Consider the following 144,179-nt stretch of genomic DNA (forward strand, 5'->3'; position numbering starts at 1 on the left):
GATAGAAGACTATGATGCTGAAAAAATTTAAACAAATGTTAAGATCTGAGGAGAGATGCAGGCATGTTCTCATGATCCATGTGTGACCCATGGCATGAGCTGAGAACATAAAGAAAATTCATGTTATAGATCCCAAATTCACTGTTTACTTAGTACATGGCAGCATGCTAAACGTTTATTTGTTTGTATGCAAACATGAGACAGAGCACACTGGTGCAAGCCCATATGATCCTAGTCTATTTGAAGTTAGTCCAGGGTTTCCAAGTCCTGTGGATAAAGCATATTAAAAACAATTGCTGTCTAATTTTTTTTGCTGTTTCCCCATGAAATGGCCTTTAATAGCATTAGGCTAATTTGTGCTATCTCCTATAATGGACAATGAAGTGTATTTATGCGTAGAAAAGCAGTCCTAGTTTGACTTCCCTTCCCTGAATGCAACATTCATTCCTCCCTTTCAGGAATGAAGAACAAAGGGCTGTGCAGCAGCTTCTTGCAGATGTCAGAGTTCACAATAGTTATGTCTGCAGCCCAGTGAGGCAAGATTTTGTTTCATTTGTACAACTGAAGAGAAATCCCAGCTACTAAGGAACGGCAAGGTAATGTTTTAATTATTTTTATTTTATATTCAGAAACCCCTCAGTTAATAGAAATATCAGTGTAGGTACTGCAAACTGAGCTAATGTGATAAGGGAGATACAAGACATGATAAGCATGGTAACGCACAATGATCTTGTTTCCAGTCATGTTTCAAAGATTTCTCTTTCTGTGAACCTGAAAAGACACCTATCCTTTCAGAGGTTTTGGGTAAAGGTCTGGTCATGATGCCATAAATGTGTAGGTGTTTCAGGGAACCAACACAATTCAAAGGACAGACATTAAAACACATTTTTAACTATGTTAGACCATTCCCATATGTTTAGTAGATCAATATTAGCTCCTCTACAGTCAATAGAGCTTACTGATTTAAAACTGCTGTGTGCATGTTCTTAATGATTCATAGTTTTGAATCCTGGCCAGTTCTATAATTCAGCCCTCACAAAGGCAAACAACCTCCTGCCAATCTGCCCTTTCTTCTCTCATCCTGTTGTTTGTTAGGCGTCTGTAGCCCATTAGCTGGCTTACTATGGTATTAATAAGTGATATAATTATTCATAGCCAGATCTGCTGATAAGAAATCGAATGCTCTGGTAAACAACTGACTGCTTTTTTTCCGTGACATCAACAACAAAGTCAGGGTACTGGAAAAAGGATAATTCCCAGGATCATGCTGAAAGATTGCTTAGTTATGTAGAAGATGAGAGAAGCTGCTTTCAAAGCACTGATCAGGAATGTTCTGTGTCATTTCCAGCAGACAGCTCCCACCAGTGACATTTAAACTCATATGGCTGATCACTCCATGCCAGGTCTGGCCATCAAGGGAACCTGTCTTATCCCACCATCTTTTTCTCCATAAAACCAAACCAGTGCCTCAGGGTACAGGAAAGCACAAGTGGCTATTGGATTAATTTGTGGTACTTCTCTCCAATGCCAGTCTTGCAAGTGCTTGCTGCCCCTCCCTGGCTAGGAGAGTGAGTTTTTGGGGGGCTTTTTGCATATTACAGGACTGGCTGAACAGGTGTCTGTCAGCATCCAGGGCTGCTTCTCACTGCTGCTGACTCATGTGCCAGTCACCTCGGCATGGGCACAATCCCCACAGTTAGAACATGTGCGGTTTGCAGTATGTGTGTGTGTTATATTAGATGTGCTTTACGTTACTGTGATTTCTCTGGCTTTGTTAGGGTTGCTGTGATGCCCCGTGTGACATAAAACCCTTCCCCTCCTCCCCTTCCTCTCCCAGACTGCTTGACTATTAAGTGGTTTTGAGGCTGAGATTAACTGTGGTTAGAGAATTGAAAACTCTGGTTAATGATGTAAAAGCTTGGGCAGCTCTTCTTGACAAAACAAGTGCCATTTTTAATGCCTAAAATAATTTAAACTCCTTGTTCCTTTTTGCCCTTTGAATATTCTGAATAGAATACCTTGAATACTCTGAATACTTACAAGGGTACACCTCTCAGTGATTGAATTCCATTTTATGTTTCAGGTTAATAACAGTGATTTTCAATGATAATTCAGAGGTTAAGTTCTGACATGACCCTTATGCTGTCTTTCACATTTCCCGTGTTATTCCTTGCAGTGTTACTGCTTTTTTGAAGCTAGTATCTTCTGTGCAGAATGAAGATAGTTTTCTAAGTCTTCTCTTTGTCAAACTCTATCATTCTTCTGGCATGTTTTCCAATCAGTCAGTTACCCTTGCTCCTCAAAACATTTCAGAAAAATCTGAATTTTTCTCATCTTTTAGGTCTTGTTGCTTTTTATTTCTTTGGCTGAAAGAACTTGTCACTGGCCTTGGCCTCGCTTTCTGAAAGCAATAACAGCAGGTGAAAAAAATTACTCAGAAACCATCTTTTTGATGAGTTTCTGAGTAGATGTCTTGCTGAAAGTAATTTTTGATGTGTCTGACATAATTTTCTTATGCCTTTTCCAGCACTAGGTTTTTCAGCACCTAAATTGCAACTTGTTCTGTAGCTAGTATTCAACTTCTCCGTGTTGCCTGCACAAGTAACACAATCTCCCTTACAGCAAGTCACATATTTATTTTTAAAATATCTTCTAGGATCTTTTATTAAATCCCTTGAACTTCCTGCTGAAACTTCTTCTGTGCTGGGTGGGAAACCTGTAGAACTTCTGCTCTTTTCAATGAGTTCCAGGATGCGACTGTCCTGATCTGAAGGTCAGTGTCTAAAGGTCTGCCTGGCAGAGATCTTGTTTCTGTGGGCTGTCAGAACACAGCATGTTCAAATGGTTCTGTTTACAGCTGATTCACCTCCTTGTGAGTTTCTCTTGTCATGATTTTCCAAAGAGATTAGAGCTGTGTTGCCTAGTGTTGAGCTGGAACTTCAGCATCAACATTAGCAATTCTTAATACGACTTCCGTTGAACAGAGATACTCTGAAAACTTCTCTCTCCCAATCCTGACCATCCTAGATCTTAACCTGGTATCTTCAGCACAGAATTTTTATGTGTATAACATAAAAATTGAAAATTAAAGAATAAGAAGAAATCTAGAATAATGGTTTATATGCTTTAATTTGTCACATGTTTGTTTCTACCAGTTTCTGTTTTTCTGTCTTGTAATGCCAGCAAGTGCATCCATTGTTAGAGAACAAGAGAGAGTGTTTAGTAAAGAACTGTTTTTCACATTGTTGCACTATAGCTCCTCCATAGACAGAGACAGGGATTTGATGGTGTCCTTGGGCTAGCATGCTTTTTTCTCAGAATGTATTTTCTCACACAAAAATGACTTGGAAACTCATTCTTCTCTAATGACAATCTATACAGTACCACCCTCACTCTGGCTGTAACATCTTCTTAGGTGGGCATATATGAACTTCACTGGGTACAGGATGTTTTTCTTTAAGGAATACATATGTAGGCATTCACCTTAAACATTCTAATTATTAGCAGTGATGTTCCATTAATGTGTCTCTTCTTGTCTTGAAATTTTAAGTTTTTTCCCAAATGCATGAATCTCCTTCTCTTCCTTCTATGCCTCTTCCATCGCACCTGTTTTGAAAAATAAATTTCTTAATCTGTCTTGTTTAACCTGCTCTTTAATTCTTTTCAAACTTAAAAAAAAAGCCAGGCAGTGAGAGGTCAGATTCCATTCTCTGAGGGAGTCTTTCAAGACTCTCAAGTCATCAAGAGAAGCAGGATTAGGACCTGTTTGGTCTGAGCCATGAGCTTTTGTCAGTTACAACTTTTGCCTACACAGAACCCCGATGGCACCTCTGGGACTTGATTCAATGGGGATGAAGGCCATCATATTAAACTCAAGGATGGAGCACAAATATTTAATCTGGGATTCCACTCTTCAGGATAACAGAGGCTACTGTCACCATTATTTTACTCCCAGTTGTTTCAAGAGTGATCAAAGCTGAAGTGCTATATGCACTTGCTCAAAAAAAGATGTAACCTGTTCTGTTGGCTTTCCTGCCATACTGATTTAACAAAAGATGTCTGTCAAGTGGGAGGGTGAGTGGGTGGGTCAACACGAGATGGCTTTCCTGGGCACATGTATCCTGGCATTTCTGAGAAGGGTTTTAGCAGCTCATTTCTGAGTATGGAAAACAAGGCAGAATAAAAGGGCAGGTAGCATGCCCAGTGCAAGGCTAAGGATAACAAACAATACATGAGTTGCCTGGATTTAGGTTTCAATGTTGTGGCAATTTGGGCATGAAAGCTTACAGGCACTTACAATAACATCTGATTATTTTTTTTTTCTAGAAGGATGTCTATGTTCTGGAAAAGCCATTATGAAGTTATTGTTTTATTTTAATTTAATTTTAAACCATCCACCCTTTTATAGTAGCAGTCTCTGCATCTTACTACTGAGTGATAGTCATTTGGGGAAAAAAAGAGGTCTGATAATTAACTTAGTTTTGTATATTTATCTACAGAGCCTCTACAGCAGCATGAGATTTGAGAGGACTGCTCCTTCTCTTTGCTTGCCTTCCAATTGCCAAACATGTCATCTCTTCTGTTCCCCAAAGGAAGCAGCAGAGGTGGTAAGTTGCGCTCTTCTCAGTTTATGCACTGTGCTCTGCTTTTGTATTCCATTCAGTATGAAATACTGGAGGTAAAAAAAAGTCTTTGCCTAAAAAATGGGCAAAGTTTGCACAAATATTTATTAGTTGTAAGCAGTGCTTGAAGTCACATAATGCCCTAAGAAACCCCACCTGACAAATACTAAGTTCATAGGAAGAACATTGAAACAAATGTTCAAGTGAGATTATTCAGTAAAAAAACCTCAAACAAACAATCCATCAAAAACAACAGAAATAATTTACGTTGGTACGTGTACCACAGAGGTCTTTACCGTGGGGGCAAAGCTGTGCTGCAGCTTTCCTCCCAAAGGAAGGCATGTGGCTGGGCTCGGAGCCACTACATGCAGAGCAAACAGGAGGTTTTCTGGATGGAGTGGGTTGCAGTGTGGAGACCTGAATCACAGGGGTGTTGCTGTGGGTGTTTGTCCTCACAGGATCCAGGGAGTAGAGCTGGCTGGTGGTCTGACTGTTTATCAAAAGACTAAAGACAAGTGGATGCTGGAAAAAATGCAAGGGTTTGATCCTCAAGTACCAGCATACCTGCACTTGATAGCAGGTGGCCTCACACTGCACTTACAGCTATTTGACTCTTCCCTTAGGATATGAGAAAGATAAAGTGTGTCCACAGCCCACTGCCAGGGGCTGCATGTCAGGCTGAAATTTATCCTGAGACATCTCATTTGTATGCTCCAGCCCTGTCTGTCTATTGAATTATTTATTCCTTTGGCTTTTCCCCTTTAATTTCACTTTTCAGAAGCTCAATTTTCTCTAGCTATCATTCTGTATCATGAGTCATGCCCCATATACTGAGCAGTAATAGTGCATGCAAAGAGAATTGTACCAGCCAAGATATCTGAAGAAAACAGTTTTTGGAAAGTGGAATCTGCCATGTTGCAGCAGAGCTAGTTTCAAGTTCCCAATCTTAATGAAATTGCTACCTGAACCCTTTTTCCCTAGATTTATTTCCAGTTCATGAGAATGTGATACGTGTGATTACAGCAGCCTTAAATGACATCAGAGATCATTGCAGAACAATTCCTCTCTGAAGTCAGCAGGACTGCAATTAGTATAATGTCCACTAAGTGACAGGCAATGTGTGAACCCCAGTCACAGCTGCTTTGGGTGTTATCAGTCTTTCAAGACTTAGAATGAGTCAAGTCATGCATAAATGGTGTTTATCTTTGCATTGCAAATATGTCTGAGAGCTTATTATGAGCCTCTCCAATTTTCTCAGATTGATGGTGTAGATCAGCCTGGTTCTGCGTGCTCTAGCCTAGGAGCTGAACAGGATATTTATGCAAAAAATGATTATTGCACCAAATACTGAACTTTGAATAGAAGTCATCAATGATTTATCAAAATTGGCCTTTTATTCAACAGTAATTAAAAAGTCATGACTGGATTCTTCATGCATGTAGCAGAGGAATCTCTTGTCAACTCCAAGAGCTGGGTGGACACCTTTTTATTAAGCCATCCATCACAACTCAAAGGGGGTTCTTTCAGTTGCCTTTTTTTTTTTAAATGAAGGTGAAAGGGAGAGTAATGACTAATTTATCTGGAAACCACCACTCCAGAACCAAAGTCTGCTCCAAGAGGTAACTTCCAAGAGGCCCTGATCTTTGATGGTTGCATGCCAGGATTCACTAAGAGATGCACATTTGGGGCACAGAGAAGTTGAAAGGTTAGTCTTCTGCCTTAGTTTAAAGACTGGGAGTTATTTGGTAATAGCATGGAGAGAAATTCTGACAATATGACTGTCTCTGAAATAAAATCTTAGTCCCTTTTCCTCCTTTCTTCTAGATAAAAACCCTTCATAGTCAGCTGGTGATATTTATGAATTTATAATTAATTTTTCTTCCTGGAAACTTTTCCCCTTCTCAGGTTTCCTCTGAGATCAAAGGGTTTTTATGGCAGCTGCTCCAATGGCAAATCTGGATTGTGACAGCAGAATAGTGTGTTTTCCCTGTGTTGTACTAGACCTTGGCTGAAAACTCAAATAGTCTCAACAGGGAAGAATAGCAGACCTTGCAAACAGACACCACACAACCCTGTAGCCCCTACATCATCTTTAAATATCAAAGTAGATAAGAAATAGCATCCATTGCCATGTCAATTTTTTTTCTAATGCTATTTTCTTATAGAAATGGCAATTTGTAGTAGCTGAAGTTGGGATTTTTTGATCTTCCAACTCAGAATAGGCCATCAGGAAAATTTTTGCATTTTGCAAGCATATGGTACATGAAATTTATGTTGTAGAGAATGTACTGAGCTTAATGAAGAGCTGAAAGTAACCCATGTGAAAACTGATTGCAGTTAAAATATTGAATGTTGGTAAAGTCTTATTTCCCAAAGACTTTTATGAATGCAGACTTTTTATTGCTGAATATGGTAAAAAACATTTAATCCCCAGTTGTTCTTAACATAAGACTTTTCAGAGGAAAGGCCTCACAGGAATCTGTTCAGTATATTTAGATTGTGGGCAGGTTTTATTGTGTTGTGTTGGCTCTTCAAAGTAGTCTATTTCCTCAGTGTTTTTGGCACCTCCTTCAGAAAGGACGTAAAAGCTGGATGTGTTGCAGTCATTTTGTCTGCCCAGTAGAAAACCTGACTGCATGTCTGCAGCAATTCTGGGAAAGGTGAGTGGTCAGCAGGAGCTTCCCAGTGAGTCCTTTGCACAGAGGAATGCTTGTGTGAAGAGAAGAATGGTGGAATTATTGGCAGCTGTGCCAGAAGCACAGGATGAATAAAACCAGCAAAAGATAAAATGAGAGCTCACACAACTCAGCAGCTGTATCATTCCAGGATACATACCTGCAGTGTCTCTAGAGTCTAAATGGGAGAGAAAACTTTGTCACAGATGTGCACAATGAAATCATGGCCTGAAATGTTCTTTGAGAGCCTGAAAAGTGCTGCTGTTTGACTCCCACTGCTTCATCTGTGTAGTACTGACACAGCTAACATAATAAGGAGGAAAGGCAGAGCCAGAGGTCTCCATCTGAATAATATAAAACAATAAATAAACTGGGATTATCACTATAGAATTTTTCACTATTCTTTCACTGTTTTTCCTTTTCACCTTATAACTAATTTTCTACTTTCCATCTTTATCAGCTAAGATTTCTCACTCAATTTTTCTTAATAGCAGGCCAAATCTGTTGCCTATCACCTGCTACTTACTTTAGAATGAAGAATCTGTCCCCATTTTACTCATTTCAATTAATTGTCATGCTTTAATGATCTTCTCCAGTCCTCTCTAACCCCAAGGCAACTCCTATCTGCTGTCTTGATAGGTGATTAATGACTTTCCATTCTTGGAACGAATGTGAAAGACAAAAGAGAAATAAGACAACCAAGAAAAGACTCTCTTTTTTAGCCTTTCTTTCACCTCAATCATTTCAGGAAGGAAGACAAGAAGGCTAATAAATGTTTCACTCTTCTTCAAGGAACATCAGCTCTGTCGGATCCCAGTGTCAATTACCTGAAAAACATTTTAATGAGGGAACACAGCTTAAAAAGATAAAGTTCTTTTCTCTTACCACTTCTGTGGCTGTTGACACTGTTAACACCACCTTCATTTAAGCTCTTATGTTGCTCCTCAAAATTCAGACAAGCCTAAGAATAACAGCAACACTTTTTGTGGATGTAACTTTATTTCAGTCTACAGTGATTTATAGAGCACTAATTGCTGCCCAGTGTCTGTTTTGTGGTGACACTTTGAACTTAAGAGGTACAAGACTTAAAGTGCTTTACAGTCTGAACTCACCTTGTCCCATGTTTAATGGATTTTTATCATCCTTGTCCACTTGTTCTCAGCTGTGAGTAGCATGGATGAATACAGATCCAAACTTCACACATAATACAACTGCTGTTGTGATATTCCATGCAGGAAGCAGGGGATTAAATTGATCCATAAAGTCTTCTTGCTTCCCTTCATCTTCTCCAGGGCAACACTGAGCACTCAAACACATCCTGCCTATTTGAGTGATGAACTGTCATGCTGGGCATTTTTTCAAGGGCTTGACTGTGATTTGACTATCACTTGTGGCTTTTACACACTTGAAGGCTCCTTGTGCCATTCCCTCCATGGTGAGAGTCTTCATTCCTCAGTGCCACATCTGACCAGGTGAATGTCAGCTGGGCCCTCCTTCCTACAATAACCTCAAATCCATGGTTAACTAGATTATTCTCAGCCTGCAGCTCAGTAGAGAGTCACCATTCTTTAGCAGCTCTGTGCAAAGCTGAGGATTCTGTTTTGAGAATAAGGGACTTGTGGTGACATAATTGATTCGAGACAGATTCTCAGGAAGCAGGAATGGCATATTTACTTTATTTTAGAGTCATTTATGCCCCTGTTTACAGTTCCTGCTGGGACTCCCACCATTTGAGGGAAGACTTGAGTACAGCTTTGGCATCACCTTAGTTACTTGGTTTTACTTAAGCCAGTTCATTTAATATTAGTCTGTATCTGGTGTGCCAAGGGGTGGATCACATAAGTTGGTTAGCTAATAGAGCAATAAACCCTAAAAGTAACATCTGTCTCATCCTGCTCAGGCTCTCAGATGATAATTACATCACCTGCTACATAGCTCATTAGCACTGTCAGCTCTTCCTTCCTTTGCTCCCAAGACAGTGGGGCTTGGGGAGGGCAAGGCACTTACCCCACCTGTGTTTGACTTTCCACTAAGCAGGTGTTGAATCTTCATCTTTTCCTGGAGAGACTCAAAAGCTACAACATTGCATTAGATGCTACTTTATCTACTTGCCAGGACTTTGCTTGGCTGGTTGGTCTGAGACCAAAGCCACAGTGATATTGCTTAAAAGGTGAAATCTGACCTGCAAAAGGGTGATGTCTTTAAAAGCTGGCTGTGAAAGTGGTATTACTCAGCAGGGCATCATCCTGTGCAAAGACCACTACCTGGTGATGCCTGCCTTCAGAATGGACTTTTAAGGGCTGAGGATGTGGCTTAGTCTGGAGGTGGAACCTGGAACCCTCTTACAAGAAGGAGAGCAAAAGTGACGCTGATCTAGCAGGCAGAAGAGCTCACTCACAGAGACAGTGCTGAAGGCAGGAGGCTCCTTTGATGCCTCTGGCCTGCTGCAGATTGTTTCATTAATTGCTAACATTAAATGTGACTTAGTGAGCTGACTCTATGAGGGGTGTAATTGGAGCACTGAAGCAGGAAGACTTCTTAAAGAGCACTTAAAACTCAAGAAATTAAGGTGCTTCCTTCTCAATTATCAGACCTCATGTAAGTGAAGTCTGAGGGGAGAGTACAGTGCAGTCAGATGAAGAACTGTGTGTCTGGTCCAGCATCTGGTCTCTCAGCTCATGTTTTGTGGTGATTGGGTTTGTATGTTGGGGGGTGCATTATGCAGAGAAGCAGACTGTATTTTTACAGCCTTTACTAATGTCACATGAGCCAACATAAAGGCCACAGGGATTTTTGCAAAAACAAGCTATGGCATCATGACCGTGAATACGGTATGGACAACCCAGGTGCTGCCTGACCCCAGACTGTGAAGTGGTGCTTTCTGCACAACTAACATTTACCCCACACTCCAGCCCTACTGCAGGGTAGCTGAGACCTAGCCTAAAAAAAAAGCTTCATTGTCTGCATGAAGCATTCTGTAGGTACAGGAATGAGCAGCCTTTTATTTGAACAAAGTGCATGTAAGTGTGCAGGATACAGAAGCTGTCCCTGTGAACACTTCATGCAGGCTTGCGTGTCCCACTGCTGTCTTGGCACCTGGGTGGAGGATCAGCACAGGTTCTTTGTGGTGTCTCTGGTGTCTTTAGAGAGCAGAGCCTTGCAAGTGATGTGGAGGATAGCACTGCTCTTGGTGCTGAAGTCTCCAGGAAGAAATGTCTCCAAGTCTGGGTATGTGAGAGCTTCTGCACTCCTAAGGAAAACTGTAAGAAATGCCTTAGTGTCCAACAAAGATTTATGCAAAAGGAGTTAAACAAATTTTCTGTTCTTTCCATGAAGCATCTGTGAGTTAGTTTCAGGATGTCACTAAAGCAGACTTGCCTGCCAGTTGTACTAATAATGTGTATTGCAGTAAGTTCTAGAAGCCACAGGACTGTATGTATCTACAGAAAAACTATTGCAGGCCGTTTAAAAGCTGCAGGTATAGGATGAGGAGTAAGAGTATGCTATTAATTTTGTCTTGGAATCATTTAGTGTATTTACCATTCTATTTACATGGTAAAATGCTACGTACTGTATAAATACCAATAACACCACTAGGGGTAAGATCACAATCCCCCAAATTAAATAATTCAGCTTCCCAGTACTCAACTAGAGTCTACTTATATTTAGGTGGTGTACTATGGAGTTTTAAAAAGCTCACACGACCCTATGCTGTCTTGCAGAAGGATGAATTGCAAACCAGGTGGCTGTGCTGGCCATATTCAGCCCTGGCTGAGATACAGGTGCAACAGAGGGGCTGGATGATGTAGCTGTAGCTTGGATAATATACACAGAAAGCACCACCTGTGGCAGGAGGGGAAAAACCAGGGTGGGGAGACCTTTGCAAGACTGAGATGAAAGACAAGGCAACAGCTGATAAGGATGTGAGTTAAAGAGAAGGCAAGAAAGATTTTTATTCACTTTGCATTTCTTGAGCCAAAATGTGGCAGTACAGAGTAATAAAGAATGTGGTTGGGCTAGAACCAGAAGTTATTCCTCCATGTTTAGTATGATTCAAGCAGTACTTGGGCTTAGAGACACAGACTTGTTCCAAAGGCTCAAAATTAAGATAGTTTTCCCTGTTCCATCCTTCATCACATGGAAGTAGACCATGCCCATCCCCTGTGCTAGTGGGGATGGGGCTCACAGCAGGCTCAAACCCCTTTGTAAGAGGCTTTTTCAAACAGTTCACAGATGGGAAAGCTGCTGAGCCAGGGCAATGCCAGACTTGCCTTTTTTGGGACAACTAGCTTGACAGAAAACATTTAACAGAGCAGATGCATTGGATGGGCCTGAAAGGTTTCTCCTGGCAGGACAGAGTGAGACTCAATGGTTGTAAAATGAAGATGGCTGGTAAGAAAAGTGCTGCAAGCTTCCCAGACAGAGAAGGACCAGGAGCAGAAGAGGTGAGTGACCCCTCTCAGGGAGGCACAAAGAACCACCATGTTTTGCAGTGCAGTTTGCAACACTGTTGGGGCATGCAAGAAGGCCAGACTCCAAGGCTTTGGGCTGAAATGTGGAGTGGCTGGCTCTGTTGGCATGGGGTAGGCAGTCTGGAAAGAACCCAGAGGTCTGCTTTGCAGTTGTGCCCATGTTCCTGCAGTGCTGCCCTTGGAAAAGAGCAAGGGGTGGCATCTGCTGCCATGGCCACTCAAACTGGGCCTTCTAGGGGAAGAAGGAACAGAAAACACACACTGAAGTGTTTGCTTCTGTAGCACTGCTGCACTACTTCTGTTAAACATTGAATTTTACCCACAGCTATGTCTCATTTTTTCCTGTTTGTGATGCAAAGCTGAAACAACCCCCACTGTCTCTCAGTTTTGTGTTGTCAGCCTCTGACCCTGTCAGCTGGCAAACTGTTGGTAGCATAGTAATTATCCAGACATTGATTTACTTCATTCTAATTAAGGTAGATTTAGGTGTGCTTCTCATGGTGTGCATGTGTGACTGATTAGCACTTTTTAAAGCCTCCTGGCTTCCTCTCCTTCAGGTGTCCCAGGAGAAGTTATTCTTTACTTTCAATATCTCATTATTGTGAGGTTCTGGGTCAAAGCAGTATGACTTACATGATGTTCTGACAGTGTTTTCAGGCTGCCAATTTGTATGTGGCATGCAGTCCTCTCTTTGCCTGATGAGCAACGTGCACTTCAGAGCAGTGGGCATCTAGACTCTGCTCCATGTACTGTGCTATTTCCAGTTCAGCTGTTGCAACTCTGGCTTTATATATTATATACATTGTCTAATACAGACAAAACTTCTAGACTTTGTCCATCTAGCTGCCTGTCTCAGTACTTATTGGGTGCCATCCACTACTGTAACTCAGTGCTGAGCATAGTAAGATAAGGAAAAGTTCAGTCATGACAGATTTTTTAAGAGCATGTACTATTGCAATTGGATTGATGTTAATCTATGTAAGATATACATACATATTTATGCATGTGTTTCTTGTATGTACATGAACAAACTGAGAAATTAATTTAAACTCATTTGATTGAAAAAAGGATATTAATGTAGGAAAGTGCTGTGCAGAGTTTCTTGGGCCACTCAAGAGATGGATGTACATGATGACCTGCAGCAGTCCTACTAAAGTTTTCCTGGGCCTCTTTTGTACCAACTGTGCCAAGTGTTCATTCTCCAGGCACATAACAGTTTTCTATATAAAGGGTGGTTTTAAAAATAACTCTCATGTACCTCTTAGATCCAGATGCTCTTTTTAGCCGTGGAAAACTCAACATTGTGATGACATATATTCCCACTGGGGAAAATATTTATTCTCCTTGCATTGCAAAATGTAGTGTGCAAAATCTGGATGATAATTTGGGACCACATTTATTATGAAATGCCTCAAATATGAAATGAAACACTTGTATTGGTCTGATCCTATTTGTAGTAGAGCAAAGTACAGAAGGAGTATGCATGGGAATATCATTCACACTCCTTCCTTCTTATATTTCATGTGTTCTATTTAGGAAGTGACCCTTACCCACCAGCCAGTAAAGGAAATTCTATAAAAAGGGGAAAAAATGCACTTCTTTTCTCATTTCTAATAATAATCATGAGCGATACCTTCAGAGGTATGGTAAAAAGTACAAGATGTGGTAGTCAGGTGTTATCTGGTACAGATATAAATAGATCAGACAAATGACATCATAGGGTTTTGGGAGAACAGTAACACTGATGAGCCTTTTGCAAGATAATGAACTTTAGTCCCTATGGCATTCAAGGGTTCTTTTGAACTTTGGATTTAAATGGGATAAGATTGATATGGCATACTGCATTTATTCAGCATCCTTTATGGAAAGAAAGATGTCTTTTAAATGCTCAATAAATCAGACTTGTCTGCACATATTTAAAATAAATGAGTTGGGTTCATTTTACAAAGACATCTGTCTAGTTCCATTTTAGAAAACCTACATGGTCTCCAGTGGCTTCTTTAGAAGGTTGCAGCTCTTCCAAATCCCCCATGACACTTTCTGGCGACCCTGTGCATGTTCCTCTGATGTCACTGAGTGCTACATTTAGTCAATTGAATGTTGACAAATAATTAGAAAAAAAGGCTGTAAGCAATTCTAAGGTATCTAATGTTTGTAGCCATAAGTGAAGTAATTTCCCTGGGGCAATGAAACTCAACAGTGTTGTGCTGCAGCACTCTTCTCCAGATGGAGCCACTGAGTCAAAATGGCCAAGTGCAGGAAGGGGTCATAATAAACTGTCATATTGTGTTATTTAATGATGGGAGAATATTGTGATTTGGGCAGCTCATAATTCATGTTGGTCAGCTCTTCCCAGCACAGAGGAAAATATTCTATAGGCAGTTTAATGCTGTGATGAGATGTTGAATGGCTTAAACTACTTTCTGATATGCCAGAAACAAGTGTTCAGTGTGGCCCCACCACAAAACTTCCCCCTGAGTCTACATGTTACATACAATGCAGAAATATGTTAGAAATGGTTTGCTAAGTGTGGCAAATGCAAATGCAGTAAATTTCAAATGGAAACGCTCAGTAACATCTGTTGCTGATGGATTTAGTGACTGTTCTTCAAGATGGGTAACTGAAAATTCCATAGTCTTATGCAAAAAGCCATGACACATACACTTCTCTTCTCCTTCCAACCATCACATAGTCTTTATTAAGCAGAATATTAAATTAAATCTGAGCAGCATTTATCTTCTAAAATTCAATTTTTCTGAACATATGTCGGATAAAATCCATTCCATCTTCTGTCTGATTTTTAACTGCTTGCTAACACAGTACCTATTGCAAACTGCATATGGTAGTAAAAAAAGTGAAGAGATACTTGTCTGGATTCAGAGTAAGGCATCCAAAATAAATTTGAGTAAAATGACCTTAATTTAGCAAAGTACTTTAGCTTTAAGCATGGAAATAGCCAATGAATCACATACTTAAAGTAAGACTAATGTACGATATGTGCCTCTTGCTAAATTAGGCATAAATTACATCTACATATTGAATGGCAGCAAAAGCCCAGTAAAAAGAGAAAACCAACCAACCATCCAAAACCACAAAGAAAAGATAAACATGAAAGCTTTGGTTCAGAAGCAATAGTTTCTCAGATGTAATGCAGTCCACATAAGGCCTGTTTTGTTTTTACTCAGTCACTTTATTATTTATTGCTCAGTATCAAAAGGAATAAAACTGACATTGATTAAAGGCCATTGTGATTTGTAGGTAATATTCGTATAATTCTTTGAATAGTATGATGCACATTGTAAGGATAAATCAAAGTCATAGCAGGTGGAAAAAGGGGGGAATCACAGTATGATGCAATCATGTAAACAATAGCACATATATATATAGATTAATAGAGATTTCCTTTTGTCCACTTGACAGGCCTGACCAAAAGTAGCAAATATTTCAGTTGTAGTAAACAGTTGAGTTTTTCCTTTGAATGGGTGAATATATATTAAAAAAATAATCTTATAAAGCAGACTGGATTAATATGTCTCTACTGCTTTTCCTCTTCATCCTTAAGGATTATCAGAATCCTCTCCCACTGAGTTTATTGTTAACTTATGAAAATGAGCTGAACAAATGTTGTTTGAAGTGGGAAAAAACCCCTGCTAATATTCCCACAGAAGATACGAAATCAGATACTTTTGATCAGCCAGGAGTTTGTTAATAATCAGTATGGACTGGTTGCATTACAAAGGGCCATGTTTCAGCATCTGGCAGCCCTGTAACTTCCTCTGCAATTAAATGATGCGTAAGAGCTGCAAAATATGTGTCTGAGAGGCTGAAGACCAATCTTCTCTGAGAACTTCTGGCCAAGTGTAGAGTTCACCTGGATTTTACAGGGCTTTGAGCAAGATCAGCTATTCAAATAGGGCAACTCAGCTACTGAGACCTGGGCTATGCAGCACAGATTCAACCTGACTCAATATATGGGAACAGGACAAGTAACTGCTTTTTTAAGAAAGGGCATCAGCTTTGCAAAGGCCTATACTAGCCTGGCATGCAGTATCAGGATTTAGGACACCAATTTGTGGTTAGTCACAGAAAAGACAGGCATTCATTTTCAAGCTAGTCAAAGAAGGCATGAATTCAGCAGGGAGCTTTAGGATAGGGCTTAATCTCTATGTCATAATACATGCTAAGCTGTTTAAGTGTATTTGGTGCAATTACATCCAATTAAATACTTGGAAATTAGGTTCCCTGTCTTCAAATATCATAGGGCTCCTGCTCTACAACAGAATTGGCACTGACTTGTGTAATTCAGTCAAGACTCACAGGTCCCACAGGGTGCTCCCCAGTACTGCAAGGTTCCTGTGCCCAGAACACATTTGAAGATGGAGGCTTATAAGGACAAAACATGGATGTTTGCACAGTCTCACTAGCATGGAAAAGACACAAGGGATGATCATGGTGGTTTATGCCAAGGAAAAATTTACATCGGTGTATCTACTGCTGAATCTGCAAAATTTCTATTTAGAAAATGGAGAAGAGAGCTTTGGTGTGTGAATACACCATGAGGCCACTCAGTGCCCTTCTGTCATGAGTTCTGCATTTTGATAATTACAGACCTCAGTCCTGTGTGCAGCCTGTCCTTTCCTAACATTTTCAGCCTTCCAGTGGGTTATATAACTGTTTTATTTTTTATAAATAGGATTAATATATAAAATGTTTTAAGTGCAATAAACACAGAAAAAATATAAAATGTTTCAAGCCTGTGGCTGTCTCCCAGCATTTTACCCATTTTCTGTATCATCAGATGAGGGTGAAGGAAACACAGAGTGATGCTTCCAAGCAGACTTGTGAATCCAAGTACCAGAAATTTTTGACCTTTGAGAGCAGCCAAAACACACCCAACATACGCTGAGAGCTTTTGTTCATATACAGAGAAAACAAAGGACACACAAATTCGCTACTCTTTCCTATGGGAAGATTGCACAGAAAGAGAAAGTTGCCAGCTTCCAGGGCACAGTGCATTTCTCGAACTGACATTCACACGGTGTCTCCAAACTGATTTGTTATGAGACTAAACAGCAGGACTAAATGATTAAACTCAGTTGGTATTGGGGACAAAACTGTAGAACCACAGCCACACTTTACTACAAGCATTGGACTGTAGTACAAGGACAGTTTGAACAGTATTTTCCCCCCACCCCCAAAATACACACTTCAAACAAGAAAGCAGTCCAACAGTTTTCTAAGACACAAGAACAGGACGCTAGTTTAGTCCTTCAGAACAAGCTGTCTGTCTCCATCAGGGTTGTAGCAGCCATCTTGCATCCGAAATCAGCCCAGGCTTTGTTTTTCTCCCTCCCTTACCTTATTCCTGTTTGAATCCGAGGACCTCTCATTTCCCTGGTGGCTTCTGACTACATTTTCTTTCAAACGTTCAACTTTTCATATTTTTTGTGTTGCTGTGGCAGTCTAAATGTCTTTTTCTTCGTGTTGTTGCAGTTTTCTCACTATTTCCCTGAACATCTGCAAGACAGCCCATCTGGGTTGACACAGTGTGAGATGAGGCAGACAGGCATTGCCAACAAAGGGCTCCCACTGCAGTGAGTGGGCTGTTGGAATCAGATGTTTTCTAAGACATCTGTGGGGACAAAGCCTTTCTTCTTCCCGCTGTATACCTTGATAAAGCCATCGTGTTCCTTTTCAGAAGTCACACAAATCTGAATACAAAAAAGGTATGAAAATGTTAAACTCTTTGCCATGATCAAAGAGACAAATTATGCCAGGGTATTTATCAGGCAGGTTAGACATCCTGCTGGTTAATTCCATAAGTAGAACAATTCCTGTTGGACTCTCACTGCTTTGATAAGAATCTCAAACTCACACATTTAGAGAGTTACCTTTCCCCCATCTCCCTGAAGCGCCACATAAGCATGAGAGATATCAAAATTGTTAAGAACTTTGTGGTGGATAAAAGATTCTGAAACTTGAGTTTTGACTTCAGCATACTGTAATGATCAATGTAGCTGTCTCTGCATGAGAGAAATGGGTATTTCAGATCACAAGCTATCTGACTCCCTCAACGCCTGGTGATGAAAAATAATTGTGAGTCACTTGTAGCAGCTGACCCGAATGCAAGCATATTCTCTTTTGCTTGTTAAGGAGCCTTGCTACTTCTGAGATAGGCAGTGGATTATGTTATTTACTCAGCCCTCGCACCTGCAGATGTCTGTTTTGGATACCAAAATGTGTGACCCAAATCCAGCTCTCTGAAAGTGTTTCCATAACCTACTCCATAAGGAAGCAGTCGTGAAATCATGTGGTCTTTATAATCGCACAAACATTAGATTGTGGTAAAGGTTTTCATTTCCTCCTGATCTTTGTGTCTCAGGCATTTCCACTTTAAGGAAACATCTTCTTAAGGAATCATCTTCTTGAAAAATCTGGTAAAGGCCGAGCCATTTGAAGGCCTAGTAGCACAGGCACTTTAGACTGGGCACAGCACCACACCAAATAAAGACTTGTTTTCAAAAGTCTGTGCCAAAGAACTATATATTTCCTACTAGTCAAACAATGTTAAAATATGGCTGGAAAACTGACGGTCCTATTGAGACCACTCCACGGACTGATTTCTCATGATGTCAGTGCCAGCCCTCTATCTGGACTAACACTCATCTCTGTCTGATAAGAATTTACAATGTTTATTTACAATAATTCAGAGGATATGAAATGAACAAAAATAGCTCTAAAGTGTTCTTGGATAAATCCATTTCAGCATGACTATTATGGGTGACACCTAAATACTACTTCTTAATTCCAGGCCAGCTTGTCCTGCTGTTGCATACATAAAATTTATTAGCAGCACTGATGCTGCCAGAAGGAAATGAAAGGTTATGAGAAGGAGGTGAAGCTGCTTAATATTTACCACCTCTAGTATTTGGAAATAGGGTGGTGCACTGTACCTGCAAACAAAATATTGGAAAGTAAATGGACTCATTAATTTTCTTACTTATCCTGCCTACTCAACACTAACTGAATTGGATCCCTGGGGCAGAATGGCTGAGCACACCAACAGGGCTGACATGCAATTAGAAAGAATAATGTATTATTGTTTGGGCTAAATCACATGGAAAGCGTGGGAGAGGTCTAGAATTGATGCTGTCTAGTTTAGGTCCTGATGAAAAACAGCCAAGCTCATTTATGTCATGAATCCCCAGCACAGCATCTGCTTCCTCCACTGTCATATCACCATTCAAAACAGGTGCAAAGCATGGGGACAGAGAAAGGTGTTTCTAACTACTGCTATATGTTGGTCTCTGAGAAAGAAATGATGAGAGAAAAAGCCTACAAGGAAGCCAAGACTAAGGGTGGCCAAGTATGGAAGACTATCCAAGTCTAGGAAATAGCATTAGCTGAAAAGTTCCCCTTCTCAGCTGATCCCTACTGCCACGAGCCTTTGCAGCTTTCCATAACTAGTTGGTTAAAAGGTGTGATTCACTACATCATTGTGTTCTTCTGAACAAGATGAAGACTGCAGATGTCTGAAAGACATCTACCTTTTTGATAGGATGCCTAAAATAATCACATCTCCAGCAGGTCTGCATTTCTCACTAACCCTGACGCATTTTTTTCCTTGAATCCTCCAGTGCTGTGCAGAACATATTGGAAGAACAGAGTGGTTTTCCCTGTTGTCTTGTATTGTCAGCAGAATGATTTGTGGACAAAAGAAAAATACCGAGTTTTCTGAGCACTGTTTTTCTTTGTTTTTGTTTGAAAAATATGGCAGATTTCTTCTTTTTTCAGTGGTGTGGGGTATTTTTTTTTCCTGTGTTCTTTTGACTGCTTCTTGATAACAGTGAGAGTGCTCTGCTACAGCAATAACTTTAGATCTTCCCTGGGCATGAGGAGTACAATGCCTTATGTGAGAACTCTCACTCTACCAATACATAGATCTGAATTCTTCCAAATTCCACCTGAAATTCTCTCATACTAAGACACTAAGCCTTGCATGTGCCACACCTCAGATGGCAGAGTTCTTTCCCACTAATTTCCAAGGAAGGGTAGGTCTCAGGAACAGAGTAAACTCGGCCACAATATGCCACACTTTCATAATCCTGTGTGACTCAGGAGGTCCCCTGGGTCTGTGACAGCTGCTGGAACTTTGCAAAACCCTGGAGCTGCTTCAAATTCTGCAGTTTTCAGAGAAGACTGAATAAAACACGGGCCACTTTTGCTCTCATCTCTTTCCATTTTTGCTCTCATCTCCTTTTATTTATGCTGCCAAGGATTTCACCCACAAGTTGTATCCAGGAGATTCAGCTCTTGATTTTCTTGCATCGGTGTAATTTCAGAGTAATCCCAGATGAGGACATGGTAGCATCCAGAGTTTTGGATTTCACCCAATGAATCAGGTGTTGTTGAGGATTAGCCCTGATGAGAGATGGCAAAGATTATGGTTGTGAAGGCATGAGGAGCCACAGGGACTGACAGGTGGTCATGGTGGTTTTCTGGATAAAGCTGGAAACTGTTTAAAGTGTCAGCTACTCAGGCTGGGATGTTTTGGGTGGCAGGCTGCTGGCCTGACTAGAAAAGTGAGCCAGATAAACCACTCTCCAGTGAATTTGGTAGCAATGCAAAGGGGGACAGTTGAGATTTTCCCCCTGCATTCTGGCTCAAGAGATTAGTAGTAAGTAAGCCACAGGGCAAGAAACCACATCTCAGGCTATTTCTCACTCAACAAGTTATCTTTAGAATGATCTGAAAGTAGGATCTATTATTATAAAGTTACTTCCTCATTCTTTCATCTTATTTTCTTTAAAAAATAGTCAAAACACTAAAAAATTCAAACATTCAGATTGTGACTGTTGTCTGAACTTGTCAGTGGCTGCCCTGAGAATTTTTTATCTGTCAGTCAGCCCTGAGCAGGTGGGGGAGATGAGCAATTAGGAAATTGTCCTTTGACCTGCATGGTCTTTCCTGTTCTTCTAAATCCTGTTCTTTGGATTTGGGCTTAAATGGCCAGTTCTCTTTGGGAGTAATTTTGAACTTCCTGTAACTTTTTGCAGCTGTCTTCTTTCTTCCACATAATTAACCCATCTGACAGCCACAGACTGGTTCTGACGAAGTAGGACTTTGGTTATGAGGGCAGTACAGTTTCAAGAGCTGTCTGGGAGCCCACAGAGAGTGCCAGGTCAAGAGGTCTGCAAGTTCAAGCCTTGTGTTTGCAAGAATGACAGCACAGGGATACTGTGAGCTTCTACATCTGCTGCTGCAAGTGCACTGAAGTCCTTGCCTATGTGAGCTTTGTGGATGGAAATGCTCAGCAGTTCAGTTTCCATTCCCATACAGGTGTAGTGCAAATGATGATGAAGGGCTTATATCAGTTGTTTCACTAACTTTTGGACTGAGATCACTGTATTGTTTTACCTATATCACTTAGGGTTTTAAAGAAGACCTGGACTAGATTGGATGCATAATGACCTGTGCCCTTGTTTTGGACTCTGGAAAATCTTTTGTGCCACTCAGCATGCCTGAATGAATGGGGACACCCATCCCTTTTCAGCAAGACTGACGTCAATGGAAATCAGAGAGAGCTGGAAAGCGACCCTGTTCCCTTTCAGCCTAGCTGTGAAGTGCATCACTTAGAGCTGGGGAGCACATGAGGAACTGCAACATCACTTTCAGTGATGAGTTTGCCTTTAAGTGATTTAATTTGAATGCATAAGTCACTGTGATGAAACCGATTTCCAAAGGCAGCTGAGTCATGCTCTTAGAAGCTCATTTACAGCATCCTAAAAATATGGGGGCATAAAGTAACTCCAAAGAAATGAGGTGAAAATCCAGGTAGCAATAGAACATCCAGGCTAATCAGAAGACCTGAGAGAGGTGGATTTCCTGGGTCTGTAGACCTGTCCTCCAAGCCTGCCTTATTAAGCCTAGCCTTGTGGATATGTGACATTTGTAGAACACCCAACAGAAAATGGGTCTGTTGCACTGACTTGTAAACTCACAGTGTGCTCTGGATGAGGCAAAGAGCTTCTGATCCCCAGTTTGTTACAAATGTCACAGTTTGGGATAATTTCTGTTGCCCAAGATCACTTGTGCAATTTAAAATCAATTGTGGTATTTAATTAGAAAAAGCCAAGTTCTAAAGTAATTTGTGTTAGTATGTCTGTAGATATCAGAGGCAGCCAGGCAAGGGTGTGAGTAGGATCTTTTTCAAAGTAAAAGCAGACATTCAAACAGCAGATTATTTGGACTTCTTTAAAAATAAGGATGAGCTAATACCTTAAAGACATTTTAAGAGATGTTTTTCCAAATATTGATGATATATTAGATATTGCAATTGTTTTTTCTTTTGTGAACAGAGGTCAAATCAGAGCCTGATGTCATGCAAAGAAGTATTTGTATAATGTTTGGTAATGAATTTGGATAGCCTAGGGCAGAAGTTATAGACGGGAGAAAATTTTATATATACATGTGATGGAACAGTCAATCAGAGTTGGAAATTTTGCAGTTTATATTGTTTGTGAGAGCAGCTTACAAGTGTGGGAAGCCACTGAAATTGGCCAGGTTTGGTTTCCTTATGGATAATCTTGCTTTACTGATGTCAGGGGCTATGCCTGCCTACCTCCTACAGATCTCTAACTGAGCCCCGGGGTGCCCAGTCATCTTCTGAAGTGGCTGTAAGACTCAAAAATCTGTCAGTGAACCCTAAACACCAAGATGTTGGCATCTCTGAAGCAGTACACTTTTTCTCCTCCAGCCTGGGTTTCATATTGCATAGTGAAATTTTCAAGGGATCCTTGTGAAGACTAGTTTGTGCATATTGCTCAAGATGGGTGAACAAATTGTGTGGTTATTCTTCAGTCCTCTCCCTGAATATTGGCTTTCCCATAGAGGTTTGCATGAAGCTGAAACTCTAAATGTTATTTCTGAGGCATGAAACTGCCAAATGATTCCAGAAGAAGTCTTACTCACTATGCTTCAAACTTTGAAAAATCTCTGTTTGCCTAAAATGGCTTTTCTTAGGGTAGCCACATGGCATTGTTGATATGAATGCATTTTGCCTTACAAGAGTAGACTTTCTACTCAGCAAAATTCATGTAGGGCATGAGGGGACAGAGACCTGAAGGATAAATCATTGAAGGTATCGAGCAATGTAAATAAAATTAATATTATTGTCACTTGATAAGTTTTTCTGTTAATATATCATCCTTGCCTTTGTTGTCAGAATGGTTCTGTACTCTTGTTAGACCACATGGAAAGTGACTCAGTGAAGTAACTTTGCCATACTATAGTCTCAGGAATTTATTAGACCAGTTAATTAGTTTTTCTAGCTAAAGTGAGACTTGACAGGGATTAGTAGTGATGAATAATCTACCTTACTTGGTAAGTCAGTGCTTTGCACATTGTACATCTATTGCAGTCACAGTGCTCTGAACACTGTGCCCAGAGACAGGTAACATGGCTGATAACATCCCACAGAAATTCCCAATAGAACAAAAGACAAACAAATAAATTCTCCCAAAGTTTTCCGCACAAGTCCCATTCAGATGACTTTTTTTCCTTCATGCCTTCCCCTATTGCATCTCTCTCTCTCTGCTTCACATGGAAAACAATGGAGAAATAAAAACAGAAAATAAATGGCTGAAGAAAGAAGAAATTTGACTTTGGAAAAAATTCCCAATAACAATTAAAATGTTTTTCACAGTAATAGTCTTTCCACAGTGAAGGCAGAGTTGTTTTTCTATTAAAAAAATACAGAAAATTATGCTCTGTATGGAGTGACAGAGGGAAGCAGATGAGTGTCCATGGCCTCACTTTGGCTGTCCCACCTGGAAATTACCCAAAATGGCCTTCAAGCTACTTAAATGTTTCCCTTTTGCATAATTTGCGTGAGAGTGGAGCAGGATATGTTTGCTGTGCTCCTTTCCTCTCATGTCTCTGCATTCATGTGTTTGTGCAGCCTGATGTCTGCCCCCTGTTTCACAACAAATATTTATTTCTTTCTTCCTCTGGAGCCTCTCCCACGTGGAGCGAGCACCCAACAGCATTCATATTCAGCCTCAGCATTTGTGTGGGTTTGAGATAGAGCTGGAAAAGTTTTCTAAAAAAAAAAGGAGCTAGTACAGAGACAGGATAGATTCATCCTTTTCTTTACCTCCTGCCTTGCCAGAGACGATGAGACACCCCTGACTCCCAGCTCCCTTTGTGATGCTATGATGAAATAGGGACAATATGAAGGTCATTGTGTTTAGATGAAGCTGCAAGAGCTGCCCACTTGGAAACTGTGGTTTTGTGAGGACTGAGGCAAGCAATTGGGCTCCCAGTGCTTGCAGCAGTAGCCATGCTGACAGAGGTGATCTGGTACGCCCACTAATGAGAAGTGATGCAGATTGTGACCATTCCCTCATGCTGACATGCCATGTTCCAACACAACCATTTCCTGCCTTTGCCCTTGTGTATTGCTAATTTTAGAACACAAAGCCTCCAAAAGTTTTTGTTCTACTCTAGTAATATTTCTTTTGTCTGTGTGCACAGACGGAAAAAAATTAAGAGATGCGTAAAAAGAATGTAAGAACTTTCTTTCTAGAAACTGCAGAACTGCCCAAGGTAGTTAAAATATATTCTGGTCACGGTGTCTCTGTGCCTTCCTTAGAAAGCTGTGTGCACCCAAGGATTGTTAGCACTTGTATATTTTGCTGTGTTGCAAATCATCATCAACCAAGCTGTAAGTTAATCTTATCCACCAGTGGAAGGAAGTGTTAAAGAAGTTCTGCATAGAAAAATTTATGGCCCTGAGATCCACACTGGTTCTGACTTCTTCTCCACTTTATTAAAATCAGTGGCTGTTCAGGCTGTAGGACAAAAACATTTCTGATGTGACACAGTTGCCATAGGAAAGAAAAGACCTAATGAAGCAGAAGAGCATTGGGCTTCACATGGTACGGTGAGAAAAATCTACCTTTGTATTACATCCAGATATCAGAGAACACCAGCTGTGTATCACCCTTAGTATGTCATCCTCCTGTTTACATGAGTTTATGTCACAAACCTGTTCCTTAGTGCAGGTTTTGAGTCATGGCATGTGCCTAGTGAACCCACCTGAAGGACACAAAGTAGAAGGAGCTGCTGAAAACACACCAGGGTGAATGGACCCCTAAGTCCTCACTGTATGGAGTGTACTTAAGCTCGCAGAAGCACTTATAGCTTAAAATGTATTACAGCCTGTAGAGAGGGTATTTAAGTGGTGACACAAAAAAAAAATAGGGATTAAATATACCTTGCAACTGGTGAAGAAGTGTTACATTTAGGATTTACAGCTTTGTGTGATGCTGTCTTAACTCTGTTCCTGTTGAAGCAAAGACAATGGGCTGTGTTTAGATCTTTGGGTAAGTTAAGGTCTGTGGAGAACTAATAATTTATTAGATTAGTTCTAATGTTGAGGAGAAAATCAGATCATTTTTCAGGTACACAAAGTCTACTTCTAAGACTCTGTGCTCATCCCTCTGAAATCAGTAAGAGGGTGAGAAATATGTAAAGCATCACTATGAATGTCTGTGAGACTGAAAATTCAGGCTGTGTTAGGTATCGAGTATGTGTTTGCACAAGGCAAACACTGCTCTTAACTGGCTACTAGACACTGTTACCATACAAATAATAAATCTTGTAAAATTGCAGTGAAAAAGTCTGCCTGTCCTCATCTTGCAAAATTTTCCTGTCAGTCATTGGTAACACTGCTGGATGCTCTAGTCCAGTGAGGGTTCAGCACAGAGGATATTACCTGGTTCTCTTTCAGAGTTATCTGTCCCTGTTCCTTGCAGCCAATGAATGTCCTGATACACCTGTAAATCTTCTCATTTTGTTGCACTCTCTGAACAAAGTTAGCAGGAAAATATCCAGTTCTGTCATCAATTCTCCCCTATGAAAGAAACATATTGATAGTAGAAGATTGTTAACTTTACGTAGCAGCTTTAACATGAATTCAGTATTGAAAAAAAGATTTTTTTTCCTTTTGGAAAGAAAACAGATATAAACTGACTAGCACATACCTTCCACCAGTCTTCATTAGAGTCTTCCAGAAGGGTGATCATATCCCCTGGCCTGTAATTAGAAGAGAAATAGTATGTAAGATGACTCTTAATTGTCATGTTGAATCAGCTTCCACAATTCCCTTCTAATAGGAAGGTGGTCCTTCCATGATTATTTTTTCTGAGCATTCACTGAAGATAGACTCAATAAAGTGGCCAGGTTTTCTTCAGTCACACATGTTAATGTAGGAAGAGTGTCTGTATCTTGGGGCTAGATCTTTATTTTGAGACAATGTCTGTGAACTGGAAGTTTTGCTTCCTGTTTATTAAGGAACTGTTTAAAATACAGTCCCCCTTTGTTAAATGCATTATCACTTTACTTAAAGACATTTCACACTGTTGGGACACACTAATTCATCATCTGTGTTTTCAAGCTGCGATTGCAGAAGGAAGGCAGCAGGAAAATAGTTCTATTTTACTGACAAAGGCAATTAGTCAGCAGGGATATAATTCTGCCCAAGAATGTCTTTTTGATTTGAATGGGACTTATTTACCTTTTTAATGTGTGGTGCTGAGTTGTAATTGCTAAGTATCAGCATCCAACTGACTAGTTCCAAAGTAGAGCTAGGAAAATAATTTGTCTGGAAACACTAATAGCAAAATTTGCTAAGCTGATTTTGTGAAGGTAGTTGAACAGCTATTTGACCTTCTCCCCCCGCATTGGTGACACTTAATCAACATTCCTACATGATTATAATAGTGGTATGTTGTAGAAAGTAAGTGGGAGACCTTTCAAAAGGGATTAACTCCAGAAAGCTGGAGTTTGCTGGATTACACATTTCTTGATTTTAATAAAATTAATTGTTGACCCCTCATTATTCAGCTTTCCCTGTTAGGCTCACTGTGTTGTTGAGGTATCAGCACAAGAGCCTGCACACACATCTGGAGCATCTCTTATGATGGATAACAAGTCCAATTTAACAGGAGCCTTCAGAACCAGCATAGGAAATGTGGACCTGTCCAGGATGCAGCTGAAGGTGTGGTCAGTGGTGGGCCTCTTTGGTCCACTTCCCAACTGGTTATCGTTGCTGCTGACAACTGGAGAAACAGGCATTTAATCTTCTAATGCTGTGCAATCCAAAACAGAATTTTCCTCAAGCCCTCCTCAAGAACCTGTTTCACTATGTTTGGAATAATTAAATGTTGCTGAGGTGAGGAAGAAAGCCAGACAAAATGGATAACTTGGTATCCCAGTGGTAACAGATTTTTTTCAATGGGAAAGAATATCTGAGTCCTTTACTACAGTTAATATTTTATATTAAATACTCAAAGGGTTTTCAATGGAACCCATAACTTCAAAGAGAATAGGCTGGGGCCAACACCACTGGAGCCCTTACACTGAAAGGAAAAACACTTTCAACAAGAAGGATTTAGAGGGCCTTGTCAAGCCAGTAGTCTTCAGCCATTGTTAGAAAAATAACCCAGAAAATATAAATTTGTTTGGCTGTCAGAGAAAGATGGCAATTGAGTCTCTCCCTTATCACTTATCTGAGCTCAGAGAATTTTAGGTTGAAGGCCTGCTGATTTTGTTAATTTGTTAATTTTTGTTAATTTGTTTTTTTCCCTAGAAGAGAGCTATTATGGATGTCTTTAATCTCCAAAAAGGATTCAAAATAGAAATCCCATCTGGACCTGTTATTCTTGCATCCTACATTTAGGCTGCTAATTTCTGATAGGGGGCAACCCGCTTGGTTCTTACTACTGGTTGAAATAAGTCAGGTCTCATCTTTTTTTCTGTAAATTACAACCCTGGATAAGTTGTCTGCTCTACCTCAGTGATATGGATTTCAGGAGGTGGCAAGATAGGCATTTGTATAGGTCCCTTCCAACTATTCTAATTTCTATTCTATTCTATTCTATTCTATTCTATTCTATTCTATTCTATTCTATTCTATTCTATTCTATTCTATTCTATTCTATTCTATTCTATTCTATTCTATTCTCTATTCCTATTCCCATTCCATTCCAATCTCTGCAGTGTCTGGAACATGGGGTTGCTTGTCTTCAGGATTCACTCTTGTAAGGCTATCTCTTAGAATAAGTGTATTACTGCAATGTCCTACTATTTTACTTATGCCAGAGCACTGGAAAATCCGACTGACTGCTCCTGCTGTTAGGGAAGAAATTCAGGCTGTAATAACTTCTAATTTCAGCTGAAGTCAGGGCTACACATCTTCACTGCAGTAATCTGCCCCTCACTGTATCCTCTCAGAGATGAGCTGTGAACTCCAGAAATCTGGCCTAACTCTTCCTCTCAGTTCTTCCCCTGCTATTTTCCTTTGTTGTGATGGAGCTGATGAGTGCCTGGCTGGTTCCTAACTCAGGTTCCCAGAACAGTGCTTGTCAGTCTTGACAACATTGCTCTGCTCAACCCACCTCCAGCCCCTCACTATGCAAAATGGGAATTCATGCAACTGAGTTGGAGCCTGCCTGGCTCTGCAGTAACAAAACAGCATTTCCAACTACTGGGCATTCCTTATGGAACAATGTTAACACATATATTACTGAATTTCTGACAGAGGGACAAACAGCACTGCTGTGTTTGAGTACCAGTAGTCTATAAAACCTATCTGGTATCCCTGGAAAGAGCCTGGTGTCCCCTGAAAGAGCATGTTTCAGAACACAGTCTGGTTTTCCCTCTAAAATGTGGAACAGGAGGATTTTGAAGGTTGATGTATTTTCTGGATTACTGTGTTTGGATGAGGATGGTAGTCCAGTGCAGGCTTGTCTGAGAGATGTTCTATGTCATAGAAGAAAGGCATAAGATGGAATACACTCCTCAAGAGCAGGATGCAAAGGGGAATCTTTCAAGCAGAATAGCTGGCAAGTTTCACTAAAGGTTCTCATATGCTGAGGTTATTTTCTGAAGAGCTGACATTCCTAAAATAATGATCAGGAAATGCCAGTAAAGCAGAATGATAGGCAAACTTGTAATTTCTCCATTACATCCTGCCTTTTAGTTCCAGAGCAGTGAGAAGGCACAACTGGAAACAGGAAAAAGGCTTTCAGTGTTGGAAGTGCTGAGGAGAGGGGCATTTCTCTGTCAATTCCTTAAATTCTGTGGCACATGCATGATTATTTTGGTATAGGGATACCTTGAAGACAGGTGACATGTTTCACAGTAAGATCTCTAGCAAGATTCATGTAAAATGTGAGTAACATGAACAAAATAATTTCAATGAAAGAAAAGTTGTCCTTTTCCTTCAGTGGGCTTGGATTAAGCCTTGTAATGGCAAGCAACTGATGCAGAGGAAATAAGTGCTAAAAATAGCAATTAACAAGGTTATTTTGCAAAGTTCTCATGTGAAAACACTGCCATCCAGCAGCTGGACACCATTCTCTTTTTTCAGACATGACTGAATAAGAGAGAGGATCAAACAGGACTGGTAAAATTTTTAGCATTAGCATGAGATCTGGTCGAGAATTCCTAGCTGAAAACTTCTGACTGAAAAACAAAGCAACTAAGAACATTTTATAGCTGAAAGCCGTCTTGCTCCTAAAGTGATATAAGTATTTGTGAAACTTTTAATCTATTGTATCCTTGCCAAAAGAATTGGCCATCTATTCTTTTTAACTGTATTCTTTGTATCTAGATGGTTGCCTCTATAAAAAATGTCTGTTAAAAATGTCAGAAGAAACTCTCCCTTTCTTAAAGTCACATATAACCAACCATATGACCATCAGTGCAAATGTATCAAATCAACTAACAAATATTTTGGAGTTTACCTCATCTCCAAGTCTTCATTTTCTTGTGGTACAAATTTGTACAAGGCAACATAGGTGTTCATTTGTAACGTGCTTTTATAAAATGATCCCTTTAAGAAAAAAGAGAAAGAGAAAATTTAAATATCTGCTCTGTAAAGGAATTTGGTTTGCTTCGTTACAGACAGAGGAAACAGAACCTGGTCTGACAATAAATTAGCCAGAATCATCTCTCTCTGTTCTCACAGCTTGGAGGACTATGGCCCAGGTACATTGCAGGCCATTAAGGCAGTAACTATCTTAATTTAGAAAGAAGATTATTTGAACTCCAAGATCAAATTCCAGGCTTCCAAAGAACACAAGCAGAAATTCGGACTCGCTGATCTTTGGGACAAATCTTAAAAATGAGTGTGCATTTTTTCTCTCTGTATAGCTCTTATGAGCCCAGTAGTGTATTATTGGCATTATATAATGTGTCTAGTCTAGAGTCCTCATTATGGATGAAGATAGAATTGTACAGTGCACAGGTCCAAATTCAGAGCAGGAAAATCACTTTTTAAAAGTGATTTTAATGTGTGAAAGGTTTTTGTATTGGGTTTTCAACAGAGAAGACTGGCTATTCTCTCTTCTTGCTTTTTCCACTGTTATTCTGAGGGGAAAAAGCAGCTAGAACAAACATTTAATAATTTTCAAAATCAAATTGTGATTTTTACATTATGGCAGTTCTATTGTAATTGCATGGCCTGCACACTGGATCTTTTGTATTCCCAAATCAATTTACAATAAGCAGAAAAACACAGTGATGACAAAGGAAAAACCAAAAAGCCATTCAGGAATGTATATTGCTTCCAGCCATGGCCAGAGGCCCAGAAATGGTGTAAGAACGGGACAGTCAGAAATCAGTGACCCATCAGACCTAGTCAAGGTCATACAGCCATAAAAACAAGAGTTTTACATGACTTCCCATTACCATTGCATCATCACATAATCTGTGTTCATACCGGGGAATGTATACTTTTTGGTTCTTCTCCAAAGTGTTCTGTGCCGTTTTCAGAGTATGTAAACACTGAAATAAAGAAAACACATGACATTTTAGGAGTAGTTTAAGACTCTTCACCTTAACAGGACCACCTCCATTCCTTTACTTGCCCATCCTTTCCTCCATTAACACATATTTCTGGGACTAGTTTACATGGTAGTTGACAGCCTAACAGGTTGAGAATTGGAGAAGCTTTATGAGGGAAATAGTAAGGTTGTTTGATAGCAGAGAGTTGTACTTGGATATTGAAAAACATGACAGTGTTCTTGTAACAGATAAAAGACAAGTGAAACGGCAGCCACAACATGTACGAAAAAGATTTTGTGCAAGGTGACAGGCATTTATAAGCACACGATTCTCTGACAAAATGTAAGACAATGCTGCAGTCATAAAGTTCAATCTGTGAATGTGAAGGGAGCATGAGAGATGACACCTGCCACACTTAACATGAAAATGCCACTAGTTGTGTCAGGCTGTCCTGACTGCAGCAGACCTGGGGCCTCAATATGCTCCTCACCAAGTCCTGACCCTGCAGACCATCACAGGTATCAGAAGGAAAACCTTGGAAATAAACCTAATTTCCTGTATCATTAATATAGGGGATATATATATGTATATGTCTGGCATCTGTAGAAAGGGGTTTAAAGTGCTGCTATTACAGTTTGGCAGTGTTTAAGTCCTACTAAAATCACTCTGCTTTGTTTTTCATATTCAGGAGAACAGGGGTTAGGAGGCATATTGAAGATGTTCTGGTGAATACTGAGCTGGGTAACCTGGAGCCTTTTGGACTTGCATAAAGTCAGTCACCAGATGAAGTAAAAGTATTTCAGCATCATGTTTGAAGTAATTCCTGTTTGGTGACAGAAAATTAAGCAAGTTACTAAAGCACAGCCTCATGGACTGTGGAGCTGACCCAGCACATGGGGAGGGAGCTGAACTGTATCCTTTTGATGGCTGAGAAGTGCTCACCAAAACTGGCTTTGCAGGGAGGACATCCCATATTTGATTCAAGGGGAAAATCCTCAAATCACTGTTGATAACAGGCTCATAGATGTCACTTAAAGTACAGTATGGCTTTTGGGACTTCTGTTACAGACAGCAGTTCACAGCAGTGAAAGAGTGTAACTGGTTTAGAGGAGGCTGAAGAGCTGGAAATTAGGTATGCCATCTCACAGTTGTAAACTGGGGAGCTTTGTTTCATAGGATTTATGCCAGGGCCTGAATGAAAGAATCTCCCCTTGAAGTTGTTGTCATAGGAGTTCTACAAGGAAAATTACATGGCCACACATGTGCTGGGTCCTTTTACCCTTCTGGAGGCTGTCTTTTCTGCTGTTTCCCTTTACCAAAGAGCATCAAATGTACATTTTCCTAAATACTTATTTACAGAATGGTATTTTAATAGGAAAAAACCCAAACAACACAAACTCAACCAGAATGGACCTGAGTCATCCAGGCATTAATGTGGAACTTCCTGATAAAGAGGCAGTGGACAACTGAGGAAAAAGGAGTCATGAGTCACTTCATAAAACCATTTTGAATGTACTTAAATTTTTAATCTATGTTTAATTCGTGGTCTCTGGATGTTAATAGAAGGCACTTCAAGAAGGCCATAGAGGTATGTTGCTCATATCTCCAAAAAAAAATCCATCTATTTTCATATTTGTTTGCCCTAGCATCAGCAGACAAAATAAAAAATAAAATAAAATAAAATAAAAAAAAACAAAAGAAAAAAACCCAGGGATTTTTGCACTCTGAAAAGGATTTTACCATTTCCATAGCTTGTGGAAACAGTGCAGGCAGCTTATTAAAACTCTACCAAGAGGAAATTTTTGGAATGACTGATGCATAATTTATACTCTGAGCCTCTAAAGGATGGATTGTAAAAAAGCCAGTGCTGATCAAAGGAATTGTTAATGTGTCATGGAAGTTATTTGGAGGTTTGACACATGCTGAGTTTTTAAACTAATCTCTTTAAGTATGTTCCTTGAATGCTTTTCTGTACATTCAGTGAATACTATCTCAAAGAAAAAAAAAGTTTCTCTAGGTTTCAGAAATGAAAGTATTGACTTGCAAAGGAATAAAAAGTCATCTGAACATTCAAACAGGGTTGATTTAATCTCAGGTGGGCAGGATTAAACAACGTGGTGCAGACTAAATTCTCTAACCAGGTCAGGTCAACTTGCCCTTGCAAGACAGAAAATTTAAAATTTTTAGGAGAAATCAGATAATATGGATGAGGCATTCACAAAACAAGAGGAAGGAAATGACAACACAGTGAGGAGAGGTGATAGGATCAAGAGGGGAGGAAAGGAATAAGGAGGTGGTGTAATATAGGAACAGACAGCTGAAGCTGGCCTTTTACCTACGTGAATTGGTAGCAGTATGTAAGGAGCACTGGGGGTACCATGAAGAAAAAAGTTATGCTCATTGTGGTTTATTTCTGTTCTGTACATCTTGTGAGATTCAGCAAAGGAGATTTCAGGTGCTGCTAGAGAAGTTGTCCTGATGGTTTGAGCCTGAAATTGTGCTGAGCAAAAACTCTTTTTGCTTATGACTTCCACCACCATGACTGAATTCAAGAACAGGGTCACAAACACCAACTCTTGGTGGATGAGATTTCATTACTAAACTTTTGATGCTATGCTGCTTTTCACATCTCATCAAGCCAATGCTGTAAAAAAACATTACTTTTGTACTGCAAATCAAATGAAGGAATTGGGCCATTAATATTTCTGAGTACATACTACAGTTGTACTGAGCAGCTGCAATTATAATCAAAATTCACTGCATTCTGTATTTTACAGATGTGAAGATCTTTTATGATTGGTTTTCTGTCCCAAAGAGGTTGTGATATACAAAATCATGCAGAAAAATCAAAAGTATGGAAAAGAAAGTATTTTTTTGGTTCTGTTTTGCCAGTGTGGAAGTGAAGCATGTTAGATCTACAGTCATGATTATGAAGTAAAGATATGAGATAGGCAATGGACCTGAACCTTGTCCAGTGGCAGTTTTGGACACACCACATTAAGGAAAGTGGTGGCTTCAATTTCATCTGAATTGCAAAAAGCATTCCTCAAATCCTTGTACCAGCTCACCTCCTGCTCTGAAAACCAGAACACTGCTAAACCTGGACATGCCATAACCCCCCACCTGAAACAGTCTGCACATGGGCTTTACACCTGAAGGTGCTGTCCTGGCCTTGGGGCACTCACCGCTGTTGCTGCGTTTTCTGCTTATGTCAAGGGTGCCTGCAGAGCTATTGGCTTCCTCTGGAACTTCTACCAAGTCAGCTGTCTGCAGGGACAGAAACAGCAAATGAGACGGGATAAGCCAGAAAAACGGACTGATGGAATGAAATAAAACCACAGCAGGGGTCTTTGGGAAATGCAGTATTTGAGTGGTGTCAGAGGAGAGCAGAGTCAGCCTAATGGGATGGAAGGAAACATTGGATGTGGTGATGCACAACACATACCTACTGCACAGAGAGCAGTGAAAGCCCAGAAAAAAAAATCCAGACCAAGTTTGCAGTCTGGAGCACAAAAGTTTTCTGCAGTATAAAATAAAGTGAAAGTTAAGGAACAAAGGATTATGTTAAACAATGTGTTTCTCTGTACAAAATAGAAAGGGCCTGAGGGAATTTACAGATCCTGCAGGTATACTAAATAGTTATCATCCAGGGAGACTGAACATTAGTTGAAACTACTGAGTTTTAATTTATCAGCCCCGAATATATTATTCAGTAAAATAACTGTAGTGTAAAGGTCATTTTAATTCTGTTAAAATGCTGTAAAAGAAAGAGCTAGAGAGCAATGGAGTGGATGAAGTCAGTCTTTAAATATCTGCCCTTTCTTTTAAAGCAGCCATCTGGCCAGTATGGTTAGGGAAATTGAAACCTAAGTGCTGCTTTTAGAATTACTATGATTTCTTCTTTGTACCATATTAATGTCAGTCATGATTAGGGACCCTGTGTTCCAGGATGTAAGAAAACATGAGATGACATAATCTCAAGCCTCAGAGGTATACTCTGCATACAGCACCAGATTCCTTGGTTGGGTAGTCAGCTTCTCCTTGTATAGCCCAACAGGAATGAGGAGCTGCTCCAAACAACTCTGTGAGAGTCTGACTTAACAAAACTTCAGTCATTGAACTCTCTACATCTTTCATAATCAGAAGAAACCCAAAGACTGAACTTGAGTCAGGTGCTTTCGGTAATACTTACATTGTTCCTAAGTTTAATTTGTTTCTAGCTCACAAATTTTAAGGCACAAGAAGGATTTAATGTTATTGTCTGACACTTTACAATTGCACTGTACACACAGCTTGCTCTATTGCTTTTCAGTCCAGGGCCTGCATCACAGGAACATTCCTGTTTTTGTTTAGGGAACAGAATCTGAATTGCTTTATAGATTTCACATAGTTCCTTTCCCTTTTACTGGTGTTGACAGCAAAGCTTTCTTTAGAAAGTACTTTCACAATTTTATTTCTCCTATCTTGTACTTTCCTAGCTACTTCTCCATGAAGGAAACCAATGAACAAAGGGGTCGAAAGGAGACTTGTGCCGCAGGTGTCTTGTTTTCCTTGTTATTTTAAGAATATATACTTTGCTGTTCTGTTGCTCCTTGTTTTTAGATTCAGCCTTTTGCAGCAGGTCATATTTGTCTTGCATCTTGCCCAAATAGGTCACCAGAGGATGAGAAGGCACTGCAATAATAAAATTTACACAGGTCCAGTGTAAAGCATATCTATGGATTCTGGTTGCTGGGTGGAGAAGAGAAAGACTGGCTTTGTTGAAAGACTAAGTCCCAGCTGTTTTTCAGTTCAGTGTAACAACATATTCCTCAATTTTCATAGACTATCTTCATTATTGCTGCTTAGCAATTAATGTTTTTTTGTTAAGTTTTAGTGCACATGGGATGTGTGGTGACTGTCTATTCAGTATATAGCTCATCCAAATCCTTCTGAGGCAACCTCATTTACCTTTAATGATTTTTCACTGAATGACTACATGACAAATGGTCTAATAGAAATGATAGAGGTGCAAAGCTGCTTTTGAGAGGAGCTGATCCACAAAAAAACTAACAAGAACTAGATTCACATTTACATCACCTCAAGTGCCTTTTTGTATAAATGTGGGTTGCAGAAGCACAGTTTTGAAGCAAGCAGTAGGTAGTAAATCTGGAGCATATGGCCTCTTTCTTTTATGGGAAATGCAGAATCCGGGCGGAAAAATCAGTGAGTACGTCCACACAGCTCAGTCATGTTAAAAATACTTTGGCTAGTTTAGAGGAAGGTGGTTGTCTCTACTCTCTGCAGAGACACGAACTGCTTGCAGTATGGAAGCTTCATGGCTGTAGGGGCAAGGTACAGCCCCTAGGCCAGTCACCTTTGCTTTTCTCTGCTGACCCAGAGAGAGGTGTTGGACAGCTTGGACACCACCTGCAAGGTGAAGCAGTGTCCCAGGTGTCTCCATGTCCCTGGTGCCCCTAGTCTGGCGACATGGCAGAACCTTGAGGCATGTTCCTTCTCCCAGGGCTGGGACTCAGCACAGCCTCACAGCTGCATTGCTGCTTCTGCTTAGAGAGGAGCAGAGCAGCCCAGAGGTTATCACTGGGGAAAGGTCATAGTCCCTCTGAGTTACTAACTACACATGCTTCTAAAGGCTCTGTGCCACATCCCTGTTGCAGTCACTGGTCAGTACTCCCAGCTCACACATCAGTTTTAAAGGTCTGCAGTTCCTTCATCTTGTTCAGGGTTGTGTCTACCCTGGATTTTTATCCTTGTCTCAATCCACAAGCTTGTGCTGGCAAAATGTATGGCTTCTCAGGTCTGTTTATTCAATTCTCTAAAGTGTTCTATTTCCTGTATGCTGACACACGCTACATTCTCTCTCAGCTTCAATACCCTGGAGAAATTCCTGTAATGAACTTGTGTTCCTAATTCTACACCCACACCCCACCTAGTTATGATCAGCTCCCTAGAGTAAGCTGACACAGCATTAGTCACTTCTACGCTTGAGTTTTCATTTATAATTCAACATAAACGTTATTGATTTAGAAAGCAATAATTACATTTATAGAAATTTTGTTTCAAAGGAAATTAAATAATTGAAAGAAAGAAATGTAATAATGCGACAGAAGGCAGAGTCACTTTGGGTTTAAAAAAAAGAAAAGAGAATTAGCAAATTCCTTTTAAGGCACAAATGGGGGTGGATAGAGGACATGTCCCTTAATAAACCCCTTGCAGACTTCACTTAATTCTTTCTTTAATTAGTTTGTCTTTCCTGTCTGACATGAATTAATGCCTGTTTAGAGTCCACCTATACCACCTGAGATTACAGGTCAGCTGTGTGAGTGACCATGCATTTAAAAACCAGGGAAATGTAACAAAGATATTACAGATATTAAACAGATAAACATATATTAGCATGGCTTAATATTAAGCACATAAGTATTTGCTTTGAGACTAGGAGACCGACTCTCATCATATCTCTGTGCCCAGTAATTTGTCTTATGAGATGTGCTCAGAAGAGATTGTCAGATAATGTGGGTCTGATTTCTGAAGATGACAATCAGCTTTAGCCTCCAGTGGATTCAGGTGTGGTGTTTTTTTCTTGTTTGTTTGTTTGTTTTTCTTTTTTTTTTTTTCTTTTTTTTTTTTTTCTGGTGGGGAGGCTCTCTTGGGAATGGAAGAAGGCCTCAAGCATTAGGTGTAAGCACCTGTTTACGAGAGGCTGAGAGGGTAGGAAATGTTCCTTCAACACCACGAAGGAGCTTCTGATCTCATGGATCCCAATACTGAGATAAATAACCATTTCTCTAAGGAAGAAATTGCCAATGTTACTGTTGAACAAAGTATGGGCGTAGTAAAGGCAGGGCCAAGGGAACTAACCATTCCCTTGTTCTCCACCTCTTCTACCATGGTCCTGAAGAAATGAACTTTTATGATTGGAGAGAGTGAATGACAAACATTATCATTAAGGCCAAAACCTCCCTGTCTGGATACAACAACCTGAGCACACCTGTCTATATTCGGGGCTTGGAGAGAGAAGGATCTGTATTGCCTCCCTCACAATTCTGCACTGGAATTGGAGAAGTGGAGGTCCCAGTCCCTTGCTTTGTTGCAGTAGCAATGTCTTAATTTTGTCTGGGCTTGTACTGGGGTCATGGATTTTAAATCTAGGTTTTGAGGACTCCAACTCATCATTATCACTTGTATGAAGGGCAAATATCACTAGGCATCTACTCCAGCCTGACAGCTCAACATCTCTGTTACACTTCTGTGTGGACATGCAAAATAAAAACATTAATATTTTCTTTTACAATCTGATAAAAGCAGTTTACTAATTTAATTAGTACTTTTCTCATTTTCTCAACAGTATCTACAAGTTACATAAAATTTGCAAAAATAACAAGTTTTCTGGTCTCAATACAGAATACGAGAATAAGATTTTAGGTTTTTTTTGTGGTTTGAAATACAAGTTTTGTGAACTCCAGCAGAAGCTCATGTGAATGAATATCTGTTGCTCCTCCAGAAAGAAAATGGAAGATGTCAGATACTTACAGAGTTTCTGTTGGGAGAATCAGACCCACTTCCAGAACTTCCCTTTTTGGTTTTCTGGGCTAAAGAAGTCCCAAAGCGGAGAGTTTCGTACACAGGGTCAACCTTATTTCCACAGGCTGCAACAGAAGGAGCAAAACATGTATGAATCAATACCTTGAGGATATTTCTGATCATGTTCCTGCTTAACTTGGAGCAACACCTGCCTCTACCAAGAGGTTGAGCTGTATGCTCAGAAACAATTTGAGAGAATATCCTGGTAAAAAGTGAGTGTTGAACTTAACGGAATTGCTGTCAATATTCTGCTGCCTCTCTACTCCCACAGAGATCATCCTCCTCTTATAATGGCTCTTCAGTTCTTTGCCATTGCCTTGTCTCTCTTCACCTGATATTCTCCTTCTCTAATCATCACTGGTGCTGCCTGTGTGGAGGTAAGGAAGACAAAGTACCAGGAGGTTCTAATCTACGTTTGTCTCTACCAGTGACTTCTTGGATCACTCCCAACAGCAACTCTCCCTCTTAGCTAGCCACAAAAATCATCTCCCATGCAAGAGAAATGGATGTCTTCACTGGGAACAAGAAAATTCAGTTCAAACTCTCTTCTACATATTGTATTTTTGGACCTCAACTTCCCTTGTGACACAAGGCAGTGGGCATGAAGATTATGACACATTTGTAGCACTATGCAGGAGGAAGGAAATTTTAGCCAAAGTACTCAGAAAATACAATTGATTTTGTATTTTGGTAATAGCAAAGCACATCTCATATTTTTAGCCAAAGTTTATTGAAAGTGTTTCTACTACTTCTGATAAAAATGATAGGTGTTTTTTAGAAAGAGAAACTCAGATGAAATCCTTGTAATTTTTGTTTTTTTAAACTGCTGACAGTAACAATGCAAATGTCATCAGACAAGTAGTTTTAAACTGACTACCAGTTTTAGCTTTTGTTTTTTGCACTTCCAGGTCTGCCTGGTTAGGAAAAATATTTTCCAGAATAAACTTAGCTTCTCCATTTCAAAACGTTTCTCTTTAGAAATTTGGTATTACAGGGAGGAAAAAGTGGTCTTTCAAGAACTCAGACAACATGTAGATATAATCAGTATAGAAAACAATATGAGGAAAGTAAGAAATATGGATGAAAAATCATCCCTTAAAAGCTGGACCAGTGATTTGAATGCCTCCTGCTGCTTTGATCCCCCTCTTTTTAATCTACTCTTTCCCAGGCTCACACCCTTATCTCCATATTTCAGTGTTTCTTCACTTCTAAGTTCCTACCTTGATCTCCGGTAGTCATTATTATAAACAGTGTAATTGCTAAGAGGTATGCATACATGGTTTTGAGTGAAACACACAATGAACACACCCTCTCCTCTTCCAGCTTTGTATCTTTGAAGTGGTCCTTTCCTGAGATGGCAGAAGGGCATCCAGTCACCGAAAGGAGCTGGACGGCTGCTGAGGGTAAATACCATGGCTGGAAATCTGCCGCTGCTGTTGCAGAGCACTGCCAAAGGAAGACTGAATGGAAAAGCAGTCAAAACCTACCAATAGGCATCACTTCTTTGATGCAGCCAAACTGTTCATGAATGAGCAGTGGTGAGCTGTAGTACCGTCGAAATCCCTTTGGCTGGAGGGAGAAAAAGCAAAAACAAGTGAAGTGCATTGCTTGCCTTGACTGTTGAAATAGAAATAGCCTCAGCTCTTTGGTTAATGGTGGAACACTGTGGTGAGGCTGGAAATTTGCCTCCTGTTGTTCAGTCACTGTGAGGTTTAGAGATCAGATGTTTATTTGATTTTTCTCCTAGAAAAAAATCAGTTTCATATATTTATGTGCAAGGTGGGGCTCATTTTCAGCTCTCCTTTCTCTTTTGACTTTCACAAAAGCAGCACTAATTAATTGCAGCAGAAGTGCTGAATCATTAGAGGTTCTAGGAAGTTTCCCTATCTTATATAATGTGAATTTGCATGGTGTTGTATTTGTTAAACATATAACTATCCTTTTTCATCCTAACTCCAAATCCTGATGTCCCATATATGCACATGTGAAACCCAAGGAATTTAGAACCTTTCTACAGGTTTTTCTAATGTTTACTGCTGACTGACTGCAGCTTCCACTTCTGGTTGTTTGGTTTTTTTTCTCTTGTAAGGTCAAAAATCTCTTCAACCTGTTACCAGGTATTCCCAGTATCCCCCTGTAGAGAAATGCACCATAACAACTAGAGCTATTATTAAATAATACCATAATATGGAAAAAAATGGTGCCTATTCCACTCTAAAAAATGTATCTCAATTCAGGCAAATGCTTAGTACTCTAAATTAATGCCTTCAAGGCACTGGAATTTCACAAATGGTCTCTGATTTCCAATGTCTGCAGTCTGTGAGAACTTCTAGTCACAGTGAGAAGTGAGGAAGGTTTGCAGAAATGTGCATATTTTCCATATCCTCTGTTCAGTGTACCTCAAACCCTGATAGACAACTAATTCTTTAGGTAATGAGCTGCAAAAAAGACGGAAAAAGACTGAGGGGACTGATAATCTTGGAGTTTTAGAGGAATAAATTCCAGATTCTTCAGCCTTTGTTTACCCCCAAGCTAGATTCAGACAGAGCATCAGCATGAACTCACAAAACTCCTGTGACTTCGCTGACAACTTTGTGATGTAAATTTGGTCTCTATTTCTTTGTTTTTGTAAACTAATAACTACAAGAGCTGAGGCTGGAATCAAGAAATGCATGAATCAATTAACATGGGATAATATTTGCCTTGTCCAGGGCTTGTCATTGAGCTCTTCACAGACCAACTTCCTGTACCAGAATGCCTCATACTAGAACTATGATCATGGTTTAGATACATAAAGACTTGCCTCAGGGATGTAAGCAACAATAGCTTTCAGTGAACACTCTTGTGTGGAAAAGATCTTTCCAGTGCAAGGTGGGGTTTGTAGCACTTTTGAAGTCAGTGCTTGCATTTTCCCGTCACTTAACACAGTAAAACTTGTTTGATTTTAGCTCATAGTTGTCTCAAGTGCCTTCAAGTTGCAACAAATCTGAGAACATCTGAAATATGAATCTATGTATTTGCTTTTCATATTCTAATTGGTATTTTTACAAGTTCTTTTTCCAAAAGTAACCAAAAGGAACCATATTCCTGTAAAAGTGTACAAGGTGGGCTAGAATTATCTCATATATGGTGTACTGTCATTGCCAGTCATGAGATTTTCCTGCTCAGAAGACAACCCAGGCACTAAAGTTATGTATCCATATAGAGGCAGGCTCCTCCCAGGCTCTCCTGCTGAGAGCTTGCTTCAAATTCTGTAGTGTCTTACTGTGAAATATCCTTTGGGTTTTTTTTAAGGTGAATTATTCTTTTTTATTCAATCTCTAACAGTGGAGAAAACAATAAAACATAATTTGAAGGATTTTTCATTTGTTAAACCCTACTGAAATATTATGATTAATTTATAGCATTCTTTGAGAGGTTTACACTACAGCAAGCACAGCTGAAATCAATGTAATTAATTCTGTTAGCTAGCTAAATTTGTATTCCGTAACTGTATTTTCACATCCACAAAGAAGACCAGATTTGTGCTTTGGTTTTGTTTGCATTCTTGTGCAGCAGCAGTTGCCCAAATTGACAACAGGGCACCACCTGGCTTCACTTTTCCCACCTCAATAAAGTGATTTGGTGTGGGTTCTGTTAATGCAGCAGCTAAATGCACACCTGGGGTTCAGGCACACAAAGAAAGTGGCTCCAGCACAAGCTGCCCTGGGCTGCTCACTTACCAGCTTGCCCATGCAGCGCTGCTGTCCGATGCTGTCTGCACACTTGTGGTGGATGCTCATCTTACAAGCCTTACAGCGCAGTCCGTGCTTAGCGTTTGTCCCTGTGAAATGCATGGCAAAGATTGAATTAGACAAAATCAATAGTTTCCATCCACTGAAACAAGTGACCTGAAAGAACTGACGGGTCAGTTGCAGTAGAGCAAATATTGACTGCATTCTTTGCCTTACCTACTTCTAAAAACGTGCATTCGTACACCCATTGTCTCTCCATTTTAGGTATTTTCCCCCCAGTCTCCTTCCCAGGCTGTTGCCTTTAGATGTATATTAGATTATACTCTGCTATATGATAATCTGACCAACAGTGTCTCTGCCTCCTGAACACCAAGCAAAACTGTTATTTTGAAAGGTCTTGGCATGGCTGTGCATGGCTGAGGGAGCCACTGAAGGAGCACCTGGGCTCTGGAGCAGCTCTGGGGAGTTGGGTCACCAGTGGAAGCCCAGATTTTGTGGGTGAGAGGTACCTCCAGGCACGTGTAAGAGGGTTAACCCAGCTCCCTTGCCATTGCCCACCCATAGGCAAACACATTGCTGTTTGTATGGTTGCTTTTTCCTGCGTGGTTGCACTGGATAAGTGTGCTGTGAGGATTTTTTTTCAGTTGTAGTTTCTTTTCAATTACACATGCTCAGAACAATACTGACAATTGCTCCCAGGAACTGCTGCTCTCACCATCTTGGGCCAGACCTCAGAGGGTGCAGTAGGGGCTCTTTGCACGTCCCTGAGTAGAGCAGTGAGGGTGCCACAAGTTTGACAGTGCTCTCCTCCCTTGACAGTGGAAAAGTTATGTGTCACATGTAGGGGAGCTACAGAAGAAATTTTGCTGTAAAGAAGTAGAATTCTCCCACTAGGCCAACAGTAGTTCTGCATTAGCTTCAGTGAGGCCCTATGTTTAAATTACAGACCCAAGTCTGCCTGCTTCCAGGCAAGAACAGTCACTTTTATTCATGCAACCATAACACTTCCTAAACTATGCAGGAGCAGTGATGCTGCAGCAACTCTTTTATTCCTGCAGGACTGCATAAACAGAACAAGTAAACAATGTATCTGTTCATTATATCTACTGTGAGAGTAAGTATGAAATGAGGAAATAAAAAACCCTAAAAACTCTTGACATTTTAACCAGCCCTCATTAGTCAGACATGATAAATATTAGTCAGAAGGATCCTGCATCTGAAAGTACTCATTAAGCTCATTGGTTATTTGAATAGTCAAAGCCATGTACCTGCTGCCAGTTTCATTCAGTGAAGTGATACCTCAGAAAGAAGCACTTCAGGGAAGGTTTCGTCAAGTTGGTGCCAAAGCCTCGTGTTCCACTTTCAGAGGAAGAGGTGTCTGAAGTGGCCACTTTTCCAAGCCAGATGAGGCAGGCTGAGGTAGCCATGGGCTGTTGCAGTGAGCCAGGCTCAGATGTTTCACCTGTCAGCTCCCTTTAGGACAGGGAACCCAGATCCTCCCCACCTTCCTACAGCGACTGCTGGAGAGATAGGGACTGAATGGGGTTGAGTGTGAGGAGTGTCCTGGGGACTTCAAGGGAGTGGGGTCAGCTCCCGGTCCCCACTCGTTGCCCCTTTCAACCACCTTTCAGTGTGTGCAGACATCCTTTCCTTTTCTTTTCTTTTCTGGGGTATTTTTTCCTAGCAAACACAGGATTTCTTAGAAGAACACATCTGTTTGTTTGGTTTCTTCTTCCTGCATGGTTGCACTTGGATTAGTGTGCTGTGAGGATTTTTTCAGTTACAGTTTCTTTTCAATTACACATGCCCAAACCAATATTGACTTCTGTGGCTTTGTGCTTTTATTACTGATGATGAAATGTTGAATCACCCTTCCTGGTGATCAACAATTGGCACTGAGAAAAGAGTGCTTCCCTCACAGTTTTTCATTATATTTATAGGGCAGAATGCAAAAAGGAAAATGACATTACAGTTGACCTATGCAACACATCAGTGCTTACACTGGGTCTAATTCTCCTCTCATGCTGGTATGTACCAAGTTACTCTTGTACCAAGTTACTCCTAAGATTTAGCTGTGAAAAGGCAGATAGTCTTGCAGACAGTCCTTCCTGCTGCCTGTTATGCTCTTCCAGCCATTTCAGTGTTAACTTTGCAAGGTGGATATTGGTCCTTACATGTTATAACCATGTGATCACAGAAGATACACATTTGTCAAAACAACTGTGCTCCCAAATGATGTGCAAAATGAATTTGAAGCATCTGTTGCTCTCAAAAATCAAACCCCAACTCTTTCAGAACAGAAATCTGTGGTCATGTGAAAATGAGTAAGAAAATTACAAAAGAGCAGCCCTGTATTTTCCATTGCTGAGTGCCATATTTTTATATCTGAGTAGCTAAGTAGTGGCTTTAAAGAGAAGAAAAGTAGTTCAGTCACACACTTGAGTCTACAAGAAGTCTTTGTAAATCAAAATGAAATCCCTGTAACTACCAAAAGCTCCAATCTTCAATCCATTTTCAGTTCTAACTACTTGGTTTACAGTGGGGCTAGCTTGGAAAAAATTTCCCTGCATCTCTCCGCCTCCCACTGAGGAATAACTACAGAGCTTGGAGAAGAAGCATTTATGCGGTATTTATGCTTAACCACCATATCTCGAGCTCTGAAAATGGCATTTCTACAAGACACATCTTTTTTTCCCCACAGAATAATTCTTTCTTCAGTTTCTCTTCCCTATTACACTAAATCACTCAGAGAACCATTGCTAAGCTGTTTCAAAAATAGTGCATGCCAGGAATCAGATAACTACATACTGGCAATGTACCTGACCCAGAAGTTCCTGAGATTCAGAAATTAGCCACAATCACAGTCACATCACAGAGAAGAGATTGCATTCAGTACAGGTGTAAATGAGACCAGGGTTTGACTCATTGCACCAATTTGTGGCCTCCCACTTATGCAAACTTTTTGACCTTGCAGATGCCTGGATGGGACAGATTTTAGGAGATATCTGGTTTGAAATAGGTAAAAAGCAGACAGAACATGGGTCTTGCAAGGAAGTTATTTAAGGATGAGTGAGTACAGTGAGAGTTCTACAGTCATGCACTGGTAAAAGAAAGTCATTTCATTATGCCTAAAGTAATGGCACAGGATATAGGAAAGTGTTGAAACATTATTTTCCAATAAATTCCCCTGGAAATCACGAGAAAGTTAGGAATTTGGTCTGAACATATATTAAATAATAGAAAATAAGTGGTATTAATAACCCATAAAAGTAAAAAAAATAAATTAAAATTAACAAAAATAGTAACAATAATAGCAATAGCTATGAGAACAAAATAGGGCAGACTATTTGAGGATAATTTTCCTTCACTGCCATAGGGTACTAGGTCTTGTTCAAAGTTGAATGCCTCTCTGTGGCATGGTTATTCCCACTGGGTTAATCTCCCTGTTGATTGAAGCATGGGGCAGGGGAAGAGTAAGGAGAGAGTTCACATTTGAGCTGGTTACAGCCCTGTCTGGAAGGTCCAGTTAGTGAAGTCTTGGACACTAACACAGTCTCCTCAGGGACATCTGCTGAACATTGATTGATGATCTGCAAGCCTGACCATCACCACTAGGTTGATTCCTGTCCCACTGAATAGCTGATGGCTTGATTGCAGCCTACTGTTTACTCCCACCAGCAGATATTCCCCTATACCACCCTTTAAGCAAAGTTGGAAGTAGTCACTGCTGTTAATAGTGTCTTAGCCCACCTGGAATAATTTCAATCAGAGGTGAATCAGAAGTACAGGAACAAAAGGCTTAACAATTAAGCTCCATTTGGAGCAACCAGAGTACTTTTTACTCTGGTTTTCATTCAAAGGGGGAGTAGACTAACAGCTTTGATAGCTTTTCTATTACCTTCAAAAAGTAATCATCCCTCCTGCTTTCCTCTCCAAAGACCCTAACTAAGGTTACTTAAGCTGATTGCTAAATACTGAGCAGGACAGAACAAAATTCTACTCAGTCGCTTTTTGGTAGCTGTCTGGGGATGTGATTTTCACTATTTTTATTCAAGGCACACTACTTCATTCACCAAACAGGTCAGACAGTGTTTGATTAATGGGCAGTTCTATTCAACATTTATTTTTCACTTTCCTCAGTCAGTGTGTGTCTTTAAGCATCATCTCTTGAGTAACGTGTTAGCCTTATTCCGAATACAAAGTAATTAATGGCCTAGTGAGTTTTCTCATGGGCTCACTGTCTTTGTCTCTTGCCAAAACTTGTATGAGATGGCTCTCATTTAGGGGACTAAGGGGTAAAACTGTCAGAGGTTGAACTAATATTATTTTGGCCCACTTGCATGTTTAAGTAGTAAAAACTACAAACTCTAAAACTGTGGGTTTAGAATGGAAAGTACTAGATATGTTTAGCTGACTTATAGTGTCCATGAACACTTAAAATGTCCTCTTCAGTGAATGAAGCAGTGTCAGTATAATCATGAAATTCATACAGGGAAAAAGACACACAGACATTTGAACAAATGTCCTCTGTGTCCTATTCATTAATGTATCAACTATGTCCAGGTCTGTATAGGCTACTATTCCTTTTTCAAAGAACAACAACAACAAAAAAAGGCAAAACTGACTAAAGAAACAGTATTTCACTGGAAAAAATGAGGAAATATCAGGTCAGAATACTGAGTAGCTCTTAAGTGAACTTACAAATGAGGTTCTGCCCAGTCATTTTCTTCACATATCAGCTAATATATCCAGGCACCTAGGTCTGGAAGGATGCATTGTTTTGAGAAGCAGGTCAAATTTAATAACACCCTGCTAGAAATACTCTGTGACTGGGTCAGCTCCCATCTGAATATCTAAACCAGTGGCCAGGTTTTCCAGAACAGTCACGGAAAATTGAATCTTAAACTGTTCTGATAATATGACCTTAAGTACCACTAAAAGAACACACTGCATCACTTTTGTAAATTTTTATATTTTTTGGAGGAAGCCTAAATGGAAACAGCACACATCAATATAGGTGAATAGAAATATTTGGAGTCAGAGAAAGAGAGAGGGAGCAGGGCAGAATTTGATTCTAACTCTTTTTGTCTATGTTTCCTACAAAAGCAGTTTAGTAACTACTGTGCATTTCTGGAAAGTCACATTTTTCCTAAGGAATGCAAATGAAAATCTGCTTGTTACACACACACACACCAAGGGAACCTGTATCATCCTCTTGGCCAGCACAGCTATGGCCACAGCACTGTTGGCTGATGCTTTTTGCCTGTTGTTCCAAGTCTCAACACAAGATTAATGGCTGGAGAGGGAGAACAAGCCCTACAGCCTGGAGAAACTTCCAAGAAAACAGAAAATGTTGGTAACAACATGATGTTATGCTGACTGTATAAACATAACTATATTAGGCACTTATGCCAAAGTGGGGAAAAAAACAAAAAGGAAAGGATAAAAATGTTCAGGTCTATAAAAGAGAGAAAGAGTAAGGGAAAGAGACACAGAGAGACTGTCACCTCCAGCTAATCTAGCTATGACCCAACCGCTATATTTTATCATTCCAGCTGAGAGGAACATACCAATCAGAAATTGTTTTGATTTAAAACTTTCAAAAATAAATACATTTAAAATTACATAATTTCCATAGAACTTCAACTTCTGCTGTGGGAGGCTGATAAAAATAATGAACGTCTTGCCCCTTTCTCCCTAAATGCATTTACAGTTGTCACCAGAAAGCTTCATCCATGCCAACATTTATGGGAAATGGAGAATTTTAAGCAAGCTGGGCCAGTATTGCAGCAATGAAGGGTTTAAGATGCCACTGTTAAAAGAGGAAATCCCCAAAATGGGACTGGTCCCTCTGCAGTTATCTCTAAGCTTTTGTCCACTCTACTCTCATAACCCCTTCTTAGTTTTAATTTAATTGGTTTTGCATAAAAGCTCTGATGTTGAAAGAAATTACTATTTTTAAAATTCCTCTCAAGCTGTGGCTGTCTGCTGCTGGACAAGCGCTTCTCCTTCTCCTTCTCTATTTCAGTTAAGATCTGTGAGGAGATCAGAGAATGGCATTTTCTACAAGAGACATCCAGATCTTTAAAGTTAAAAACCCTGAGCCTAATTAATTTAAACCATTAGGTTTGTTAAAATGAGCTGGGAAGTCCTTTTCTCACCCATCCTTAGCCTCCAGCCACCTTACAAACTGTGCTTTGTCCCAGTGCCTGGCACCCTTCTGATTATTTTTTTAACTGATGCTGCCCCAGCACTTTTCCCAGCTGACATTTTGAAGAGTACAGAGGCACAGATCCTAATCTGCTCATCAGGTGGGCCACAGACCAAAGACTGAAGACAGAGTTCCCCAGCCACCCCAGAGGGCTGAACACTGGAAGTCATTGCTGCACGATACCTGATTGAGAATTCAAATTGATGGCTACTCTTTAGTAATGAGGTTTTTTTTCTTTATTCAGTTGTGGGTCGGATTTTTTTAATAGTTATATCTGCCAGTTCAAAATGTACAGAGCTTTAGGTGTGTTAAATTTATAATTTCTTGGGATGAGGTACACTGTACAGGGATGTCCAACAACATGTTGGAGCTAAAGGAGGAACCTCTAAACTTGGGAGCAAGCTACCAGGTGCTGACCTGATGCCTTGACTGTCTAAAGTGTACTGTTTACCTGACACCTTGTGTCACTCCAAACCAAATGGGATGTGGAGAGAAGCTGGATGTTGTATATTTACATTCTGTAGAGTAGGACTTGATGTCCAGTTAAATGACAAATGAATTTCCTGAAAAATGAATACATTTTATATTACATGTCACTGAGAGGTGTGGGTCCATTTGAGTCCCTATCCCAGTTTCTCCATAACAATATCCAATGTTTAAATAGCAAGAAAAGTTGCTTTGCATGTAGGCAGGCTACAAAACAGTGCATAAAATTAGAACTGACTTCCTAGTGACATAGTTTTCTTTAGAAATGACATGCTGAGAAAAAAATGAGGCAGTAATAGGCAGGTTTTTCTGCAAGACTGTTACAGAGATGAAAAATATCCCTGCTAAAATAAAGTCTTTTAAAAATTTGGCCATAAGAATTTTTTTTTTTTTTTTCAAAATGCACTTTTCACATATTCAGCAGCTTTGCTATAAAAGGCTATCCCTGAACGGAAATATCCACCTCCACAATTCTTAAAATATCATCTCAGGTTTTTGATCATCTAAATGTTAATTAGGATGCTGGAACGCCATGGTAAATAAACTAACAGCTATTATTGAAAGAAAACGTCCCCGTCCCCTAAGCACTAAACATGCTAAATCACATCTAACATCCTTTGCTATGAGCAAACTGGCACTGATCTATTGATACCTACTTTTGTGGATCATTTTCAAGATTGATGAGCCTGTGCTTATAGGTCTTTGAACTGGGCTGCTTTGCTGAGGAAGAAAATATTTTAGAGAAGAAAGGCATAGACCTGCCTGTGGGACATGATGGTGCCAGAGCTGAACAGGACAAGGGAACATGGAGAAGTTAAGCCTGATGTGTTATCTCAAATGAGGACAAGCAGAGATGAATGGCTGATTTTGGTCTCAGTAGTATTAGTAAATGTAGCATTTAAGTAACTCTTCTTGAGGTGAAGATGATGAAAGTCAGATTTCGAACAAGATCTCCATTTTGACAGGCTCAGCTTATTTGCACCTGTGGTCTTGCATGTTTTGAAATGAAAAGTCATCAGTTGCAGCCTTTTTTCCCTGTGTTTTGAAATGCTTTGAAAAAGCAGTTGAATTTTGTGGGGCCGTTCACATGTGCCAAAACCTTTATCTTCCAAGGGCCTTGTACCATTACAGAGGAGTTGGAAAACAGAAACCAGAAATTTGAACAAAAACTATGACGTAAAATGAAGACCAGGACTGTGAACTTGCTGAAAATGTGGGGAATGAATTACAGAACAAAAGAACAGTCTGTCCTCAGCAAAGGGATTTAATGTCCTCTCTTCTCTTCAAATGGATTTTTAATATAGCCTGTTTCTTATGTGGCTCCATCATCATCAATGGGCTTGAAATGAGAGACTGCCATTTGCCAGAAGATCAGGAAAATCAATTAGAACTATAAAATGTTTAATTAAAAAAAAAACCAAAAAACACAAAATCCTACTTATATATATATATATATATATATATATATATATATAGCCAGATGTTCACTGGCCTTCTGCTGTTTCAGACTTCTGAGGGTTTGGGCTCTTTCCCGCTGCAGTAAAACCACTCCCTCACCAGTGCAGGCTCCCAGTGTTGTTGCAGGTCTGTGTTAGCACAAGCTGAGTGGCAGTGCCTGCAGTGATGGGCCTTGCATGCAAAGTGCTGAAGTGGGACTTAGCAGGACCACAATTCCTCTTTCTCCTTCCTTTTTCCATTTTACAGTAGCTAGTGATGGAGATGGGAAGTGGAGCAACAAAATATAACTACATGTGACTAAAATCTACTGCTTGGTCAGGATTTGGCCACAGGCACATATTTCTGTTCCAAAGCCTTCCCTTGGATGACACATAGCTAAGGAGGATCTCATCAGAAGCTACAGGTGTAATTGCCAGCATGATTTACTTGGACTAGAGGGAATTCAGGGCACCACCATAAGTAACTGGGTGGTTACACCACTTTGGTGGGATCTGTTTTCAGGGAAGATATTTCTACATGTAGTCAGAATGTGCTTCTAAATTTCAGAATTTTGCAATCACATTTTTTAGCAAAATGTGTTTCAGTTTCTTTTCCAATATATACAATCACAAAATCAATTAGTTTGGGAAAGACCTCTGAGATCATTGATCCAACCTATGACCTAATGCCACCTTGTCAACCAGACCATGACACTGAATGCTATATCCAGTCTTTCCTTAAACACTTCCAGGGATCGTAACTCCACCAGTTCCCTGGGCAGCCCCTTCCAGTATATTTTCTTGTTTTCTGTGAATTCCTCCTGATTTCCAACCAATGGAAAAACATTCAAGTGAAACCTTTCACACCAAGTGCAGGTTGGGGGAGGTGGGGGGGTGGGGGTGTTGGTAATTTTTTTCCAGAAATAGTTACTGATTTCAGTGAAATCACACACTCTGGGAAGTAAAAACACTTCATTTACAACTGTCATCTGCTCAAAGAGGTAATCTCAGCCTTCACTCTTATAACCTGAGAGAATTCTTTACTTGACACAAAGCAGTAGTGGCCTAAAGCACATCTACACATTTCCAAGTGGCACCAATTACTGATTAAATGAATAAGAAAAACTTCTGTCAAATGATGGGCACAGACAACTCCCTGCATGTTATAAAGGAAACTACAATGAAATCACAATTTTCAACCACATGTCATTTTTAACTGAGCATGTCTTCAGAATTTAAAGTCAGGACCGGTGTGTTTGCAGCACCCTTCAGTGTACAAGGTAAATGTATGTCAAAGAGGAAAACAGCTCTGGATTTTGTATACCTGGAAAACTAAAATTTTGGCAGTTCAGAGAAGAGCACTGGAGAAGTTGTGGTAACTTGCATTCCTGTTACCAAAGCAGAAAAGCACGCGATGATCCATGTGAGCCACAAGGATCACTGCTCTCTGAGACATCCTTCTATATTAAGGACAGCAACAAGCAAACGTGGGTAGGCATTTTACTCTACATGATGGCAGTGTGCTATTTCTTGCAAAAGCATTTAAGTGCCTCATTTTAAGATTTCTGCAACTCAGAGTAAGGTAAAGCTTCTAATAATTCTGCTTCTAGATAATGCTTTTGTCAGCTATTCAGCATTATAATTATCCACATAACAGTCATGCTCTGGTAGATAAGGACTCTAAAGAGAAAAATAATGTTTTTGCAAGAAGGTCAGCTTTAGAGAAGATGCACTTAATTTGCTTATCTGTAAACACCCAATATCCCATGTGAGCCCTGGAAAAAGTACATAGCAGGACATAAAAACCCCACTCACATTCTGCTTCATCCCTTGGCCTTTAAAAAACCTTGAGCTTGCCATTATGTTCTTCATTAGAACTAATATGAGGAACAATGGTACCAGGAGCCTACTCACTACTGAGTAGGGTGTTTGGTGGTTTTTAATGTACTTTTTGGTTTAAAATCACCATGGTTAGCATAATATTAAAATATTAATAGTAGATGTTCTAGAAATGCTTATTGTTTTCTATCTAATTAAACAGCAAATGTTGGTCAACATTTTTTAAAGTCTCTTTTGACTGATGATTAACTGCAGTTTCATATTAATAGCAATTTCCCCCAAATTAAAGTGAGCTTGAAAATTATCTAGTAACAATTGTGAAACATGTCTGATGCTGCTCAAGGACAAATTAGAATTTAAAATATATTTCCACCCTCTTTTCTCGGCTAAGCAGTTCTTGATTATCCAATTTACTGATAACATTCTTGCTTCATCTCAGAGGAGGAAGCCCTCCCAGAGGATAAACAAACTAAATATTTTCTTTTCAATATTTGCTTGAAGGTATGTTTAACTCTTTGTTAACAAAGAAAAATAATAATTTAATGCAAGAATATGATGTGGCTCCCTGTAGCTTTTCTACAAATGTGGGGCTGTATGACTTGGATACTTTTTGCCATGTTTATAAAAAAATAGGAGTAGAAGTAGATGGAGTACAGCTATACTGCGCATACCATAGGTGTTTCTACATATTTCCTTCTGTTTATTCCCACTGTATTTATTTTAACAGACAAAGTATCCACTGCTGTGAAATTTTGGAGAGTTGATATTACCTGTACCTGACTGGTCTATAACTAACAGTTCAATGCATATTGTACAGTTAGGATAAATTAGTACTTCATATTTCCAGAAGTCTTTTGTTTGGCCCTTCTTACAGGGCTCCACTCAGAAGTGGGGAGGTCTATGCTTATGGAGAATTATTAACTCAAGAAAGATACTGTGGGATAAGCCAGGTTAAATTTCAATCTAATAGGGTAAAATAATTATTTTACACCAATTTTTAGCAGATGCATGTTAAAAAAATACAATGTTTTTGTTTACCTAGACCTTAGTACAGCAGAGAGAGATGATTTAAGTAATTCTCACTCATGTTGACTCTCAAAAGCACTAGAAGATTGAGGTGCCCAGAGCCATTCATTGTCATCAACTGAAACAAAGTGTCCTAAATCCAGGAATAAATTTAGTGGAGGGAAGGAGGAGGTAGAGGCAGTATTTGCAGATCATTTAGTAATATATGGATGGTACCTGGTACCACTTATTGAAAAGATTACACAACAGCCCTTTTTCAATGAGTCACAGAGTGACTGGGTCTGGAAATGACATCTGGAGATCATCAGGTCCAATCCCCTGCTGAATCATGTTCTACTAGAACAGGTTGCACTGGAAAATGGCCAGATGGGCTTTGAATGTCTCTGTAACATGAAACTATACAACCTGTCTGGACAACCTGTTCCTGTGCTCTGTGACTCTCACAGTAAGTAAGTTCTTCCTCATTTTCAGATGGATCTTCCTGTTTCAGTTTGTGCCTGCTGTCCCTTGTCCTCTCCCAGGGCACCACTGAGCCTGGCTTCATCCACTTGCAAACCCCCCTTCAGGTACTTACAGGTATTGATGAGATCCCTTCTGTTGTCTTTACTCCAGGCTGAACAACCACAGCTCCCTTAGCCTGTCCTCTAAGTGAGGTGCTCCAGACACCCAATCATCTTTGTAGCCCTCCACTGGATCTGCCCCAGGAGCTCCATGCATCTCTTGCCCAGGAATGCCAGAACTGGACACAGCACTCCAGATGTGGCTGACTAGAGGGGCAGGATCACCTCCCTCAGAGTGCTGGCAAAGCTCTTCCTAATGCATCCCAGGATACCTTTTGCCTTTTTGGTCACAAGGACACTGCTGGCTCTTGGACAGCCTGTTGTCCACTGGGACCTGCAGAGCTGCTTTCCAGCAGGTCAGCTCCCAGCATGTACTGGTGCCTGGGATTGTTCCTCCCCAGGTGCAGGGCCTTGCATTTGCCTCTATTGAATTTCTGGAGCTTCACCTCCATACAACTCTCCAGGCTGTCCAGGTCTCACTGGATATCAGCAGAGGACTCTGGGGTATCGGTCACTCCTCCTGGTTTTGTAATGCCAGTGAACTTGCTGAGGGTGCATCCATCCCCTCATACAGGTCCTTGGTGGATGCACAAGACTGGACCTGGTACCAACTCCTGGGGAGCACCACTAGCAATGAACCTCCAGCTGGACTCTGCTTCTGCCATTCAACCAGTTCTCAATCCCTGCCAATGTCCACTCATCCAACACTTCCTGAGTTTTTCTACAAGGACGTTATGTGAGACTGTGTCAAAAGCCTTGCTGAAGTCAAGGTAGTCAACATCTACCACTCTCCCCTCAATTAACCAGCCAGTCATGCCATCACAGAAGGCTGTCAGATTGGTCAGGCATGATTTCATGATTTTTCCTCACAAACAAAACAAAAGGAGTCTGAATTCAGCTGCGTTTGAAATCTTTTTTCCGTAGGGAAACACTTAATAATAAACAAAACAAATTTATACTGTAATAGTAATAGTGTCTCTGGAGAATAGATGAGGGAAGGCTCGGCTGAGGCTACACAAGCCCTGTTCCAGGGGTATGTCCTCCCTCCTGGAAGCTCTTTACCCTTCTCTACAGGGGACAACCCTCGTTCTGATGAAGTGGCAACTCTTCCCTCAAGGTCATCTGTGTTGGGAGATGCTAGAGAGACTAGGAAGAGTGGAGGGCACAACTGAATGAAGAACATTATTTTTTCTTTCATCCTGCAAGATAAATAAAAATGCCTTTTTTTTTGTTTTGTTTTTTCTAAGATCTCTTTCCAAAGAGTCTTCCAAACTACCATAGCCTTGGAAAAAGTCAGTTACAGTCATGCTTCCAGGAATATTTCTACTTTGTCTTGTTGCCAAGAAGTGGGGATCAATCTGTGACGGTTTACTGCGGCTTTGTCTACCTGGAAAATGCTGGATAGAGGCAGGTTTGGACCAAGCCAGAATGCCTACTACATGAAACAAGGCAGCAAGCTCAAAAAAAGTCAAGCATATTTTTTAGGAGAGAGCTGATCAGACTGGAGGCAGAAAGCACTGTGTCATAGTTCCTGTGAAATTTTTCTATATTTAATAAACATCCACATAAATTACAGTTATATAAACACTTCCTCTAACCATGGAGTTTTTCCAGTACTTATTAGTCGCAGTTACTGATAGTCTAAGAGAAGAAGCTCAAATGCAGGATCTAACAGAAAATCTAACAGAAAAACCATAGCTTCAATCTAGATCTCTTTTTTTCCTTTGTTCCTGCATTTGAAAAGCTTGGCCAATTTGTCAATTTTGAGGCTAACTTTCTGGAGAATTTTACAATACAGCTTTGGGGATAAAGGGGTTGAAAGTTCTAGCGGCCACAACTGCACACTGAAATAAAGTAATGCAGGCTGTTTTTAAAAGATGAAGTGAGAAAGAATTATTCATGGTACTTTTTGGCTGTCTGAACCTCCAGAATGACTGGCTAAACCAGAACAGACGGTGGTAGGAGTGAGTCAATTCTGAAAGGATAACACAATTTCACTGCTTAAGCACTATTGATTAATAGACTGAAAGGAAGCTATGCTGCAGCTATGTTTTGGTTTTATCTTTTTTGCTTGTTTATTTGTTTTCCACAGGTCTCTCTGACTGCAATCTGGTTAGTTCCCTGAGAAGACAGGTACTGAGTTATTTACCTCCAGAGGTGCAAAAGTCCAGAAACTCCGCATCCAAACCAGAAACGCAGTTGCCCTGAGAACATCTATAAATGCAAAGATCTCGACTACCTACGCCAGGGTTGGCATGGCCCAGATGGACCTGGCTTTGACTATTACTGGACATTGTAGACCACAATTTTTTCTGGTCTTCTTGCAGGTTTGTTCCAGACAAACATGCTGTAACAGGTATGCCAAAAAAATGGGTGTTTGATTAAAATTCTGTGCCATAGTAAAGGTTAAGAATGGAGTGAAACAGTTAAGTACACTTTGAAAACAGAAAGAAAGATAGGATATATAAACAAGCAGATATTTTTTTAAAACACAGCTTTGAAATATTCACTTTAAAGTAGTATATTTTTAAAAGCAAAGTGCCTGACTTTTTGCTGAATTACTTATATTTGATTTAGATGGGAATACATTAATTGCATGTAATATGCTTGGAATATGTGGAAAATAACCTTTTTTTCCCATGTGAATCAGCACAGGAAATGATCTGCAAATGAGTAAAATGTTGAGAATCCTACAGATGGAGGTTTTTCTCAAAAAGTACACAATATTTTTCAACTGTAGAGTACTGACATCATGTTTTCTTCAACAGTGAGGTGTGACAGAGATGATTGATGACACACCAGAGACTGTAGAGGAGCAAGAACTTGCTTCTGATCAGAATAGTTTAAGGCTGTAATCTGATGCAACATTAATTTAACAGTATCTATCTTTGCTGGTGCTAGGCGGTTTTGCCTCCTTTAATTTGCCGCTGCCAAAGCTTGCCATTCTTGCTAAACACAGAAAATAGTAGACAACACGATGCAAATTCAACAGGTATCTGACTTGGTTTTCTTTTCACTGTGATGTAAAATAAAAAAAACTCATAAAACCAGTGTCTCCTAAATGATGATCTAGTAATACATTCCACAAGACACTTTGATTTTCAAATTTTCCCTTGCTGGGGTTAGATATTAAAATAGTAATAAATACTACTACTAAAACCAGCAAATTAATGGTTTTCTAAGAGATGTACTGTGAGAGGATGTTCAAGGGTGGATGTGTTTAGGAAAATATGTAGCCCTCCATGGAGCTGAAACCTCAGTCCTAAACTAACCGATGTTAGGCACTCACAGCAGCAAAACAGTGAGTGGGAGAAAGAAGTACAGAGTCTGCTCCAACACACTATTGACTTGCTCTGAAATTATGTGAATTATTACTGTTCAATTCATGATTAGAAATGATGATTTTATTGGAGAAGTAGATGCTGTAAGAAGGCCCCATTAATGTTAAATGGATTCTGCATGCACTCTTCAAAGCTCCCTCAAATGTGAAATTTCCTCCATTATTTCATTTGACAGAAAATTACTGCTTCTGTATCAAATTTTCCTTCTGTTTACTGAGGTGGAACTTGAGTCCCAGTCTAGTGCAATTAGTAGGAACATTCCAGCTCCTGCCTTTGAAGTGAGGTACGAAGGACACTATTAATACTCTTTTTTTTTCATTTTTGAAATCTAATCAATAAACAGATTTTCTTTGGAATATGTTTCATTGCACTCTGGGATGCATGAAAAACATTTGAAAGAGTAAGTTTACTGGTACAAATATACTGATTACACTGCATCCCAATGTCAATATTTGGCTCACAGTGCCCAGGAATCAAAGAGAGATGATGCACGTATTTTCTTCTAGTAAATAATAATTCAAGTTAATTTTGCTGTGAAAAGAGCAGCACAGAGAACCTTCTGCCTCTGCTCCATGTATCCTGTTCACTCTGAAGCTACAGACGGATTCTGCCACATGAGTGAGACTGAAGCAGTCACTGCACGTTCATGCTGTGCACTGTTCATTACACTGCCGTGTACCAAACAGAGCTGCTTAGTTCACAGTTCAGAGTGCCATTTAAGGTGAACCTGGTGGCAAAATTGGAACCATCTAAAGTCAAGACACAATTTTCCTGGAATCTTTCCTCCAGTCATCAAAACATGTATCATGTCTTTGCCTTTATTGTCATCAATGAGGAATTTAAAGACATAGACTCATTACTCTTAAATGTCACTGCCTGTGAAAAATGCAAATAGAGAGAACAAATAGGCTCCATGTTTCGAGCATAAATTCAGAGTCCCTGAACAGAAATAAGGCTTTTTCAGTCTGTCTTTGAGAGCAGGCTTGACAGGGTTTCCTGAAAGCTGCCTGTTTTTCCTCTCTACTCCTATAATCCAGTTGCACAACCTATATGGATTAATTGAACGGCAAATAGCAACATCAAGATCTACCACGCTGTTTAAAATACAATACAGCAAAACTAGGCATGACTGCAGTAAGGATCAAAGAGAGAAGATGGCAGGAACAGAGATGTTTTTCTATGAAAATTAGGGCATCTATACTCTAGGGCATCTTAAGGTAAAACTCTTAACATCTTTTCTGCCTAACCTCCAAGCAAAGATGAGCTGGAGGAGGTCAGAGCAATTCACCTGAGTCAGACTGCTACCAGACAAAATAGGTCACATTAGTTTCTTCAGCAATTATAAAAGGCTTCTTTAGCTAATGAAGTGGCTAAGATATAGAACTGAAAAATGAAACCCTGAGCAGAGAGAACAGAAAAAAGTTCAGAAAGCACGGGAGGGTTAAAGCTGATGTTTTGAAGCTTAAAGCTGTGCTTCAGGACTTTCCTATTCCAGGCAGACCCAGAGTGCCCAGCAAAGGAGAAGGGCAGGAGTGTTTATGAACTGGATTTACTCTCTGCAAAGTTTGCTGCCAGCAATAATCCGTCATGAGCAGCAGTATTTTGAAACACTGCTGCTGAGTCATGCAGATTTGTGATGATATTTATCTCCATACAACTTCACAAGAAGCCAGAAATTCAAGGAACTTATATTTGCAGTATATGTTTCTGAAAATAAACTTTGATAGGTCATCCATCCACATTACTGAAGGAGACAAATTCTGAGTCTTTTCCCATATATAAAGTTATTTCAATTAACTACTCTTCCAGACTTACTGTCAATTTCTGGAACTTCCCTGATACTGATACTTTTCTGCTTCTCTCTTTCATTTATTTTACCACTTCAAGTAAAAAAAAAAAAATCCTTAAAAGACTGGAAAATGACACCAAAAAAATGTGATTAAAATTCCTTAGTTTCCTTGGATTTAGTACAGCTGTGGTGAAGCGAGAATATAAGTTAATTTATGGAACCAAGATTGTCTTGCATCAGTTTTAATGTTCTGTAGACAGCTGCCTTTTCCAAAGACCACAAATTCCTCACACAAGTGGGGAACACTGAGCACCCTCATTTGAAAAATGATCAGTCCTATCAGCATCTTTCAAGAACTTACCATACTGTTACCTAAAAGGCAGTGACTTCCATGCCAAGGGACATAAGCTTCTGACAGTAAGCTATACAAATTACAGACAATACTTTGTACTCAAAGACCTGTACTCCTTCTACATGAAGCTAAATCAGTATTTAACTCCTTGTTCTACCTAAAAGGTGAAAATTGTGTCACTCACTTTCACACTGGTAAATTGCCACTGAATTTACTCCTGCTCTACTGTGCTGGGACAAGTAGAAGGAAGACCAAACTGTGTGCTCTAGACACAAGGATGTGAATTTCCAGGATCAGATTTCTGAATAGTAACTCCTGCAGCTTCCCACTGAGGTGACTTTGCAGGTTCTACATTTCCTGGCACTTGTACTTCTCTCTTGACCTCTCCTTGCACAGCCTTATGGATGATCTGCATGAAGGCTGGCTTTTTAGGTCTTCACACTGCACTGAAAATTACCTTACAAGCAGGGTTCAGCAGGGAGTTTATTTCTGCACACTAGAGACAATAATAAAATTATCTCCTGTCTGTAAGTCAGTCAGTCACTGGCCAAAACTTAGATACTCATGGACAGCTTCAGAGAGCAGATAGGCCTGTCTTTCAGAGGTATAAAGTTAGTAGGAGGTTTTGTGCATATGGGGGATCAGGCTGAAGAAACCCAAGGAAGTCTGCAGTGTAAATTAGGCTGTTGTATTTGGTTTTTGACCTGGTCTCCCAAAATATTCATCCTAGACAGCCAACACCCACACCCACACAAGCAGATAAGAACCTACCACCCAGCTGTCCCTTAAGTGACATTGTCCCTTAAGTGACATGTGGGACAGCTGGGGGAGGTAAGTGTGGTCACTGTGGAAGGGAACTGGGGCAATGAAGAATGTGAGGGCAGACACAAGGAGAGATAAAATTACCGCCGATTAGGCATCAGTGGAAAAGAGTGAGAATAGTGGCCACATTTGCAATATGGATTTCTGCTGCTCCTAGTGTAGCATACAACTTGTGCTTGGTGCTCTGTATAACCTGAATGACAGAAGAGTTTGATTCCAGCTGAATCCTTCACCTGTTATTTCTCATAACAGTATGTGTCTACAAGGCAAGGCATCTGTCAACAAACGTAGAATTTGTGTTATCCTGTGGCAGATATGACATAAATCCAGAACCTCTCTGCATGAATATTCTCAAGTAGACATCTGGGCTCACAGGAGTTAGAGAAAGATCATCCTGAAAGTTCTAGCACAGACACACAATGAGATTTTAAATAAAATGTTTCTTACCGACAATCATATGGTTGCAGACATCACAGAAGGTTGGTTTTTTGAAGATGTGCTCCTGGAAGATGTGAGTCTTGTTGTTTTCTGGCAGCTGTTGGGCTCTGGTGGGCGAAGATGCCTGGCTTTCTGAGTTGGGAAGCTGCCCAGTGCTTGTGCTCACCTCAGGCATCAAGTCTACTTGCAGTTTCACATCACTATTAGTCCTCTGGAAGAAATTGTCTGCACTTTTACTCCGCAAGCTTTTCGTCTTGAAGGAGAGAGATCGTTTCAGTTTCTGCAGCTGCAACAAATAAACCAATTATAATTACTATTTTTTCTACTCTAAAAGAAATGCGAGGCTCTTGGTTTTGGGGTGTGCTGTTGCCAAGTGAACCTGGGAGCTACTGTGAGACCTTGAATCACCTGAACAATAAAACTGACTTTAAGATTTAACCATCAATTTCTGAGCAAAGAAAACAGATCCCAATCAGAAAACAACTTACCCTACACATGTTTTCTGATGGCAAATAAACTTGATAGTTCCAATGAATGCTTCTTCAGGTCTTTATTTGCAAGTACAACAAAAAAGAAGTATTGCTGAAAGTTATAGGCATTGGAGAATATCCTCTTTATATTCAAGCATGAGGGAGTTTAGAGCATTATTCATCCTCTAAGAGTACTTAATCAGCCTGTAAAGCCATTACAGGAATAGCTGTTAAATGGTTGTACATGACAAGTGAATTCAGTAAATATATTCGATATACTTAAATTTCTTGAATTTGGCAGAAACAAAGCTTATATGCATTTTATATTATATATATTTTAGATTATATGCATTTAATTACCTTTGACTAAGAAATTCTACTTTTATTTATTTTTTCTAAGGACAGAAGTCTTAACAGCAGTAAGAGTGTAATTAGCCGGCCAATTGTTAATTAATACTAGTTAACACACATTCACATATGTTCTTGTACATTGTGTGTTGATTGTCAGACTATCAAGCACCACAATAAGGCATTACTAAGTTAGAGTGGTTAACTCAAACTCTTCCCCAATTTTGTGTACGGTTGAGAAGGGTACTGGAAAAGGTACCGAAATGATCAGGAAATTAGCCACACAAATTTGTGGGTTTGTCAGCTCCAACATCCCACAAGGAGAGGCCAGGTAAAAGGAAAGCCAGCTCAGAGTCTGCTTTGTGTTTGCCCTCTGTGCAGTGCAATAATTCTGTATCACCTTTCACTCAGCATTATTCAAACCACTGCAAAATAATTTCAATCACCGCTGCTATTCTCTGGGTGAATGTGATGTAACAACTGAAATTTTCCATGCCACTCAGGCTGTCTGTGGTAACCAGCAGGAATGGTTTATATTAGAAACTGTTTATGTTAGAAACAATGATTATTTGGAATCATAATTCACACTAATATAAAGGGAGGGAGTTTACATGCTTTCCCAAAAAAAGCATAGAGCAGGTACGTCACTGTCGTTCTAATTGGGAACGGCAGGAAGAACGACACGGACTCTCAAGGAGTCAGAACAGGAGAGAATCTCTAGTTTATTGTTACAGCCATGTTATATAGACTAGTTCATCGAAAGTACAGAAAGGAAACTCTTATTGGTTAGTAAAGTGCTAATTACCATCATTGGTCAGTGGGGTTCACCACCCCCTGACTTTCTCCTGCAAGGAAAACACGGGAACAGACAAACAGCACCTGCAGGCTGTTTTGTGTCTTTGAGGATTGTTTTGAATCCTCCCATGAAATTCCCAGGCTAGCTTCTCAGGCAGGGCTGGCAGGCCATGGGGCCTACAGCTTGCTCTAAAGCTAGCCTCCACACGTCACACTGACTCAGTGGCCTCAGAGTATTTGCTCTCCCAAGGTTCTGTTCCTGATCCATCTGATTTCTTTATGATGTGGCTGACAGCACTCTGTTGGAGAGGAGAGTCAAGACACTCTGGGGGGAAGCACCTCTTCCACTTTCAGAAACAAGCAGCTTGTTCCTGGAGAGGGAGACACCAGCTCTCTACCCAATGCTTCACAATAAAATCCCAGAGTCATATAAATGGACAAGGAGCTGCTGTTGGCTCCAGTTTACAGTGTTTAGGTTTACTAAATAGTGGCTTTGGTAGCAGGGAGGCATCAGAGCCTGGAGCCCACCCCACATGCACTCTCTCACCCAACAACTCACTCTAGGTTCAGGGGAGGAGTCCAGGATCCAAAGGAAGGAAATACTTATTTGAAAGAAACTCTCAGTCTCTAAGGGAAGGTGAAAATAAGAGCAATTAAGTAATTAAATCCCAACTATGAGGTAAATGCAGTTTATGGTTTCTGATGCTCTTTCAGCTGAAGACTAAGCCATGGACTGATTGAGCTTAAAACTCAATGTAAACTGCTCCATCAGAATGTGAGATCTTGCCTCTTCCTCTTGGATGTTGTTACAGTCTCTTGAAATCACTGAGGTTATTCAGTTCTGAGATTACTTCATCTCACCAGTGACAGCCAAGATCTCAGCAATAATTCACCTCCTTGCTCCTGAAACCTTTCTCACTGAAGTCAGACCTAATTAGTGTAGCAAAACACAGAGAATTACAACACCACAAGGTGACTGAAATGGCATCCATCATTGATTTGCCATCCATTCCTACAGTGCCATATGAAGCTAATTAAATTTCAAAAACACTGTTCCTGACAGAAAAGGAAACCTAAGCTGTGTGATACAGTATTTGTTTTATCATGAAACAACAGTTCTGCTTGTTTGGACAATGTATGCAGTACATTTTAAGAAGCTTTGCATTTACTATCCTTATCCCATTCTTCTGTGCACAGCTATTTACCAGCTGAGGAGGGATCTACCAGCAGTTTTATCTCCACCAAGCAGAAAAGTCAAGTTTTCCAAAGAAGACTAGTCCAGCATTCAGGCTATACCTCCCCAAACTTACAGATAAACACTCAATATCATGGAACTGCATATTCTATGCATTCCCTCCCAGAAAGTTCAGAGGACACATACCCAGGAATGAATTGAGCAAGTTACCTTCATATATTTGGCAAGTATCTCTACACAAGCTGATAGTCCTTTCTGAAATTCACTGAGCACCGTCCTGTGTTCATGTGGGTAAATAATTCCCAGACAAGATGGGCATTCTTGTCAATAGCCAAGTACAAATTTCATGCCCATTTGCATTCAGACTGGAAGACAGCTACATGTTTGGCTTGTGTTGCATACCTAAAACACCACAGGAAGTCTGGGACTATTACATCCCAAATAAGTTATATGTGTAGAGAAGTGACTCTGAGAAAATGAAGAATATTGGCAAAATTTAGCACATTGCACAACTAATTACACATTTTACTGTTAAAAATACCTCTCAGATCTGCAGGTTTTATTTTACTTCATGAGTAAGAGGGAGTATACAGGGCCATAGAAGATTGGCATCAGGTTTTAAAATCAGATCCAACTTTCCTTTCTCATATTAGGCTCATGAGAGAATTTGAAGTAGGGCAATGGTATGTGATTGTTTACTTAGGAAAAGTTGGACCAAGCAAGGACAAGGGCTGGTTGTTATACATGTATAAACTATAAAACCATAAAAGCTTAAGTAATTATTAGACTGCAGTTGAGTAAGCATCACTTCCCTTACTTAAATATCACCATCTCCTCATTTTGAAATTTGCTGTGGATTATCCTCATAATTTTATTGCAAGATTTCAAATGTAATTAAATACAAGTATATAATAAATGTCTGATTTTGGTCTGCTGTAAACTGAGTTAATGCACTTGTGCTGCCACAGCTGCTGTAACATTCACCTGAGGTGGGAATCAAATCTTTCAATAGAGAGAAACTTATGAAAAATTTATTATTTATACTTTATTTCTGAAGAGTGAATGACTCCAAAGTTAAAGCTTATGAAGAAATACTACAAAACTTTGGGAAAAAACCCTGCAGCTAGGGTTGTTCTACACTCAATGCTTAACTGTTCAGTGAAAAATCATGTATTGAGACTGAAACAACCCCTAGACCAAGCCCAAAAAGGCTTTAAGAAAAAAAATTGAAATAAATCTCCTAAGACTTTCACATTTTCTCTATTGTGAGCAAGGCTGCAATTTAGCTTTCATTTAAATAAAAAACCCATTCCCAAAAGTACAGGAGGTTTTCTAGACTTGTGTTAGCATCACAAGACTTCACAATGTTGACACTTCAGAAACATGAGCCCTTGATATTAAAGCCAGGAAGGTCCTGTGGTTTGAAATTAGAGTAAGAGAAAAATCTTTGTTTCTGGTTAAAAGCTTTTCATCAGTCACACAGATTCTCAGTGACTGCACATACTAACCCCACAGGCAAGATAGAGACAAGTGCAATAGCTCAACCTCAGATCTTGATTAACCTTTTTTTTCCTGTATCTTGCAGCACAATCTCATAATTCCTCCAAGTCATTGAATGTTCAAGCTTCAAGGGATCAGGAAGCTCTGTTATCAGCACTCCTCCATTCCTAATTCCCCTATACAATAATTCTTTAGCTGCTATAAGCAGGAAACAGAAGGCAGAAAAAGAACAGTTATTCAGATTCATTGCTAGTATTAGCTATGTGCCACTGCTTTTACTGTGAATGGGAATTGCACCTGTCTGCACCAGGACTTTATTTGATGTAATTGTTGGAAGAACCCAGTGCTTTTCTACAATCTTCATTTAAGAAGTTCCCATGAAAATTGGAAAGATCTAAGTGATTTGAGCTGTTTTATAATCCCTAGCTTTGCAATTACAAAGACGTGCGTCCACCCTGCAGAGTACTTTATTCAGGCTCCTAAGTGCTCCCTGATATCTAGGAACAATTTTGCCCTTGATTCTCCAGCTTGTCTACATTAGCAGCCAGCAGGGCTTGGTAGAAGCAGATGGGAAGAATGAAGCAGGGGCTGTTGAGCACCCAGCATGCACCCATCAGGTTATTTCCCAACACACTTGGTCTTGTTGCCTTCTCAGTCACTGCTAGACATCCCTGACAGCAGCAAAGGCTCCTGTGCAGTGTAGGGACAATGGGGAGATTGTTTTGTTCATTTCCACTCAACTATTTTCCAGGAGAAATGAATAAATGAGTCCCACTTATCAGCCCTAATTCACTGACTGACCATATAACCAGGCCCTTATTTTCAGATATCAGCTGCTTGCTGTATTTTTTGTTTATTTCTACTGGATTAGAAATAAACAAAAAATATTGCTTACTGTTCTCTATCCCTATCTTTACACTGGTGTTAACAGTATCATTAGATACACTACAAGTAATTCAGGGTATTATCAGAGTTGCAATGAGCTATCCAGCCAGTTAGAATCCTGCAAGCCTTATAAAATGTAGCTATTTGTTTAATATGCAGACTAAAAATGCTCTGTCAACAGATTTCACTCTGCTGTGAGATAAACATCCACCTTCTGCGAGGAACCATTTCTTCTTCCTTGCAGCTTCTTAGAGCAAATTTCCAAGTTATTTGGCTCTCACATTGTTATAAAAGAAAGGCTTCGACACACATGGCTCAGATGATGTTGTGTAGATTTGCTACAGAGAATGTCAGGTACAGGGTCTGTTACCAAAAGGGACTCAGACCAAAAGCATTTCAAATAAGGGAGAGAACAAATCCTTGATGAATGGCATCTCCTCTACTGAGTACAGTCCAATTTCTGGGTCAAGGAACATTCAATTTGTATTAGCAACTCTCAGAACGTACTTCAGTTGTTTACTTGCATTGTTGAAGGGCTGGATGTTACCAGGGTGTAAGCTACCCTGGCAGCATTTCTGGGCTCCAGCTAGCTGTGCTGATCCACAGCCAACAGGGAACCAGCTCAAATAGGAGTGCTTACTTTTTATGAGCATGAAGGCTAATGATTTTCTTCTTAAAACTGAGATACAAAAGCAAGTGATTTTTGAGGACAGACAAGAGTGGGTTTTTTACTGATTTTGAGTTGAAAATTCTCTGCCTTGGCATTTTAATGAGCAAAAATAAGATTATAACATGCCTAAAGGCAGTATGCAATTTCATAAACAATATGTATGTTTGCCGGCTGATGAGAGGTGTATTAACAAGATAAAAGGATATTTCTAATACTTAAGAGGTTGTATTGTTTATTGGCAAAGCACCCATGATAAAACTTGTAAGCAAAGCTGATTTCTTTTCTACCATGTTCTTTCTAAATAATAAATTGTTGGAATGCTCTGCTAGTACAATTAGCTAAACTGACTTCAATTGTAGATGATTTATACACTCTGAGAATGTGGCCCTATCATGTAGATGTGTTTGCTCTAGCCAGCTGTCTTGGAAGCTGCATCCTTTTAATCCACTGCAGACAAAGAGGGAGTGTTCATTATTGCAGAATCTGCTACATATTATATTTGTGTATTTTCCCAAACAGATTGCATAGCTGTTGTTAGAACAAATATGTTTGTTAGTGTTGTAAAAAGTAAACAATTCGAACTTTCTGCTTGAATATTGTACTGAAATAGTCAAAGAGGAGACTTTTTCCATAATACCTACCAATAGTATTATTAGTGATTCATCGGGTACCTTCAACTACTCTGGCTCTTGCAGCTCTGATCATCATCCTCGGATTCCCCTCCCTGTCCTACATTATTTTTTAAATCCACTCACAGATCCTCAGACCTATTTAGAATACCATCTTTTCTAGGCAGGGCTCTTTCTGTAATTTTGTTCCACACACAGAGTCCTAAACTTCAATGAAATGCTCTGACTGACACGACACTGCGCAGCAGCAAAAATCCTTGAAAGATTCTCAGGGTTTGAAAGCATGAAATCTGAAGGGATGCCCAGGTGTCACTGCCCCCACAAATGTGTCTGTGAATCCCATGTCTTCAGCCCTCTCCTGATGTACTACATCCATGCCAGCTGTGAGTTTCCATCTCTAGTTAGCAGACCTCTGAATTATCAAGAGGTCAGCCTGCACACGGAGCCAAACAGGAGGTTTGCTTAGCAGAGCTGTTCATTCTCTATGACTCTGCTTTGGTTTAAGCCAAGCTAAAAATTCACCTGGTTCTCAACAATTGCTCCTGCACTTGGTTGGAACTTAATCCTACGTTTTAATGTGTGTCATCTTTTAACTCTGCGAGGAAGGAGGATTGGCAAATATGTGAGCTAAACATGAAATAAGGTTCATGATGTTTTAAGGCCTGAAAAGATGTGATCCAAATTCCTTTATATATCTTCAAAATTCAGCACCAGATGTGACAAAATAAAGTAATACAGTCCAGTGAGTGATAGATTTGAGGAAACTCAATTTATTAAGTGTATAAATTTCCGTCAAATCTCAAGAAAATCTTTTTCTCTCTCTGTTATGTTCAGATCTGTCTACTTAGTCCTAAGGCATAAAAAGGGTAGACGCTGTATTAGATTTTCTGCAATTGTGATGTACCCTAAGCTCATGTTACCTTCCCCACTAAATTATATTTTCATTGTAACTTCAAAAGACTCACAGTCATTTAAAAAGTTTAAAATAGTTTATAAAAAAGAAGAAACATTTGCAACATTAATACTTGTATGAATAAAAATGAAGAAAAATGTAAGGTTTATTTTTTATCAAAAACTGAGTAAAATTCACACCCAAACTCTCGAATTTTATATCTTACATCATTTTTGCTTCTGTGTTTTTGAACAGCTCTGTTTTGTTGTACTCCTTTAATTTCTTTTAACCAAGCTGTATTAGAAAAATAATCTAGAAAGAAAAGAGTACATATTATATTATCTTCATGAGATCTAGTGTCTATCAGTATTTCTTCAAACTTCCTAACAGGTTTGATTTAAGTTTGTAGGTTTGTAAAATGCTTGCAATGACCCTCAACTGTGGTTTGCATTCAGCCTGCTTCTAGCAGAGAATATTTCTCAAATTTGCAGTATTTCAAGATAAAGTCAGAATATCTTTCAGAGAATCTGTACTGTAGCTTTCCGAAGTTTGTAATCCAATTGACAAAAATCAGATTAACAGTCCCAGAGTAAGATATACTGAGTTCACTGTGTTGAGCTCAATGATCATCAATTCTCCCTCCTTTGTCAACACGTTCATAAATCAAAACACTTTCAAATCAAACTAAAGAACCCTTCAGTCATTACCAAATATCAGGGTTGCAAAATATTTTGTCTCTTGGATCTCCCCTACAGACTCACCCAACAAAAGAGAGGCAAAAGACTCTGCTTCTTGCAGGAGCAGAGGCAAAGACTACAAACCCTGTAGCTATATCCAGGATTCTATTCTCCCTGCTGCTAAATAACCATTCCCACATGGGTGGCAGCAGCTGCAGGACATCCTTTATAATTCAGGTTACAAAAGGTGTCTGGTGCAGACCTCTATGAAGCTCCTGCCTCCCTTTCATAGACTGACTACAAGAACTGTCTCAAATTTTTCCTCCTGATGCCACAATGAAAGCTCATGAAGAAAGCAAGAGATTGTTAGGAATGGTTCTTCTATATAAAAAATAAAAATCAGCCTGTACTTTCAATATCAAGAAAGTAGGTGTTTACAACATCTTATTTTGTACTTTGGGGTTCACCTCAGGTGTCTGGTTGCTAAGCAGCCGGTCATCTCCATACTTTATCAGGATATTATCTCTTGCCTCTTGAGGTAGAAGGCATTTGGACTGTTAACTCTGAGGTCCCTTCTGGGAATCCCATATTTTGCATCTCCTTTTGGATAGCTCTTTTCCATTTCAGCTTCTAAATGGAACACTGATTTCCCTTTGGTAACTCCTGCTTCAGTCATATATTAATCTTTGCTGTGGTGGATGTGTCACAATGAAATTTGGAGATTAAAAGACTGGGTTTCAGAGTGATGTAAATCCAGGCAGCCCTGCTGAGGTGAAAGAAGATACCTGGCAACTACCTGCTGAGAGTCTTCCAGATTGATAATAATAGGACCTGAGTTGTGCTCCTTTTCCTTCTCATGAATAATCTGGAGAAAATGTGATTGTGAATGTAAGATTAATCATCCTTGACTGTGTCTCATGTCTGTTTCACCTCTATGAAATGTGAATTTCCCCTATTGGTCTTATGTCTCAGTATGACACCCTTGGACCTCTTAAACAGACCCCTAAATCACAACTAAAAAAGTTTTTCTGCTAAAAATGCTGGGCTACCTATAGAAATAATTTCCATTAATATATTTTACCAATTTTATTTTTTAAATTTTATTTTTGTTAACAGACCTGTTTTATAATACTTTATATGGTAGTATATCTTGAAGAAAATATCTCACAGAGAGGCTTATACTAACCGAGGGCAAATTAACATGAACACCACAACCCACATATTGAATTATCACATTTGTGTTATCTTAAAACAAAAAAGATGTCCAAGACCTGCTGGGAGTTGTTCTAGTTAATACTCTGTCAGTGTTTCCACTCTTACTTCTGGGGCTCAAAACTTGCACTGCTAAAATTGCTTTGCAATGACAACATGTAAGTGCTCTACAATAAATTGTCACTGGGCCAAATCTTAAGGTCTTTGCTTACTGCTAACTCCCACTGACTTCAGTGGGCATGTGTCCTGAGTAAGGGCTCAGGGCTTGGATGGGTTATTGGAGGGATTTTTTGTTGTTTGCATATTTTGAAATGAAACTTTTTTCATTTTTTTAGTGTTTTATACATTAAAAAGGATTTCTGCATGCAGCATGAAAAGACACCAGGCCACATTTGACATTCTATTACCTGGCTTACTTTATCTGACTTTTCAATTCCCTCCTCTTTTTCTTCAATTACTCTTTTCTAAACTGTGTTGCTCCACAACCAAATATAGATCTAGGTGACATTATGCTTCTGCTTCTTCTGTCTTTCCTAGACATTTTTATCAATTCATACTTTATGTGAATATATTCTGTCCAATTCTTGCTTAGCTACTGTGCTTTAACTTTGAGATTATTTTATCTTTGTTTTTCAGTCCAAGAAAGAGCTAGAACACAATGACTGAAATTGGGTTCTGTATGGCCTATTGGCTTAAATGAAGCCCACAGGCCAATATTTTGTCTTATTGATCCCACAGGTTTCTTCACTCCCTTCCTTCCTGCCTGGTCACAAACAGAGATTCAGATCCAAATTTTACAACTTGTTTTCATGTTGCCATTTCAAACCCTTCTCAGTGAGAGATGGCATATTAACTTATACCTTACAGAATATTAGCAGTGTTTGTTGGTTCCCTTCCAATTTTTCTTTTTCATGGTTCCTTTCCTCTTGCACATATTTTTGCAATCTGGTAGAAAATTTTCTGCCTTCTATCTTCTTTTTTCCCTTCCTGAAGACTAACAATGTCTCATTGTGTGAACTCTTGATGTTCTCATCCTTCTGCCAGCCACTCAGGAGGCCAGGGCTTTTGGCCACCCTGGAAGTGCTGGTTCAGACACCACAAATCTGACAGGATCCATACAGTCCTGGTGCATATTGCTGTCCTGAAACCACTCTGGCATGAGGTCCTGGATCTGGGGTAGAGCTGATAGCACACGAGGACTAAAGCTAATTACTGCTCTGGGCTTCTCCATGCTTTATATTTATAGCAGCTACCACATACATAACAAATGCTGTGTCAACTAAATTTTTTTCTACCTTGATAAAATTTTCCTTGTCATTTGTCCTGCATCAAGTTATCTTACTGTCCACCATGACCAAGATATGTTTATTTTCAGATTCGATCCAGATCTGGTATATTTTCCGTTAAAGCTCCTCTCAAAGTGCAACTTACAGTATGCATTTTTCCCTTTAAATAAATCTACTCTAGTAACTCTCTAATGTTCAAAAAGCATTTCCAAAAATTTTTGGGAAAATTATGCTTGTAGTACCAAGCAATTCAATTCCAACGAATCTGTTATTGCTACAGAAAATTTCCATCTCACTCTGTCTTTAGTCTTTTTGTTATGACTTTTTAGTCATGCCCAGCAAAAACTGCATTCAATGTCCTGCATAAAGAATAGGCCAATTCTCTACATGGAAAATCTGTTTAACTTGATGATGATATTGTCACACAGATGACACACAGCTACTTGGCACTTTATGGAGACATTTGGAGGCCTAAACACTGCTTCAAGAAGTTGACAACGTAAACACGTATATTTGGAGATGTTAATTAGCAGGAGTTGTTAAGTATGAGATTTATGATCTATCTTTGACTCCTTTTGCCTCAGGCTAATCCATTTCTTTTATATTTTTTCCTAAACCTCCAAGCTGCTGAACATATCTTTAGCCAGCTACTGTTTCAAGATCAACCCTGCAAAACAAAAGCATTTTATTTTTATCCTCACCAGCTGCACAATTTTCTTTCTCAAATTACCTCTATCAAAATTTCAAGATTATGACTGAGCTGTAAAAATGTGGTTTCATGCTCAGATAGCTGGATTTGTGTAAAAAGATAGTTACATACACATACAGAATACCATATGCAGAAAGGTAGAGAATTTAAGACTGTAAATCTTTCTGAAGAACTACATTTTTTTTCCTGACTTTTAAGACTTCATTTTAAAGTTCCTCAGAACTCTTCAAAGTTAAGCCATTGCTAATGAAATCGTGGACACAAACATCTAATAACTGTAGTAACGTTTTTGAAAATAAAAGCTTGTAACACTGTCACAATGTTGTGTTCACCTAATAAATGAACTTCATAATTTTGGTGTTACAAGAGCAAAGAGCTGTTATCATTGACATAAGTTTCCAATTATTTAATTTAATAAGAGTTACTGCTTTGAGGGGAAAGTCGGGGATCTTGAACCAGTAAAACTGTGAAGCCTTGTCTGACAAAAATAATGCCTGTGACTTCAAGAGGAACAGCATATCGCAAGGGGCTGCATGAGTGATTCAGGCAGGTAGCAAAGCAGGGACATAGAAGAAGAAGAAAGTCAAGCTATTATAGACAGCTTTAAAGAATGTGAATATGAATCCTATGAAAGGGTTTTTTTTCATGAAGAGCTTTTCTTTGTCTCATCTATTCTACTGTTAAAGTAGGTGCAATTCTTATATTCTTGATATTAGCTAACATGGACTTACAAGTCATGTGAAATATTGCAGCAGAAATACAGTTACTGTCTACTACTAAAGTAAAGAGCAAGTGCAATGCTAAATTCTGAGATTTATATCAATTTTCTCCCATCAGTTGCTTTTTTTTTATATGCAGCAGAGGCTATGTGTGGGACTGTGTTGAAAGGATATTAACTCATGGAAAGGAGATTTTTTTTCCTAGAATTCGGCAGCTGGTAGTAAAGATAAAATGACATTACCTCTATTGCTGCTCTGGGAATATTGTATTTATTACAGTGTGTTCCCTACAATGCCAGAAAAAAAATAGGCTAGCTTTCTCATTTTGTTTAAAAAAGAACTGCTGTTCTTTTGACCAGATTTAGTGGCTACTTCTTATGGCCAGCATCTAGTCATAGCTGTATTCTTCTCTGAGGAAAATCACTCTATTAAGATTTCTCATTTAAGGTTTGACTGTCATTTTTTTGATCTTTATGATATGTTTTTATTTTTTCTACATTCTAGCAGGATTCAGGTAGGTCTATTATAGCTGTTGGCATTCATGTTAGCTTTGATAATCTCTAAGGAAGACATCCAGTGCATTTTTCTAGGATGCCAGGCAGGTACTGCTAAAAATGCCAGTGCTGTTGAAGGGCAGAACTGCAGCCTGAGGAAGCCTGTGGGAACCTAATCTTCTGGGTGAAGAAAAAGCTCAAAAGACCATCAACAGCAGTGCACTTGAAAAGTTCAATTTTGGGTAGCATTGGTGCTCAGCTACCTACCCCAAAAGGAGGGGATGTGATGGGGAAGCTTGAAAGAGGGCTTTATTTCTTCTCCATAAGGAATGTTTTGTATTACCTCATTATTCAGGTTTTAAATTTGTGTATAGTTTCCTGCATCGACATCCAAAGACATGATGAGGTTACATCAAGGGATAAATAGGTATCTGCACACAAGGAACAGGCCATGCTAAACCAGAAAATGTGAGGAAATTAAATGCAGCTGAAGGCATTCCTCTGTGAATAATGCAAGTACAGGTGTATAATGAGTATAGGTGAAAGGGAAAGTACAAACTGTGGGGTTTGCTTTTTTCCCAAGCATACTTATGGCATGAGCATCAGCACCCACACAATGTTTATGAAAGGCCCTTTTCCTTAACAGAAGAACCACCATCCTTTTTCTTAACAGAAATCTTGGCTAAGCCTGGAAACATGGACGTTTCTCCTGTAAAGACTTGTATCAGAGAGCCTGGTCATGGTTTAAAGCATTAGTGTGGGAATAGGAACAGAGAGGAAAGAAAGAAACATTGAAAGGCAGAATGTGAGTGGGTGAAGTAGAAAAAAAGTTAACTGTTTTCTGGATCTTTAATGGTCAGGAGGATGAAATCCATTTGTCACTACAACTAACTACAGGAATCTACAGATCTAACAGCTGTGAACCTGCCAAAGACTCCTGTGTGCCCATACTTCCTGAAACTGGTACATGATTCATCTTGTGGCTACAGCTTAACAGCAGCACTTTCCATCCTGGAGCCTGGGTAGGCTCACACTTTTCTCTCCTTTTCTCATAGGTGCAGAACTTCCCATTGTAGGACTATCTGGAAACAGCAGTTCTGCTTAGCAAAAATTTTCAAAGTTCGAATGATTTTGTTCCACGTTGGCATAAAAAAACCTAAATGCATCTTTTCAGAATGTTTTTGAGAGACCTGTGGGCAGGAGTGGGGAAAGTCAGACAGACTAGCCATGCAGGGGAACAGACAGCTCACCAGTCTTTGTAGGCAAGGTTCAAGACCTCGCTCTGACAGAATCTCAGTGGTGCTCATCTTACTTAAATTTGAGCTTTTAACTCAGCTGTAGCTGCCCACTCTGGTCAATGGAAAAAGATTTCTTCTCAGAGAGACTAATTCAGATCACACAAAGGAGGCTTTTCCTCTAAATCACCTTTGATAAAACAGTTTTGATCTGTGTTCCATTTATAACATAGGGGGACCAAACTACTAACTTACCTGCCTATAGTTGGTGTCAAATTACAGGTGAGACTGTACAATGTAACCCAGGATGTATTTTTTTTCCCCTCCTCTTTTGTTTGGCAATTTCACTTGCAATCAGGAAAGCTCCCAAGCAAAGGTTTACACAATTAAGAAACTCAACAATTCCTCAAGAGCAGATGTTTTGACATTGAAAAATAAGCAGTAAGTGCTTTTTTTTAAAGCACTCAACAAGCACACATTTCACTTGAATGCTCATTATCAGAAATATTTGGCAAATCATTACAAGTCACCTTATGTTTATTTGTAAATTATTTCTTAATTAGATAATTTAAATTAAAAGAGGATGTGTAAACATGAGTGAAAAATTATCTAATATCACTTATAAATAATATAAATAAGTACACTGAGACAACAAAAATTGTATCTGCCAGGTCCTTGAGTTGACTGATACTAGCTGATAAGAGTAGGTGCATTTTAAAAATGCATTTGAACCTGAAACATCTTAACAACTGGATTCTCAATTTAACTGCACAGAAGTCAAGGCCACTGACAAGTTTACCATGCTAAATGTTTTGTTTACTTGTGAGCATAGAGATGCCCATTGCAAGGCCATTTCTCACTGTATACAAAGGCAATAGAGGCTGGGTCAGGGTTTTTGGACTTTCATTTCAGTCTCAAGATATTTTGAGCTTGGGAACCACAGCATTTAAACTGGCAGGGAAAACACTGGCAAGTCAATGTTGAATAGTACACCTATATAATTGACATTTTAAAAGGCAACTTGTTTGCATCACACAAGAAATCTGACCCTTGGCTGACAAAAGCTGATGTCTCCCTTCACTATGAATGAGCAATATTTGAAGAAAAAAAAAAGTTGAATACTGAGGCAATGGCATTTGTCTGTAAGATCGTATTTAACAGTTTTTGCTATAACAATCTGTCAGGTTGACTTTGCCCTCTCACCTGTAGCTGTGCCTCCAAAGCATAAATTTCTTTATCTTACTCTGATGTATAAGTGAAAAAAAAATTCTAAATGCAGATTTGAATAGCTCTGTGAATACCAGTCTATAGTATTTTTCTCCTTTTTTAGTTAAACCTAATCATCAGTTACTGTAGGTCAGCTTCTATTTCCTTTTCTATTCAGAATACTAGACTGCTAAAATGATCTTTATTAATAAAGCAGTGCATGTGTGGCATTTTAATAAACCTTTTAAATGGCACTCAGAGATGGAGCATATAATGTCTACAAAAAAGAAAAGCATTAAAGTTCTTGCTGTTACTACCTAAAGGAGAGTCAAACTCCATATTGAACTTGCAGCCTCCTGTGGATGGGAAATACCTGTGTCCCTCAATTATTCATGCTATGGTATTTTTAACACCACTACAGCCCCTAAACAGCAACACTTTCATTTGACAGTGCTTAGCAAACTACTCTCATCACTTAAAAACAGGTCAGCTAAGAAATGCTGACCTGTCAGGGAGAAAAATTCCATGAGCCTCTAGTATGTTTGTGTGAGACTACAGACATGAAACTTATTTAATTTTAATAAATAAGAAGATGGGCAAGCCATTTGTCACATTTAACTGCTGATGTCAGAGACATAAGAAATCTGTTTTTCAGCCATCCATTGATATATGTTTTTCAGGGTTCCTGAGTTAAATTCCCTGACAGGGAGCATTTACTCTCTCAATTGGTCTACTCTTTCAAAGGGAGTTTCCTCTAACAGAGGCATATGTCAAAGGAAAACAACGTCAAGTTATTTCAGTCACTCACACATAGATTTCTCATTTTCACAGCTGGTCCTCTTTGCTAAGGAACATGCAAAGTTTGCTTATACTTCAGCACTTTCCTGGGAAGGGCTCATTTAACACTGAGTGACTGCTTGCCTATGCAACTGCAAGTTGTGCAGGACTGAGTACTGTGTAAAGAATATTCAACTCACGCTCACAAATGAAAGCCAAGTCCTCTGCTGGACCAACATGAGTATAAATTTATCAAATATGCAATCTTATACCCATCAGGAGTATGCAGCAATGGCTCCTAGGCAATAGGTGAAATGCTTGTCATACAAAGAATTAGTTTTCTATCAAGTGGGTATGAATTGCATTTAAATTAAATAAAGTGCATAGGAAAAATGAACCTCTAAGCCATGTTTTGGATTTCAAAAATCCAAAATTGATGTGCTCCATTACTCTGAAGAAATTTCAGGTCTTCAGCACTCTCAGATACCTAGAGGTATATTTTAGACCGCATCGATCTTCAGAGTGTGACACAGAAGGACCCAAACTAGTAATTTTAGGAAGATATGAATGTCTCAGCAGTGGTCTGGAAAGCAGCAGAGCTGTCTTGAACCTGCTTGGATGTGTAAGAGACATATAATTTCTTCAAAGCTGTTAATACTAATACTAATGCTATAAAATGAAGATAGATAAATAAAAAGACTCTGTGAATATGTGCTCTTGGAAAACTGCATGAAAATAATTACTTCAAAAAGGAAATCTGACCTAAGAAAAGAGTGTATGAAGAAGGTGGGGAGGGGAACAAGAGAAAGAAAAGAAGTAAAACAAATGGTGTGAAAATAAAACTGGACCTTTCAAGTACTGGTCCTTAAGTCAAAGGATATTAATTGTCAAGAAAAGCTGAGTGAGTCCTTTGAAAATGTATTTTAGGAAATGTCAATGGACAGATTTGGGCTAGGGAAAGAAAAAGAAGGAAAAGGCTGTGGTACAGTAAGGACAGGATAAAAGGCTGGTTTGGACCTTCAGCAAACACTTCAGCTTGCCTTCTTCCCAGAACCATGATCCTGGGGAAAAACAACAGGAATAATAGGGAAGAGATTACAGAAATTTATGGCAGAACATTAAAAAAGCTATTTAATGTGTCAGTTGAGTTGAAAGGGAGAAAAGAAACTAGTTAAAGTCTGTTATAAAATTTTACTTTGAAAGTCTAGAAACAAGCTTCCTTAACAAGCTTTATCAAGACAGAAACGATGTAAAGTGAAATAGAAGTCTCTCTTGAGAGGCAGAAAATGTGATCCCAGCAAGTATAGATTTGTAGACTTGACCTCAACAGAATTTGACAAAACCAAGTCAAAATAAAACAATAAAAAAAAATTACAAATCCTCCTAGATCAGCTGTAATGAATAAGATGAACAATTTCCTAGACAATTTTCTAGAAAATGTTTTAGGTCAAAGGTAGATTGTGTCTCCTTGGATTTCGTTTAAATTATTGAATACACTGCTGAAAGGGAATCTATCAACGAAGACAGAAAAGACAGAAAGTTGTAAATAAATTTTATGTAAAGTTCAGTGGGAGATGGTTACTGTTGAAAGGAGAGGTTGAGGGTTGGACACTGGTAGAGCTGTTCAAAGAACAGCACTGACATAGTCTTAGGGTCAATATTGCTCTCTCTACTTTCATTACTGGATTTTTGCAAAGATTACGTGTGTTATAAGGCCATTTCCCTCTGGCATTGTTGAGGAGTACATTTAGTGCAGACAGCTCTGTGTGCAGCTGCAGATTGAGCTCTGGGTGGCAGGACCCCAGGCCAGACTGTGAACTGCTGACCCTTTGCATAACAAAGGAGACCTGTGGCACAGCCTGGTGGCCAGACCCTCGGCAGGACATGGGGACTCCAGGCTTTCCCATGCTTACCTGTAAAGGTGTAAACCCCCAGGGTTCCCTTGGTTTGGGGTCCCTCCTTAGAGGCAGGCACCTCAAGCTGTTATTTTGCTATCATCTTAAGGATTGAAAGATCTGAGAATGTGCTATGGGAAATCTGGGATCAAGTGTGTAAGGAAACACTGTTGAGATTGTGAGTGTGGGACATGAGGCTAGGCAGGGGCCTTGGTCCCAGGTTGGGTGGTCCAAGAGTGATTGTGCCAGAGTGGCTCCTGGATGGTCAGATGGTTTCCTTAACATGAGGTGGGAGGCATTGTCATGTGTGGGGAGGCCTGGATCCTGAGGGATGAAGTCAGGGAAATGTGATGAAGCTCAGCCCTGGAAATCCAAACTTCTGTGCCTGAGACCTGATTCAAACCACTGCAGATGAGGACAGACAATTGCAACCTTCCTGGATCCCCTGGAAATTCTAGAAAAGTGGAATGGAGACCTCTGGTTTGCCAGGGAGTGATTAGGAGACACAAACATTAGAAGCAAGTTTTCTGGCAGTTAAAGATACTATACAAGCTCTCATAGAGAATACAATGCACAAACTCAGTCACTCTTTTTCAAGATTATTGAATATTGAAATGAGGGCACTGCTCTGCTACCAGAATGAGATGAAGAATGGAGAGTTTATTTTGTGTCATCCCAGATTATTTACTATAAAAAAATAAAAGGCTGGTAAGAGAGATGATGGAACATCCTGCAACAAGAATGGAAAGGAGATGTTTAAGCTAAAGTAATATTATTAAAATTACAATGCCACACAAGCTGGCAAAAAATAAATGTAGACTGGAATTAGAAGAGGATGAAACATAGAGGGCATCCCTTAGCCATTATTAGACCATACAGGTGTTGGCAGAGCTTTTTAAAAGTAGTGGTAAAAGCCGAATTCAAAACAGAATTATTTTATGAAGAAGAATACAGTGTAAGAGACTGAGACAGTGGACTGAACTCTCTTCCAGCTGTGTAAACAACTTGTTTTGTTTCAGTAAAAATTTACATTATGCAAAAAAAAAATATATATATATATTTTTTTTTTACCACACCAGATTTCAGTCAAACCATTTTTAGTTTTTGAAAGGTAATAGATGGCTTCTCTATTTTGGCACCATTGAAAGTGTGGATAAAAGAGAATGAACTGATCACATTTATATTTTGTCTTATATATCTCAAAGTGCCTAGAAACTTATCTGACATATATATCAAAGTACAAACAATACCACAGAGTTTCAATCAGAACAAGAGTAAGAAAGAAATGTCAAAGTAAGTGTAAATACAAGAATGAGGCTGAGGAGACATTGGTAGGTTAGAGTATTACTTTCCTGCTTTAATGAAGCTTTCCTTTACATAATTTGTTGCAAAACACAAATACTTAATCTAATTTCTTTCCCTTAGTCTTACCTTCACAGTAGGTACTCACCATTTTACACAGAGGCAGAAGTAACACTGAGAAGGAAAACTGTTCTTTCTTCCCCTTTCACAGGATGTTTCTAAGCTATTTGGTATTCGTTTGAAGACTACAGCAGTAGTTTACATGCTGGATATTTATCACTGGTGTGGAGGGTGAAACACTAACTGCACACCATACTCCCTGCCCTTTTAAAATATTGATGAGTAACCATCTATGGAGCCTCATAAAGTATTAACTCTTTAAGTGGGGAAGATCTCCGCTTAACAGCATAGCACAAGTCCTATGTGATTTAAATCCCACACAATCCAAAGAGTTTCAAGCTGTTTTTGAAACCTTCTCACCTGGTTTTGAAACCTCAAGTAAGCAATATTGCTCTATTGATCCAGCAGGACAGGTATGTAAGTTCAATCTCCGTGATCAATGTGGGGATACTCATAAATGAAGTTTACATCTTGAACTTCAATGCTTAAATCCTTTTATTGGCTTCCTACTTTTTTCAGCTTCCATTTTATGTACTGCTTATCAGGTTAGGTCATGTTGGAAAAACTTGCATCTCCTGAATTGCCATACCTGAACTTGAAGATAATGGTCTGCATTTCCCACTAATATTTTCCACTAGATAGTCAGTGTGTGAAAGTGTCAGACTGAGACTGGCTCATTTATTTTTTGAAATACATAGTCCAGATACCATATTTATTTGAAAATCAAATTTATCTTTTTTTTTTCTTCAATTTTTTTTAGCTGTTCAAATTACCTAGCTGAACTGAGTGTAAGCAATTTCTTTGACCCATGAGTTTGTAGTTCAGAGGAAAATTTTGAATCCTTCCAAAGATGTGTGATTATTGTACAACACAATTACAGCTGTATTTTATCAAATAAAGTAGATGGAAATGGGAAAACTGTGGGAAAAAAAAAACTGTCTTCACAGAAATCCACCAGTATTTTCAAATAAGTGACTTTTTCATGGCAGATTGCCTGCAATGGCAGGGGCAGGACTTGGTACCCCTTCTGAGGTATATGAGAAAGCCTGAAAGACTTCTAACATATTGACATGGAACTGTAATAGCTTGAAGATCAACAATGCTAATCCACTCTAGTGGCACTAGCTCAAACATTGTGAATGCTCAGGTGTCACCTAAAACTTAAAAATGCTAAGAGAGTTTTCAAAGATAACCCTATTGTCTAGGAATACCCCAGCCATTGCTCACAGAAGAGTGATAACAACTTGATTCATACCTAAAGAAATGAACAGATGGATTCTTTCTTCTCCTTATACAAATGTCAGTGAGATAAAACAGGAATAAAGTTAACAGAATTATGTGCCAGCTATGCCAAAACATAAAGAAAGCATGCCATGTGTAGGATTCCTATTTTTGAACACATATTCATTCAAATTTTAGTTTTCTTTACTAAATTCCAAGGTACATTTAGATAAAAGACATCAGAAATATGGTATCTGCTGCTACTAGATTTCTGCTTATATTGCTAAGTTAGGGACTCAACAAGTGTGCAGTATGTCTTTAATTGCTACCACCCAGAAGAAATTTTCCCTCAGGATTCATTAACTAATGAATTCCTCCCTTGCTGAGTTGTAAATTTACAAAAGACCTTGGCAAACTAGTAATTTGCCTTCTTGGAAACCAGATGTAAATGTCCCAAAGAGGTGGGAGCCAGAACTACAAGCTCATGAAAGTAATAAATTTAGCAATTGTATGTATTTGTGTGGTACCTTCCTAAAGTTATTCTCCTGCTAAACTTTAAAGTATCTACTCAAGTCATACTGAGGCGTGAAGTAAATATTTTCAAGAGCCAATAAATTAGTTTAATAAATTAATTATTAGTTTTGCAAGACTCTTAGTCACTCAGGCTCTAGGATTTTTAGCACAGTTGCAGTACATACAGTATTAGAGGATGGCTCTTTCAACAGCCAGGGTGTGCTCACCTCCAGCTATTCTCCTAATCCATAGGAAAAGGTGCTGGGAGGCTTTAGTATGTGTTTAAGAGTGAGCTGCTTTCCTGCCACAGAGGTGTGTGACTAACTCATGGGAGTCATCCTTCCAAATTTCAGCTACTTGGTTGCAGCCTGAAGTTCTGCTTCTCAAACTCAGTGCTAGTCAGAAGTTGCAGTACCTGCTCCCTGTCATCTTCTGAATAAAGTCTGGAGGGTGTGAGATAAAACTCTTTTCTGGACTTTAATATGACAAGGGATTATGTGCCACCAATGTCTATGATTACACTGGACTGGAAGGAAGCTTGCAGCTATTAGTTCTACATTATTTTTTCAAAATTGCTCTTCTGCTGAAGTGTTTTCAAAGGCATTTAGAAGGTTGCTATTATCCATGTTGGTTCTGTTCGTATATTTGGAATCATAATAAGTGGCGTGTTTTGCCACAGAAAAAGATTGTCAAGTTTGGAGTGTTTTGACAGAGAAAAAAAAAGTCGTTGTGGGCTAATTAGATACTGCACAAACTGTTCTGCAGTAAATGCAGCAGGCATGAACTTGTTAACCTAGGGAGCAGAGAGTACCTGAAGAAAGCTTAGTTTTCTATGAATGACAGGATAGCTCCCTCAGCATGGGACACCACAGGATAAAAGCACTGATCTATGTTTCTTTCAGACTCTAGATTTTGCAGTACATCAATTATCTTAGAAAAAAAAACAAAACAAAACAAGAATAAATAACATCTTTATGAAATCAGAGAATTTTTTCCATCTTCCTGTTTCCTTGGACCAAAAAAAGAAAGCTTATTACCTCAGTGATCAGAAGTCTCTTTTGACTCTGTCTATTGAAATGACAATGCATCATGCTAGCTGACCATATTTGAAGCTCTAAAATGTGAATAGACAGATTATTTGTTTACTTAGATTATCTCTATCCAATTAATGGCATCAGCTGCATGGTCAGAGCTTTTGCCTATTCCAGTGTATTGCTTCAAAAGCTTAAAATACTGAAAACAATTGATGATGATAATGTTTGATTATAAACTAGTTTGCAGCCTATTTGTTCTCTGGCCAGATGTGCCTAATTCCTGTTGTCATCCTTGGAAGCACGTGGGTGCACAAACAGCAAGAAGGAACCCTCTGTACAGCTCTTCACTTTCCCGGAGTTTTGGATCCATGCCAGTCTGTTTTGGGAGCAGCATTCCGTGACCCAGTGGGAAAGTCCCTCAAGTACCATTGTTATCAAGTGGCAAATGGAGCTCCTTAACCATTCTGGCACAGGGTGAGGATCACAGCTGGGATCACGGGGAGCACACAGCCCACCAGGCCCCATGCACAGCCCAGAACACTGGAGCAGCTGGTGCTGGCAGTGCAGTGAAGGCTGCAGTTACTTTTGGGACCTCACTGGGGGCAAAGCTTCCCACTGCCCATATAACACTTCAGTAATTCCAGAGAAGTGGACTCAGGGGGGTGGGATTTAGGTACCGAATCCTTTTAGAGCCCGGGTTTATACCAATAATCCACTTACTTTTCATTTTCCATGAAACAGGGAGACTCCAGTAGAGCTAAATGTGCATAGTGAATATTGTACGCTATTGTTACTGTAAAAGCTCTTTTCTTTTAAAGAGGTTGTATTACACAGGGAATAGCTCAGCTCTCCTCCTTGGAGTATGGCTTCTATATAAATATATAAAATAAAGAAGCCCAAACCCCGCGTCAAAACTCTACCCACACAGACAGATAATTTGAACTCGCTCTCCAGTGGAGAGCTATAACTGCAGAATAATGTAACAGTCTTTCTACATCAGCCCCAGGCAGCCACTGCCTTTAAACTCAGGCCAGCACAGACCTTCCCAGTCAAGCAGCTGTTTTGCTCACACATTACCTCCTGCTTTACCCACCTGTGAGCTCCTAGTGACAAGAACCTCCCTATTTTTACATGTTTACACAGCATCACTGTGAAGTTCACAGAAAGATCTGTCAGGTGCTATCATGGTATCAATCATAAGTAACTGAGGATCAGTAAATGAATATTATCCAAGTCAGCTGCAAGGAACTTTCATTATGTAAGGGTATTACTTTACCTTTTATCTCTCTGTCTTCCAAGTGACACCCTGGCAGTCAGAAAAACTTTTCACATGCAAGTCAATTAAAAATTCAGAGGCCATGCCAATTGAGCTGAAAGTTAATTTTCAGAAAGGTAAATTGAACAATATTGCAAAACTCACAAACAGGAAAAAGGCTGTGAAAACAAAAATAGTTTTCTGTGTGGTGTACATAAGGTTCATTATAATAAAGCTGTAACTTGTCTCCTATTTCAACAGACTCATTAAACAGTAAAAGTTTACCGATGAGTCTGGCGGAGAAGTAAAGTCAGGTGAAATACCCCAAGCCTCCAGACAAAATTATTTTCTCTGAACCTTTGAGAAAAATCAATCTTTCCAACAAAAACCCTTTAAATGATCTGATACTTGGCGTGAAAATAGCTAAAAATGTCCATGGACAGCGATCCCCTCCCTGAGCCCCATCACTACCCCAGGATGTTACTGTAACAAGGAGGAGAGAACACAGGTTAAAATCCCCAATCCCGAAGGTCTCAGAAGGCAGGTATTTTCCCAGCTCAGGCTCCTGAGGTAACAGGGAGAATTCAGAAGCAGGAGTGTCGGAGCAGGCACCGCAGTCAGAGGTGGCTCTTAGCACTCTGACGCTGATCCTGGCACAGGGCTCCAAATGAAAATCAAAGCAATACATCTCTTTTCAAAACAAAGAAAGAGGGGGGAAAAAAAATAAATCTCATTCTCTGAGTACCTTTGATTCCTGGCTGGTAGTTGATGCTGGAGAGGGGGGCTGCTCTGTGCTCTCCACTTCATTCTCCTTCTCCACACTATCCACGCTGACTTCAGTCGTGCTGCTCGGAGGAATCATTTTACCTCTAAAACACTGCTAGTATCAGGGAAAAAAGCTACAGATGGTTCTTGTTTTTTTTCATTTAAAGTCCTCTTTCTTCTCTGCTCTTCCGGAGCAAATGAACTCCGACCGCTTGGTTCCACTATATTTGCCAGACTAGAATTCTCTGGATTTTCTTTTTTTCCCCCCTCTTCTCCTCCTCCTTCCCCTCCTTCCTCCCTCCCCTTTCCTATGCGATTGTGCTGCGAGGGAGTAAGTTATCGATGTTGTGTAGGTCAGTTGTGTGCCTGCTTTTCCCCGATACTCCTCCCCTCCATATGAAGCCTGGAGGTGTGGAGCAGCGTCGTGACCGCCAGCCCCACGATCAGAGGGGAGCGAGCTGAAGCAGCGAGCCCAAGCCACGCACACAGCCACAGACACACAGACACACAGACACACAGAAACACACACACACACGGCACTGGAGGGAGGAGTTGTGTTTCTAATGCTGTGAATAGCTCTGGAGGAGCATGTGCTGTAATAGTAGTGAAAGAAAGTAACGCGTGCATGCACACATACACACATGCAGGCAGGAGGTGTATATGAGGTTTGGAAGCATTTTACCTTTTAACAGGCTGGAGAAGACAGAGTTGAAGGGTGCCCTTATGTTCTTTCATGTCTTTTACTGAAGAAAAAGGAGCCCAGCGCAAGGGCTTTAGAAAAAAGAGGAGAAAAATTGCTCTGTTTCCTTGTCCCAGATAAGAGTGTTTAAAATCCTAGTTAGTGTCTTTAAGGTTCCCACCCTGCCCCTGCTCCAAACTTGCTAGCAAATGACGGGACAGAGTCAGGGGAGAGTTACCTGCGGATCCACGTGTTCCTCGATCCCCTCCCAAGCAGGGTAGCCCAGCTCTGAGCCATGCACACGCAATCTGGGTCATCTGGAGCTCCCACTATCGTGCACATACTATACCTGTAGGTTGTCATAGTGATAACACTCCATCAGGCAGCAGCAGAGCAGAGGCAGCCATTGGGAAGAGCCTGTTGGCTTCCCCCGGTGCCGTCATACCTGAGGATGCAGCACCCGAAGTCACGCTTGGGTCTGCAGTACTACCGGCAGAAGGTCAGCGTGACTTTGCTGTCTGGCTCAGATTGCTTTATATTGCTCGAGGTTTTGCCTCTGATTTAAATCTGCTGCAAAGGTGCCTGTCAGCTCTCCTCCCTGCTGAATCAAGGTCTGTATTGTGAAAGGTTGAATGGATGTGCTTCCCACCAGATACGCTTTGCTGAGCGGGAACCACTCCATATGGCTGGGGGAGATGACTGTTTCATTTAAAGAAAACAGAAAAAAGCAACCCAAATATGTTTCTAATAGCAATACTTATATCCTGGAAAGTGAGAAGAAAATAAAAAAATAGTTGCTTAGTGGATCTATACAGGTGTTTGGAGGCGATTTGACGGGGGCTAAGTCAGAGAGGTCTGGGAGAGGATTCCCCTCTAGCCCCATCCCTTATAAACACAACTGCTACTTGGAGCTGCCTTGAAGGCCCCTTTCACCTCAAATAATCATTGTGTGAAAGCAAAAGCAAGTTTATAAGATAGTAGGGGTTATACAGATGAAAGCCAGAGCAGAAATTGCCCTGCAGCCTCTGTATTCTTAATAACTATGCAGAAGCCAGAAAAAAAAAAAAGAATCAGCTTCTCTTTGAATCCCCAGTGAATCTTCAGGACTAGAACTTAGATGGGAAAAAGATCTTTATGTTTTTGAAACAGAGCATATAGGATACCAAAATCCTTAGCAGACAATAAGGATGAAATGCTGCAATGCTATTTGTACAGCTACTTCAGAGCAAAAGAGTGTCTTAAGGGTCTGCCTGCAGAACCTATTATTTGGCCTGTAGTCACTAACACGATTACAGGGATCAAAACAAGAACACTGTTTGCTCTTGAGGCAGTGGCAGTGACAACTGAGATTGAAGCAAGGAAATAAAGAGCTCAGAGGGGCAGATTTGGCAGGTAAGTAGAAGAATTTATTTCTAAGGGCTTGCTTTCTAAAATGCAGCAGTGTCTTAGACCATTCCCTTCAGTGCTGGAGAAATTCTCCAGGTGCAAATGTAATTTCTTCTCTCAGCAAGTAAGATTTGGGCTTTGCTGTAAAATCATCCTCTTAGCAATGAGCAGTGTTTCGTCAGAGCCACAGTTTTGGAGAATTAGGGCAGCTGTGGGCAATGGAGATCTTGGCAGGGCAACAGCAACTGAATGCTCCTGCTCTGGCAGTAGCATACTTCCCTGATGATCCAGCCTAGAACAGGCAAGCCATGGCCAGCGCATGGGGTCTGCTCCCTGAAAAGACTGTTCAGTGTCCCCAGCAACCTGACAGGTGAGAAACATAGAACTAAATTCTGCCTGGTTCCCCGCAAGTGTTATGATCTGGTCTTTCCTGTCAAGAGGCTCAAAAACATCTTATGGTGAACTTGCAGGTCACCTTTGAAATGGATGTGGAGTGGCTGGTTAATAGTTAATTATCTCAGTGTTGTAAAATCCTGCACACATTTTATAGGAAGGGCTTGTAACGTCATGGCTGTGTAAGTGACTATCATACCACTCTTTACTCTGATTGTTTTTCCAAATTAGTACTAACACCTGCCGCACTCCTTCTCTTCTCCCAATTACTCACTTGTCAACCACGATGGATTTGTCAGTTTCTTGCTCAAAAACATCTTATGGTGAACTTGCAGGTCACCTTTGAAATGGATGTGGAGTGGCTGGTTAATAGTTAATTATCTCAGTGTTGTAAAATCCTGCACACATTTTATAGGAAGGGCTTGTAACGTCATGGCTGTGTAAGTGACTATCATACCACTCTTTACTCTGATTGTTTTTCCAAATTAGTACTAACACCTGCCGCACTCCTTCTCTTCTCCCAATTACTCACTTGTCAACCACGATGGATTTGTCAGTTTCTTGACAATTAGCTTGGGAAAGATGAGTCAAACATAAAATTTTACCAAAAAAGCAAAAAGGAAAAGAAACCGGATTTGTTAAATTTTTATTTCCTTCCACGGGAGCTGGCTACTGAAGATCTAATATACAGTATAACAAAACAGACTGATCAAGTTAGATGAACCTACATCTCTCACCCACGCTTCACTCCTGAGAGGTTGGACTTGTCATTACCACTGATCAGTCTCTTCGTGAAGGTACTTGGAGGAAATGGGAGCACTGCAGCACAGTGCTAAACAAGAGGAAATTGAACAGCTTCTGTAGTGTAGAAAGAAGTGTAGATTTCTGGAGTGGGGAAAAGCAATTTGGATGAATAAAACATGAGCGCCAGTTCCCAGTCCCCAGCTGAAGTTGTTTCACTGTGTAAAGGCTGTTGTGTGCTGCCTGGAGTCCCTGCCGAGCGTTCCTCTGCTGGTGGCCTGATGCTGGCTGGGTGGGTGCCATGTCTTGTCTGCCCTCCTTCAGTCCCACCCTCTGGTCCCACACACGAAGGTGACAGGGTGTGGTGTGGCACAGCCCTCCACACTGGGCTCCAGTAGTTCTTCCTAAACTGCTCTTACCAGCTGCTCTGAAGCCAGCCTGGTAAGAGCATATCCAAGGCTCCTGACTCCAGGAATATATAAATACACACCTTCTGTGCTCCCAAGTCCTACCTGCTGGAGACCTCCACAGTGGCAAGACTAAGCTGGTGGGATCTGGCCCATGCCATAGTTTTTGCCTCCCTTTGTGTTGCTTTTTTGGTATGGACATTCCTTTGAAATATTTGAGCGCCTCTCTGCCAATGATATACAGGCCCAGTGCTGGATTTCACTAAAGGAATGATAAGAAACCAGTACTCATCAAATATTTTATTTCTGTTTAGACTCCCATGTTAGTCAAGAAAAAGTAACAAGGGAAAAGGAAAGAGGGAGATATATTTGTCAGTATTCAGAGCTTGGTGCATGAACCATCCCATGCTTCTGAGCAGAGAGGGTCTAAGGGATAGAGATGATATTGCTTGCAGATGGCACTGGTTTACTGTGTACCAATCTCTAGAAGCATACAAAGCAGTGAGGAATCAGTCTGGTTGCTGCAGCCTGGATTCCTCTAAAGCAGACACTTGAAGGAAAGCAGAATCAAGCCCACTGAGTCCAGCTTCCAAGAGGACGCAGACTGAGAGCCACAGAAAACCATTAGACACAGAAAAAATGTTGTTGTCCTAGCACTTGCAGTGAAACTCGATCAGCTTCACCCCAAGTCCCTCAGTCCAATTTATGAGCATTCCGGGTGAGAAACAGCTCTCTTTCTCGAGTATTCCAGGTGAGAAGTAGTTCTGTTTCTTTGTCAAATAGATTTTGTCATTGTGGGAACTGGCAACAGGATACCTTGTACCATCTGTGATGAGAATTTTACTTTTGGCATGGTGCTTTTGGCCAGAGCTACTGGTCCATATCTTCATTTACCCACAGCTGGCGACTAGACTGCAAGGACCATTGCTCAGAGTATCTTTCTGTGCTTCCAAGTGACAAGCTAGCGGGCTCTTCTCTCCAGCAAACACTGTACCCACAGAGAAAACAAGATTAAAATAGTATCACGTGGCTGGGGTTTTTTGTTTATAATCACCCTCCCCCCCCCCCTTGTTTGCTTACTATACAATCTTGGCAGTTCATTGAGCAGCTAGCATACTAACAAATCCCTGTGGATTCTGCTTATCTAAATGCCATCTGAGGTCTACAATCATCAGCTCATCAAGCTGGAAGCAAAAGCTGGTCAATGCTCTGAAAGCATTTCCAGTATTAATGAAACACTGGTGGCTTGCATTTTGACTAAATAATCTCAAAGTATTTTTTAGAGATAAAGTATTAAGCCTCCCACTGCTCCAGGGAGTGTAGAGAATGAGTAACTGTGGAGGAAGCCAAACCAACAGATTTGTGCTTATACTTAAGCGGGGAAAAAAAACCAGAACCTCTGCCTGAGTATTAATTTCAAAGTGCTCTTTCTCTCCATCCCCAACAATGCCACAGGGAGTGGTGCATCTTGGACAACTTGAATATATCTTTTAGGGAGGCTGTGATGAGATTGAAACTCTGCTACACAGACATCTAGACCAGGAAAATGAAGAGTGCTGCATCCTCTTGTGACAGCGAGAAATGTTTGAGAAGGGGAGAAGAGGATGTAATTATAAAAGATGGAATTTAGCCAAGATACAGCATGTAATATGTTCAGTCTTACAAAAAGCATGGCAATACCTTTAAATAACCAGCGACAGTCCCGACCTGATTTTACATCTCTGCTGGCAATAAGATTCCTTCTCACTTTTTATAGGAATGTGATATAAAAAGAAGAATCAGTAGCAACATTTCCTGTAACTTGCAGATGCTCCTAGAAATTCCTGCCTTTTAATAGCCATATACTCATTTGGTCCAATATGACTGTAACAGGAATGACCTGAACCCATTCAATGGGTTGCTGAAGTGCTGATTTAGCCATGTACTAAATCCTTTCAAGATATCCATGCCACAAAAAATGTAAAGAGATATTAGAATTATGATAGATAACATAATCTCTTCTGCTCTTTCTAGACTCTGCTTCATTTCTATTTCTTTGGATAGTCATTAAGACTCTTCCTGGCAACTCTCAGTAGCAGTCAGAATGGTCTCACATTATCACACCATCTCAGCCAGGTCCATCTCTTTTATCCTCAAAATTTTCCAGGATATGGTGGGAGGAAGCCGCAACAGGGCAACCATGCTGGATCTCAGGCTTTCTTTTCTGAAAGGTTTTTGATAGAAGGAGTCTTCAATCACTTCTTTCTTCCCTAGACCTTTCCTGACCTGAATTGCTCCTTAAATTCCTTTGTCTGGTTGTTAGCTTTTTCAGGTGTGAGCTGGGTATTACAGCTTGCAGAGCTTTACTGGGTTTGTTTCAGGTTCCTGTTCTTTCCATTTCATTTCCATCTTACCATGCCACTCTGGTATTGAATACCGTCATCATGAGCTATTTCTTAACTAATGTCAGTGAAAATGCAGTGAGAGCAATGTTTTGCTTAGACTGTAAATAGAATCCGAAATAAGATCTGGCAAACATTCCCAGCATAACTGGTGGTGAACACAAGTATTTATATATATACATATATGTGTGTGTGTGTGTGTGTGTGTATATATATATATATATGGTTTGCTTTTTTTTCTTTAGATATCTTATGGGTATGCACCAATTTTTAACAGGCTGTGCATGCACAGTATTTCCTGTCTTTGGTGGTTACAGTATGCTTGACACTGTAATATTTAGGCACAAACATGCAGGCTGAATGCAAAATGAAACTCACTGTTGACTGCAAACCTGCAACTGCTGTACTAATGTATTTTGCTTTGGAAGAAAAAAAAGATTTCTCATTGCACTAATGACCTTGGTCAAGAAAGGGGGCTTTTCTACAGGGTTTGTAGAACTCAGTAGTGCACAGCAAATCTTTTAAATGCCTTTGGACATTAAAGAATGAAAAGCTTTGTAGAAATAGCAGAAATTATTATCAAGATTAACATTTCACTCTATCAGATTAGTGCATGTGTCAACTGGAATAGAAGTGTGTATGATGAGGGTTGCCCACAATTATGTAATTTAGTATAAAGATCTATCACTGCTCTCATACAGTAATCAAGAAAGTAATTGTTCAGCCCTTTATAAATGGAATGAAAAAATGAATATCTTGAAGATCAGATATATTCAGTTTATTCCTTGGTTCTTGATAAGATGTAAAATTTGAAAGATACTGATGGTAGCTGGGTTGTTAGTTCTCCACATATTTACCAATTCAAAATAGAAATGGAAATAAAATTTTAATTGAGAAAAAAGTAAACTTTAAAAGCACTGCAAGAGTTATCTATAATGATTTGTATTGTTTTATTTGAAACAATAAAAAGTCTTAGAGCTCAGTGAAAAATGATAATAGGAAAGTAAGTTTGTGTTCTTAATAAAGACAAGACTATCACAATCCTATGAGCCTACGAAATATACCATTTTATAGCGTTCAGGTCAATTTGCATAAATAAAATTAGATCTTACTATTAAGAATACAAACATTGTTTAAACCACTAAGCACTGAGAACCTTCAAAACCTGGTTTCTTCATATAAATAACACTAACTTTTATTGTGCTTCATTTCATACAGTTGTTTTATCTATGATGACTGATGTCCATTTGAAAACTCAACACAGAGCATCCTGGACTCACTGCTTCTTTTGAGAGTTACATATCATGGCCTCTTATTATTCAAAGGGGTCAAGCTCAGCTACAAGAGAAGATGATTTTACTAGCAAAGATATTCAAGATTTTAGAAGTGTAAATGTCATAAAAGAGGAGAAATAAAAGGAAAATGAGGGGGAAATTGTCCAAAGTATGAGTGCCTTTACTTTCCTCATTCATAACTTTTTTTTTCTTCATTGGAATCAAGAAAGAATCGCTCAAGGTTTCCTTATGTTTGTTAGTCATACCACCTGCTGTAAAACCACTCAATAATTGTCATTCTGATGTCTCAGAATCTGACTGAATTCTTCAGGCAGAATGGGACTGCACACTGGACACAGTAAGAGCTGGATCTTTCCTGCTGTTTCCATGAAAGGGGTATCTCAAATTCACATGCCTTATTACTGAGGTCTATGATTTCAGACTTTGAATAAGCTGGGTACTGAAGTATGTTGGAGATTTATCCATGTAATTGGTCACAACGACTTTCGTGAGATAACTGAGACAGCTAAAGTTACATGAATAATGATTTAGGTAATAGATCTCTATAATTTCAAAATTCTATTTTAATTTTGTAGTCCATAACACAGAAGTGTCTTATTAGCCTTTTTACCTGGACCACAAAGAAAGAAAAGACTAGTGAGCAATGAGCATCAGGATGGTTGAAATTTAGCCAAGAGCAGAACTAACATAACTGAGTGCTGGTGGTTGGGCATATGTAAACACAGTAGACCAACAATGAAAGAAAACAGAAGTTTATAGCAGAAGGGATACCCATCATCTCCTAATGTAAGGGAGATATTTCAAACTAGGGCATTGCTCTGGAAGGCCAGATACAAGGAAATCCAGATGACTCTGCAGCCCACTTTCAACATTCAAGAGATGAGACATTAGGAAAAGATAATTTCTGTCAGAAAAAGACTTTGATTCACAGGAAAATATGAAAAGGAAAGTTCTAGCAATCAAACTGGGATAGAGAGGAGGTTGTCTTCACAACAAAAAAGGGATGTGATCAGCCTTCTAATATTAACTTCTGCAAACATAGAAACTTTGTATGTAAATTGTGAGCTCCTCAAGCCAGGTATTGTTCTAATTTGAGCTTGTACAGAAACAAGCAGATAGTTGGGGATTCTGTCTGGTCTTAAATATGGCAAGAAAAAATTGATCTTTTAAAAAGTGGATATTTGTCTATTCAATCCCAGTGGCACTGTAAATCTAACTTGTGAAATAAAATGACTGTGTTCAAAAAATTTATCACCAAAAATTTTCCCTTTTCTGCTCCCCTCCTCACTTTGTTATGATAAACAGAATGCTGTTCTTCACTGACTACTAGAAACTGGAGGAAGAAGTACAAAAGCATTTTTCTTCTTAGAGAAAACCACAGTGTTTTCAAACCTTATAGCTTAAGCAATGACATTGAAATAAAAAAGGTGGAATCTAAACAGTAACTATATATACACACACTTCCATGTATGTTCGCATGCTGCATATTTAGCACAGCAGTGGCTTCATGTGTTGTAGGCAAGTTGAAAGATAAGGAGCTATGCTCAGGAAAGATGGGGGGGGGAAAAATCACTGCGCTAAGAACTCCGTACATCCAAAGTAGTAGTGTAGAGGATGACCTGATTTAGAAAAAAAATTTCTGCTCTGTATTTGTTGACCCTCTAATGTGAGCTTTGTGTAGGAAATCTGTTTTTATCTCCCACATAGAAGAGCAAAGAATATGGAGTAATGTGAATGATATGCTTTAACTGCAGAGACTTGGTAAAGGTTTTGAATTCTTTGTGATTTATTTTTTTAATCCACTGCACCCAGTGGAATTATAAGGATTCTTGGAACATGTCTTAACAGTGGTTTTTCCATGAACTATAATACAGTGTTCTTAGATCATCCTGGGATTTTTCAAAAATGCTTGATGGATATTTCTCTTATGCCACAGATGTGAAATCTTGCTTCCTGTGGCCTAGACTGACAATCTGAACCATAATCAAGCACTCAGCTGAAAATCCTAACACCACTTCGGTCCAAAACACTTCAGCCTATTTTTCTGGCTGCTATTTTTCTTTTTTTTTTAGTTATTAGCCAGCTAAAAATTCCTCTTGGACCCCACACTCAGAAACAAAAATAAAAAGTAATATGGTGCTGTCTCCACTCACCTCATAGTCATATTTTCTTACTTCTGAAAAAATGAGGAGTGAAAGTTTTATTTTAGTGAACCAAAACTTTATCTGATCTAATTGCAAAAATTAAGTTGTAAGTAGCATAAAAGACATGGTGACAATCAGCTGAAAATATTTTTTCCAGTCCTTTATTGTCAGGTGGTGTTTATTTAGCAGTTGGTAAATAGGCTATTAAAAAAGTCTTGGGGACAGATGTGATTGACACTCAAGTCCTGAACTTTGGTTAACAATAGACAGATAAAGCTAATATTTTAGTTTAAAGAGAATACATCTCCCTCATACCCAGAGAGGCACATTTCGAAAATTACAGTAAAAGCTTCTGTGACAATTCTAAGCAACATCTCTGAGCATTACAGCTTTGCACATTGAAGTTTCAGTCCTATTATTCTATTGACATGGGGGATTCATTCAAATTCAACTATCAAAAAAAAAAATTGAAAAAGGATTATCTTAAAAGGAAATTTTGACGATGTATGCAAAATCCTGGGACCACTGAAATCAGTAAAAGTCCCAGAATTTCATCATTTCAAACAAATTGAAGTGGCTCCAGTTAGGCATGTACTGCTTATCTGTGGGAATAAAATTATTCCAAAAAACCAGGTCATAACAGTTATCTGGCAAACAGGTCAGACAGTGCTATTATAGTCAGCATGCAAGCCATTTTCCCTGTTAATTATATGCGTCTAATGTCAGAGATCTAATTATCCAAGAAAAATTAAAATTCCTAAAAGAGCACAGAACTGAAAAAAACTGGAATACAGCCAAACATCCCTGAAGTTTTAACTCATTGAAATGTTAGCCAGAGAGATCAGCATCAGTTCTGATAATTCTTTAACTATGTTGCATCTTTTTTTTTTCAAGTGGAATGAAAAAATAGAAAAAAAAAAGAAAAATCTTTGGATTTATCACTCTCAAGTGCTTACTTCTTTCCAGTGCTTTTTGTACCATCTTATTGTTCCAAATTATGCTGATTAATTTTTTTCTTTCCATCATTGCATCATTTCCATCAAGCATTTCCTGAAACATACAAAATTATTTTGTGAAACAGTTTTACACCAATGTTCATTTTATCTCTGAGAAAAATACTCAAAAATTCCCAAAGGCATGAAAGAATACAAATAACTGCTTTGTTGAATAGTTAAGGTCATCAGTTGGGATTAAAATTTAAAATAGAAATTAAAGTTTAGGTGAAATTTCCTCCTGAAAGCATAAGTTTTCTCTACATAGATGTCCAGCTTGTTTCAAGAAATGAGTTAAATATTCTGATGATGATCTCCTTTCCATCTTCCGCCTAGAGGCTCCCTGGGTCGAGGACCAGGCCTCTTGGGAAACACTATCCATGTCAACAGCACGTTTGTGTTTGGCAGCTTTGTCTCACTGTCTCCAGCTGAAATACCTTGTCCTCCTCTTTAGTCAAGATGCTGTTGGGACTGTGCTGTTCACACAGAAAATGGGGGAAAAAAAGTGAAAGGAAGAAGAGGCAAAACTCTGTGAAATGTCCAGGTATTGTGTTGGTCCCCCACTGGAAAGAGGGGAGCCATAACCCAACTTGCTTTTGAAGAGATATGTGGAAGTTTCATTTCTTTAGATCTTACAAATTTTTTTAACTCAAGCCCAAAGCCTCTGTTGTCAAGTTTCAGCTTCTCCACTAGCAGAGGGTATAATACAAGCTGAGGGCAAGTTTGTAAAAGAATTCACCCAAAGGAGGAACAAGTATTAACTTGACATTTCAGAAACTATATTAACTATATCACCTGGGACCCCAGATGAGATACAAATTAATGGAATCATTGCTCTCATTTTGTAAGTATCTATCCACAGGGGAGCAACCTGATAAAAGATCAGTTTCTGTTTTAAATGATAAAGCCAAACCAATTTGTTTTAGCTGTCAGACATTCCAGTGGAAAAAGGACAGTTCCTGTTTTTGGCACACACATTCCTATTTTCTGTATTTTTCTGTATAGACTATCTCACAAAGAAGTGTAACTATTCCAGTGCATTTCAGCACAGTTTAAAAGCCATGTCCCTATTTCAGCCTCAGGGGTTCCTATTAATTCCATTCAAATGTTATATGCTAATTCAGGAAGCAAAGGTTTTCTGCTTTAATTAGTTACCTTAGTTATCAGCTCATATTCTACTATCTGTCGTGAACATGTAAGTATTTTATACATTCCCCACAACAGTAGCTTTGATACTGGGGCCTGATCTAACAAATGGGTTTTCCAGGTCTCTCCTACAAACTTAACCTACTATTTTTTTCACTCAGATTATTCTACAACACTATAATCCCTATTGGATTTATTGGTGGATGTGAAGAAGCATGGTTGGCAGCTTAGGTAGCACTGTAACCTGCTGGATGATTGAAGTTTTCCCAATGTGGAGGAGGTGAATTGCTGCTCAGTGAGAGCATGGCTGGTGTCCCGGCCTTTGTTAAAGACTCACTGGAGATCTGGAAAAAAGCTGTGAGCTGTAAGCCTTCTTGGAGGACATTTTCTAAAGGCATGTGAGCATGTCCCTGTGAGCTCCTGCTTGAGGATTTTCCCCTCTTTCTCCAGGTGGGGAAGGAAAGACCATGGAGTTATATAGAGTGATTTGTCTATCAATGTATCTGATAGAACTTGTGTGCCTGTGTTCACACCACGTGGACTCAGGAACAGACTGTAGGCAGATTTCAAAACATGCTCAGGAGAAAGCTTGGGTTTGGTCAGTGATTAGCTGATGGAGATGAGAGGAAAAACTGCTTCCCATTTATTAAGAGTGAACACCTATGCACCACAGACTCATCAGCTGTTCAGCTTGATGCTAACATGAAGGTATGTTATTCAAACTGAAGAGAAAGAGGTGGCTTTTTATTCCTTGAAATTCTAATTCAACAATGTATAGTATCCTGTCAGGGGCTGTTGAGCTTTCCCTAAGCCCAGCTTTTCAGGTCTAATGCTTAAGGCCATGAATGCATGAAGACTAATACCTACAATACTTATTGAGGCACCAAACATAGCTCCAAACTCCCTCACTCTTAAACCAGTACAAACTGCCCTCTCCCACCCACTCTACCTCAGCCTTTGACTGCAATAGTGCACAATTTAGCTCATCTCTTCAGACAAATCTCTCCTGTGTTTAACATTTATGATGTGGACAAGTCCTTTCAAACCTGTGAGTCACTACATCTTGGTGAAGCCATGTGGGTGCATGAAAGGAGGGAGTGTGCTTGTAGAAATGCTTTGATTTCTTATCTGTCATGTGTCTGAAGTAAGACCTTTTCTAGACAACTACTCATGAGCAGTGGTCTTTCTATAAAAGGAGGTAATGCACTGTTCAAATGAGCTTTTAATTCTGAATGCAAAATTCTTCTTGGATGTCAGCTGTACATACCAATGTATATTTGAAATGGAAAATGGATCAAATGTTGCACAGTGGTGCAGCTGTAACATCTTCCTTCTTTTCCAAAATGAAACAATTTCATTTTTTTTAGTCCCTTAAGAATAAAAAAAAGGTAAAAGAGCAGAATATTAAGAACTCGGTTTCTGAAAAGGAACGTGGGGTTTGCTTTTGCTGAGTCAGATACATGGATGGTGGATTTACTGCAGTGCTTTCAGAGCTAATGGCAGCACTCTAAATTTGCACAGCAGAACATCAGATTATGAAACACTCACATGCAATCAAATGAAACTGCAAAAAGTGTCTCTGATTTTGATGTAAATCTGTCAGGTGGTTCATCTGTTTTAGAGGAACATGATTTCTTCAAATTTTGATGCACTTGACGTTAACTATTACTTAACCGTAGCAGAACTTGAACCGAGTAGAGCACTCAATAGTTTTAGGTTTAGAGATATTTAGAGACATTTTCATTACAATGTTCAACAAAAAGCAACATTTACCCATATTAAATTCACAGCCCATATTAAACAGCACAGCCTTCCTGTGACTGCTCATCAAAGCCAATGGGTAACTTGAAGTCTGTAATGTAAGAGCTACGGTTTCTCTGAGAATAGAGCAATTTCACATTTAGGAGAGTTCAAAATCCAATTTGAAATATATATTTATATATATGTTGCAAATGCTGCAAATGCTTTTCTAGGCATGGTGTGCTGCAGTAATTACTTTGATAACAAAAATTACAGCCAACAGAGAATTAGCTCCTGGGTCACCACTATGGAGAGAATAAATCTCATTAATCTAGACATCTCTAAGTTTCAGATGTAAAAGATGAACCAATGTCTGAATTCTGCTTCATACCATTCAGTCTCCTGCTCTCCCCTGTATTCCTCTTGGTCTTGCAACCAGAAGTCAGGCAATTTGTTCCAGGCACAGCCCTGTCTCATCCTTCTTGTTGCTCCAGTGCAACTCATCATCAGCCTCCTCACGTGTTGTCATGATACTTCTACTAGAAAAATCTGTTTCTTATGCAACACTGGAAGCTGCGTGGTCCTAAGCAAATGTCTCTGGCCCTGGAGGAGAATTGCATGGGATCACTGAGTTATGAAAGGGCTGCAAGAATTGCAGCCGGAAAGTATATCAGCTGTAGGCTCACAGCCCCTGAAACAAGTACAGTGAGCTTTTTGTTTATAGCCTCTGCAAAACAGATTTAAAGCAATCTACCTTTGGAAAATGAGTTTAATCAGCCTGCACTAATCTCCATGTTTAGATCTCTGTTTTGTGAATGTCTGTCCAAATCCTTAATTTTTGAACTACTTGGCTTTTTTCTCTTGATATAGCTACACTTAAAACTAAGACCTCATTGTATTTGTAGCATAGCTCACCCACATGTCAGCAGGATAGGTTTTACTTCCTCAGCATTACACTGGTCATGCCTCTTTGCTTCAAGCTGGCAAAGTGGCTCACAAAGGGCCTGAGCAAAGGTTCATTTAACACACACAAAAAAAGTTAGAAATAAGGACACTGAGCCAAGCACACCTCTCAATCAGGTTGGCTCCGCACTGTGAACCAATCAGCCTAATTAGACAGACGTGATGAGGAGCTACTGACCTCTCTAGAAAGATACAACTGTGCACAGAGCTGGCAACAGTAATCAGTGTTTTGTTGGAGACAAGAAGCAAAACACTAGCACCACAATTACCATGGACTGACACCTAGGTGCAGAACCTTGTCTATCTGTGTGTGTGGCACTGGGGCATTTTCAGGTTGGGGTAAAACTCTGCTCCAGTAGCTAGATTTACAGAGAAAACAAGAATAAGAAGAATGAAGGATGTATATTAAGTTCTAGCAGAATTAATTGAAAACTGTGAGATGTTGGAAAAAAAAAACCTCCAAAAGAGGCAATTATATACCTGCAGGTTTATGAAGTTATTTCAATGTTGATACAAAAAGAATTGAGCAAAACTTATTTTAAAATGTTGAAATGAGACAGAATTTCTTTTCATGCTGTGTAGCTGCACACTTTTTTGAAAAATTATAGTTTCCAGTCCTTATGATTAGACTATAATTTAGAAAACATTAATTGGAATGCTATACAGAGTAGAAGTGTCTTCTGTTACTGCCTGAAACAATAGCTTGGATAGATACGAATTAGCTCATCTTAGAATATATTAACTTTAAAGACATATAAGAACAATACAATTACCATTTTACTACTATTCATTTAATTTGAAATACTTAGCTAAAGCACATATCTCAAAAACTCTAAGCATAAAACCAAGCATTGTCTTTATGCATAAAACCCTCCTGACTATATTATGTGTAATCAAGCATGAACACGCATTTTTCTTCCAACCTGTTGGTTCTTGGGAGTTCCTCTGACAGAAATGTTTTCTTCAGGCAAATAGTTTCTTTCAGTGCCTTTAAAAGGGTCCATTTTCAACAAAATATGAACTTTCAATAAAGCTGAAACACTTTTTCTAGAGTTAAAGTTGACAAAGTCTGAATTGGAAGAGGCAATTCCATTCATATTTAGGTTACATTCCTTGCCTGAGACTCCAAGCACCTAGAAAGCTGTGGGTCATTTTTGTAAAATAGGTTTTATTTAAGCTTTGCTTTAAATGGTCTTTAAGTTCCTTCAGGATCTGGCTCACCTAGTTACAAGCTGCACCACATTAGACAATAGCCAGAAAACAGAAATGTCAGAAAATTTTTCAATTTTTTTTTTTCTCCCAGTAAAAGAAGGAACCAAAACTTTGTTTTCTTCCAGTTTAATTCCTCTTACATCTCATCTACTAACTATTGTTAGTTTTTTTTTTCTTTTCCCCTCACTAAACATTTTCTTTCAGCTGCAGATCTGGAAAGTAGTTCCTTGTTTCTAAATTTGTGTCACAGGCACAATGAGCCAGTGGGAGATGAAGGCAGTGGAATTCCACAGGCCCCCCACGGACTCCAATTAAAATGAGGGCCAGAAAGCAATTACTCTGTGAAAGTATATATATCTGCAGCCACCCGGGAGGGGTGCCATTAATAAAGAGTTTTAATGCTGTTGCCTAATTAGGAGGAGGAGAACTAAGGTTAGCAGTTTCGCATGTTGCAGTGATTCAAAAAATGACAAAGAGCAGTGAGAAATAGTACTTCTAAGGTAAAGAAGGCTTCATTTTCAAGCTCGAGCTAACTGCCCTTTCATCTGATACCTGTATGACAGATGGATGGAAAGGGTGTCTAAGGATTTCCTAAGTTGGAAAACAGAATTTCCTAAGTTGGAAAAGACCCTTAAGATCATCTAGCGCAACTGTTAAGGGTGTGTTACAGATTCTGGAAAGCTGCATCTTCAAGAAAAAGGAAATTCACCCCATTACTCCTATTAGGAAAGGAGTCAATTAATGTGTTTATTTTGAACCTCACTGCTACCCCATAATACTCTTCCTCCCTCCTCATGTCTCATACTTGGGCAAATGCCAGCTTAGGGAGGCTGACTCTTTGAACTCTGGGTGATTTTTAAATTTGCTGGTGCTTTTGCTCCTTTCATCATTAAGTAGCAAGAAGTTCAGGGGCTGAAACATCTTTGTTAATCTTATCTGGACCACTGTAAATTAATTTAAAAGCGATCATCCTACTCTGGATGGTCAGCTCTCTCTCCTTGCACTCACAGAGTGAGCTTGATTGGTTGCCTGCCAGGCCAGTCTCCATCCCCTCCTCTCAATGACACCTGTGTGAAAAGCCAGGCCCTCACCTCTTCTAGAGGAGGTCAAAGGAGGGTTAGAAACCAACTGTTCAGCCAAATTGAGCTGTGGTACAGGGTTTACTAGGAAACTTTTTCTAAGGGTGCTGCGCTGCCTCCTCTGCCAAACTAGACTACTTTTTCCTGTGTGACAAACTGATCTGTACCAGTTTACACAGGTGGGTTCTCTGGATCATGTTCAGTCTGACTGGAAGAAGAACTTGAGACAGACATTTCTACAATCATCCTTACTAGAATGGATATGTCACTCCACTCTCATGTCAGGGCATGAGACCATGTCCTGCCTGCTGCTCTTCAGAGCCTTTGTTTTGAGTGTTATTGATCTGGCAGTACATCCAGAGGGAGAGAATCCCCTACAGATAATTTAATCATTGATGATTTTGAGGTAGAAGCACAACTATAAAATCATCTCTTCCTCCAAGGTTCCAGATTTCCAGCCACTTAGCAACCACTCTTACCCTATCTGTATTATTAGAATTTTTGAGACCATGGCCCCATGGACTATATGTGCTGCTTAAACATACAGATCCAATAGCTTAATATTGGACAAACTGGCACTGCAGGCTGTTTATTAGCAGAACTACTTCTCATGTGCTAATTATTTACTTTGCTACTGGGAAACATGCCACCCTAATATCAACATAGAGCAGACAGCACATAACATTTGCACTGAACTTTGAGTCATTTCAGGTACTGCCAGAATATTTAAGAATGGGAATCTTAGAAACAACTATTATTTTCTAATATATTTAGAGTATGACCAGAACAAGTTCAATTGCTCTCAAATGCTAGGATATCCTTATATATGGTCAGCAGGGTTAAAGGTGATAAAGGTGGATATATATATATATATATATATATATTTTTTTTTTTTTTTCCTCCTTTGCTGCACAACTAAAACAAGGTATACTCATATTACAGTAAGACTGTACAAGTTTTTCTCCCCAGGGCTAATATCAATTGGAAAGATATATGCTCAAGTGCTATTATGCCTCTGTACTACCAACTAAAAGAAGAAAAAACACCTCATTCACCTTTCTGACATCTCTCAACTGCACAGATTTCCTTCCTGAACCAGTCAGCTGGGGAGGTCAGACAAGAGCAATCCCTATATTTTAGGTGATTCAGAAACTATTCTTTCACTGTTACTGTCATGAAGGGGAAGCAGGAATCTTACAAGAAGTCTGGAGAAGTGATAGGGCTTTCTTCCCTTTTCACCACCCACACAACAGGTCCACACACAGGACAAGGAGAGTGCTTCTGATGGAGATTAAAAGCTTGCTTTCCCACTGCCTGTGAGGAATTAGACTCTAGGGCTCTGGCTTAAAAGCCACCATCAAGTCCACAGGCTCTCAAGTGCATGCCAAGATTCCTGTTGTTATGAAAAGCCCTCTTATTAAGTTCAGCTGGAGCTCGGCATGTTTTACCTGTGCAACTCTGGACAGAACTCCTATAGCCAATAGTTTGGGTTAAAAACAAAAGGGGACAGAAAGAAAACAGTGTGACTTTAAATAAATTAAAACAAAAAAAGTCTTACTGAAGTCAGAAAGATAGTGAGTGGATAGAATGAAAGCATATTAAATGCTCTCTATAAAAATAAAGGCTTTCTATTGTGTGGACCTGGATGATACCAGGGGAGCCCTGAGCCAGTACAGGGTATCAATCTGTCATGAGATAGTGGAGAATGGTAGTGCTGAGTAGCTTGTGCTTTTTTTTTTTTTACATTATACTCTGAAGTGTGGAAGATTTTATGATAAAATAACAATGCTACATCTACTCAGCATGCGTCTGCACCATGCAATGGTTGATTTAGTTCTATTCTACCTGGCTTATTTTAGCTTGAGGCAAATGTTTCACTTCAGCTTTGACTCCATTTTGAAATGCTTGCCTTCTGTGCTACTCTTGCTACTTGATAATTGTCTCCTGAGTAGCAGACTTCTTAGAGTGTTTCTGTGAGGATGTCACTACAGAAGCATTCCTGACACATGGCTGTTAATGTCGCCTATAAGAATGAAAGGAAGGGGTCCTGAATGTGCCAGAGACTATAACGAAACAGAGCAAAGTTTCTAACAGAGCACATAAGACAAACTGAATCTAAAGGGGAAAAGGGGAACAATGGAAAGGAATTAGTGATTTCAAAATTATCTCTTTAATTTGCTGAAAAGGGGAAAAAAAATGGTGCTCAGTTCTGGTCTTAAGTCTCTTAATTGAATTTTATACATTTCCTCTCCATTTCTCCAGTCCTCATTCTTTCCCAGCTGCATACAGGACGTTTTAAATGTTTGATGGAGACCTTTTCTTAATGCCACCACTTTGTGGAAATAATACATTTCCTCAATACACAACTGAAACCTTCCCCTCTGTAAGTGGAATTGAAGAACCATTCTCTCAATTTTTATCTTAAGGTTGGCATAATACCCATGGGTCTCTCAGGAAATGCTGCAAACCACATTAGGCTGTGGTGCATCAAGCTTGGAAAGAAGTGAGTCATTATCTCCAGCCAGCATCAGTACTTGCACAGTTTTCCTTGCCCATGCAGCCCACTACCAGGACCCTTTTGGCCTATGAACCCTACTGCAAACTTAATCCAGTACCTTGGGCTTGGCTGATGTTAAAACACTGCCCTACAGGGATGAGTTAAAGACCCATACGACCTTGCAGGCCAGCCTTACTGCTTCTGTATCCACTGAGCACCAGCAACTATTTAGCACAAAGCAGAATGTTTGCAGAGGGAAGGGGACTTTGAAGACAAAATGAAAAGATAGGAAGCAGAAGGGGGTGGTTTGGTTACACAACAGTATTGATTGTTGCTCATTACCAATAGGCACTTACTCCTTTATGTAGCTTTATAATAGAATGACAAGGCCTGGAAAAAAAAGCTGGCTGTGCCTTTACTTACAAATAAAAGATATCAAAAATCACCGGAACCTCAAGGAATTGAAAATACCATCAAACAAATCCAACCAGTGCTGGCCTCCAATTAAACAAGAAGTGAAAATGCACTTGCCTGAACATTGTTTTGGATTGAAAAGTTTTACTCAAATTCTGAAAAGTAAAATCTAGAAAACTTGATAACAAAGGCAGATACATTTTCTCTGCTGGGAGAATACACAGGATTTGCAATACTCTATTAGTGAAAAGAAGAATTGGCTTTTCACCAAATATATTGAACAATCAATCCAGGAATATTTGCAGTGCCATTTCCACGAATTAGTGTCTTCAAATATAGGATGATTTCTCAAATTCTCTCTTCTCTTACCACATAACTTTTCTTATTGTATGTTGTTTTGAAAACTAAAGAGCTCGCAACATCTTAGTGCTCTATCATTCATGGTGGCATTTTAGTGTTTACACAGTCCAGCTTCTTGAGCTCTTTTGAAAATCCAGCCACTTAGCCTGGTGCCTAAACACTTCGAATTAAACTAATTTGCAGAATCTGGCATGGAATATGAGGACCACCTAACTTGTGCTCAGATTAGATTCACAAACATCTAAAGATTCACTAAAACAGGCAAGAGATACAAACACATTGAAAACTAATTTCTATGTCATTAGACCAATAAAAGGAAAAAAACCCTAAAACAGTTTTGCTGGCATATCAGGGAAGACCATAATGATTAAACATTTTTATAGCTCTTTGCCAGAAGCAAAGCTGTTTGAGACTATTACAACTCTGTGGTTTGGGGTCTGCTGATGGGGATGAGAAGGGCAAGGTTCAGGTGTTCCACATGGATGTGGCATGTTTGTTCTGTGGTGAGGGCAGTAGGAAAGGTGCCTGCAAAAGGCACAGCTCTAGCAGAAAAGCTGGTGTTGCCACAGCCCCAGGGATGCCCAGTAAGGCAAAGGGTGGTCAGAGGACATGGTCGGTACTTCATGGCTGTGCTCCAGTAGTGCAAGGCCTTAGGTGGGAGAAGTTTCAGAAATCATGGAATAATCCGAGTTGGAAGGGATCCACAAGAGCCATCAGGGGCCTTTCACATCTGTCTTCAGCCATGCTGATCTCACCAGCTCCTATTGCTGGCACAACAGGGGCAGGAGCACCAAAAACATCCCCTGTGGATTCCCAGCATGCCAGGTGATGTGCTTGCATGACAGAATTTCACAGCAGGCAGACAGGTGAGGTGGTCGGCCCTGAACTTGCTGCTGGGTGTGTCTTCACAGGACTGTTTAGACACTGTCACTCCCATGAAATGTCAAAGAATTTTCACTTCTACACATTCACAGCCACAAGATTATCAACAGCTAAATCCCAGATAAACTCTTTTTGTGTTCTATTTTTTTTTCCCTGGCGCCAGCATAAAAGCACATTGCATGTTTTTTCTGTTGGTTGGAGTGTGTTTGTTAGTTTGTTTGTTTGTGGGATTTTTTTGGTTTTCTTTCATTTTGTTTTTTCACTTCTTTTGTTTTTAATTTGACAGCTGATTTCTGAATAGGTTGACAAGGAAATTATATGATGAACTCCTGTTACTGATTTTTTTCTCTGTCTTCTTTTCAGTAGCCAAAACAATGTATTTAGAGAAAAACACGAAAAGAAGATTAAAGAAACAGACTTTCTATTATAGTATTTTTTATCACTTCAGAATCAAGAATCAAAAACACTTTCTAAAATGGCTTCTCTTTTCCTGAAGAATGTGATAAAACACACAGAATAATTAACCTGAACTTCCTGCCAAAAAAACCCAACATAAAACAACCTAACACTTTATATTTTTCCCTACAGCTGATTCTTCTTGGGAGAAGTAGGCAGGAGGAGATTCTTTTTGCTTAAATGGAACAAGTTCATCAAAGGTGGTAGAATCTTACAAGTTGGGAAGCTTGGGAATTAGTTATAGCAGGATGAGGCCTTTGGAATATTTCTCTGAAGGTCTTGCAATGTTTTGGCTCTGGGGTAGGTGGTGGTTTCTTCGGATTTTTTTAGAGGGGGAATTTTTAAATTTTTTAAAAAATTTTGTTCCATTTTGAAAAATTCTCTGTGTGTAGCAAAAACAGGTAATCTCATGAGTTTCTTAGACACCTCCTTCTAGTTCCATACTTAGAAGTAAGACATAAAACTTTCCTCCTGCTATTTTCCAAATTCTGTATGATCACAGAAGTCAATACTTGCAGGAATAATTATTGAAAGACTTAAATATGTTAAACTATTTTTCTTCATCGCTCTTAGAAAGATGGAACTTCAGAAAAAAATAATTATTTTGGGCTGGTGACTGAAACCGTAAACTGGCCAGCAACAAATAAAATGTAGTTTGCATAAACTGTAGTTTATTAACAACAAATAAAACAGCACATAAATTGTAGTTTGCTCCTCCAACTCATCAGTAGATTAAAGAAAATGTATAACCATTTTATTTTTTTTTAGAATTTAAAGCTGTACTTTTCTATGAGAGCTGGTATCTCTTTCTTAAATTCTAATTTTGTTTATCATGATCTAAAATAAGGATTTGATGAGAAAATGTTTTCACTTGGAAAATGCTGCAAGAAATATGAAAAAGAATATTATAAGATCCTCTTTTTTCCTGAAGGATTTTTTTTTCCTGAACTTTGTTCCCCACTGGGAGATTGTTTAGGTCATGAAAAAATTGATTTTCCAGCTAATGAACAATGTGACTGAAAAGTTTTTCTTTAATCTAATATTCCATCCAGTTTTATCTCAAACAGTTCAGCAGTCCTAACCTCATTTCATAGGTTACTTTCCAGATCTCCTAACATTTACTTAAAGATAGGTAAAATCAGATATGCCATTCAATCAAGTAGTAATTGCACATTCCACTAAACCATATGTTTTTCAGTAACCGCACATTTGTAAGAAGTATATTAAAAGCTTTGGTCTTTTCTGATTGCACATTCCCTCGAATTTACTGGCACCCACTATGAATTAACACACTGGACCCTTGGGGTCCCTCTAAATGTAATCATATCATGTGTGAAAAATGTGTAATCATGGAAGACAAAAAAAAAAAAATTCTCCCTGCACAGTAATGTATTAATAAAATATGCTTACAGATAAATGCCCACATCCTGTGCACATTAAAAATATGACAATGTCAGTTAGGGACATTTTAAGAAGATCTAAAGAATACCAGGACACACACAAAAGAAATTACATCTACAAAACTGCGGTGCTAGAAGAGATTGCAAAACAATCTATATATAACAATGTAGAAAAATGCAGTGGGTTAATAAAAAGATTAGGAACATAGTAGATAGTCCCACTATGGATGGAAGAGTAGGAAAAAGCATTAGGAACACAAAATGGAGAAGTAATTTGTAAGAATATTTTTTGAGGGATCTAAAGAGGAGTGGATAAAAGAATTATAAAACTTCATGTCCTGGCTCCGTGCTCTATGGCAGGTACACCGTAGTGCGTTTCTCCTGAGAAAAACACATACACATATAAACAGATAATTAAATAGAATGACATTTCCCTGTCTTTACCTGAAACTCACAGATGAAGCTGAAGAACAATGGTGTGTAGCAGAAATTCAAATGCTCTACCATAGTCTTGGGGCCTACTGAGATTTTTTTGATGTAAATCATAGCAGTCCCTGTAGCCAGGAGAACAACTTTATTTTGTTTTATTTGTCCATTTGAAGGGGCCAACAATCTCATTTAAACTGACTAGGTTGTGGCTGATATTACCAACTCATGGAGGTAGTGCAAAAGAATCTGGTTTTGGAGAGGCAATTTCCCATTTGCCTTAATTATGGCAACTTACATGCCGCAGATATAGGAGGCAGTGCAAGCAGAAAATAGCACGTGACACCATGTCTGAAATACACACCCAGGTCATGGTCATCAGGGCCAGTGCTGATTGCTGGGAATTAAAGAGGATCTGAATGCTTCCCAGGAGATGTGAGTGTCCCATCTTGGCTCTGCCAAACTCTGAGTGGCAGAGAAGGCTGAAGGCTTGCATTTCCTGGGAGCAGCACAGGAGAGCTTTGCAGCACAGAACTGCAGCTCAGCACCCCAAAGCACAGCCAACAGCTTCAGCTGCTTGATGAGAAGCTGCTCAGAGGCAGCTCTTGTCCTTGCTCTCTGTCTTGGGTTTGCAGTATCTAGCCAAATTAGAATTGCTTCTACAAGCCTTGGGTTTATAGCTTCTGAGCCATAAATTTAACTGTGACTGGGGCTATTGTTTTCCCTTTGTAGCACATCTCGGTGTGATTCACAGTTTGAAATGATTCATTTACAAACTCAGGGACATTCGCAAGGAATTATTTTTGGAAAAGGTCAAATATCCAAGCATTGCAACAGCATCTTGAGGAGTTACTTATCCAAAGGCAGAGGAGATGGCTGGGGGATTGTAAGCAGCTGAACCCAGAGCTCTGCTACAAGCTAGTGCGAGGAAGTGCTCCTATGTGCATGTCCATTTGTCTGCTAATAAGAATCTGGAAAAGGTGGTAAAAAAAAGCAGTAATAAGACTCATTAAGACCACCAAATTATTTTCTTCACCATCCTAATATTTCTCTATTATATTTTCAACATTTTTTTTTTTATTTTGTGACTAAAGTTTTTTTAAAAAATAATGAGTGTTAGAGAACAGACATGGCTTTTTGATTTGAAAGGATTTTTAATTGAGTTTCCCTCAAGGTAAATAATTTTCTCTAACTGTTCCCTAACTAGCAAATCCCACAAAACCCACTAGTGATCCATGCTGTTGGAGCTGGAAAAAAGCCCTGTCAATAGAAAGGGAACAAACCTTTTATTTCAAAGGGATACAACTCAACAGGCCTCCCTGGGTGCAGTGGATCAGTGCAGTGGAGTATGTTCAATGCAACATCACCTCAGGCAGACAAATTCTGCATTTAAGGAGAGGAATGAGCTTCTTTCCCAGTTCCCCACAGTGGAAATTCATTCAGAAAGTGAATGTGGACAGCAGTAAGTGTAGGAGTAGTCCTGGTTTCTCTCTCTTGTCAATAGAAGAGAAATAGGTGTTGGCAGCAGAAGAGGGAAGACCACCAGCTTGTGAAATAACCACCCTCTGTCTAGACTGAAAGAGAGTTTCTCACATTCATCTCTTGATTTTAGGGCCTTATTGATAGTTTTTTTTACCCCTGGGAAGAAGCTGTGCAAAATTACAGTATTTTCTTTACAGGCTACTTTGCAATCAAAAGGACAAATGCCTCCCCATAAAACTCTTCTCAGGTAACCTACCTGAGCTTTACTATAACCCTGAGTGTGAGCCAGTATCAACCAAGGAGATGCAGGAGTCTCCAGAAGAACAAAACCTCATGAAGACTAATTTGTGCCCCGAAGAGGAGGAAGAATAAAATAAGATGAATTTTCTCTATGTTTCCTGGTAATAAACAAACACATGACAAGTGAGAAAAGAAGTTTGAAAGGCTCTGGAATACAATCTGACTCTCTGTATAAAAACAGTTTCAGAGTGGAGTGGTTTTTGTTTATATTCAGTTTCTGCAGCTAATCTTTTGAATCTTGGATTCTCAAAAAGTTGCATTTTCTCATGATCTTATTTTCTATACATATCAACCTTCTGTGTAGGAAATCCATTCTCACGTGGCAGGGCACATCCTTCTACATCAGGAGTTCCTGTCAGTGAATAATGTGACTTTCTGAAAATGGATTCTTTCCGGTTTCTTTCTTTCTGGCATGGGTCTGGACTCTTTTGATGTTACACAAATAGCAGTTTTATACTCCTGGTGATTATAATTCTCTCACACTGAGTTTAGGAGTTACTGACTCTCATGCAGTCTGTCCACTCTCTATATTTAGATTCATAAAAATAATATCCTTCTCTCAGGAAATATCACATTCAGATCTGTCTTTTCATCCTCTGAGAATTTCAGCACTCTGCAATCATACAAAAAAGACAGAAAGGTTTAGTTTTCCCCTATATTTAGTCATGGGACAATATCATAGTCTGAGATCTCATTTTTTACCTAAAAATTGCAGCTTTCAGTAAGTGACTCAGCTGCTTTGCCTCAGTCCCACTGGAAATTTTGCTGCTGATTTTAGTACAGGAAGAACAGTTCAACATGTTACATGTAAATTTGATCAAAAATTAATTATCTTTATGATACTACAGTGCTATTAACTTTGTGTCATTATCTTTTTTCCACCACTGGTCAGTAGTTTGATGTAAAATACAAAAATTTAATATTATGTCATTTGAAAAATACCTTTCTAAGGTGCTGAATTTTAGAACTTTCATGGCATATTGATATTTATCTAATGCAACAGAACATTCTTGTTATCAGCTGAGATGGAACATCAATAATAAGCAGTATTATTTTGCAGTGATGAGATTGTATTTTCATTCTGGAGAAGAGTGCAGTATTACTCTCCACTAATTGTTTCCTGGGGTGCATACACACTTGCTGGAATCTTCAATCAGAACCTAATAGAATATTACCTAGGGTTAAATGAGAGTACAGATAATTAAGTGCAACATTTATTTTCATGGTTTTAAGTACAAGTTTGGTGATTTCATGTTTTTCATTAGACTAGCCTATGACAAAGCATGGAATATCCTCTCTGAACACAGGTATAAAAAGGTAATCACACAAAGTGAAACCCAGAAACTCTCAGCTACAATATAACTTGAGACAGCTATATATCGTGCCTGGAAGAGAAACCTTATCTAACAAAAAGAAAAGCAAGCCATGGAGGAAGATGATCAAGCAAAAGAGATGTTTAACTTGAAAGATGCTCCTTAAAATCAGGTATAGGATAATATCCAAGGCATGGATTACAAAAGCTACATGCAAAAGAGAGAGATGTGTGTATTATATCAGGGTTCTTTCTTAACCAAATGAGAAGGTTATTTATGGATGACTTCTATGCATAGTGTAAGTACATAACCTATTTTTACACATGCACACAGATGGAAAAGTACCTGAAGTAAAAAGAGCATGAGCTTTCTTCTCATCATGTACTTTATGTGACTGTCATGGGGTTACTTTACCTTTAAGAAGGTTAAAGTTGCTGGGAGCTGCCGGGAGTCTTCTCTTCTGACCAATTATCGGTCATTGCTGAGAATTGACAGCATTTTTAGCCATTGAAAAGTGGGATCAACTTGTGAACCCCACCTTAAAGTGTACAACCAGAACTCTCTTGTTCTCTTTGTTTTCTGGCTGTGAAAGGTAGCAGAGCTTCGGCCTCTCGCTCTCTGCCCAGCCACGCGGCCGGGCGGGGGCCGGGCTGGGCCTGCCGTTCTCCCGGCCGGGAGATGGGGCCTGCGGGAGCTTGCTCCGAACTAAGCTGGGCCAGGCCGGTTCCTGGCTTGGCTGCAGGTTTTGCCGTGATAGAATTTACCAGAAAACTGTCGAGTAAAGAAGGAGAAGAGCTCTAAGCCTGCTGCAAGCAGAGACGGTGACCACGCTCTCCAGAGCAGCTATGAAGAACTTTCCATCGCAGACGGCTCCAGCTCCTGTTCAGCAGAGATCACCGAACCATCTACAAAAGCTTGGGCAGGATTTTAACTCTTTCTTATCCAGATGAGACTTGCGGGTTAATCTTTTTATCCAGAGAGAGAAAAGGAGAGTGATCAACATGAAAAGAGACTTTATAAACTACTAGTGGCAAGAAAGAAAAGAAACTTCAAGAAAGGTAGAGAATTAAGAAGATGCTTTAATTAAGCTGAAATATCTTTCTGTTAAAACTATGGGGATGGACAATGAAGTCCTGAAAAGAACTCCTTTAATTCATGATGGAGTATGGGGAGGAATAGAGTGTTCAAAGTGTAAATTTGAGTAAAAAGTAGAGTAATTGTGGTATAGTGAAGTGCTGGGAGATTTGAAGCCTTGAGAGGCAATGAGAAAACTGTTTTCTAGTGAAGCTCACAAAAACAGATGAAGAATACTTTTTGCCTTTGACTAACTTATCCTTAAAAATACTATCCCTAAACATCATGACCCATAACACATTTCAGAGTGATGTGGAATGGGAGAAGTGGGCTTTGATAACAGCAGCTCTGGGCAGCTGATATCAAAGAAACAGAAAACTATAACAAAAATAGTTTTCCTGTGAGAAACTCCATAAATTAACAGAAAGGAACTTCTGTTTCTTTACAGAAACTGATGGAAAGACTGTAGAAAGAATTGAAATTGTTTAAACCATAAAAATTATAAAGTTTTTGTCTCTGTTGTCATGTGAACAAAAGAATGGTGGGCAGTGAGAAATGAAAAGGTTTTTCTGGAAGTTTATTCTGGTGTTCTTGTTCTTGTAGTTTGTCAATAAACTTTCTTTATTCCTTTTAAGTTTTATGCCTAGTTTGCTCTCGTTTTAATCCATATCTCACAGCAAAAAAATAAATAATTCTTTTTTTCCCCTTTTTGTTAATTACTGGTTCAAAACCACGACAGTGACTCAGGTGGTTCTTCCTAATCTAAATTTCATGGGAAGAGTATGCTGGACACTCAAGTTTTCACTCAAATAAAGAGTCTTCTATAGCTTTGGAGGCTGGGCAGAAATCAGTGAATATTCACAAATTGCAAATCTCTATGTCCAGAAAGAACAATACTCTGATTTCCTGTTTATGCCTCTGTAGAACAAGGTTACTGATTTAAATGGGTGAGAGCTCACAAGAAAAAAAGGCAAGACTGGATATTGGAGGTGAGATACTGAAAAGGTTTCTGGGAAAACTAAAATTGGAACATAAAAAGATACAACATTACAACCGTATCTCTACAAGAACCAAACTGAAGCACAATTTTTGATGCATTCCCACTGAGTCTGATCCCAGTTGTGATCTTTTCAATCCAAAAGGATAGCAATCCCTTTGCACATCTGGAAAAGGACCATACCCAGAGAGATGTATTTGAATGGTTTTATACATGAAAGTAGGAAGAGCTGCATTTATATTATACTAAAAAAAAATAAAAATAAATTCCTGCACCTGTAGTAAATGAACAATCACAAAACATGTGTTTGTAGGAATTGTTAAGTGCCTAAGCTGTTGGCAGCAAGGAAAAATCACAAAGAAAATAAACACATTTAAGCTGTGAACTCTGAACACAGCAGTAGGGAGAAAATAATTACTAGACCACCACTTTGAAAACAGTGAGCTGCATTTATCTGTTATTTTACTCTGAGTTTAATCTGAAATATGAACTCACACACACACACTAAAAGTTGCAATAAAAGCAGTGAAAAATGGACTGGTAATTGCTTTGTCATACCTCACCTGTTGAGACCTGATTTCTAGCAGATCTGCATCTGAAGTGTGTTAAATGTGGTAACAGAGAGCAAACTCACCACCTCCCAGGGTGACACAATCTTGAGACGCCCTCTCTCACACAGCTTGTTGTCTTGAAAAGAAGTTCTATGTTTCTGGCAGGTTTGGTTAAGATTGGCTAATGGTATCACAAGTACTAGAGATAAGTGAAGGAGAGGATTGGTAGCCAGACTTTTTTTGTCCACACTTTGTTGGCCTAGGAAATACAGCAAAAAAAAAAAAGCTCTGGGAAATTGTTTTCCAACACCATTTAACAGAGTTAAGCATTAAGTTTAGCATTGCTTGGGCTGAGTTTATCCTCTGGACCAACCAAAGTGATGGCAGAGAGGAGTTTGCTGCAGCTCCAAATAAGGATTCAATAGTAGTTTCACAGGCCATTAGACATCTTGGTCCAGTTCTGCTTGCTTAGACAACACTGGAACTGTCACACCAGCAGAAATTATCTCCAAAGAAGTTCTGTCAGCTCTACTATCTCATTGTTGACTCTCTGGTAAGTAACAGTACTGTACCAATATTGGTCAAGTAAGCATTAACTTAGAAAATAGGGCAGAAATTGGTAAGTAGGCAAATGCAAAACAAAGAAAGTGTAGTTTTGTTTTTAGCAAAGTGGAATTACAGAGAGGGCATCTCAGAGAATAACAGCAGCAGAGTCAAGTGTTTTGTAAGTACGTATGAGACCCCACTATCAACTTTAATTAAAGTGCTTCTTCAAAACACTTTATAATGCGTTTTGACTGTTCAGAAGTAGGCAGGCATAAGAAAGTAAAATGCATTTTTCTAGAATATTGCAAATAGAAGTGAGGAAAAAACCCCTAACACTTAGAAATATTTTGATGCTCCTGTCTCCATGTCCTTATAGGTCCAAATATAACAAAGTAGGACAATTTAAACCCTAAATGCCTAAACATTAATCAATTTTATTGGAGCATTCCTGTTTTCCAATGAAATTATTTGGTAAAAATCTCAATTAAAATGCAGATCATTAAACTGTAATTATAAAAATTTCTTTCTATATTTTTCCCCTTGCTGTCATGCAGGAAGCTGTAAACAAATATTTATAAAACATACCATGCCTGTAATTAAAGCGATCAGTGTTGGTAGTGAGAGGACTGAATGAGTTTGCATTAAAGTGCTCCTGTCAGAGCCCTTATTAATTTAAGATGTTAAGCTGTTCATATTTTTTTTCCCGGTATTTGAGCAAATCTTTAAGTGCTAGGAAATGAGATTAAAGGTTCTTTCTTGCCCCTAGGCCTAAAATGCTGCAAATATGAAAGTTTTATTAGTTCAGTTAACAATTAATATGAGTTATAATAACCATTAATATTTCCAGCCAGGGGTTTAAGTGAACCCTTTGTGTGCTTCATCTTTGGTGTGAAACTTGACTTTGGTTCTTTCAGCTCTGCCCAAAGTCTGGCAATTTTTTTGTAGCTTGAGGATTGAAAAGCTGCTTAAGGAAATCTCCCCTTTTTGTGCCCAGGTAGAGCACTTTGATATTGAACTTTGGTCTTGAATAAAGACAGAAGATTTTTGCAATGCAAAATGGTCACCTCTTCTTTACCACTACACAGGGCACAAGGGGTCAGTTGGACCTATGTTGCAATGGAACTGTTCCAAACCCATATTTTTTCCTACAGAATGAAGGTGAAAATGATAGCATGTTGTGTAACAATCTTTAAATGTCGTACAAATATGTTTAAGAACTGGCTACTTGAACACAGTAAGTTAAACTAAACATCTCATCAGCCTCTCAGACTAAATGTCCCATTCCCAGGCTGTCTTGCCTTTGAAAGCTGTATGAGAAAATGTCCCTAAGCAGGACAGCCAATGAATATAAAATATGTGGGAGAACACCACCCACAACAAAAATGACAACTTAAAGTACCCACATAGACTTACTTGTGTGCTATGAAGATAAGGAAGATTACCTTAAAATCCTCGGCATACATCCACATACTGCATGGCGAGGGTGCCAAAGGTTTGCCCTGTTTCTGTGTAGAATGCAAGCTGAGGCTAGAAACTTGCAGCTAAACTATGTGAGTCACTTGCCAAAGCTGAGAACTCAACCTGGTGGCATTTTAACTTTAGATTAGAAGATATTTTTCTGTCTTCCATCCCTTTGCTGTGCTTTCCACAGAAATGGGAGCTGGGTGTGTGGGTCACAGCCAGACTGCAGAGCACCTCACTAGTCAAATAGCCACACCACAGCCTAACTGCTAAACCTTCCTTTTTTGTATCTCATTCGCCCCAGACTCCTGCCTGATATAGCTGAGCTACAGCTGCAGCAATGTGCTATGCAAATCAAATGAGAAATTGCTTTAATATTCCCTTTTCATGGGCTCTTTTAACTACTGAGTCTCATTTAAGTACAGAGGTCTCATTTTCCCAGTTTCAGGAAATGTACTGCTTGGGTTTTTGTTTTTTAGGCTCAATGTTAGATGTTGTCCACAAGTGAAAAAACAACTGATCTTTTCTTCTTTGTCTGCCTTTTCCTTAATGTGACACAAGAAAGAAAAATTAAGAAAAATAAACATTTTGACTGACTTACTTGAGGCTTGTTCTTTTCTGCCTGCTGCAAACAATGTTGTAATGAGTTCATTTTAGTTCATTCCCAATTTAGGGGTATTATGAGTTGTAGCACCATCTCTGCACTTAAAATGGAGCACACTCTCTGGATCTGGCAAAGACACTGCAAACATTAAAACCTTCATTTCATGTGTCCATTATATTTTGTATTTATATTACTTAATAATAACCAGTGAGGAAATTTTGACTTGAATAATTTTAATTTATAAATTTTAGCAGGAGTGGAATCAAGGGTTTAATCAAGGGTTTTCCAGTATGAATAAAACTTGTTTTGCATTCAGAAGACAAACTATTGTGGTTTGTGCCTGTTCAACCAAGAATATTTCAGTTTACCCAGTTCATCAGGAAGCATTAAGTATATATCATGTTTGATAAAACCTTATTCTGTTCCTCATAATACAGCATAGACTTGAGAAAAATGAGTGTAAGGTCTGTTTTTTTTCCCGATGGTGGTGCATTTCCTAGATGTGTAATTCTTTCAGGGTAAGGCTTTACAGTACTTTCCCTTCTGTAGCAAAAAATGATAGAAGATATTCCACATCTGCCTGTTTCTGTCCTCCACCTCCAATGCCTTCACTTGGAGATCACACGCTAGCCTGGGTCATTGGGCTGGGTAAGGCTTTGTGGAGCCCTGTTTTTAATCTGGTTTACACTGTGGCCCCCAAAGTCTTCACCAACACAGAGGTGTGGAAAGAACAGGACCAGAGCAGCTCAGTCGGGCTTTAGCCCTAAGTGCAGCACACCCTCAGACTGTTCCTGTGCAATGCAGCCATCCATCTAGTTTCTGATTCACAAACACAACGTATGGGAGAACTGCAGGACAGGCAGCCCATGGGAAGGATGCTCTGTCTGGAAGGAGATGCTGAAAGACCAGAAATTCAAAGGCTTTTTTCCATTTTTTAAAAATTCACACTGATGAGAAAATGTACTGTGATAAGTTACTCCAAAGTATTGTGTGATTTCAAAGGAGCCATCCTTTGAGAATTTTAATTAGAACAGCTGAAACATTCCTAAATTGAATGAATCTTGAGACTTTCTACCTCAAAGCTATTCTGATTTTACCACTTTCACCAACTGACAAAAAATCCTATACTTTTTTATGAGATAGGAAACCTTTGGGTATTTATTTCTATATCATCAGATGTCATTAAAGAAATATATAATTAAACTTTGTGTATTTTTATAAAATTAGATAAATACTCAAGGAGTATAACAAAATAAGCTGCAACTGAAATAATTTAAAGCAATTTAGCGTATTCAAGGATTGGACTCATCACTTCAGTTCTGTTTTGATTAATTAGACCTTCCAGCCTTTTAGGGGGTATAGGAAGATCTCTAGCAAGCTGAAGTGGTTTAGATTCATCTTCTTCTCCAAACATCAATCAATGTGAGACCACCACAAAAACAAAGACATTAAAAAAAATATAATCTCAGATTGCATTGAACAAAGTTAATTGTTTTCAACATGATAGTCACACCAAAATATATTTAACATGAGTTGTTATCGGTTTGGAAAATGTCACTCCAAGAAGCATCAAACAAAATATTTAAAACTCATTTTGCTTTTCTCAGCAGTTCAGCAGAGTAAAGAGGTTTGAAAAATGAATTTGGTCAAGTCAAAAATACAAATTTTTTGAGGTGTAAAATAATTTAGGTTTCTTTTCCCCTTTTCTACTCCAGCTACTATTTGGTGATCAGTGCACATGGCTGATGCAGCGCAGATGTTGATGATTCACCAGTAAAAATAAAAGACAGAAATGGAAAACACTTGCCATACTCAGTGATGGTGGATAATTGTCCCTGGTTCATATTATTGCAATACATTCATCTTATAATGGCAGAAGAATAAGTTTGGATTCCTGCTGGGGATGTCAAAAGGATTATAGTTCTAGTCTTTCCTTTCTTCACTATTTTAGTATAGAGGAGGAGTAAGCTTGACTATAAATCATCTTTTGCATACATAAGCTTAGAAAACTCATCAGGTTTTGACATAATGCGTCCCTAGGCATCAAAAGAAAATTTCAGAGAGAACTGACTATATTACATTAGGAAAACTAATTACCTAAAGCACAATCCAATTAAGATAGGTCATTTAGGGGACAGGATCCCAAAGCTAGGATTGCTAGGGGACTCTTAGTAAAACACTGAACACAGAGCTTCTGTGAAGCATCATATCTCCTCTATACCCCACATTAAACCAGTGCCATTTTCTAACAATACTCCTGAGAAATCATTTCACTGCTTGAGGTCTTATATGCAATGCAATTTCATTGTATAGCATAATTACTTTAAAATATGTGTATTAAGCATAATGTATGGTTTCCATTTCTACATCCTGAGGACTTATGTCCTTCTATTAAAGGTAATATAAGCCATGAGCATGGATATAATACAAATAGTCTGTAAAAAGCCAGTCTGGGTAAGTAAATAATGATACTTTTCAATTACTCTTTAATAGCTTTCACAGAACCAGCAAAGTCATCGAAAAAAAAGAAATGAGCCATTTATCACACTTAATTTGCAACAATTTATAAAAAGCTTGGACATTCTCTTTTCTAAAGCCTACTGCACTCTATGGTCTCCAGCTAGATACCCAAGTAAACAAAAATCTCACTCTTTATAAATAACCATATATCAAAATTGCTCTTTACACAATTTAAAATAAATGAGGTGAGAAAAATGTGAGAAAACTTGTTCAAAATCTCAAAGAATGTTTCAGTCTAATTTCTATACTATGCCTTTAGCCATTGAACTGCCCCTTCTGATGGCCTCGATACATGAAAAACCACCATGAAATGCTTGTCATCAAGTTGTGGTGTCTCACTGAATAAGTGGTTCAAAAAGTTAGCAGAAATTATTATATTTTATGATAAAGGGTAGAGGGCATGAATTCTAGCACTTGCAGGAAGATATACTTAATTAATTATTGAATAAATTATTAAGGAATGCCATTTCTTTAATGACTAAACCAAGACATGTCCAAAAGATAGCAATTTTGCTATTCATTTAGAATGTAGCTTAGAGATTAAAATAAAAAAAGAAAAAAGAAAAAAGAAAATAAAAAAGAGAGAAATGTGGCTAGAAGTGTAAAAAAACCCAATGTAAATTATCCATTAAGCAGTGACTGAAGAAGACATTATCAGAATATTTCTCCTGGTTTTCCCAGGGTTTGGTGGTTTGATTCTATTGTTCCTTTGGGACTGATTTACTGTGTGTCTGGACTTTGAATATGTTGAGCATGGGCAGATGAGGAAGACTGTACCCATCCCTGCATCCCTGTCAAAATTTTTAATGCAAATATTGGACAAACAGTTTTAGAAAAGTCTTGAAGTTGGCCTATGCTGTGGCAAGGTCAGTCTCCAGCCAAGAAGAGAATCACAGAGCTGTCAGCAGCTCCTCTGCTGCTTTTGTATTTGTTGACAGAGGATATTTGGGTCATGCCAGAGAAACTGGCTCAAGTAATTAAAAAAAAAAATACCCCCAAACCACCAAACAGCTTGGGAGGGGAAGTTGTAGTGAGAAACTAAAGAAAGAGGGAAAAAAAAAGTACCTGGAGACTGATATTACCATTTGAAATAGTTTATAGATTAAACATTGTGCATCTATTATGCATCAGATACTTTAATGGTAAAACTGAAATAGAAATCAGACTGTACAGCTAACTTTAATAATGGTGTAAAATAATAGAAAACAAAAAATATTTCAGGCTTATGCCAACAATTTAGAATAAGCCATTGCAGTCAAGGAGAACACTCTACTGATTTTTTAAAAGTAATTGTCCTAATGTTGCTGATGTATACCCAAATCTTATCCTGAGATACTCTTCCCTAGGGTCACACATAGTACTTTGTGTAATTACTTTAATAGTTTCTCAAACTTTTTCCACTTGCAGAAAACTTTTTATGCCACTCTTAATGCTGTAGTTTTTTCTTACATGTTAATTCATTATATGCACTTGAGAAACTATGACAGATGAGCTCAGAATGGGCATCTGTATACTGGAAATATTTTTTTTTTTCTGCAGAAATATGGAATATAAATGATATTTTACATGTTAATGAAGTTTTGCTGAAGTTTCAAGTGTACTGAGATATGGGATTTATTACCATGATGACCTAGCAGCTACACAGTTTCCATGACATTTTTACAAGTGGGCTGAACCAAAAATTTTGTGTGCAAGCACGAGAGCTTATTTTTAGAAAATAATAAACTAAAAGCAAAGTTTTATCATAGGGTACAGCTACACCTTTATTCTACTTCAAATTAAGCCTACTTGGAGTAATAAACTGTTGAATGAAACCCCTGCTGCCAGAACAAAGCCCCAGAATATTGACCAATTAAGTTGGTAATTCAAATATCCATATCCCTTGCCCAGAGAAGTACAATCTTGATGTGTTCCTAGTGAGAATCCCCAAATGATGCCTTTATTTTTTTCCTAGCTTATATAATTTTTTTGACATCTTCTCTTTCTTTGTGATACTTCATTATGGTATGGCCCTGTGACAACAGGAAAAATTATTTCTCTTGTTTTCAGTCAGCTCTTTCCCAGCTTATGCCTGCACAAGCCTTCATCTCAAATTTTTTACAAAAAGAAGGATTTAACTTCTTAGCCTGCATTGCTGGGTTTCACTGCTCCCCTGGTAAATATGAAAATGATCTTACTGTGTACTTTCTGCTATTCTACATCTGAGGGTTGGGGAAGAGCAGCCTATTAATAACTGCAATATTGCATTCTTATCCACATCCACTGACTTCCCTAAAACTCTTACTTCAAAGGTTACAAAAAGACATCTATTAGTGTCCATTCCTCTCCTGTTTCCTACATATTCACAACTAATCTTGACTAGTGGAGCACTTGATATGCTCAACGCATCATCATCCAAGTATTTCTTTGCATCTTTAAAATTGTCTTCATCTGTCTTGAATTTCCATCTTAAATTCTGGGGGAAAAAATCTTTCTACCTATTTATTAAGCATACAAAATAAGGTGAGCCTTAACCATACCTTGAAATCCTAGCCACATGAGTTATAAGTAATATTCTTTGATCATGAAATCTCTTCCTATGCTTAAAGTAACAACTGCAACAACTTCTTTTACACAGTGCTTAAAGCATTTGAAATCTGACCTTTCCATGTATTTATTTCATAGCTATTCAGCAGCATCCTTTATAATGAAAAAATGGCAAAACCCAAAGGCTAACAAGCACACTTGTTACAGCAACAGTGATAAAAAAGTATGAGATTATACTGTAGGGGACTGTTGGTGACAACTGGCTGTTAACTCTGGCTAGCTCCCACATTAACTCATTGATGCCTCTGGGAGATACTCTGTGAACAAAAGTCAGCCATGCATCTTCTCTCAGCAAAGATTTCTTGTTTTCATTTCAATACTGAAGTGAAACACATGCAGATTTTATTAATTCTTTATGATACTTTGCTAAATTGATCATCTAAACAGGAAAGATTTTAGCAGACATAATTGGGGATTAATTTCTTCAAGGTTTTAGTGTTCATTTAGATGCCAAAAAAGATGGCAAGCTTTTCAGAAGAGCTCATAGTGGTAGATACTGAATCAGCCTAGAAACATAGCCCTTATTTATAGATGTGAATAAAAAGTTCTTTTGAAAATCTTGCTGTGAACACTTTAGAACAGTTTACATTTAAGATGGATGCATTCACAAGTTCTCAAAAACTGAGGCTCTGCTACAGTGTTGCTTCAGCTAACCCAGACTGATAGAGAATGAGTATAGGAGCAGCAGAATAGTGAAAAATACTGAATACAAAAGGAAGACATATAAATTGTTCTTTCTAAATGGTTATTGTCATCCATAAGGATATTACCACATTATTACATCATCATGAAAGGATCAAACATAAGATGAATTTTCTTTAAAATAACTAATTCCAGCAATTAGCCAAAGTGGCTGAGATTAAAAAAAGAAGGAGGTGAAAAGTAACTTTAAAGTCATAAAATTCTATTTTTATGAGCTAAAACTCTCCTTGAAGCTGCTGTAAGAATGCACTAAAATAATGAATCCAGGAATAGGAACTCCTAAAATTTCTGCTTCTATGGAGAGAAAATTTGGAAGCAAAATTGTCAAAATCCTTCAGTCATTAACTTTATTTAGCTTAAGGGAAGCATAAGAGCAATTAAAGGGTCATCTTTTTACTGACATCTATCTTCACAGACAAGAATAACAGCAGTGAAACACTCGATATTCTCACCACAGCTACAATAAGATTTTTCTCATGAAAGTTTCCTGTGGGAAGGATCTAAACATGCAGAAAGGTCAGAGAAGATGACATGTAAGAGAAAGACCCACCTCTCTTATACCTGGCATAAAACTGAAGGAAAGACATTTCAGAGTAGCTCAGCCCAGAGGAATAGCCAAGGTAGCTGATTTTATAGTTCCTCAGCACTATGCAAAACCATGTTGGTTATCAGCCATGACTCTTCTACAAAACTGGTACTTGAGAATAAGCACTTCTACAGCTTCAAAATCAAAGGATAGAGCATGTTTTAACTGGAGAAAAATATTGGACTATTAAACTATTTTCCTTAGAGGGTCTCACTTCTGACTTAAAAATAACCATATTTCTTCATGTAAAGATAGCAGCATGGTGGCCATGAAAACAAACCAGCATCTAACTCAATTGTAACCAAAAGGCCTAAAAGCCTTTACAAAATCTTAATTGTTTGTATACCTTGAGTCCTGGAAGGAAATGGGAGCACCTAAGAAGAAGATGCATCTGAACTGACAAACAATGAATGGTTGCAAACATGGCATTTCATGTTTCAAGTGTTTGTCATGTCATTAATTTTTCTAATTAATGTCTTCTTCAGAGGACATTCCAGTCTTTTTCTGCAAAATTCTTTGGATTTATTAGAATAAATAAATCAGGATTAAGAACCGCAACAAATCACCAACTCAGTGGGAATTTGTTTGGGATTTTTTGGAAATTGTTATAACAAAAGCCTGTTAAAACACCTCCAATTTCCTCGTGGAAGATGAAGCAATTTCTCCTTCTTTTCAGTGTACAAAGATACAAACACACACACACTCAAGGTGTCAGGCAACATTTTAAATTCACTAGAAAGAAGATACATATATCCCAGGATATCTAGGGACAGCATTACCCTGTTTACATAATTCAGTTCCATTTTCAAAACTTCAAGAAATTTTCCCTATGGCCTAATTCAAGTTTTAGTAACAAAGAAATAACCAGAATGGTAAGTCAAATGGAACAAGGAGGGAACTATACATACTTGAAATCATATTAAAATATAGACATTTTATCACTCTGTTTGCTCCTAGGTCTTTCTCCCAGTTGACAAATATTCAAACACTTGACTGTTCAATGTTCAAAGAATTAAATAAGAGTTAATAAGAATTTTAGTTCAAGACTATCTGCTGTGTGATGCATATGCTCTTTATCAAATTTTCAAAGCATTTGAACAATAGGGTAAAACTGTCATAAAAATCCAATACTATGAGAGACTAATGTTGATTTTAAGGCTACCTTTTTATTTTTAATATTGCAAAAGCTTTGCAGTGTACAGTTGCATTCTCATCTACACATCAATTGCATTAATGAGTTCTAGATCAGAGCAGACTATGTACATGTAGTGGTTTAAATTACATGGATTCTCACTTCTAGACCTAATTTTCTCCTTAGATCCCAGGGGTTACTACATTCCACATATTTACCACAACATATCCTTAGCTGAGGCATCTTTTTGCATCTAACATGAACAAGCTCATGCTTTGCAAAAGGTGCTATCAAATCAAAAGTGGTTCTTCACCACTCTGAACTATATTTGGGTTGATTTTCTTCCTTTCATAAGCAAATAAGCTGAAGATAAGATTTAGTGACGCTCTCTAACTATCTGTAGATTCAGTAGTAGAGATCAAGTCCAGCATTTTGCTGCAACTTAGTACCAAATTACAGCAGAAAATAGTGGTGAAATGCCCGTGAATGCAGACTTGCTTTGGGTTACAGCATCCAAGGAGGAAAAGGGAGAAATGTTAGCTGCTGGTGAGTAAAGGGACATAGTCCCAAAGTCCATATTCTCTCCTTAATGTTACTGGAGCATCTTAATTTTAATGTTGCACCTTTTTTTAAAAAAAAGTCTTTTATCACAAAGCAAATTAAAATGTTGTGAAAAAAAGACAGGAATTGCTTTTGATAAAATGGCCACAAAAAGTATTTCTGAATTAAAACCCCTGATAGAAAAGAACAAACTCTTTTTGTTATAGTTGCTATCATTACAGCCCTGTCAAAATATTTAAAATTGTCTGTTGGAAGCCACACTGACATAACTCCTTTCAAGCAATCAGCAATGCTGTGAATGCAGGTGAGCCTTTGTCTGGCAACACAAGTGCATATGTTACTTTCATATTCCACCAGAAAGAGAGGTGAAGCTTTTGCCTTTTAATCCTTCTAAAGTGGTAAGAATCCTTGATGAGATAAATGCAGTGTTTTTCAGAGGGACGAACAGTTTAATCTCCATGAGATTACTTTAATTGCTTGGCAGTACTTTATTAGGGCTGGGTTTTGTCACTGTGAGTCAGGAAATAGATTGCTGGAACGCCAAGCACAAGGTTTTGGATGCTCTGGCTTTCTTATTTGAACACTTAGAAAAAACCTCAACAGGTTTATTGTGTTTTTACTTTCATTTCTTTCCCCATGAATTAAACAACAGGTTGCAGTGCAATCTAGAAATTGAAAAGACTTTTAATATTAAAGCCATTGCAAATGGCTCAGCTTGTGTAAACAAACCCCTAAAAATTAGGGCTATTTGGACCTAGTTCTCAATTTTTTATCATTCAATCAAAGTGCAAAATATTTTCCAGTTTTCATTCTGAATTCAAAGCATGCTGCCAAGGTAGAATACATTTTCAGAAGAGGTCTGTAAGCATTCAAGACACACCTTGCAGGGAAAACACTAGGAGCAGAGGAAAGCTGTATCAGAGACTCCCTCTGCTCTTCCCACTGGGACCTGCATCACTGGGACCTCAGTGTTGCAGAGGATTTCATCACATCTATAACTACACCAAGATCAATTGGGTCTGTGTCTCTACAGCATGAATTAATACAGCCTAGGAGTAGCTTTGAATCCTCTGGGAGCCAGGGATGGCCTTGACATAGCTTTCTAAAATTTCTCTCTCTTACTCCTCTTCCCTGAGCCAGGGATGGAGAAGTGTAACCTCTTCCTGGGCTGCTGGTTTAATTCAGCAGTACCAAATTAAAGCTGAGAAGAGCAGGGGATGCAAGACCTTCTGAATGACAAAGCTGCACCATAAAAAGGCCCCATCAAATTGCACATGGTCCAGAACTCAGAACTTTTTACATCTAAAGAGAGGAAAATAAAGTGACTGAGGTCTAAAGTTAGGCTGCTGTGTTGACCTGCAGTAAAGCACTCTTTTCTATGTTTTTTCTTTGTCCTCCATTTAAAAGTGGCACAAGAAGCCAGCAGTAAAATTATTAAGGGATTACTTCTGAGTTTCTGACTTTAGAAGATTTTTTCTCAATAAATACCATGGGTGTTGGGAGAAAGTAATGGGAAAGATTTTAACAATTAATAGAAACATTAGTGAGCAAACATTGTTTCCCAATCCCTGCTGGTGTCACTGGATGCTTGTCCACAACAAATGTGATGTTTTGTCAAATAAGGTGCTATGTACTGCAGATCAAGTTATCAAATAAAAATAGCAGAGATAATTTCAGCTCCATCCACAGCACTGGGAGCTCAGGAGGAGAGGAAAGTGGAGGTGGAAAGGAATATTTGTGGAGTGAAAAAATTCAGATTTTTTTGGGGGTGAGAAAAGAGGAGGAAAGATTTATATAAAAGCTCTGCAAAAACTGCTGGAAGAAGAGAGCACATTTAATCCAGGCCTGGTCCATATGCAGCTTTGTTAGAGTCTGCCAGTCTATACACACAATGCTGTGTGCCACGCATCATCAATATCATTCTGTGAACATGCTCACTCAGAAACATTTGTGCCATAAGCCTTTGCACATATACCCTTCTCAGCCAGACAGCCTAGTCAGAATAGACAAAGTTTGTAGGCCTGTGGGAACTTAGATTTTGAAGAGACCAGAAAGAAACTACATGGAGAGCTCAGCTCTGCAGGACTCTGAGGTACACAGCTGACTATGGGTTCAGCCAGCAAAAACAATGCAATCAATTGGCAGAAAGTCCTAGATGGGGAAAAAAAATAAATCTTAGACATCAGAGTTATGTTAGGACTTTCAGAAAAGTTCATCTGGAGTATTGCTTAATGTTGATTGGCCACACAATCTTAAAACCAGTAGGTGAACACTTATTCAGTATAAGAACAGCTGACATTCAGCTTCCCTTAAAAAAAGAATAAAATGAAACAAGCTTAATTTCAGCCATTTGTTTTACTGAAAAAAAACAAAACAAAACAACCAGAAACAACTCCACAGGAAAGATATAATACAGTTCAGCTATAATAGAATTATATTCTCTCTGAATTCTCTGTAATAGAAATAGAAACCCCAAAGAGATAAGCCTAGACATTGCCAAAAGAAAATTCATACAAGAAGAGAAAATCTCTCAAACAGTTATCCATATAGATATATGCCCCCCATGCTAACAGTTTAAGAGCAATTTCCTTTTCTCAAATGAAAGTCTGTGACAAAATAACATATGCTGATTTATTACAAATTCTGAGCAAAGCAGATTTTCCTACACTTGATATTCATAAATTCGATGAGGCAAATCTTTGTATCACACAATCTGTGTTTTCAGCAGAATCATCCTTAAGGCAGCCCAATATGTCAATTTGTGGGGTTTAAAAAGTCTTGGGTATAAATAACACGTACACATTCCAGGGAATTTTAGCCATTATTGACTCAGCAGGAGCAACATGGGATCTATGGACTATAGACTATATTCTCTGTTCTCTCTCTCTCTTCTCCACCTTTATTCTTCTCCACTGCTTTGCTTGGGCACAGCCCAGCTCTCATATTCTACTCCATACTCTGTACTGAAGTTTATTGTGAGACTGGGGAGCTTGTGGAAGAGTGTTTCTGCTTCTGAGCGAGCATATTTGAGAAGTTTCTTGTGAGAAACTGAGAGCTTATTGAAGGGTACTGTACAGAACTAAGGGCTTGTTACCAATCACTTGTGAAAGTCTATTGTATAAACTTGAAGGCTTGTTAACCAACACCTTGTGAATCTAAATAGTGGGCTGGTTGTCTGAATTAAGGCAACCATACAATAAAGCACAGGAATTCCCGTACCTGTGGTCTGGCGTCTTTGTTCAGACTGATGAGAATTTAAAACAAACATCATGGCCCATACTGATGGGTCACAACACATGCCTTCCCCTCCACCCCCTTCCTTAATTGAACAAATTAGAAAAAGAATAACTAAACAAGAAAAAAAAAGTTGTACATCGGGTTCCCTGTGCTATCTAAAGTTTTCCCCCTCTCAAGCACTTGCTGGTACCTCTTCCCCAGGAAAGTCTTTCCCAGGAGACACTCATTTATCAGGAGAAGGGATGTTTAGAGAAATGGATGTGTGGCATGCTCCAGGATAGCCACAGCTGTGGCTTCCCATGTCCTGCATTGGTGAAATGTTTGTGACAGCTGCATTTCCTGAAGGTAATTCAGGTTTAATCCTGTGTTCCCTGACCACCCCCACCGGCCTGTCAGTGCAGAGTTGTGGTGGTCTGTGTTTGAGCAGCCTGCTCCCCTGGCCTGGTGGCAAAGGTTACATCGGCATTGCTGATCTTCAATTCTCCCTTTTGGGTGCCTGGTCAGTAACACAGGATATTTTCACTGCTCTTGTGTGCTGAGACTACAAGTACACTTGTGCCCTCACACTTGCTCAACGCTACACATTTGGGATATATCTGCAGCTGACTGAGAGTCCCATGCATAGAGATACACTTGGTCTCCTTTTCCTCAGTCTCATCAGTCTGAGTCCCAAAACTTTCACATATGATGAATGAATTTCTGAGTCTGAAGTTAATGTTTTTAGGCATCTTGATTACTGCAGGAGGAGAGTGTAAGACAGAACAACATGCTCAAGCACTACCTGCTTGTGAGCAGCACTGACTCACCAAAATACAAAGGAACAGAAAGCAGTCCCTGCTTTTCCTTTTTTCCCAGATATCTTTATAATGTAACCTTGTCCACTCTCATCCAGTAGCAAAGACTGAAGGGAAAGCCAAGCGCTTCTAGGAAAGTGTTGTGCAACAAAAACTGTTTCAAGACAAAGTGGATTTAAACAGAGCATCTCCCTACAACTTCATTTTTGTAATTCCTTTTCAGACTCTAATCTCTGATTACTCCACCAAATAAACTGGCTTCAATAGCAAAGCTGAGCAAGCCCTCTCCTTTAAGTGACGCTTGTCTCCCTAAACAAAGCCCTCCAAGGCAGCTGACCAGCTGGTCACTCTGTGGAGGCTTTGTCATTCTTCTCACAATGTGCTTTTTTAGAGGGCTGCGTAACTTTTCTCTGCCTGCTTTAAGGCTGCATGAACGCAGCTGTCACTGGCTGAATTAAATGAAACAGTGACTCATACTACATCTTTGATATTGAAAAAGGCGTGGGTAGTATTTTGTAGCTTTCAAAAAGCTATGATTTCACATTATGTTTAAATAAAGAAGGGCAATGACTTTAGAACATATAAACCCTAGATGATAGATGATGTACTATGTATTAAAAAGTTTGGGCAACATTTTATATGGTTTTGTCATCATCCATCATCACGAGGATCACAAGCAGAAGAGAAGTTCAGACAAACTTTCAGAAGAATGAGTATACTTTACAGGAAAATAAAGTAAGGAATTAGAAACACAAAGCACTGCTCTATTCCCTCCCAGATTAGATTTTCTTTGGTAAGGTAAAAAGAAAAGACTGTACATGCAGAGGCTCTGCCTATATTTGGCTTCATCTCACACATTAAGTCACCTTTCTGCAAAGTGGATTTATGTGCTATTGTTCTTGCAGAGTGGCATTCTCACATTTGCCTTCTGAAATAAGGGCACCAGGTCCTAGCAACAGAGAATTGTAGGCAAGTAATTTATGGTGTTAGAAACACATTTAAGTTCTGCTTCTCCCCATTCCTCTCTTTTCTTCTGCTACTTACCCCAGATGCGTCATTAAAAAAAATATTTCCAAAAACTGATATCAAAGCAAATATAGTAGAAGCCAGAAGTACACCGTGCTGCTTAACCTCCGCAGGAAATAAAAGTGAGGAAAACATACTAGGAATTTCTAGGATTACCATAAGAATGTATATACTTAGGGTGCGTAGTGATGGTGCACTTATTCTGCTGTGGGGCAAGGAGACACAGCAGTCAAATTAGTAATGAAGGCAGCCATTGGAAAGCTTGATGAACATTTTCCTTCTCATGCACTTCAAACTACAATCTGGTTAAGAATCACCCTAATTTTTACTGTGGTTCCTCTCTTGCTGTGTATTCCAACTCAGCATTACTCATTTCAGGTAAGATGCTGATGTAGAAGTAGGTTTGAATAATCTGGGAAGTGTTAGGCAGATAATACCCTGGAGTTATTTAGAGGACTGAATTAAAATTTCTGAGCATGATTTTGAACACCTGGAAAGTCCCACTTCCTAGTAGCCAATAAAAGAGTGACTCAACCAAGAGAGTTTTAATTTATTATGTGTACTTTGCACCCACCTTTGTAACTTGCATATTTCTCAAAGATTTGCTGTCATTCTTCTTCAGTCCTCACCTCTCTGTCTTGCAGTTTCTTCAAGTACCAGTGTAAGTTTGAAGTTCTCTAGGATGCCATAAAGTCCTAATAAAGAATAAACCTTCCCAAGTATTTTCCCCATATTTCCTTGTCTTCATCATGGCCCATTAAATCTAATTATATCCAGAGGAACATCCCTAGGGTGTTAATCCAACAGCTTTCCATCTGTCAGATAAACTAATAGTACATTCCAGAGAAACGTACTCAAAAGTCTTCTTGTGATTCAGGCCCCACACACTGAAAGATACAGATTTACCACTTCCTCTGACACTCATATCACCTCACATAAAGGGTCATTGAGAAGACGTAGCAGACTTGCAATTCAAGTTGTCTGTTTGCTTGCCAACACTTTGCACAGTATGGGAATTTCATGAGGAGCTAGGATAAACAGCTTTTATATGTTTCAAACAACAATATACTTTTCCTAGAATCTTGTCCTTGACCAGATGCAAATGACAATACCAGATTTCAGGACATCCTAACTCTGGATTTAGATTGTTTTGTAGATTCACTGGTGTGGCCTCACCTTGAATACTGGGTGCAGTTTTAGCCTCCACAATACAAGAATATTAAACTATCAGAGAGCATCCAGAGTGGGGCAACAGAGGTGGTGAAGGGCTTTGAGGGGAAACCGTATGAGGAGTGACTGAGGCCACTTGGTCTGTTCAGCCTGGAGGAGACTGAGGGGAGACCTCACTGCAGTTACAACTTTCCTTGTGAGAAAAGAGGAGGGGCAGGCACTGATCTCTGCTCTGTGGTGAACAGCTGCAGGACCTGAGGGAATGGCCTGAAGTTATGTCAGGGGAAGTTTGGATATTAGAAAAAGGTTCTTCCCCCAGGGGTGGTTGGGCACTGGAACAGGCTCCCCAGGGAAGTGGTCACAGCACCAGCCGGACAGAGCTCAAGAAGTGTTTGGACAATGCTCTCAGGCACATGGTGCAACTCTTGGGGTGTCCTGTGCAGGGCCAGGAGCTGGACTCATAATCCTTATGGGTCCCTTGCAATTCAGATTATTCTGTGATTCACATCTGGTTCTTGGTCCTTGGAAACTCTAGGTATACAGAATTTTATCCTTAGCATTAATTTTTTCATAGTATTATAAAGCAAAAAGCAGAATAAATATCTACTTTACACTACTACACAGGATTAAGACTAGACCATTTGTGTAGAGCTTTGTTTATTTCTTTTAAGAAAAATAGAATAATTTTATTTGCTTGTTTTTAGAATACCAGAATAATTTAGATTGAATGGAACCTTTGTAAGTAATCTGATTCAAACTCACTGCATAGTCTTGGGCAATGTCAAAGTGACATTGGGTTGCACAGAGATCAATTAATTAAAAGGGGGAAATATAAAGTGAAGGAAGGAATGACATTCTAGTGCTGAGGGTATGTCTCTATATTTTAAAAACTTTTTTATTGAGGTATCAGAGCAAGAGCTTTACTTGCCTTTCATCTTACTCTTCATTTCAGGAAGAAAGATACTGCTGATTGCATAGTGGAGATCCAGACAATTAAAGAATGCAAAACCTTGTGGAATATGTTTTTCTTCCTTAAAACTTGTACACTCCATGCCAAAGGGAATTTGGAGAAAGAATGTGGCATTGCAAAGCAAGTCTAGCAAAAAAAATATGGGAGTGGTTTACAAAGAAGCTGCTTCTTAGTTGTAAGGACTTAAGGAATGGCGCTGAACTGTCTCAAAACACTGTCAAAGCCACAAGAAGAAACTTGTCATAAGATAAGCCACTACAACAGGAACTTGAGATAAGAGCACATGGCACAGCAGGAAGGAATTGAATCCAGGCCAAATGGAGGTGAAGGTTTGGTCATGATTCAGACAGAAATTCCCACCATGGCATCTATACCCTGTGGATACCTGGGACTTGGACTCTATGAAAGTGATACGTCCAAAAGAGCAACCCTTTGACCCCCAAAAATAAGACTAGGATTAAGAAGGACGAGCAAGACACTGCAGGGGTTCATGTGGTGGTGATATCTTTTGCTTAATCTCTCTCTCACTCCTGCCTTTCCCTCCCACAAATTTATAAAAATTTTAAGACAATATTACTAAGATCCTCCTCTTGACACACAACCTATTAACAATATCAGCTCCCTGTTCCTGTCAGCATGCTCCCAGTCCATGGAGATCTCTGTCTAAGGCAACAATGCAATATAAATGAAAATGTTCTGGCAGAATAGTGTCAGAAAGAAAATTAACTGGAAAAATTATCTACAGCTACAAAGTTATCCAGTCTATGTTTGGCCATGCAGTAATGTGACACTTTGTCCCTCCTCACTGTCTTCCTCCTCCTCTTTGCTGCCAAATTATTTCCCTTAAAAGTAAGATTTGTAAAGGAGCAGGAGGTCTCTAAAATGACAACGATTTGCTAATTGCAAAATTCATGACCAAAGGAGTTTCTCTGCACACTCAAACTCTAGGACACAGCTGGACCATAAACCATTGGGGGCAGTCAGAAAGGCACCCTATCTCTTCCCTAATGCAATGCTAATAGATGCTGCTGTCCCTTTGATAAAAGAGCAATTCCACAGTTCCTGCATGGGAGACAGAGCTCATCTAGAAAGGCACAAGGAATCTACATGCCCCCCTCCCCACTGCCTGAGGTATGTCTTCTGAATTCTCCCTTTATTTGGTGCATTTCCCTCCTTCCAGTTGTAAACCATAAGACACCAGTCACTCTGATCAAATACTATGACCCATCTTCATTTCCAAAACAGTCCAAAGAGTAAGACTATGCAGAAAACCTTGGGAGACATAGGTTTCAGTTTGTGAAATATGAACAGTGAAGGATAGAGGGTTGTTTCATACGGTGATGATCACTCAAAGTGACATTCTGTCACACACTATATGACATTAGATGACAAACACAGAGCGGATGATGTGAAAATTCAAGAAGGTGATTATGAATTAGGGATCTCAAGCCACCTTTCCTAATTAACACTCTTAAACATCTACAGCCCATGTACATTTATGATGAACATTCTGCCTGAAAAAAAAAATACTGTGACAGAGTGAGTAGTGGTTACCATTTTTTTGAAGCTGAAATTCTCAACCTGGGAATTTACTTCAGGGGCATGGGCAGAGGTAGAGCAGGAAGAGATTGCCACAAAGCTCTTCTGGTCAAATGAGATGACTTGGAGAAAAAACATGAATGGTCATCAAGTGCTCCCAGAAGCAGAGACATTGACTAATACTAACAGGTGTCAGGCAGAAGACAAAGAAAAAAATAATTCCCCAGATCACAGGAATGGATTTTCTTGCTGCATCATATTGTGGGTGCTGAAAGCTGGCACAGTCTCAAGGCTTGACTGAACAGGTTCAGGAAACTGGAACCAATTTAAAGCAATTAAAAATATAGTATCTTCACTAAAAAACCAAACAGCTTTATGGCAGAGCCCCAGACTATTTGAAAGCTGAGAGTCTTTGAGAGAAACAGCATGATATGTTTCCGCTCATCAACCATACCTCCCTAAGGATCAGCTTCTGCGCATTGCCAAAGATCTAGCTGAATCTTTGATTCAGGGACTGTTTTCCTAGACATATTCTAGGAAAATGCACTCTGATAGGAAAGAAGAGATTGATGACCACTGTAACTGTAAAGGTGTATTTGGCCCTTCTTTTCAAGCAAATATGCTTCGTTTTGCAGCTTTACAATTGTGTAAAAGCCTGAATGGCACTTACTGATTACTAATGACATTTTAGAGTACCGGAACATTACAGGACTGTGAGGTGAGAGTCCAAAGTGACACAAGCAGGTGCAAAGGAGAGTCCTTTTATTCCAAAACCCAGCCTTTTAAAGCCATTAGCTGAGTATCAGTTAAATGGTTTTAAATCATAACAAACATAATTCAACCAGCCACCATACACCATGATGTGAACACACAGTGGTTATGTAACATGTTCTTCTACCCCTAATTCAGCAGTCTCTTTCCCATAGTCCTTTTCTTACTTAGTCAAAGTAACAGGCCTGAGACATGATTTTACAAGGCCTCTCTTTTATAAAGCCTTACTTATTGGTAACATAGGACAACTGCAATGCTAATGCAAACTCCGTGCTACACTACAGAGTCATAGCATATATTTATGTAAATCCCTAGGGCTTCCTAAAGTTCCCAGTTTTATGCTTGTTCCTACCTGTGAATAATTTGCCATGCTGTATCCAGCTTGTGGAGTGGCGGAAATGAGGGAAATTACAAAGCTTCTAGGCCAGCATTTACTGTGGATATCACAGATGTCCTGGGAGAAAAGGCCAGATTCCAGTGACCCAATGCAATCATTCAGTAAATCCCACAGAGGGTAGAGTTAAAAAGAGATCAAAAGGAATCCATGCTGATATTTCAAGTCTCTGGTTTAAACAGAAATGAACTTTGTCCTTGGTGAAACTACCTATGGCTCCCAAGAGCCGAGTGCACAACACAGCTGCATGCTTCTACTGGAGTGTCCTTCAGGACAGTAGGCTAAACAATCATTAATTAACAGTGGCTTGCATGGCACAAGTCTCTGAGAGAACAGTTATCTATCTTGCTGAATTGCAAGGGAGAACAACTTTAATGATAGGGGGAAGTTCTGCTGACAAAGTGCAGTGTTCCACAGGATTGGGTGCTGGACATTCTAGTATATAATGAGAGCTGGTGTTATGGCACTCTAAGCTTCTTATTTCAGCTCTGAAGAAAAGCTGTCCTACTGTAGAGAAATCAAAACCATTTAAGAAATGGAGAACTTACACTTTTTAAAAAGGTATTTAGCTACTTAAAAATGCAGATTTATTTTGAAAATTCCTAATGGGTGTCATACTGCAACTTTAACTGCTTATCTTCAGTATGTCTACAGATATCGAATCCATATCAGAGAAGGAAAAAGTTCACCTTTCCCCTTTCTCCTTCTCTGCAGCAAAACAGTTGGGAAGATCCTTTTTTTCCAAATAATCTTCAGTGGTCCAACTTACAGATATACATAGAATACATAGTTTGCAAAAAGAGTGACTCTTAGAACAAAAGGGGTTTCTACACAGAGCATAGGGAAAACCTGGACTACATGTTTTATCTTCTCTCTTGAAACTCAAAGGCCAATAAAAAGTAGTACCTTTTATCTATTAATTAATTTAGTTATTTAAATTAAAGGTTTTGGATATTTGGGCTACATTCAATCTGAATGACAAGAATGATGAATAACAGAACATAAAATATGTATTATGTTTCCTCTGGTTCGATTAGAGCAGGTCTTTTTACATCATCACCCTTTTAACTCATTCTTCCTTTAGAGAAAGAAGAGCATTTCCTATTCCACTTTGAAACTTAAGAGGCACACTAGTTTAATAAAGGCTTTGAACTAGTAAAAATTACCCTCTGTTTTATAAACTATATTACAGTTTGTTGTCACAATACCAAAGTCTGGCTTTGTTCTTCAAAGTCTTCTGAGATGAGTTCACAGGATGAAAATTCCATAAATATGCATGGGGCGGCAGTGTGTCTTTTGTTTCCTAATTAAGTATTTATGTCATTCAGAGCTCCAAACACTTCACCTTAGACAGAGCTGGAAACCATGGTATGTATCCCAATGATATAAACTATACAATGAAACGTACCAGAGACAGCCATTTCCTTCCACTATTTTCAAAAGCTATTAGAAGAAAAAAAGAAAACTGTCTTGAGTTAGACCAGTGGAAGACTCAGAGATAATTCTATTAAGAATTTTAAAGATGAAACTCATTGACATCTCCATGACTTGTGTTTTCAACCCCAGGAGGACATAAAAAGTCACATGTTCCCATTGTCATTCTCTTGTGCCCCTACCTTGGTTCATCTGTGCCTGACACCTTCTGATAGAACTGTGATATAAACATAATGGAAAATCAATATGTCTAAAGGTAAAACAAGGAAGACATATTCATCTGACATATTCATCCATAGTGAGAAACAGTGAAGATACTGAACTTGGGATATATGAATTGATAGAGTCAAGAAAACATTGGAAACTAGAGGAACACTTTGCATACGTTCGTATGCCAAAGTGAGTTATCCTTTTTTTTTTTTTTTTTTTTCCTATAGCTACAAAGACTTGATGGGCATTACATTAAACTGGAGTTCTTTCCTGGAAGTTCAGAATCATTAAAATGCATTACTAGCTAAAATAATCATAACTCATGTGGCCACCTGATATTTAACTCAAAGAAGAATTGGGAAGTTTCTGACAAAGCTAAGTTGTCTTCTAGAGAAATAGGAATTTCTTCCTACCAACACAGGACTAAACATGCTAGAAAATGTTTGAAGTTACTGAAGAGAAAAAAATTCTCCAAAGATTAAATGTGCCCAGGGGCTGTGATGGAGAAAAAGAACTGCATTATGAACTACAAATTGCTCTCTCTTCTTACTACCAACCACGACGTAATTTTTATTACTTTCTTAAACATTTTCAAAATTGTTACCATTTCAGACAGTTTTCAGTTTTAGATGTTTGTTTTTGTTTTTTTTTTATTATCTTAACTTTTAGTATATTTAATGATGGGAAGAGGAAGGAGGGAAAACAAGAGAAACAGCAGATATCAGAAGATTTTTGCAAAATTTTGAAGATAGAAGTGTTTCATCTTGATGCCTGCAAAATAACCAAGAAAAATGCATTTTAAGCGTCATTAAAAAACAGACATACTTTCCTTAGTAATTTCTGTAGTAGGGACTCTGAAAGCATTCAGGTTGGAGTTCTCATTCATAACATTCCACATCAAGATTATAGCTAAAAAAGTCATCTGAACTAATTCTGGATGGATGCTGGATTTTCTAATTGTCAACAGATGTAACAGTGAGAAGTTGTTACAGCTATTTTTCCTTGATAGGCCTCAAAGCACGATACATTCATTAGTTACAGACTAAAGCAATCTCATCTTCTTGAGAATGTACTCAGAACAAAACTAGAATAGCTTGTATAAACTTTATCTCCAAGTGAATAATCTAATCTTTTATTTCAAACACATATTCCCTGGCTTACAGACAGTCTTTATGTCGTGTTACTAATTTTAGCAACTGCTTGAAGGTAAGAAGGCTGTAAACTGTTAATCAATTGAAATACAGGATTTATGCAGCAGCATTAACACAACATGACTCAGAGTGCTCTCTGAAAAATACAGTGGAAATTCCTGAGTGCTAAAATAGCAAAAGCCAAGAGAAGATTCTAGAAACAACCTCACAAGTATATACACAATAAACACAGAAGATAGGAGTTCATTACATTGTTCTCTGGATGCCTCCACATTGCCAAGTGTTTTAGTTTCCCCAAAGTTCCCTACAGACATCTGAACCCATCTAGCTGGTATAATAGAAAGCATGCTGCAAAATACAAAGCAGGATGTTAAACTTCTGGGTTAATTGAAAAACAAAATAAGTCACCAGCAATTTCTTCTTCATATTGTAATTAGAAGAGTGTTATTCATGCAGAAGATAATTTTATGTTTTGCCATGTATACACAAGCCCTGGATGGAGGAAAAACATAGATCGCCTGGCAGGTAATCTGGTTGTGTTAGCTGGTTGTATAAGGTGATACAAATGAGTGCAGAGAAATAAGATTTTGAGGAAACACTTAAAAATCTGCTTCTCTCTGCTTGCCTTTCAAAGTAAAATGCAAGTCTTGCCTATACACCATATTGTTAGTATATTTATCAGTACCTTATCTGTAGCATAGGATGCAGGGTTACAAAATTTTTATGCAGGTACAGCTGCAAGTATGCATGGGACTGACTGATCAGTAAAAGGCAAAAAAAAACCCAAAAAAATGAAAACAAAGCAAAAAGAAAGCAGCTAAACAACTCACAGGTCTAATAAACACAGGAATTCCCACTGATAGAAAGGGCACAATTTTGTATACTACATTGGAGTGTGTGCTTATGCTGTTAAGAATTTACTAGAAGTCTAACAACCAACATATATGCCCAGACCTCTGGAATATGGAGTAAGATGTGCTTTCTTAACCAGCTCTTGAATACAGGCTTTTGCAAATCCTGCTACACAGAAGAGAGCACAGCTTTATTAGGGGTCCTAAACTGCCCAGTGTTTCATAGGAAAGTCCAGTATTGAGATCCACAGCACAGATCAAAGCAGGGGAATTCAAAGTAAAAGCAGTGTGAAGAGTTAAAATAAAAATTATTCCATCAATGTGAGTATAGTTTCGTAAAAGTCTTATGGCTAATTATGAATTACAAGATTATATTTCTTCCAGCCCTTGCAGAATACAAATTAAGTGCTATTTTGTGCCTACTGCTGTAACCTCAGGTACCTCAGGTTTTCAAACAAAAAATAAAAGGAAGGAAGAAAAACAAAATGACATTTCATGCACCTTATATACATTCCAAAAGGTAAAAAGTAGAAAAAGGCAGAGATCACTCCATGAGGCAGAGAATTCATGCTGAACCCCGCCCATGTTATTGCTGAACTATATTATGTTACACACACATTGTTACACACACATACACTGCACTTTATTTTTTTAGGCTTTAGGCTTTACAGGAGCTTTCTGGGATGCAATTCAAATATTTTTAAGCACATTGCTTTAGACAAAGTTCAGCACAGCAAGAAATGAGAAGGCAGAAATCCACATTTATATTCAGAGTAGCTTATCTCACTTGGCCCCATTAGACCTGCAGTATCATTTAGCATGAAATCCAAGTACCACCTTTGTCCAGGGAAGCTGAGTCCTTATATTAGGAGGAAGATGTGATGCAAAGTTTGAGATGATGGCTAAAGGACAACTCAACTTAATGCACTGACTTTTTACCTAATCAGTATTGCAGACAAAGAAGGTAAGGACAAGGTAAAACACATGGTTTGCACAAATTCTGCACTTTCGTCTCAAGGAAGAAGTCAAACAGTTCAGCTTGTGAAGAAACCAAGTGAGAAGCCAAGGAAACATTAGCACGACAGTCACTAGCAGAGCCCAGAAGACAAGAGAGATGATAAAGCTGTGTGTGCAAATTAAATGTATTGTGCATGCAGCACCTCAAATACCAACTTATTTTGGTCCTAGTGTAGAAAAGTCCTGTGACAGTTATTGGTTTCTCCTGGCAAATAAAGCCCACTTCAGTCTGGGGATAGCACATTTCAGGCAAGTCTGTGCATCATATCCAGAAGTGTTACTGGGCTGCTACAAGGCCTTACAGAGAAGCCTTGCCTTTTCCTCTCACTGCATCAGACTACTGGGCAATATGTAATCAATCCGCTCTGGAAACACCTGAATTTCATCAGTGGTGTCAGGCCCAGCTCCTTCAATCATCTGTCTTGATGTCATGATACCTGATCAACACTGAGAAATAGTTTCTTGTCTGAGCAACTGCTCAAATTGCCTGCTTCACAAATTGGATGACCTGTACGTATCATTTGGGCTCATTTTTCTAAGAAAGATGATCTGTAAACTCGGAGATGTCGAGCCTACTGCCCATCTCATTTTTATTTCAGCAGCACCGAGTCTAGAGTTGGTACTGTGTACTGTTTCATCTTTTGGAAAATGTTTTTCTAGGGTGAGGGAAAAAGCATGCCTGCAGTGGTGTTCAGAGTCCTAGATGTAACAATATTTTAAGCTACGTTTTTGTAACACCTATTCAGAAATTAGGCATCTAACACTGCAGTTCAGTGACTGTTTCTTAACTCAGCATCATTTTTACTAGCAACAAAATCCTACCACCTGCAACAATAAATGTGAAATTTTTTCTGAGGGACAAGGACAGGGAAGATGTGGAACACATCAAGCACACAACACACAGAGAAAAGAAAAGTTACATTTTATGGTAATGGATTCAGAGGTTCCAAGACATAAAATGATTTTAATGGTCAATAAAACTGAGAAATCATTGGTACAAGGCAAACAGTCCTCTCTGAGGCCTCCTTATAGCAATAGTACTGCCATGAATCAAAGATGCTAAGGATTGTTAATGCTTATTTTCCTTGCTGTATAAGAAATCCTTGAATGCTCCCCATGACACTGCATTGTGACAAGATAACATCACTACATAGGTGGTCCATAACATCCTTAATGAAAGCATTTCTGCTTTTACCCACAGTTTAAGGCTATGAGAGGACTACAATTGTCCTCTCAATATTGAACAATATTGAAGTTCTTACCAGCTTTAACAATATTTTTAGCATATGCTGACTCTAGATAACTGTAGCTCTCATGCTCTGCAGCTCTATAAATGGTGGTACTTGAGTCTTTCTACATGACTTTATCCATTCACAGTTATTTAGGCTCAGGTTTCTATACACTTGGACTGCTAATGACATGCAGAACTAAAGCAAAGTGGCATCAGTCACTGAACTGTTGAGCTAGAAGTGCAAATACTGGTGCATAATTGTCAATTCCCTTGAACCAGCCCAAAATACTTACATTGACTGTAGTTATAGAAACTTAGATTGCAACAAGTCTGTGTTATTTACTACTTGACACAAGGCAAAAATAGCACCCTGGCCCTTTCCCAGTTTCACATCTAGACTCTGCAAGCATCCACCTCACTCTATGAGAACTCCCCTTGGAGCAGGAGATAACAGCATGGGCAAGGCCTGTAAGTAGCAGCTCTCAAGACTGGGGTGAGAATTGATTTTGGACCTGGACAGAGCTAGAATGAAGTTGTCCAAATTGGCCATATGAACATGGCTCCCTAAATGAGCAGGGCCTAGCAGTCACCATTTTGAACAATTAGCAATTTTGAAAAAATGCAAAATGTGGTTTTCAGGATTATCATAAATGGCAGTAAAAAAAAGAATATGTTACAAAGAAAATTCCAGCGAGAGAGCAGTGTGTGAGGATTACACGTCTTCATCATCCAAGCTCTAAGAAAACACTGTTAAACTAAAACACCCATAAAGCAAAAATTATTACTTGGAGAAAGGGAAGGTGTGGAAGAGATGTTTTCTTTAAGCATAAGTAGTTAAAAAATCAGTCCAGTATTCTTAAAAATCCTTTAGGGTGAACCTGTTACTCCTCCCAGCACTTGATTTGCTGCCATGAGAATTGCTGACTTCAGTGCTAGTGCTGGAGAAGAGATACACTTTCACCATAATTCTAAGCATTGGGATGTAAGAGTTTAAGCATTTCAAAAATTATAATCGAATCAAAAGAAAATGTAAGACATTTAGCCAAAACAATGTTATTTGAGATACTGATCTCTCCTGATGAACCAGTGGGGAAAATTCTTTATTTTAAAGGAGTATTTTTAAGTGAACAGCAGGAAGAAAGAAAAAAAAATCATAGAAGAGAAAGTAGCTTTCCATTAACTTTCATGGACATTCAATCAGCATAATCAGCATCGGGGTAACCATTCAGAAAAACAAACCACAAACATACATAAACCCGCTAATTATTATATTGTGTCACACAAGCTCCTTGAGCTTGAAACAAATGATAATGTTTAGGAAGCTAAAATATTCACAATTCTACCACAATTAAATGTGATCTACTAGTTCCACTGAGAAATCATGTTGCTTTAGCTGCATCTTGGCAATTAGAGTATGGGGCAAGGTATTCTAGGAGGTTTCCCAAGCAGAAAAATGAGGCCAGTCATTCAATCTGGTGTGGCAAAGTACCAAAAAAAGACACATCCCCTGTTCCACACAAAAAACCCTCCAACAACCTCTGTTAAAAAAAAAAAAAAAAATTAAAAAAAAAAAACAAATAGGCAAGTTTACATTATTTGCCTAATAAATAAAGTCTTTGGTTTCATCTTGATCAATCCAGAAGTTTATTTGCCTACATTGACTCATAATAGTCATGCCACCTGTCTACCAACCTTCATAAACAGCCCACCTACTACCCTGAAGTATGCTTGAGTCTAACTCCTTCCTGTGTTGTTTGAAAGAAAACATTCCCCACAACCTTTTTCTAGCTGAAATTTCTTAAAAGAGCAGTATCTGACATTTTCATATTGCAACCTTCAGACTACAACAGAAGGTAATTTCCTCTGGTCTTCCTTTCCTTGTGATTCAATTTAGTAACAGAAAATAACATTTGGACAAAAGACAGAATCTCCCAGTCTCTGCTAAGAGCAAAAATAGTCAGCAGAAGCCCTGCTTTTCATGGAAATGAGAATTTCTCATCTATTTCTCTTTAAACTCACATACTTTCTTCAACTCCTCTCACTTCTGTTTTCCCATCAGGTCTTTCAGGGTTTCGTCTTAAGAAGAGAAGGAAAACAAAACTCAGACCAACCACCCAAACATTACTTGCTCTCTGCTCCCTTTGGAAAAATTCTGGGCTTTGCTGTTCCCATCTTAATAGATCACTCATATAATGAGCTGGGCTGTAGCATCATTTCTTACCTGGAAAGTGGTGGGAGGAATAAGCAGCTCTGCCCAGAGGGCCATCCCACCTTGAAACATGCAATCCTTTAAGACAATTAAATAAACAACTACTAATTAAAGCAATATTAAGAAGCTTTTCAGCAGCAAAATTTAAAGTACAAGACATACATTTTGTGATGATTCACCTTGAAGGTCATGTTCAGATCAGGGAACTTTTCTCATGGAGAGTTTAGGCTGGACATCTCAAATTGATTTAAAATAAAAAAAGTTGTTTTGAGACTGGAGGATTCTCTTAGAATGGATTTCTAAAGAGCAGACAGGAATTAATAGTCTCAAATGATACTCTAATTATCTTATAAAACCCTGTTAAAAAAAAAAAAGTCTACTGTAGAGCTGGGCTAATTTGATGCTAAAATGTCTACTGCTAAAGAAAACCAGGGTATCTCATTAATATTGTATAGAGTTTCTAAAGCACAAATTCAGATACACATTTGGCTGATGTTGACACAAGTGATGGGCTAAAACAGAGATTGCCATAAGGCAGAGTGTAAAAAGATGATGGATAAGTTTCCCTGAAAATAACCTGATAGTTCAAATGTGTTGTGTATCCAGTTTTAATTAAAGAATAAAACTGGAACAGAATAATAGAGTTATCATTATTTATATATATATATAAAGATCCATAAATATGGCACTTCATCAACCTATTCGGGTGCAGATATTTCACCCCTGGAAATAACCTTTATAGATTATTTTACTTGCTTGTAAACCAAAGTTAAAGCTGGCCTCTAGGAGTTCAGAGCCCAGTGCTATAATGCTGTGTATTTTGAGAAGCTCTTTGTGAGGGACAGCATGGTGAGAAAACACTGGAGGAGGGCAGTGTCTTGTGCCTATGATCTCAGCTTGATTAGGCTGGCTGGCAGCCCATCCACCCACCTGGTTTCTATGACTAGCTTTTCTAACTTGACACTACCTGTGAACATGCCTCTTATAATAAAAGAAATGGTGGTGACGGTACCATCTTTCAAATGGTCTGAAAGCTAAATGAGAAAGGAGAAACTGTTATAGATTTATTGTCCAGGGTAAACAAACAACAACAACAACAACTTAGGTCCAAATTATTGCAAAATGTACATCTGGGGTTTTGATATAGGCATCAGTGCGATGCATCACCCAGCCTGAGTGTATTATGCAACATTATCTATGGTACTGAAGTTGTTTAAATAAAACAAGTCCCAGTAAGGGTCATTCTTATCTTCCTACGCCACTGCAGTTTAATTTGCTGATCTCTCAATAGAATAGCGTGTGCGCTTGTGTGCGTCTCAGTTTAGCTGGGGAAAAACAACTACTTACACAGGCAGATCAAATTTCAGTACCCAGACTTTAGTCTAAATGTGTTGAAGTTAATTTAGATTAATTAACTGTGTTGCAAAGAGCAAATATTAAAATATGAGTTCTTAGGAGCAAATAGGGAAAGCCTACACAAGAAGCCACTGGAAAGAAGTAATATTGCTGAAAGGTGATTAAAGTTTAAACTTGGCATTTCCCCTGCTACAGGTGCAAGCTTTGGAATTAGAATGACAGCTCTTGCCTAATGAGGTCTCCTAGTTATGAAACACATTAACTTTTCAGAGGAAACTTTCTTGGTGATGTCACCATCTGTCTGGATCATATTTGCATTGAAGGAGATCAGGAAGGTTGTTTTCATTTTGACAACTGAGCAAATAATTTGCAACAAATAAAGTATTGAATGCTGCTAAGCCTAAGAAGTTAAAGAAGCCCTTGCAATCTTATCTCCAGTTTTGAAACCTTGGTTCCAAACACTGAGACTTTTTTTTTTTTTTGAGATATGCAACATTTCAGGACAAAAAATAAAACAAACAAAAAAACCCCCAAACAACAAAAAACTTCCCAACTCCCCCCCAGCCCAGCTCACAACACAGTGACCAAAGCAACTGTGTCACAGGTTGCATAAATACTAACAGACATAATTTCAAAGTCCAGAGACTATTAAGCAAAAAAAAATAACATAAACCAAATTATCAATTAAAAACCTGGTCTGTGTTTCTCCTCAAATAATACAATACAAGTGAAAATCTAAAGATATAAATTAATTATTATATTATCCTTTTCCCTCCCAAAGTTTCCGTTCTTCCTGTTTCACAAAAGCTGTTTTCTTCATTCTACTTTTTCAGATAAGATGCATAACTTCTTTATTAGTGGGTTCATTTTTTCACACTCTTCCTCAGATAAAATTCCAGTACAAGCTTTAAGTCTGGTCTTTCAAGTATTTAGAATTTTCAAGCTAGAAATTTCAAGGCACAGCTAAAAGTGATAGCATGGCTTAGTAAATTACCAGTATCCTCATCACTGTTCTGTGCGCCTGCAGAAGGGTAATGGAATTACAATTACTTGAGATATTGATCTCTCCTGATGAGCCAGTGGGGAAAATTCTTTATTTTAAAGGAGTATTTTTAAATGAACAGAAGGAAGAAAGAAAAAAAAGTCATAGAAGAAAAATCAGCTTTTCATTAAGTTTCATGGACGTTCAATCAGGATCAAAGTAACCATTCAGAAAAACAAACCACAAACATACACAAACCCACAAATATGATTATATTGTGTGTATATATATATATATATATATACATATAATTATAATATATAATAATTATATTATATGATACACTGGGTCTCCAAGTCTGGCATGGCCTAGGGAATTGTTACCCC

The 144,179-nt window shown here is 39.0% G+C and overlaps 1 protein-coding gene across 1 annotated transcript; it reads right to left on the reverse strand.

Moving 5' to 3' along the window:
• Window positions 1-14,444: 14,444 nt before the first annotated feature.
• STAC (SH3 and cysteine rich domain) lies at window positions 14,445-84,395 on the reverse strand. The gene is made up of 11 exons (XM_058833640.1): window positions 84,024-84,395; window positions 60,249-60,525; window positions 41,928-42,028; window positions 39,693-39,774; window positions 38,155-38,270; window positions 33,807-33,888; window positions 30,557-30,621; window positions 29,580-29,668; window positions 25,815-25,866; window positions 25,547-25,684; window positions 14,445-17,480 (listed from the first exon to the last, which is right to left on the reverse strand). The coding sequence occupies exons 1-11, from the start codon at window positions 84,138-84,140 to the stop codon at window positions 17,382-17,384; spliced, it is 1,218 nt and encodes a 405-aa protein (XP_058689623.1). The 5' UTR covers window positions 84,141-84,395; the 3' UTR covers window positions 14,445-17,381.
• Between the last annotated feature and the right edge of the window lie 59,784 nt (window positions 84,396-144,179).

The sequence above is a fragment of the Poecile atricapillus genome, chromosome 2 (genome assembly GCF_030490865.1).
Source record: "Poecile atricapillus isolate bPoeAtr1 chromosome 2, bPoeAtr1.hap1, whole genome shotgun sequence".
Classification (NCBI taxonomy): domain Eukaryota; kingdom Metazoa; phylum Chordata; class Aves; order Passeriformes; family Paridae; genus Poecile; species Poecile atricapillus.

Excerpts from the sequence above, each read along its gene's own strand:
- STAC (XM_058833640.1), bottom strand. The coding sequence starts at position 84,140 with ATGATTCCTCCGAGCAGCACGACTGAAGTCAGCGTGGATAGTGTGGAG. Across the intron at positions 60,526-84,023 it reads CTACCAGCCAGGAATCAAAG|CTGCAGAAACTGAAACGATC; the intron begins GTACTCAGAGAA and ends TATTTGTTGCAG. Across the intron at positions 33,889-38,154 it reads ATTCTCCCAACAGAAACTCT|ACAGCTGACTTGGTAGAAGT; the intron begins GTAAGTATCTGA and ends CTGTCCCTGCAG.